Source organism: Argopecten irradians, chromosome 14 (assembly GCF_041381155.1).
Source record: "Argopecten irradians isolate NY chromosome 14, Ai_NY, whole genome shotgun sequence".
Taxonomy (NCBI): Eukaryota; Metazoa; Mollusca; class Bivalvia; order Pectinida; family Pectinidae; genus Argopecten; species Argopecten irradians.
In genome coordinates this window covers 14747161-14875199 of record NC_091147.1, presented here as the reverse complement: position 1 = coordinate 14875199, position 128039 = coordinate 14747161, and the positions used below count along the sequence as shown (strand labels likewise).

Sequence of the window (128039 nt, the reverse complement as noted above, 5' to 3'; positions counted from 1 at the left end):
GGAACTACACCTAGAGGACTTATATGCATATTAGGAAAGGGGGCTCTACAAAAGGCCCAGCAATTCTGCCTGCCTCTAATTCTTTCTTTAACTTCTTATCAACCACCTCAGGCATATCAATCGCAGATTTTAAATTATTGCAAGTGTGGCCCATGGGACTGCCTTCAAAGTGAATTTCAAAACCTTTTGAGAAACCATTGATTAAAAACATGGCTTTATCCTTGTCATACTCCTCAAGTACCAGTGCTAATGCTTTGACATTAATAGGGGTAGTAATGTCGAGGGCGTTGGGGTCCAAAACCACTACCGCGGGGGAAAAATCTTGGCTGGTTGGAGGTGTTTTGACGGGGACGAAAAGTTTGCCGAAAACGCGGGGGTGTCTGTATATGTGGACGGGAATGTGCCATAACTGGGCATTGCGTTACCGGATGTTTGGCATTACAAATGCCACATTTATGGGAGTAGCGACAACCACCACAATACTCGCCGCGAGCAAATTTGTGACAAATTCCCGGTTTATTTGTCGATGATCCCGAGGTCGGACGACGGGAGAGAGCTTCATTCCATAGCTCGAGATGAAGCATGTCCCAACGGAGGGAGTAATTAGCATTTGCGCGGAGACGCCGAAAATTGGTGTCATAAAATTGCCAATCAGCTGGTTTTGATGCTAAATTGCGTATCATGGACTGGTACTTGAGGAGCTGAGGATATGCTGCCTGATCATTTAAACAAAAAACGGCAATATAAATGGAGAATTTCGTCGTCCATCTTCTTCGATGGTTAGGGGTTTGTTGGTTGTGTCTTTGTGTACCCACTGAATGTTTGTATTTCCACTGTCATCTGTAGACAGTACCATTTGTAAAGAGTCAGTGTTCTTTTCTGTTATTGAACTCATGTCCACAAACTTGCCCATTAGTATGTTTTGTTTAATTTTAGGATCAACCAGATCCACTAGTGGGGTGGTTATCTGAGCCCCGGCTGAAAAACTAGTCAGTTCATCAGAAGTAGTTGTCATGCTGGCGAGTTGATTAGCAGGAAGGATTATCGAATCTAACCCACCTAGAGTCCTCCACGGTGACAGCACTCGCACTATGATTAGAGGTGGCTGGGGTATTTGAGGTCATGAGTGGAGGTACTACGTCTTGTGGCATGGCACTGCCGGACTGTGCATTAGCAGCAATACCGCCAGCTGATATTGTCCCGGTTTGGTTCCTTGCCTCCTGTAAGCCTGCTTTAAAGGCCTCCTTCATCAGGGCCTTTAACCGGTCTTCAGTTATAGAGGTTGTCCCCCTTTCAGGTTCCTGGGACACATCCCTTGAATCGGCGTCCGGCACAGAAGCTGTGTTAGCCTGTTGTTGTTGCGGCTCTGGCGCATGAACATTATTTGTAGCTGCCGTCCGGCGCTTCTTGGGAGGCATGGTCTAGGAAATAAAGAAAGGAAAGCCAGAACATTTTTTTTTTTTTTTTTTTTTTTTTTTAAACCTTCACCTTCCTATTTACAAGATACAGGAGCACTTAACAGATGTACACCCCAACATTTAATGCAATGGTAAATATCCATACATTGACAACAAATCTCTAAAATTTGAAAAGAAATGTTGCTATAATATGAGAAAAAGGCAGGGTAAAATGATATTGTAGGGTGCCTAAATGCTTATCATAAACTCGAGACTCACAAGTCATATTATTAAATAAGATATGATTTCAACCAATAATGTCGATTATGTAATGTAATATAGATATCAAGTAGCCGGCCAAAGGCAAGGCAAAATTCAAGAATTAATATAAGGCAAATTGAGTCAGATTCACAAGTAATCCATTCTGATGAAGCCGGCCAAAGGCAGGGCAAAATTCATTTAATAATGTAAACATTCAAAAATTCTGAGCCAGAGACTCACAAGTAATCTTATTCTGATGAAGCCGGCCAAAGGCAGGGCAAAATTCATTTAGTATTGTAAACGTTCAAAATTCTGAGCCATAGACTCACAAGATCTACTAACTTCATATATAGTACAAGCAGCTCTGGGTTTACACCTCTACCGAAGCAGAATATGGCGTATATGCCGAAGCAAGGCCCTGAGAAGCGGTACATTATTAAAGAAAGCAACTATTTTTTTTTTTTTTTTTTTACACAGTTTAAAAGTATTTTGTAATATAGTCAATAATAGATAAGCTTATATTGATTTACTAAATATTGCTATACAGTTGCTCCAAGAATACTATAACAGACTCCAAAAGAATCAAAACTAAATAATATATAATAACTGAAAAGCATAAACTTGCAAGAAATTCAATTTATGAAAGGCTATTTAAAAAATATTGTTGTCTGAATTGAAATGACAGTCTTCGCATAATAAAGCTATTGGGAAAGGGGGGACAACTCGTATCAACACGCATGAACAACGACAGCTGAAAGTCTAATCTGAGCCGAGGGCAAAAATCACACAACTTTTAATAGATCGAAAGTAGGGTTTCTGATCCCGAAGATGAACCCCGTCAGTATGTAAAAGAGGAAATACATTCCAGATTGACCGCCTATGGTCCCAAAGAATAGCCCGAGGCATACACAAACGTTCTGCTAGGAGAGAATTAACCTGAGAAACACGATCATTGTAAACTTCTACCGATACATCCCCTTTACGAGTGCGGGTCGAGGCTCGGAAAAATAACTTACAAACTGCAACCTTTCTAACACCACCTATATCTAAGAGCCAATCTACAAATGCACACAACTCCCGAACAACCGACTCTGGGTCTGCCGAAGGACTACTCAAATCATTGCCCCCGCACTGTAAACAAACCAAGTCAAAATGTGACTCGCGATAACTACGTGAAAATTCTCTTACGATTCGATTGATACTACCGCCAGGAAGCCCAGTAAATCTAACTGAATCATACTGAAGTCCTAGATTCGACCGAGATGGTAGCTCGTTTACATAACGTGAAAGCCGAGATATAAAGCTATGGCCCAACACTAAAACATTCCTACGAGACGCCATTACGCTGTCAGACATGGTTCATTGGAACACGTGTTTGACCCAATCATGTAAACAAACCGCATATATCTCAAGCGAATTCACTCACCAGGAATCCTATGTGTCCTGTACGTAGAAAAAGAAACAGATGTTTGAAAATGTTTTCTGTGATCTATGTGTAGAAGTTTTCTGGAACAGCTGGAGGAATTAAAGATGGCGGTCAGCTGAAAATTTGATCTGGCCCCTATGGGGTTTACACTCGGAAAAAGGGGTCATCGATCATGTGATGTCGATTAGCCAATGAAAACGCATTGTGATAAATAAAGCCGGGAAATTTAAATCCAGTATCTGCGCTTGTGAAAAAAGTTGTCTATTGCTAGACTTTTTATTTTGTGAACTTGCCGTATAAATTCGCTTCTGAAAGACCTTCATATGTATAATGTAAAAAAATGCCCCGATGAAAATTTGATATTTTATGTGGTTCGGTTTTATTGCCTAGTAGGTAAGCTATATCAAACAAGTACGATAAAATGTAAAACAAACGTTTTATAATGGTTTGCATAATCAGTTTTCAGTCTAAACGTCTCTTGAGCTACAATATTGCAGCTAGGGGTCGCCTATTGAAGGTTTTTATAGGACTAATGAAAGTGTATGTGAACCTTTTTTAACGATATAAGCTTTTACTTTTATACATTATCTGTCAGATTAGATCATTCATTTTCCCTAACTTACACAATCTTCATAATTCGTGTGTTGGACAATGAAAGAAAATAGGGCTAGTGGTCTTGTCTATGGCCATACGGTGCCAGGAATCATTGCTATCATCCTGTTTTCTAATAGGGGTTTAACATCGTTTATCCTATCTTATAACATTATCGTTAAGATATGTTTTTGTTGAAACAAAAAAGGAAGGCATCTGGCCATGGGGTGCACCCAGACCCTAGAAGCTCTCATTTTCTGTCGCATTTGGTTCTCCTTTTGGTTTAATTTTCCACTTTTTTCTTTACACACATTCTCTTAGGACAAATAAAAGGCTTCTAGAAGCATTCGACGTCAGTAGTAATCTTGTAACTGGCGTTTTGAAAGTACGCACACATTTGTGAATTGATAGTCGGATTCAATACAGGACTTTAATGCTGATTCAAAAATGTGTATTATATCATTTACAACATGGAAAACGAATGGCATGACATATAGTCAACCAGCGAAGACTCATGGCCAGGTACAATTCCTTCCACCCATCCCCTCCCCCTTTTCTTTTATTGCTAAGGATATCGAGATATAACCTGTCAATATTGAATATTAATGACAATGAATTATCTAATATATTGGGATTTTATCGGTTTTTTTTTTTTTTTGGAAAAAGTAAATACTTGAAGGGACATTGTACCTTTTAAGCGATGGAGATAAAACCTTAACTTACACGAAAAAAAAATATAATTATTCCATTGCGCCTGGAAAAAAGTATGTTCATGCATGTATGTACTACACAGTCGAATACATTTAGATTTTAAAATGATAACATCAAACGGTAAAGGTAGGAAATGGAGCTTTCTGTCTAATTCTCACTCTTTATCTAATTCCTTATTTTTTTCCCTTTTCCTTTCTCCCTTTTTTTTTCTTTCTTCCTTCTTTTCCTTCCTTCCCCTCTTTCTTTTTCCCTTCTTTTTCCTTTTTTCTTTTTTTTCTCTCTCCTATTTTAGGGGGGGCGTACGCCGGGTCCGCCCCCCCTTGGATCCGCGCCTGAAAAGGTCATCGCACTACAATCCTTAAAAAAATGTCTGCTTTGTTCTTCGCGTGTCATACAAAGGCTTTAACTAACACAATGGAAATATATCGAATATCTTCAGTATGTGCCGATAACCGCACGAAACATTATATATTGTTATGGTTTCGTAACTACCCGAGCCATTCCACCAGCTACGTTATCTAGGCCCACTTCTTATATTTCTTCTCGAGTTTTGTCCTACTAAAAGATTAGATGTAACTCTAGTACTACGCCTGCAGATATTATCGTCTACTTTGATAAAAGATTTCGGAAGAGAAATATTGAAAAAGCTAAAATGTGTTTAAAACTCTAGAGAAGATTTTTGTTTTGTTTTGATTAGTTTACTACTAGTTTAACATCTAATAGCTAGACCCAGGTTGTCGGTGGAGGAAAGCCTGAGTGACCGGAGAAAAACTACCGAACGACGGTTAGTTAACTGCTCCACATGCCTGGGACTCGTTACCCAGAGGTAGAGGGCTTGTGGTAATATTTCGGGACATATTAACCACCCGGCCATAGTGATCCGTACAAAAAAAAAGAGAAATATAAGAAAGAATACCCCCCCCAAATAAAAAAAACCCACATCCGCCTTCCTATTAGAATGTTTTATAAGCAACTAATTAACACCAATTTTATTTGAGATGTTGTCCTGGTAATCTTACGGGAGTTCGCGATCACTAGACCACGTAGCAAAACAGCGAAATAAAACTTACACACCACGCAATTTTGCATTTACTAGTGTTGTAACTCCATCTTTTGTCATCGACGTTCTGATGTTATAATTGTTTTAATAATATTTTTTTTTTCACTCTGAAAAGTAGTTGGCTTGATCCAACTATAACACAATAGGACTTGGATATGGACCAAAACGGAAGTAGTGTAAAGGGGGATCCCGAAGTATCAGGAAACACTGTAAACTTGGTACTGTTAAAGAGGTTAGAGAAGATATTCATGTCATCACGATCGAGGCTTTCAGAGAACACGTGTTTTGGCAATCAAATAGCTGTTTCCTTAATTTTTGTTTCGTGATATAATCATTATTTTTTCTTTGTTTTCAAGCACTTTCTTATTGTCCGATTATTTTCTTATTCATACCACTATCAAAAACCGTATACTGTACAAAATTTTCGCACTTTGATCTAAAAACGAGAAAATAATATATAAGCGATTTTCAATTTTCCCGATATGGATTTTAAAGGTAGATGCCAATCAACTATTTTGTTAATATATCGCGAATCAATTTTTCGTGATCATAGCAAAGACCCGCGAGATCGGGAAAATACCATCCCCGCGAAAAGAACCGGCTTTACTGGTATTTCATGAAAGCATTAATGTCAAGTGAGGGATGCCTTTTGGCATACTTCTTATGTTATTTACATAGGAATTTAAAATATTTAAAACAATATGTTAAAAATTCTTTATAGATATCAGGTTTTATTATCTACATTCATATGGGAATTCCACCCTTATTTCCCTTGACTGTCCATAAGGAAATTATTAAGCATATATAGAAAAGTACGCTAGTATGTGTGGAAATTTTCAGTTATTCGAGATACAGTGATTGTGTATGACCATTGTGTAATTCCCTACCTGTCTATAAAACAAAACAACAGGTATTTAAGTCTGTAATATGTCCGTGTTAATTTTAAATCTACCTCGGTCACAATTATTGTCAAAAATACTGGTTCATAAGTAGATACAGCTTAAAATATATATCAAAATGCAAATTCATTAAAATTAGATTTTTTTTCAGAACAAAAAATATAAAATAATCATTTTTGTGGGGTTGTCACAAGCTCAATTTTTTATAAATATTTGTTTTATTTAACTAAAGCTTTTGTGTATTTTAGTAGTAGTGTTACAGAATATGTCAATTGTAAGATAACTATTTATTAGACAATGCTCGAGCCGTTCGTTCCATTGTTATTGTGACTTGTACCCTACCATGCATGTCGAAATTAGCGTCGTGAAGCTCTGAACAGTCATAGGTGTACACGGTGGCCCGACCGATTAACAAGTTAAAAAAGGTAAGTCAAGTTTCTGTCAAAGTTTATACTTTCATAACAACACGAGAGAATTGAGGAAGTAAATTAGACAAGAGTTTAGGTGCACGTCAATGTCGTGGTAGTTTCTGAGCTTTTATTGTCATCCCGTGCTGACTTCATTATATGAAAATTATTTGCTTTACTGAACGGATTATTGTTTTGTCTAACAGTAGTAGTAATGCACATGTGGTACATGTATGTTAGATGTGATAAAACATATTCGTTTTCGAAACCGTTGTAAATTTTATCATAAATACTTGTAATTGTTCTTTCTACGGTATCATAGTCTGTCATAACTTAAGTTTTAACCCCTTTGTTTAAAAAGAATAATGGTTTAAAAAAAACTATAACGGGTACAAAATAGACAATAGATTTACAGAAATATGTTAGACCACTTCTTTTACTTTCTTTTCAACTGGCGCCAGTTGTTCAAAAGGTGATTAGGTTAATCACAGTTTAACGACAATTTTCAAATTATCTTATAAGAACCTTTAAAACGAATATAAGTCGGCGCGAATAAGTTGGTTTACAAAACTTATGTTATGAAATCGAAAATATTCTTTTTCTAAAACCTTTTTTTTTAAATCGTTCGGTCGATAAATCCTTTACCATATCAATATGATCAAAATTTAATTACAACCGAGAAAATGATAATCATAGTAAAAAAGAAGAAATTGAAAATAAAAAGAAAAACGAAGAAAATGATAATAATAGTAATAACGGAGAGTGTGATTATAATAGTAATAACGGAGAGTGTGATTATAATAGTAATAACGGAGAAAATGACAATTATAATAATAACGGAGAAAATGATAATAAAAGTAATAACGAAGTGTGTGATAGTAGTAATAGCAGAGAAAATGATAATAATAAAAATAACAGAGAAAATGATAACAATAGTATTAACGGAGAGTGTGATAACAATAGTAATAACGGAGAGTGTGATAACAATAGTAATAACGGAGAGTGTGATAACAATAGTAATAACGGAGAGTGTGATAACAATAGTAATAACGGAGAGTGTGATAACAATAGTAATAACGAAGAGTGTGATAACAATAGTAATAACGGAGAGTGTGATAACAATAGTAATAACGGAGAGTGTGATAACAATAGTAATAACGGAGAGTGTGATAACAATAGTAATAACGGAGAATGTGATAATAATAGTAATAACGGAGAGTGTGATAACAATAGTAATAACGGAGAGTGTGATAACAATAGTAATAACGGAGAGTGTGATAATAATAGTAATAACGGAGAGTGTGATAACAATAGTAATAACGGAGAGTGTGATAATAATAGTAATAACGGAGAGTGTGATAATAATAGTAATAACGGAAAGTGTGATAACAATAGTAATAACGGAGAGTGTGATAACAATAGTAATAACGGAAAGTGTGATAACAATAGTAATAACGGAGAGTGTGATAATAATAGTAATAACGGAGAGTGTGATAACAATAGTAATAACGGAGAGTGTGATAACAATAGTAATAACGAGAGTGTGATAACAATAGTAATAACGGAGAGTGTGATAACAATAGTAATAACGGAGAGTGTGATAACAATAGTAATAACGGAGAGTGTGATAACAATAGTAATAACGGAGAGTGTGATAACAATAGTAATAACGGAGAGTGTGATAACAATAGTAATAACGGAGAGTGTGATAACAATAGTAATAACGGAGAGTGTGATAATAATATAGTAATAACGGAGAGTGTGATAACAATAGTAATAACGGAGAGTGTGATAAAATAGTAATAACGGAGAGTGTGATAACAATAGTAATAACGGAAAGTGTGATAACAATAGTAATAACGGAGAGTGTGATAACAATAGTAATAACGGAGAGTGTGATAACAATAGTAATAACGGAGAGTGTGATAACAATAGTAATAACGGAGAGTGTGATAACAATAGTAATAACGGAGAGTGTGATAACAATAGTAATAACGGAGAGTGTGATAACAATAGTAATAACGGAGAGTGTGATAACAATAGTAATAACGGAGAGTGTGATAACAATAGTAATAACGGAGAGTGTGATAACAATAGTAATAACGGAGAGTGTGATAACAATAGTAATAACGGAGAGTGTGATAACAATAGTAATAACGGAGAGTGTGATAACAATAGTAATAACGGAGAGTGTGATAACAATAGTAATAACGGAGAGTGTGATAACAATAGTAATAACGGAGAGTGTGATAACAATAGTAATAACGGAGAGTGTGATAACAATAGTAATAACGGAGAGTGTGATAACAATAGTAATAATATAACGTAATAACGAGAGTGTGATAACAATAGTAATAACGGAGAGTGTGATAACAATAGTAATAACGGAGAGTGTGATAACAATAGTAATAACGGAGAGTGTGATAACAATAGTAATAACGGAGAGTGTGATAACAATAGTAATAACGGAGAGTGTGATAACAATAGTAATAACGGAGAGTGTGATAACAATAGTAATAACGGAGAGTGTGATAAAATAGTAATAACGGAGAGTGTGATAATAATAATATAATAACGTAATAACGAGAGTGTGATAACAATAGTAATAACGGAGAGTGTGATAACAATAGTAATAACGGAGAGTGTGATAACAATAGTAATAACGGAGAGTGTGATAATAATAGTAATAACGGAGAGTGTGATAACAATAGTAATAACGGAGAGTGTGATAATAATAGTAATAACGGAGAGTGTGATAACAATAGTAATAACGGAGAGTGTGATAACAATAGTAATAACGGAGAGTGTGATAACAATAGTAATAACGGAGAGTGTGATAACAATAGTAATAACGGAGAGTGTGATAACAATATAGTAATAACGGAGAGTGTGATAACAATAGTAATAACGGAGAGTGTGATAACAATAGTAATAACGGAGAGTGTGATAATAATAGTAATAACGGAGAGTGTGATAATTATAGTAATAACGGAGAGTGTGATAATAATAGTAATAACAGAGAGTGTGATAACAATAGTAATAACGGAGAGTGTGATAACAATAGTAATAACGGAGAGTGTGATAATAATAGTAATAACGGAGAGTGTGATAACAATAGTAATAACGGAGAGTGTGATAACAATAGTAATAACGGAGAGTGTGATAATAATAGTAATAACGGAGAGTGTGATAACAATAGTAATAACGGAGAGTGTGATAATAATATAGTAATAACGGAGAGTGTGATAAACAATAGTAATAACGGAGAGTGTGATAACAATAGTAATAACGGAGAGTGTGATAACAATAGTAATAACGGAGAGTGTGATAACAATAGTAATAACGGAGAGTGTGATAAAATAGTAATAACGGAGAGTGTGATAACAATAGTAATAACGGAGAGTGTGATAACAATAGTAATAACGGAGAGTGTGATAACAATAGTAATAACGGAGAGTGTGATAACAATAGTAATAACGGAGAGTGTGATAAACAATAGTAATAACGGAGAGTGTGATAACAATAGTAATAACGGAGAGTGTGATAACAATAGTAATAACGAGAGTGTGATAACAATAGTAATAACGGAGAGTGTGATAACAATAGTAATAACGGAGAGTGTGATAACAATAGTAATAACGGAGAGTGTGATAACAATAGTAATAACGGAGAGTGTGATAACAATAGTAATAACGGAGAGTGTGATAACAATAGTAATAACGGAGAGTGTGATAACAATAGTAATAACGGAGAGGTGTGATAACAATAGTAATAACGGAGAGTGTGATAACAATAGTAATAACGGAGAGTGTGATAACAATAGTAATAACGGAGAGTGTGATAACAATAGTAATAACGGAGAGTGTGATAACAATAGTAATAACGGAGAGTGTGATAACAATAGTAATAACGGAGAGTGTGATAACAATAGTAATAACGGAGAGTGTGATAACAATAGTAATAACGGAGAGTGTGATAACAATAGTAATAACGGAGAGTGTGATAACAATAGTAATAACGGAGAGTGTGATAATAATATAGTAATAACGGAGAGTGTGATAACAATAGTAATAACGGAGAGTGTGATAACAATAGTAATAACGGAGAGTGTGATAACAATAGTAATAACGGAGAGTGTGATAACAATAGTAATAACGGAGAGTGTGATAACAATAGTAATAACGGAGAGTGTGATAACAATAGTAATAACGGAGAGTGTGATAACAATAGTAATAACGGAGAGTGTGATAACAATAGTAATAACGGAGAGTGTGATAACAATAGTAATAACGGAGAGTGTGTGATAACAATAGTAATAACGGAGAGTGTGATAACAATAGTAATAACGGAGAGTGTGATAACAATAGTAATAACGGAGAGTGTGATAATAATATAGTAATAACGGAGAGTGTGATAATAATATAGTAATAACGGAGAGTGTGATAACAATAGTAATAACGGAGAGTGTGATAACAATAGTAATAACGGAGAGTGTGATAACAATAGTAATAACGGAGAGTGTGATAACAATAGTAATAACGGAGAGTGTGATAACAATAGTAATAACGGAGAGTGTGTGATAAATAATAGTAATAACGGAGAGTGTGATAACAATAGTAATAACGGAGAGTGTGATAACAATAGTAATAACGGAGAGTGTGATAACAATAGTAATAACGGAGAGTGTGATAACAATAGTAATAACGGAGAGTGTGATAACAATAGTAATAACGGAGAGTGTGATAATAATATAGTAATAACGGAGAGTGTGATAACAATAGTAATAACGGAGAGTGTGATAACAATAGTAATAACGGAGAGTGTGATAACAATAGTAATAACGGAGAGTGTGATAACAATAGTAATAACGGAGAGTGTGATAACAATAGTAATAACGGAGAGTGTGATAACAATAGTAATAACGGAGAGTGTGATAACAATAGTAATAACGGAGAGTGTGATAACAATAGTAATAACGGAGAGTGTGATAACAATAGTAATAACGGAGGTGTTAAAATAGTAATAACGGAGAGTGTGATAACAATAGTAATAACGGAGAGTGTGAAATAACAATAGTAATAACGGAGAGTGTGATAACAATAGTAATAACGGAGAGTGTGTGATAACAATAGTAATAACGGAGAGTGTGATAACAATAGTAATAACGGAGAGTGTGATAACAATAGTAATAACGGAGAGTGTGATAACAATAGTAATAACGGAGAGTGTGATAACAATAGTAATAACGGAGAGTGTGATAACAATAGTAATAACGGAGAGTGTGATAACAATAGTAATAACGGAGAGTGTGATAACAATAGTAATAACGGAGAGTGTGATAACAATATACGTATATAATAACGGAGAGTGTGATAAAATAGTAATAACGGAGAGTGTGATAACAATGTAATAACGGAGAGTATAACAATAGTAATAACGGAGAGTGTGATAACAATAGTATAACGGAGTGTGATAAAATAGTAATAACGGAGAGTGTGATAACAATAGTAATAACGGAGAGTGTGATAATAATAGTAATAACGGAGAGTGTGATAACAATAGTAATAACGGAGAGTGTGATAACAATAGTAATAACGGAGAGTGTGATAACAATAGTAATAACGGAGAGTGTGATAACAATAGTAATAACGGAGAGATAAAATAGTGGAGTGTGATAACAATAGTAATAACGGAGAGTGTGATAACAATAGTAATAACGGAGAGTGTGATAACATAGTAATAACGGAGAGTGTGATAACAATAGTAATAACGGAGAGTGTGATAACAATAGTAATAACGGAGAGTGTGATAACAATAGTAATAACGGAGAGTGTGATAACAATAATACGGGTAGTAATAACGGAGAGTGTGATAACAATAGTAATAACGGAGAGTGTGATAACAATAGTAATAACGGAGAGTGTGATAACAATAGTAATAACGGAGAGTGTGGTGATAACAATAGTAATAACGGAGAGTGTGATAACAATAGTAATAACGGAGAGTGTGATAACAATAGTAATAACGGAGAGTGTGTAATAATAATAGTAATAACGGAGAGTGTGATAACAATAGTAATAACGGAGAGTGTGATAACAATAGTAATAACGGAGAGTGTGATAACAATAGTAATAACGGAGAGTGTGATAATAATATAGTAATAACGGAGAGTGTGATAACAATAGTAATAACGGAGAGTGTGATAACAATAGTAATAACGGAGAGTGTGATAATAATAGTAATAACGGAGAGTGTGATAACAATAGTAATAACGGAGAGTGTGATAACAATAGTAATAACGGAGAGTGTGATAACAATAGTAATAACGGAGAGTGTGATATAATATAGTAATAACGGAGAGTGTGATAATAATAGTAATAACGGAGAGTGTGATAACAATAGTAATAACGGAGAGTGTGATAACAATAGTAATAACGGAGAGTGTGATAACAATAGTAATAACGGAGAGTGTGATAATAATATAGTAATAACGGAGAGTGTGATAACAATAGTAATAACGGAGAGTGTGATAACAATAGTAATAACGGAGAGTGTGATAACAATAGTAATAACGGAGAGTGTGATAACAATAGTAATAACGGAGAGTGTGATAACAATAGTAATAACGGAGAGTGTGATAACAATAGTAATAACGGAGAGTGTGATAACAATAGTAATAACGGAGAGTGTGATAACAATAGTAATAACGGAGAGTGTGATAACAATAGTAATAACGGAGAGTGTGATAATAATATAGTAATAACGGAGAGTGTGATAATAATAGTAATAACGGAGAGTGTGATAACAATAGTAATAACGGAGAGTGTGATAACAATAGTAATAACGGAGAGTGTGATAACAATAGTAATAACGGAGAGTGTGATAATAATATAATAACGGAGAGTGTGATAACAATAGTAATAACGGAGAGTGTGATAATAATAGTAATAACGGAGAGTGTGATAACAATAGTAATAACGGAGAGTGTGATAACAATAGTAATAACGGAGAGTGTGATAACAATAGTATAACGGAGAGTGTGATAACAATAGTAATAACGGAGAGTGTGATAACAATATAGTAATAACGGAGAGTGTGATAACAATAGTAATAACGGAGAGTGTGATAATAATAGTAATAACGGAGAGTGTGATAACAATAGTAATAACGGAGAGTGTGATAACAATAGTAATAACGGAGAGTGTGATAACAATAGTAATAACGGAGAGTGTGATAACAATATAGTAATAACGGGAGTGGATAAAATAGTAATAACGGAGAGTGGTGTATAACAATAGTAAATAACGGAGAGTGTGATAACAATAGTAATAACGGAGAGTGTGATAAAATAGTAATAACGGAGAGTGTGATAACAATAGTAATAACGGAGAGTGTGATAACAATAGTAATAACGGAGATGTGATAACAATAGTAATAACGGAGAGTGTGATAATAATATAGTAATAACGGAGAAAATGATAATAATAGTAATAACGGCAAGTTAAGTACAAATAATAAAAAAAAATACAGAGAAAATGATGATAGGAATGATAGCGGAGAAAATGATAATAATAGTAATAACGGAGAGTGTGGTAATGATAATAACAAGGAAAAAATAGTAATAATAATTCTAACAAAGAATATGATAATATGATAATAATGATAATAACGGAGAAAATGATAATAATAATGAAAACACAGATAATGGTAATTATAATTATAACGGAGAAAATGATAACAGTTATAACGGAGAGTGTGGTAATTATAGTAATAACAGAGAAAATGATAATAACAGTTATAACGGAGAGTGTGATAATTATAGTTATAACGGAGAGTGTGATAATTATAGTAATAACAGAGGAAATGATAATAACAGTTATAACGAAGAGTGTGATAATTATAGTAATAACAGAGAAAATGACAATAACAGTTATAACGGAGAGTGTGATAATTATAGTTATAACGGAGGAAATGATAATAACAGTTATAACGGAGAGTGTGATAATTATAGTAATAACAGAGAAAATGATAATAACAGTTATAACGGAGAGTGTGATAATTATAGTAATATCAGAGAAAATGATAATAACAGTTATAACGGAGAGTGTGATAATTATAGTTATAACGGAGAAAATGATAATAACAGTTATAACGGAGAGTGTGATAATTATAGTAATAACAGAGAAAATGATAATAACAGTTATAACGGAGAGTGTGATAATTATAGTAATAACAGAGAAAATGATAATAACAGTTATAACGGAGAGTGTGATAATTATAGTAAAAACAGAGAAAATGATAATAAAAGTTATAACGGAGAGTGTGATAATTATAGTTATAACGGAGAAAATGATAATAAGAATGATAACGTAATAAATGATGTACCTTAAAAGCCGAAAAAGAGTCGGCGTCAAGGAAGATTGTAGAATAACAGTGAAACAATATAGCTTACATTGCGAAGAAAAAATAATAGGGGAATGTAAATCATAAGTAAATTTAAGTTTGATTCATTTTGAAATTTTGTATAGCAAAATTATTTCCAAGTTTTCATTTGATTAAATAGGCGCTATCTCGGAGGAAGTTTTTCCTGGGATATATGAGCCAATATGGTATCACTACGCCGCTGGCCGCTTTACATCTTTATGTTCACATCTCAATTCCGACTTGGAAAATGTTCCTGCGACGATGATTTTCAACCAAAACTGGGTAAGTTTAAGTTTGAGATCCTATTCTGTGTAAGTTGTCAATATTATATTACATGTTTTATTTTTTATTCGCGAGTTTATCTTAAATATGTTTCCATGCTATTTCATGTATCAATGGGAAAATAAGCTCCTCACCTACATTAACTGTGATTGAGGGTGTCTCTATATACAATCATTATAAAATAATATTACTTCTGAACCATCTCTACATGAGTGTCATCAAAAAGTCTCAATGTAAAGGTGTTTATATTCTCAAGGAAATATTAAATCTCTATTTGTTTTCATACTTAATCCTACTTTCCGATTGGCAGATTCTTTTTTCTTCATACAACTATGAAGAAAAATCCAACTTTGAGGCGAAAACCCGACGTTATCATGACGTCATAATAGAGACATCGATGTTGCGTATCAATTTAGAAAATAATAATCCATTGGAACATCAATGGATTCGTACGTTTAAACGGATTTTATCAAGTAGTCTGAAAAATTAGTTATAAACATTGATATTACTATTTTTTAACTTCACCGGGTTATGAAATGAATTTTGTTTGCAAAATTTCGTTAGAATCCGTTAGGCGGATTCACACAGTTTGCAAAACAAAAGTTCTTTGATCACGATGAAGTTAAAAAATGGTGACATCATTGTTTTTTAATAAAGATTTTAATTTCATTTTCAGAAATATCACCTCGAAGTCCATTCAGGTATGCAGGTGAATCATTAAATATGACTTGTGATGTCCAAGCAAGCGCCAACCACACGCTGGATAATGGCACAGACGTTGATATGATGATGTATTATAAGGGTGAAAATAATATACCGATCAACACCACAATAGCTGTGCGGAACTCGACTACTATCATTCGGAAAACTACTTCTGACGTGGTGACTCTAGAGAATAGAAAATTAACATCGTTTCAATATATCTGTGCACTTAGGAGTTCATGTTATCGTCTTCAGGAAAAAATGACTCTTGTGGAAGTAGACAGTAAGTAATAAATATTTCCTGCTTGTAATTTAGTCGCCGATTACGATCATGTAATGGGGCAACATATACCATTCTCACATCATACATATAGTATAGGTATCGCTTGGTATTATCATATCAGAGGGCGTTAGAATTGTACCTGCTGCCCCTATTGCATGATCGTAAAAGGCGACTAAATTTAGGATCTTATCTTTTCTCTTCTTCCTAACTGACTTTATCTTTCCTAATGCCTACCTTGGCACCGCCTCACTTTTGGCCTTGAGTTGAGCGTTCGCCCCTGTGAGGAAGGCTCTGGGTTCTGTCCCCTGGCCGAGATACACCAAAGTCTATAAAAGTGGTAGTTTCTGCTCCTGCTTAGCGTTCAGCATACAGGGAGTGGGACGACTTGTTCGCCCGTTGTCGGTATAATGTGACCAGGTGGGGTGTGTTGCTTGGTGTCTTCGGCGGCATGCTTCAGTGATATAGCACTATAAAAAGGGCAACAGTTCCACTATACAAGAAGACACAACACGAACATACCGCAGTCTCCCAGTCCACTCACCTCGCACAACATACACGCAACACACCGCATACATGGGAGGCCGTCCTTACATGACCATAGCTGTTAATAGGACGTTAATAAATCAAACAAACAAACAAATATATCAGAAAACAAACTTAAGTAAATTAAAAGCATGCACTTTAAACATGCAAAACCAGAAGATGCTTGGCTATGGCCTAATTCATTGCTGTTACGCAACTCTCAAGATGGAATACTAGGATATCATGTCCTTAAAGTTTTATATTTGCCGGAATTTTCATACTCACGAATCAAGAATTACCCTCAATAATTACCAATATTTTGCAATACATAGGTTTCAAAGGAGAAGGTACGTTAAGACTCAAATATGGCCCCAAAATTAATTCTCCAGTCAAGAACAATATATTTTGCCATATAACAGTTGAATACATATGCTAACACATTACATCCCGAAAATATCCCGCATGTGCTAATTATGTTCACTATGACGTCATCAACATGCAGTTTCCCGCCATTTTTCACAAAAATCCTTGAAAAATCATTCTTTTTGAGCGGTTTTCTCTAAAAATGAGTGTGGCCGCCTTCGTGGAGCAGAAAGAGATTTTCACACGTTGTGTATCGTGTATTTACGCATATCCATGCAAAATATAAAGTTGCTCCAAGGTGGCGGCCAAATCCATTTCAAGCCTTTTCTAACCTTAAGATGATGAATTTCTAGCAAAATTTGGCGAGAAGAGGAAAATCATCAATTTGATGACATCATAGGTGGAGCACATCGTGTACATGGTTATAAAAAGTTATGTTTTGATAAATGGCAAGTATGAGAGTATTTATTGATGTGAAATTGATGTGGATCAGAGTTAATATTTTTCGGCCTGAAAAATTATGGCCAAATACTGGTTCTATCATATCTACTCCTTTGCATGTACAAATAAGAGCTTATAATGAAGCTTGAAGTACTGCCAAAAATTGTGATATTTACGTCTACAATGCAGTAAAATGTGTGCATATGGTCAAACCATAAAGCCAATGTGTGGATTACAATTCTTAGTTCACATTTTACTGTTTTATTAGTAACTGTAAAGTGATTTATACAGGTATGTTTCCATGTCAACATACACAAGTCATTGAAAACAAGATTCTTACAGTGTATTAAATCTGTGTTGTAGCTAATGTTCTTTAAAAGGCTTCATATGCTATAAAACAAATAAAATAAAAATTCTGAGACTCCCAAGGAGGTATTTCAATTCAAACACAATTTTCACTATTCTTCTTTCTAAAACAAACTATGTCATGTATTACTTTGTGCGTAAAAATGCATACATTTTTCATTAGTTTTAACTGAAAATATTTACCTGAATTTCACAGTCTTGATTTATTAAAAGGTTGGACGGTGTTCATTTAATTAAATTCTACTACATATAAGTAAATTATAACCGGTAAACAAATAGATCTGACTGAAGAAGGAGATGCATGACGATGAATATAGCTTTTGTAACCAAACACCTATCTGATCGTTCAAATTATCTGAACCATTCAGGTAAAACTAGCCGTACGCTGTCAGTTCGGTAATCAGTGCGTACATTGTCAATGCAAGCTACAGTGTTTTTCACAAATAAAATTCCCGTTAGTCAGCGGGAAATTGAATCACACGTGTGACCGGGTTTTTAAAAATAATCAAGGGTCAAGGTGAGTGTGTTCTTTAAGTGTCGGGAATTTCCGGAAAAACAGTTTTGTTTTAATGGACGAGTACTGAACTTAAAATTGTTTTATTTTCATTTTTTTTAATTACTCATTCAGAGAGCAAAACCATATTACTTATTAGATTTTAATGCATTAATATGATGAAATTATGATGAAATACAGGGATCCCTCAAATTATCGCCACACTCACATGTGTACCATCACGTGTTTATCGTCAATTGAACCATTAGAATGGATATCGGCCCTAACGGACTCCGTTTGAAGTATGCCACCATTACATACCACCATCCGCCATATGGTTTGTTCCAAATATCTTTCAATTTCCTCCCAATTCCAATTCCATGAAAATGCCAAAGGAAATATTTTATCATTCTATTTATTCTGTTATTAAGGCAGGGAATTCCTCTCCTTCTCCGTCAGTGTTAAGTGAAAACGTTGGCAGATTGAAGCAATATCTCTAACGTTTACTACCAAAGACACCACTAGGAACACACTAACCGGTCAAATTATGACAATATTGACAATCTGTCAAGTCAGCAGAAAATAATGCAAAATATGAAAGTAATAACCCCCAATAATCCTTCCGAAGTTATCATTGAAACGCCGCATAAATAATGGGCATTGATGCGTTTAACACAAAGAAATACGGCATGATCCTAAGATAATTTAAATCAACTTAAGATATTTAATTATTATCGCAAAACAAGTCAACTATTTTTATTAAAAGTATTTACGTCATCGGAAGCAGCTAGGTTCCTTAATTGCTCCTTGCATCTAAATACAGTAAAATATGGCGTATGTTTTTACCTATTCTATCACTTCGAGAAAAAAAATGTATTAAAAGATTTTAAATATTCTTAAATGATTAAAATGGTAATTGAATGATTTTGCAATTGGTCTTAAAAAGTAAATGAAATGAAAAATACAGAGATTGATTATTTCTATTCGAGGTATAAACAGTTCATGTTCAGTGTAATGATGAAAATGAAAAGGTTTAGTTTAGCTACTTAAAAGCAAACGACTAATATCACATTTTGAATCTCAGCATCATGTAACGTTATCTCATTTTATCGCCTTCGTCCATTTTCATTTTATCGTTGATTTTTTGCTTTACCTGACAAAATACCTGTTCACTTTTTGACAGATTAAAGTATGGTCCTTAAAGGCACTTGCTGTCTATGAGCTATATAACAAACAAACAAGATTGAATTAAATAAATAAACTAGATGATAAAGTGAATCAGAAAATTCTATAATGAAATCGATTAAAGAAAGTCTCAATTTCCTTTCAAATATTTGATGGTTCCTTTTCTTTACAGATTACCCCATACCGGCAGAAAATGTATCGTGTCTCATCTATAACTGCGAGAATATCACGTGTACCTTCGGCCTAAGGCAGTTTTATCGTCATCGACCTAATAGCTATAATCCAATTGATGGAATAAGCATAAACATAGATATGAAGAGACGTTCACCTGATAATCAAACGTAAGTTAAATTAAATGAAAGAATAAGCATAAATATAATCATGAAGACAAGGTCAGGTAATCATCACACGTAAGTAAAATTAAATGAAAGAATAAGTAAGATATAGCTATGAAGACACGGTCATATGATCATCACACGTAAGTAAAATTAAATGAAAGAATAAGCATAGATATAGTTATGAAGACATGGTCACATGATCATCACATGTAAGTAAAATTAAATGAAAGAATAAGTAAGATATAGCTATGAAGACACGGTCACATGATCATCACACGTAAGTAAAATTAAATGAAAGAATAAGCATAGATATAGTTATGAAGACGCGGTCACATGATCACCACTCGTAAGTAAAATTAAATGAAAAAATTTCAGTAAGATATAGTTATGAAGACACGGTCACATGATCATCACACGTAAGTAAAATTAAATGAAAGAATAAGTAAGATATAAGCTATGAAGACACGGTCACATAATCACACGTAAGTAAAATTAAATGAAAGAATAAGCATAGATATAGTTATGAAGACACGGTCACATGATCACCACTCGTAAGTAAAATTAAATGAAAGAATAAGTAAGATATAGCTATGAAGACACGGTCACATGATCATCACACGTAAGTAAAATTAAATGAAAGAATAAGCATAGATATAGTTATGAAGACGCGGTCACATTATCACCACTCGTAAGTAAAATTAAATGAAAGAATAAGTAAGATATAGCTATGAAGACACGGTCACATAATCATCACACGTAAGTAAAATTAAATGAAAGAATAAGTAAGATATAGCTATGAAGACACGGTCACATGATCATCACACGTAAGTAAAATTAAATGAAAGAATAAGCATAGATATAGTTATGAAGACGCGGTCACATGATCACCACTCGTAAGTAAAATTAAATGAAAGAATAAGTAAGATATAGCTATGAAGACACGGTCACATAATCATCACACGTAAGTAAAATTAAATGAAAGAATAAGTAAGATATAGCTATGAAGACACGGTCACATGATCATCACACGTAAGTAAAATTAAATGAAAGAATAAGCATAGATATAGTTATGAAGACGCGGTCACATGATCACCACTCGTAAGTAAAATTAAATGAAAGAATAAGTAAGATATAGTTATGAAGACACGGTCACATGATCATCACACGTAAGTAAAATTAAATGAAAGAATAAGTAAGATATAGCTATGAAGACATGGTCACATGATCATCACACGTAAGTAAAATTAAATGAAAGAATAAGCATAGATATAGTTATGAAGACGCGGTCACATGATCACCACTCGTAAGTAAAATTAAATGAAAGAATAAGTAAGATATAGCTATGAAGACACGGTCACATGATCATCACACGTAAGTAAAATTAAATGAAAGAATAAGCAAGATATAGTTATGAAGACATGGTCACATGATCATCACACGTAAGTAAAATTAAATGAAAGAATAAGTAAGATATAGCTATGAAGACATGGTCACATGATCATCACACGTAAGTAAAATTAAATGAAAGAATAAGCATAGATATAGTTATGAAGACGCGGTCACATAATCATCACACGTAAGTAAAATTAAATGAAAGAATTAGCATAGGTATAGTTATAAAGACACTGTCACATGATCATCAAACGTAAGTAAAATTAAATGAAAGAATAAGTAAGATATAGTTATGAAGACACGGTCACATGATCACCACTCTTAAGTAAAATTAAATGAAAGAATAAGCATAGATATAGTTATGAAGACACGGTCACATGATCATCACACGTTTGTAAAATTAAATGAAAGAATAAGTAAGATATAGTTATGAAGACACGGTCACGTGATCATCACACGAAAGTAAAATTAAATTAAAGAATAAGCATAGATATAGTTATGAAGACACGGTCATATGATCATCACACGTAAGTAAAATTAAATGAAAGAATAAGCATATATATATAGTTTATGAAGACACGGTTACATAATCATAACACGTAAGTAAAATTAAATGAAAGAATAAGCATAGATATAGTTATGAAGACACGGTCACATGATCATCACACGTTTGTAAAATTAAATGAAAGAATAAGTAAGATATAGTTATGAAGACACGGTCACGTGATCATCACACGAAAGTAAAATTAAATTAAAGAATAAGCATAGATATAGTTATGAAGACACGGTCATATGATCATCACACGTAAGTAAAATTAAATGAAAGAATAAGCATATATATATAGTTATGAAGACACGGTTACATAATCATAACACGTAAGTAAAATTAAATGAAAGAATAAGCATAGATATAGTTATGAAGACACGGTCACGTGATCATCACATGTAAGTAAAATTAAATGAAAGAATAAACATAGATATAGTTATGAAGACACGGTCACATGATCATCACATGTAAGTAAAATTAAATGAAAGAATAAGCATAGATATAGTTATGAAGACATGGTCACATAATCATCACATGTAAGTAAAATTAAATGAGAGAATAAGTAAGATATAGTTATGAAGACATGGTCACATGATCATCACATGTAAGTAAAATTAAATGAAAGATTAAGCATAGATGTAGTTATGAAGACGCGGTCACATGATCATTACATGTAAGTAAAATTAAATGAAAGAATAAGTAAGATATCGTTATGAAGACACGGTCACATGATCATCACATGTAAGTAAAATTAAATGAAAGAATAAGCATAGATATAGTTATGAAGACACGGTCACATGATCATCACACGTAAGTAAAATTAAATGAAAGAATAAGCATAGATATAGCTATGAAGACACGGTCACATGATCATCACACGTTTGTAAAATTAAATGAAAGAATAAATAAGATATCGTTATGAAGACACGGTCACATGATCATCACACGTTTGTAAAATTAAATGAAAGAATAAGTAAGATATAGCTATGAAGACATGGTCACATGATCATCACACGTTTATAAAATTAAATGAAAGAATAAGCATAGATATAGTTATGAAGACACGGTCACGTGATCATCACACGTAAGTAAAATTAAATGAAAGAATAAACATAGATATAGCTATGAAGACACGGTCACATGATCATCACACGTTTGTAAAATTAAATGAAAGAATAAATAAGATATCGTTATGAAGACACGGTCACATGATCATCATACATGAGTAAAATTAAATGAAAGAATAAGTAAGATATAGCTATGAAGACACGGTCACATGATCATCACACGTTTATAAAATTAAATGAAAGAATAAGCATAGATATAGTTATGAAGACACGGTCACGTGATCATCACACGTAAGTAAAATTAAATGAAAGAATAAGCATAGATATAGTTATGAAGACACGGTCACGTGATCATCACACGTTTGTAAAATTAAATGAAAGAATAAGCATAGATATAGTTATGAAGACACGGTCACATGATCATCACACGTAAGTAAAATTAAATGAAAGAATAAGCATAGATATAGTTATGAAGACACGGTCACGTGATCATCACACGTTTGTAAAATTAAATGAAAGAATAAGTAAGATATCGTTATGAAGACACGGTCACATGATCATCACATGTAAGTAAAATCAAATGAAAGAATAAGCATAGATCAAGAAATGTATAGGGTCCAAACGAAAATTTAGGTGAAGTAATACACATAAATATTGATATGAAGATACATAATCACTAAATGTGAGTTAATTTTTTAAACATTCAATTTCTTTTACTTACTTTCATATCATATAGAATACAATAACATTGGACAAAACTAAACCTTACACTACAATACAGACACTATACGTTACAATTAATGCATGTACATTACTCTTGAAAATGTGAGTAAAATGACATAGTATTATATGATATTGAAATCAAAAGTAGTACACTTTTTCAATCCATTATTAAAGAATTAATTTGGTGTGTTTGTTGGTGGAATGCATATTATATTTTTGAAAAATCTATTTTTTGATACGTTGATTCTAACGTTTAATTCACTACAGGCACTTAATTTATGTCTGACACATTATGTTTAATGTTTTAGTAGAATGTTGACCACTTTCAATCAAGTCACTTTGTTTATTTTGTCGGCGCAAAACACTTAAGTAAGTTCTAATCTGTTGTGTGACCGTGTATCATTTTATCATGAACTCAGAGAGAAATATTTAATTGATTTTGCACATTTTGATGAATGGGATTACCAAAGTTCTTTAAAAGATCTCAAAAACAAACGAGTAAATACATTTAGGTCTACATGACACACGTTGACTGCGTGTCAGTCTTTATGCGATCGAGATATTAATCACACATATCAGCGTTGCGTCGTTAGATTTTATCTCGGCCTTACTATTGTTTCCAAAGTTGGAATTCTCGGGATCATGAACTCATTAACTAACAGATAAAAAGAATACATTCATCCAAATGAACTAGTTTTTATATTCGTGTTATGACCAGTCCAACGTGGGATATAGAAGTCACGGCTGTAGAATTTAATGCCGCTACAACAAACAAACATCACGCTGAATTTTTAACACACGTTATTTTTATTCAAAGAGAGGTTTCAGAGATAACTTTGTTTTTCCTACTCTAATCTGCGATAATGTTAAGAAGAACAATGTTTCCTTCACAAAAGCCTATGTCGAGTATATCGATCACAATTATACATACCATTACATATGGGCATCGAACTACAGTATAGCCGAAATTTAACCGATTAATTTTAGAATGTCAGATATAAAAGAAAATCTTGTATCGTTAATAGAGATTAATTCTCAGACATTCATTTATATTTAAATGCTTGCATTTTGCCTTCTCTGAACTGTGGTCATTTTAGGAAGAACAATGTTTCCTTCACAAAAACCTATGTCGACTATATCGATCGCAATAATACCATTACATATTATTACATGTGGGCCTCGAACTATGGCCAAAAATTCACAGATTAGGGAAAGAATGTCAGAAAATCTTGTCCGATACGTAAATACGTAAATAGTATGAGTACACCTGCGGTATAAAGATCACATGCTGAGTAACACTACTTTCTTAGGGTCCGGAAGGACTAATTCCAACACAATTGCTCCTATGTATAAATAACTCGACTAGAAATGTTTTTTATTGTCATTTATATGATCTTTATAGTTACTATAGTTACCGTATAGCCAGAAATCTACGCGGGTCAAAATTTTGCGATTTTAAATAAAAAAAACCGTTAAATTTAAGCAGTTTTAATTTTTGTTATCTAGCTATACGGGTATATAATATTGAACCTTTTCTCCACAATTCGCGGATCAAATCATTTTTAATGTGCAACAAAATCGCGAAAACATCATCCCGAAGATATCGATGAGTATATATTAATTATTTCAGAAAGTTTACTAAAATCGTCAACACTAGCCCACTGCTACAAAACGTTATAGTTTTACAAAAATTAGATATTATCTAAATCCCGGTAAATAAAGTCCTTTTGATGATATGAATTAATCTTAAAAAGTTGTATATTCTGTTACTCACTTAAGGACAAATCTAGATTAACATCATAATTATTTCAACACAATAGAAAAAATGGTAATTTTGCAGTATGAATATGCAAATTATATTCCGTTACTCACTTAAGGACAAATCTAGATCTAGATTAACATCATAATTATTTCACCATAATAGAAAAAAAATGGTAATTTTGCAGTATGAGTATGCAAATTAAAAAAAATCTCTTAATAAAGCTTGCTAATGGTGGCAACAATCATGAAATGATCAGGGAATATTGAACGAGTTATGTAATGTTATCTAGCTATTAATATATGAGAGGTGGGTATAGTCTGGCACCGTGACAGATCTAAACTAATGGAACAAAACTGCCGATTCTGCATTTAATATTATACAACCTACGCAGAGGAATTTGAAATAACATCTAGATTACTTTAAAGGCCCACTACCTTCCCGAAACAAAACTGAAAAAAAATTATTATCAACTATAACATTACTTTAAAGGCCCGCTACCTTCCCGAAACAAAGCTGAAAAAAACCATTACTATCAACTATAACATTACTTTAAACATCCAAAACCTTCCCGAAATAAAACTGAATAAATATTATTATTAACTTTAATATTAGAACATTTATATCATGGTCTAAAATGACGTTACAAAACCAAACAAATGCAAAATTCGCTTTACATTTCGCTCTTTTACCGTGTGGCGGAGTCATGTTAAGCTACTGCACGGTAATTAGTTAGGAAGACGCCGGAAATTTTAAGATGATTCGGATTATGAAAATACTTCTTTAAAAATGTCCAGGAGTTGATAATAAGTGAAGAATTAACAGTGAGCGAATAACGTTTGAGATCCCACAAAAGTATTAAACCCGTTTGAAAATTACGTTTTATAAAATCAAAAGCCGTTTTTAATTTTCGCGTTTTTAAAAAATTGTATGCCAGATTTCTTTCGTGGTTATCAAATTTCGCGTTTTCCATATCGAAACAAGTTCGCGAAGATGATATTCACGGATTTAACAATTTAATAATAATCCCTGTCAATATAGCTGATTTTTATATTAATTCGCAGAGAAACTTTCGCAAATTTACTTGGATCACGAATTTCGCGAAAGTAAATTGCACGCTAATGAAACTTGGTTTACAGTTACTAATGACTTTATCATGGCGATTTGATTTCGCGATCGACACTGCAATGCCTCTACTTTACTTGCACTTGAAACATTTTAGCGGTGATTAATTTTCCCGATTTCTTTATAACTGCGAAATACGCGAAAATTAAGCGACAATTAATCCCACGTGAAAATTAATCTCACGCGACAATTGATATTTCGTGAAAATGAAACTCAAGCGAAAATCAGTTGGTTTACAGTATGCATCTTAAGTGACATGTAAATGTACTCAACTAAAGATGTGATAACAACCTCGGCTCCATAGAAACATACATTCCTGTTCCATTACGCAATGACCTACACGATAGCATTGATCACGGAAACAAAACATCCCGTACATGTATGGTTTACACAAGCGTTAAGTAAATCAAAAGATATATCTTTAAATCCATTAAAGCCAAACAGCTTTTTGTATTTTTACATTGTATTGTGATAAGTGCTGCTGAATGACCTTTCAGTCAATTGCCTAAAAGTTAAGCCAATATCGGATAATATTACACAGTGGGTTTTTGATACATCACATTAAGTTTTGAATTTAGACATAAAGAGGGTATTATTTGGTTTTGCAGATATAGAAATAATAGAAAACTTAATTCCAATCAACTTTATTATACTTTACTCAAAATAATTTTATGTAAAGAAAGAAGACAAATTTAAACATAACCGCATTGAAAACATACCTATTAAAAATGCATACAATACATAAAACAATTGCCCAAAAACAAAACAACATACAGGAATTTACTTTAACATGACATGACATCCAACAAATATTTCAATGTTTAAACAGAATTGATAAATCTTTCTGCTGCAAATACATACATACTTTTTATATGATGAGAAACATTAGATTATTTTTATATAGACCACATTTATATGCTTGTCTGTTATTCTAGTACAGTTGTTAATTTTAAATTGTTTATCTATCCGTTAATAATAAATAGACTATGCGATATTGAGTGAAACTTATGTTATTTTGCGATTAATGCATATGTTTATTGTATGAATGTGATGAGTCATTTATTAGATGTAAGTAAGTGGTGTCGATGGTGTGGTGAATGAGAGCTCTCCTGTGTGGGGACATTTGTTTATATTTTTGAAGGCTGACCCCAAGGCCCCAACCTTGGCAGCCTTCAGATGTTTAACATATCTGGGGTATTAAATGTTTTTGTATTTAAAAAAATTAATATAGATGACTGTAAACATACTTATTTTTATATATTAAAATTTATCAAAAATACTTCATCGTGTTAGCGGAAAGATGACTATGTAATCAAAATACATAACATGCAATCAGTGCGATCACATGTTAGCGTCCCAGTTCAAGTTCAAGCGCGAAAAGTGTTTGTATGAGATTAACACTAAAATATTGTAATTATATTTCTCAATGTTTTGAATAATTGTTGAATTACTTTTGAATTAATTTGTACATGTATTTCACTTTTAGTAAAGGGGATGGAAAATATATGCTATGTTTTTTCAGATAAGTTTTGAAAATTTCACTGGATGTTACATTTTAACCTCAATCCTCTCTGACATCTTATCAAATGCAAGCGTGCTTTATTTGGCATTTATCATGCCTTAAATGCCAACGTGAAACAATAAAATGCTAAAATAAACGTCATCCAAGTTTGCGAGGTATCATTAGATCATCAAAGTGATAATATTATTTTACGCTATTGATAAATCTTAAGAATTTTTAGCAAATAAAAACTGCGTAAATATATGGATTAAGACTTGTTAATCTTTTCTTCCAGATTTAACTGGTCAAGATGTTCTAGAGATAGCTTGTCCTACACAAATATAGAGATTAGGGATACCGTCACATGCACTTGGAATGAGCAAGGGTTGTTATTCTCAGAGATATATGATTTCAAGGTCAATGTTACCAATAACTTTAGGAGGGATAGCGCCATTGCTACTCTTTCTACAGCAGTATTTGGTAAGTATATTATACAAACAAAAGCATGTAATACTGGCACATGTATATCTAAAAGGAAATTACATTTATTTTTATCTGTGGTAGAAGAGCAATTTCAACCCCAAGTCATGTTTAATGTGAAAAACTCATATTGATTCAAAGTACACGAAGAACGTTTTCATGTTTACCCTTTAGTTGATGAGAAAGTGTGTAAAAAACCTTGGTATTTCAATTGTATTATTTTTCATTTATGTAAAAAAAATCATTTCTTTTATAGAAAGTCTTTGAAAAAAGTACTTGGTATTTCAATTGTATGATTTTACATTTCCTGAAAAAAATGCATTTCTTTTATAGAAAGTGTTTGAAAAAAACCTTGGTTTTTTCAAGGATTTATAAGTGAGAAGGATTCGTGTCTGTCTCTTTACACTACTAAACACCACGCGAGACGCTTATGAACCGGGAATAAAAACCGTTTTTCTCAACAAATACTTGTCTTATCGAGTCAAACGAAACGCCAATGTAAAGTGAATTAAATTTCAAGACGGTAACCCTCGCACCCCCATGCTACATCAAAGGCTGCGGCGGCGAATATCAAAGGAAATCAGTCGTCGCCCAACGTCACGGTCAGTGCACAAACACAAAAGCGCCTGCGCTGTCTTTGCCCAAAACTCAGTGTGACTTATCCTTCTCATATACGTCCTTGGTTTTTTATTGCATTTTTTTTTCTTTTTCATTTTCGGAAAAATTATATTTCATTTTTATTATTTTTCATTGATGAGAAAATAATTCATTTCTTTTATATAAAGTGTTTGAAAATAGTACTTGGTATTTCAATTGTATGAGTTTTCATGTACTGAAAAATAATGCATTTCTTATGTAGAAAGTGTTGGTAAAAAGTTTTTATGGACAAATAATGCATTTCTATTACAGAAAATGTAATAAAAACCCGTTTTTATTTCAATTGATTTATTTTTCTATAAATGAAAAATTATACATTTCTTTTACATAAAGTGTTTGTAAAATATCTTGGTATTTCAATTGTATGGTTTTTCATTCACGGAAAAATAACGCATTTCTTTTATAGAAAGAAAAACCTTGGTATATTATTATATGATTTTTCATTTACGGAAAAAATAATGCATTTCTTGTATGGAAAGTGTTTGAAAAAAACACTTCGGTATTTCAATTGTTTTATTTTTCATTTACGGAAAAATAAAGTTTTTCCTAAATAGAAAGTGTTTGAACAAAACAGTGTTTGAACTTTAGTATTTCAATTGTATTATTTTTCATCTTTAGAAACCACAATAATTTTTTATGAATTTTACCAGTAAAACCCGGGCCAATCACCGATTTATCAGGGAGAAAGATAACCGGTACAGAGGTGACACTACAATGGAATCACACGCTTTGTCATACTGTTGTCTATAAGGTCCATGTCGTACCATGGAGCACCTCATGTAACAACACAATGCATCAGGTATATAAACTAGCATGTCCATATCTATGATATCGGAAGATGTCATCCCAACTCTTTTCTATTTTTTTGCCCAAAAATTAATGGGAGATTTCGATTTTTTACACTCAATGTGTTTTGAAATCGATAAAAATCAAAGTACTCAAAGTACTGCAAATACAACGCAACAGAAACAGAAAAATAAAATGAAATCAAATGAATTTCCAAAATCAAAATATATAAACCATATTATAAAGACTTTGATATCAATTATTTCAAGAACATTCAACTGATCACAGAAAATACATGTTTTGTTTGACATTTTTCTTCATTAAAGTTCCTACATGAAAATTACAAAGAAAACAAAAGTCTTCATTAAAATGAGTTTTTATCCTTAATATACTCTTGTTTCTTATGTTGCACATACACCTATTTTGGTAAAACCATGCACATATGAGGGCAGCCTTATACATTATTCTGCCTTTACCTCAGATCTGTGTTTAACATTCATTTAAAAACATTATTTTAAAGTACACAAAAAGGGCATATGATTAGTTTACTTTAAAACTCTTATGTCTATAAGCCTTAGATAGTAAGTTATCATTAACAGAGATTATGTAAGTTGGACAGAGGAGTCACCAGCAAGCAACAGTTGACCTAGATGGGCTGTGTATTATATAACACTTTGTGTATTCTATACACACTCTATACACACTCTGTGTATTCTATACACACTCTGTTTATTCTACCAATCAGTAGGCAGTCTTCCCATGACTACTGATTGGTCCAAAGGAATATTATTCAATGAATAGGGAATTTATGAATGGAAGTTTATGAATGAAATGGTTCAAGAGGTCACCACTAGATGTCATTGTAGGGCAAGTCCTACTCAGTCTTACACATCAATAGTAAACCGGATAGCATTAATACAACCGCTAGTCGCGTTGTATTAATAAAAATTAAAGAAACTACGCAATTTATTATTTTGGGATTTGGTTTCTTTGGCGTGTTTGTATTCAATAACCAGAATAACATTAAGGCATTATAAAGCTTGGGGAAACCGAGAAAATAATTCATTATTTTCAATATTTTTCATAAAACGTCCATTTCATAAGAACGTTTACCAGCATTTCGCCAGCCAATATGGCTTTTCAAAGCGAATAAATGGTAGCAAATCAAACTGCATAAAAGATTAATTTCATAAATGACATAATCAACTCTTTATTTTAAGAACTTGTCGACCAACCGCACATCGATAACTATTACTGGTTTGAGACCATTCGCTAACTATACATTTGACGTCACCGCCCAGACAGTGGAGCATCAGAGTGATCCGGTCTCTATCATCCTTACCACAGCAGCGGATGGTAAGTATGTCTGTCGTCCGTGTATCCTCAATGTATGTCTTTATTGAGCTGATCTCTTATTTTGTTAGCCTGTCTGATTAATCTAAAACATTACAATGGATATGAAGACATTTTTTTAAGGAGTCCTCATTTCCCTTCCTCTAGACTTCGCGAGACAATTGATCCATTCGAACAAAGATATGATAATGTGATATTTAGATAAGAATAGTTAGAAATATCGTATAGATATTTCATTCACGGCTGTTCTGTTGATTTTCATTATGAACTTCTTTTTGAAAAAATTAAACGTCAGTAATAAGAGCTTAATTATTTATCACTGTTGGAGTTAAGAAAGATATTTCCATAGCTCCATAATGATTCCATATATATTTTCCCATAAAAGTAACATAAGACATATATTATTTGAACATTTTCAGTTCCACAAATCAACCCGTACATTCATCCCGGGTCGTTTTACCCGGAGGACAATAGTAACCGAACACAGGTTTCCTGGATTGTGAGTATGCATTTTATCCTGTTATACTGATTGAAACCGAAAGTGGGAACTCCCTTTTTGTCTGTTTGTTCGGATATTTGTTTTCAGATTATAAATTCAAAAACGATTGATTGAGTTATTTGAAACATTGTTTATTATTGTTTGTAACGTAAAAATAGGGGAAAAGATCGACATTGGGGTCTTCAGCTTATCTATAAATGTCGCTGTTGGTACAGATAGATATTTCTCCGTCAAATGCTGGTTTCTATACAATTTTGTGAATAAATCACTCCTATTTAAAGCATCAACAATCTTTCACAGGTGTTCAGGATTGTTAGAATTAGTCAAGGTAATATGGCCCATATATAAACTAAAAAGGATATGGTGCTAGTTGGAGATTCATCATTGTAAGATCAGGGTGAAGGTCCCAAACTGCAATACTCGCAATGTTTATCTGTCAGGAGAAAAAGATCTAGATAAATATCTAGAATGGGGCGGAGACGAAACAGACCACGTCCAAAGACGATTCCGCTCACCTTATCCCTAGACTAATTTATTTTGGGATCTTTCGTAGGGTATATTGGAAGATATTTGTTAGCTGGACTATGAAATGACGACAGAGACGTTGAGATACATTTAACATTTAATTAGACATAATAACAAAACAATAGGGGGTGTCGAGTTAACACAATAACACTATAATTATACCAACAGTCTATTGCCTCTTGCGCTGTGACCCAATTTCCACACGGTGCACACACAGCCGTCGCAAAAGTTCCACGCGTATTACACCGACATCACAGTTGATACACACGTTCACGACGTTAGGCAACCTCCTTCAGTTCATTTCGAAGACACATATACATACAGCTGTCCTCCTTCTGCATTCAGCGCGTTTTCTTTCATCTTCACATCCGGTGAAGGGCGATAACTCCCCTGCGGACACAATGTAGGGAGCACGACACCATCTTATATATGTCCATAGTAGTGTATAGAAAAATCACGAAAATTTATTCTGACAACCCCCTATTTCTGAAAATACTTAGCTTTATGTATTTTCACAACACTAAGAATAAATGCATACATATATACAAAAATCCTATCTTAAATTCTAACATATCTACAAGGACAACTTTTAGTAGGGAACAGAATGACAAAACTAATATTGCCTACTGAGATAATCTGTTGCTACATTTTCTGACCCCTTAATTGCCTTAATGCGAAACTTGTAGTTCTGTAAGAACAGAGCCCATCGCATGATTCTACTACGTTCTATCTTACTCTTTTGGATAAACACCAATGGCCTATGATCTGTACATGTATACAGTATAAACTCGCGACCGTACAAGTACATTTGGAACTTCTTAATAGCGAACACAATAGCAAGACACTCTCGCTCAATTACTGAATAGTTTCTTTTCCTATCAAGTAGTTTCTTACTTGCGTAGGCGACTGGAAATATACCATCAGCGTGTTCTAGTAGTAAAACACAACCTAAACCAGTATCTGAGGCATCTGATTGCACGATAAAAGTTTTGAAAAGACCTGGCAACCGTACAATCGGGGCCTGGGTAAGGAGGTCCTTGAGACACCTGAACGCGTCTTTCTCTTGTGGTCCCCAATCCACTTGATTCGGCCGGTCCTTTTTGGTGAGTTCTGATAGAGGTTTCGCGACATCGGCAAAATTTGGTACAAATTTCCGGTAATACCCGGCGAGTCCAAGGAAAGCTCTGACTTGCTTTTTCGTCTTTGGCTGTTGAGCGTCGCGGATCTTTTCCAACTTATCATCCTCCATGGCGATTGTGCCTGCGCCCACGGTGTGTCCTACAAATCCTTATGTCCTGTAGCCGATCATACACTTGGAAGGCCTAACTGTTAGATTCGCGTCTCGAATCCTTGCAAAGAGATCCCGTAGATCCTCAATGTGTTCCTTCCAGGTGTGGTTGTGACCAAGTATGTCATCTACGTAGTGGTCGGTGTTCTTGCTTCCATCAAACATCTTTCTCATCATACGGTTGAATGTGGCTCCTGAGTTAACAAGACCGAATGGTAATTTCCGAAATTGGTAACATCCTTCCGAGGTCGAGAAGGAAGTCATGTGCCTCGAATTCTCCTCCACTGGTATCTGCCAGTAACCCTTGCTCAAGTCGAATTTTGAGAAGAATTTATCCTTGTTGAGTCTCGTCATTATATCCTCAATGTCTCCCATTGGCTCAGGATCAAATCGCGTAATGGCATTCGACTTACGAAAGTCAATACAAACCCTGTTGGTTTGGTCCTTCTTCTTTACAATGACAATTGGTGCATTGTACGCTGATGTCGATGGTTCGACTATACCCATTTCCACCATTTTCCTTACTTCTTCTTGGACTTCTTTCCGCTTAGCATAAGGAATGGGATACGGTTTGACTCTTATCGGATCATCACAGGTTGTCTCGATCCGGTGTTCCTGTAAATGTTTCGTTCCAAGTATATCGGTGAACATATCCTGAAATTCCTCTAGAAGTGCAATCGCTTGTGATCGCTGCTCCTCCGTTAAGTCCTCGCTTATCTGGACATCTTTAAAATTCTCTTTCCCGGAGAAATTTCCAAGCTCTAACAGATTTTCGTCATCCACTGCTCCGCAATCAACTGCATCCTCCTCCTCGATAACAGCTATCCCTGCTGCTATATTCCTGCTGACCCTGCTTCACTATTTGCCTCATTCTGTTCTTTGCTGTCCTTTCTTTCAACATAATGCTTTAGCAAGTTCACATGGTATACTTTCACTTTACCACCAACCTCAACTTTATAGTTCATTTGGTTCACAACTTCTACTATGTTGAATGGCCCCTTCCACTGAAGCAAAAGTTTGTTGTTGTCAGTAGGTAATAACACCAGTACTTTCTGTCCGACTTCAAGTTGGCGATTCCTAGCTTTCTTGTCGTAGTGGTGTTTGTACGATCCTTGTGATTGGCGTAAACTCTCACGAGCTATCTTGCAGGTTTCTTCTAACCTGTCCCTAAGGTTGAGAACATACTGGTAAGTGTTCCTTGTTTCAGACTTCTCGTTAGCCTCATCTGTCCAGATTCCTTTTAACGCCTGCATGGGCCCGCGAACTGTTCTCCCATACAAAAGTTCAAACGGTGAGAATCCGGTAATCGCTTGTTGGACTTCCCGGTAAGCGAATAATACTGCAGGGATATATCGGTCCCAATCCTTTGGTCGTTCTTGACACATCTTCTTTAACATGCTCTTCAGAACTCCGTTCATCCTCTCACACCAGCCGTTAAATTTGGGATTGTAAGGCGTCGTGAATAATTGTTTGACTGGCACCAGTCTACACACCTCCTCCATTAGTCCTGAGGTGAACTGTGTCCCTCTGTCACTAAGTATCTCCTGCGGGAAACCAACTCTGCAAAATATTTCCAGGAGCGCTTCTGCTATCCTCTCTGTCTCAATCTTTGGTAATGCTATCGCCTCAGGGTATCTAGTGGCATAATTCACTACTGTCAGTATGTAACGGTTTTTAGTCTCCAATGCCGGATAAATCGGACCAATCAAATCCACCGCTACACGTTGGAATGGTTCCTCAATTAATGGCATTTCTCCTAACGGTACCTTGGTAACCCTGCCCTTCGGTGTTGTCTTTTGGCATATATCGCAAGATCGACAGTAGCGTGTTACATCGCTGACCATACCCGGCCAGTAGAAACTTGTTGAAACCCTGTCGATAGTCTTCTGTACACCTAAATGTCCTCCGACAATTGACTCATGTGCAAGTGACATGACTTACCCTCTATATGTCTGTGGAACAGCAATCTGTCGTATCTCCTCAATCAGTTCTCCTCTCTTCTGTTTGTAGAAACGATACAATATGTTGTCCTTCATCTCCATTCGGTACTTATTACCGGGGTTGTCTCCCTTGGTTTTCGCTATCTCGGCCACTTGGCCAGTGACTTGTCTGCCTTTTGGGCTTTCTCTAGTCCTTTAAGTCCGACAAGCTCAATCTCCTTCACTTGGACGTTCAACGGCCTTATAGCTTGTTTCTCCTTCTTTGCTTCAGTCCTGGTCATTACAGCAGCTGACTTGCATTCCTCTGAACGCGGCCTCCAATCAACATCCGCTGTTAACTTTGCCTCGTCCACGTTACCGATCACGAGATCGTAGATTAAATCCTTCATACACATTACTTCTAACTCTCCTACATAGAAAGGGGTATCAACATCAATCTTAGCCAGTCTGAACTTCCGCTCTGTTCCACCAATCAGTATACATGAGAGTTCGCGATCGGTCATCTGGTCAGGCTTTACGAGTGCTTCCCTAACAGCTGCGCTGCTACAACCTGTGTCCCTTAAAACCTGCACCGGGTGATCTCCCACGTATCCAAGCTGAACAGGCATTCCACTGTTTTCCAGTCGTATACGTCCCATTATCGCTGTGCTTGAATCTTTCTTACTGTGAATCTCACTCCTAATACAATCATCTGTTACAGCCCTCTCCTTCTGTGTAGATTTACAAAGTGCTGCCTTGTTGGTGTCCTTACTCTGACCACCTTTGTTAGGCCTTGATCCTATCTTGCCTCTATCTGCATGATCTCTCGCGATATGACCTTCACAAATGAAACAGAGTCGTGTCCTCTGACCTTTCACTTCTGTTGTCTTGTCATTCGCTTTCTGTTGCTGGGGGTTATTATTACGTACTTGTTGGTTCGGCTTACTCGAGTTGTATGTGGCCTTGCTAGACTTCCCAATATTTCCTCCATGGGCCTCCATATATTGTTCAGCGAGTCGTGTTAGCTCCCGAGCATCCTTAGGTGCTCTCTCCTTGAGGAAAAGTGCCATGTCTGACGAACACGCTTGGATAAACTGCTCTCTTATTAGCAGGTCTGTTAATCCCTCAAACGATTTCGCAATCTCTGACATTTGAGTCCATCTCGTCAGATATCGAGTTAATCTAGCCACAAACTGAAATGCAGTTTCACCTTTCTCAGGTTTTCCTTCTCTAAATTTCACACGAATCCTTCCTCTGTTAGCTCATACCTTCTGAGGAGTGCCTTCTTCAACTCGTCATAATCGTTGATCTGTGTCGATGACATGCTTGAATAGACTTGAAGTCCCTTTCCGGTAAGCAGAGGGCTAAAGCTCACAGCCCAGATTTCATTACTCCAATTCTGTGCTATAGCAAACTTCTCGAAACGTTCAAGAAAAGCATCCATGTCATCCTTTTGTTCGTCAAACTTTGGTAGCTTGGGTCGCAATGACATTGACCTTGACTCCTCTGTATGTGACCTTGACCTCTCGTTCCTTTCCTGTTCTGCCGTAAGTCTAGTCATCTCTACATCATTCTCCATTCTAAGCTTTTCGAGTTGAAACTGTCTATCTCTCTCCACTTCCTCAAGTTCACGCTTGCGTAACTCCTCCTCCTTTTGTTCCTTCTCATTTTCACGCCTCCTTGCTCTTTCCTCTCGTTCTAAGTACTCCCTTTCCTTGGCTGCCACAAACTGCTGTAATTCAGCTTCTTTATAACCAAGCCTCTCCCCAATACTTAACCACTTTTCGTAATCCATGGTATATTTCCAGTCGCTTACACCATATAAGTATGGAAAATAAACCACAAATAATCACGGTTATGAGGATTCTACTCAAAAATATCCAAATTTCACAAATTCTGGAACTTGAACTCTAAAAAAACACAAACACTTTTGTGCGCTAATCCTAGTATGTCTAAAATATCTGTGTATATTACCCGACCTATTCTACCCTGTCTAGAATAACAGTAAATCCACAGTATTTCTATAAATAGACATGTATACATGTACCCTGTCCAGTATGATAGATTACACATAGCAACCAACCTACACTCTAGTGCAAAATAACAATTGATAATAATATGCCCAACCTATCCTGACTCTCAGAATAATAGCATAATAAATATTATACACTCCGACCTATTTTGACACTCTGTAATGGTTCTCTAATGCTATCAGCTAGTCTACAGCTACTACTGAGGGTTCATGTCTAACTTTCGGTAGAGAGGTGACATGATACACCGACTATCTACACCTATACAAATATATAACACTATATATTCTAATGCATAGGTATATAAACGTACAACACCTGTAGTCACTTTCATAGTCCAACAATTTACCCATGAAAAATATCCCGGACGAGCCCCCAAGTTGTCAGGAGAAAAAGATCTAGATAAATATCTAGTGTGGGGCAGAGGCGAAACAGACCACGTCCAAAGACGATTCCGCTCACCTTATCCCTAGACTAATTTATTTTGGGATCTTTCGTTGGGTATATTGGAAGATATTTGTTAGCTGGACTATGAAATGACTACAGAGACGTTGAGATACATTTAACATTTAATTAGACATAATAACAAAACAATAGGGGGTGTCGAGTTAACACAATAACACTATAATCGCTGTGACCCAATTTCCACACGGTGCACACATGCACACAGCCGTCGCAACAGTTCCACGCGTATTACACCGACCATAGGTATTAAGCACTCTGATAAGTCAAAGATCCACTATAGACTAATATATAGAGAAAGGTAAGGAACTCCTCCGTGACGCAAAATTGGGTGATTTAGTTCAAATGTTGTAAAAAAATATCCAGACCAGATATTTCAACGGCTTTGGTCTTAATTGAAAGTTAAGATGTTACACTTCACGACGATAACAAGAAATCCTACTGAACTTGTCTACTTTTTTCACAAACAGCCTCGAAACTTGAAAAATTGACGAATTTCCGTTAGTCGGACACGATCGAGAACATTTTTTACAAACGAAAATGTCTATTCGCTACACTGAAAACACGGCAGCCTACAATTACCGGCTTTGACATAAACAAACAACAGGTGAAAGCAAATGTATTTACTTGTTTGACGGTTCGTTCAAATCCCCCTCTCGTGGTCCTTATCTCGTTTTTCATCGTTAAGGTAGCTAATCTCATTGGCTAAGCTAAAACCAACCGACCAATGAGATTAGGCTAAACATAACTTTCAAGATAGTGGCAAAATGGCAGTCAACCTGACCCGGATAACTATTAACGCTGAAAAACGAGATAAGGACCACGAGAGGGGGATTTGAACGAACCGTCAAACAAGTAAATACATTTGTTTTCACCTGTTGTTTGTTTATGTCAAAGCCGGTAATTGTAGGCTGCCGTGTTTTCAGTGTAGCGAATAGACATTTTCGTTTGTAAAAATGTTCTCGATCGTGTCCGACTAACGGAAATTCGTCAATTTTTCAAGTTTCGAGGCTGTTTGTGAAAAAAGTAGACAAGTTCAGTAGGATTTCTTGTTATCGTCGTGAAGTGTAACATCTTAACTTTCAATTAAGACCAAAGCCGTTGAAATATCTGGTCTGGATATTTATTACAACACTTTGAACTAAATTACCCAATTTTGCGTCACGGAGGAGTTCCTTACCTTTCGCTATATATTAGTCTATAGTGGGTCTTTGACTTATCAGCGTGCTAAATACCTATGCACCGACATCACAGTTGATACACACGTTCACGACGTTAGGCAACCTCCTTCAGTTCATTTCGAAGACACATATACATACAGTTCATGGATACACCGCTCCTTGAGCCGTTGTCCCCGTCACTCTCCAACTAACGCTGTCCTCCTGCATTCAGCGCGTTCTTTTTCATCTTCACATCCGGTGAAGGGCGATAACTCCCCAGCGGACACAATGTAGGGAGCACGACACCATCTAATATATGTCCATAGTAGTGTATAGAAAAATCACTAAAATTTATTCTGACATTATCTATAATTTGTTTGTTTATTATAGCCACTTAACTACTGCCAACGGAACGGGCCAGATTTTTTCTACAATATCACTCTCAGTGATGAAAATGGAACAAAGGAAGTAATTTCTTCAGAGGGTTTTTCAATCAGTTTGCCTACGATTCCAAACGCAACTTCATCAATCCTACTACAAGCCTGTAATAGTGTTGGATGTTCAAGAGACACGACCCGCCGTGTAATTGTCTCTAAAGAGCGTAAGTCGTAAATATTTACATATATTAACCCCTGCTTGTGCTTATGACGTAGTTCCCGTGATCCCGTGACTTTATTCATATAATGTCGTCTGCATCTGTCACTATTTTAATACCATGTATGGCATATTTTTTTGTATCAAATTATTGTGGCGTCATCACATGAAAGATGGCAGTGGCGAAACGGTTACCTTCGATTTTGAAAAATACTTCTTTGAATCATTCTTAAGCTTTCATTTCATTTTATGGCCGACTTGAATGTAATATTAAGCCTAATCTTTCTTATGTGAAGGTCCAGAAAAGGTGGCCTCATTGACTGTGGATGCCTTTAACGACACTTCGGTATCCCTCTCTTGGCAAGATGTCCATTCGAAAGCCTCGGCATATACCGTACATTATTGTATGGCGTCCGTTAACTACACATGTTTGGTGAGGTTTTTTGGTTTATATCAAAAGCAAATTATGTAATGCCTTTATGGGGAAAGCGTACATCTAGAAATCACATTTTGATATTGAACGCTACTTATAAGTGGGTTGATTGAAATAGATTCATCGTTTTACACCATCTAGAAGGAAACATCTTTACCTGTGTGTGTTACTATTGGAGTCCAGAAGAATAGTTATACAGTGAAACCTGCCTTAGCGACCACCATTGTATAAAGACCACCTGCTTAACAATACTTGTTGTCCCAAATGGTTATTTATAACCCAGATTGACATGTATAAAAACTGCTTGACTGTATAGGCCATTTTTCTCTGGTATCTTGCGTGGTCGTTTCAGGCAAGTTTGATTGTATATCAATGATAAGAAAATCTTTACACTATCAATATTCCAATTTCAGTCTTTAATTACGAACCGAACGATCTATCCCAACGAGAGCAGTGTGCTATTGACCCTACCAAGACCTTTTAAACTTTACCGATTCGGAATATCCGTAGAGGCGGAAACACACGAAGGACTTGTTAGCTCGGGCATCAAATGGAGCACGTGCACACGCTCGGAATATGGCGGTAAGTCTATTTTTAAATTTTCAGAAATATTGAAATGCTGGCTTGAAAACCACTGAAACATTGGGCATCATAACGAACATCGAACTAACCAAACAGCTGGTTCATGGAAAATGCTACAGTGTACAAGCATTGATTGTCAGAGAGAAAATCTATGATTTTGTAAAGTAGAATCCGGTCAAACAAACGCTCCTTGGATCTGCTACAGAAACTAGTAAATATAGTGGAATCGATATTTGGTGAGAGAAATGTATTCCGAACCCTATGGATTTATTTACTAAAATGTACATTTTCCGTATATTTTGCCACAATTTACAAGTTGCACAACAATATGTACGAGTTAACAGAAATACCTAATGTAAGCCCCGAAGCATATAAAGCCTAAAGGTGTGCAAAATATCATTAGAAGTGTAAACTGGAGCGAATTACCTTAAATGGAATAATTAGGATCACCACTGATTGTAATAGAACTATTACAAATCTAGTTTATCACTACATATGTTTAATATTTACGTTCACAGTTCCAACAACAAAAATGGACACTACGATGAGCTTCCCATCCGATGGTGTCCTGTTTTCCTGGGTCCCATACCCAGACTGTAACCCTAACTACGGATTGGCCAAGTATGCCATCATCACCATCATGGATGAGAATGGGGTCAACAGGACAGGTGCGTGTCAAGATTTTGTCAATTTACGTGCTCTTTGAGAAAAGATGATAATGCAGTTCATTGTTTTGATGAAGATTTTTTTCAATTTCGTATTACAAACTCGATGACGTCAACATATATAAAAACATCCATTTCAAAACATCTACAACAGTTCATGGTTAAAAGATAGTAGAATACATTGTAATAACAAATGAATTGACGTAAGATATTCTTTGGACAAACTGCAAAAAAGCATATCATCTATGCACCTAAACGACTTAGAAAATGTCTAATGTCAAAACTGTTTTAAGAGACCTTCCAAGGGAGATTATAAAGTAAATGAAAAACGCAAACTTTTATTTTGCGCAGTGTCAATTTTGGTGAAATATTTCATGATTTTTTTACCGTAATTTTCTGTTTACAGTGAACGTTTCTATGGAGAGTAAGTCGTACCTCGTGAAAGAGCTAACAGCTGGGCATTATCGTTGGTGGATCCAGGGGGATTTCAATGGAATTCTGAGTAGGCCTAGTGAAGGTCGTAACTTTGTTATTAGCGGTGAGTTCATGAAACCGGAAAACGTCGTAAAGACACCGAGGATAGTTTGATTTCATCGATTGCATTCTGCAACCGTTGAAAGATTATAAAAATGTTTTTAATTTCTGACATACAAAAAAGTATCGATACCATATCTACATTGTATTCACAAATCGATTACTCAGTCCTTTCAAACTCAATGAAATTGTACATGCACAGTTGATAGAAAACTGTTGCGTATAAGACCGTCGTTTGATATTGATCTGCATGTAATGATCATACATATTACAAGACACGTCTTATTTGTGGAGGTCCTTAAAATAGATTGTATCAACAGGCTAACGTCAAATCCTATTTCAATTTCACATTACAAATGCACATGTTTCGAGAAAGATACCAGCTTAAACAATGCCATAAAGTTGAATTACGATTTTTAAAACATGGTGGAGTAAGTTTAATGTCCTATTTCAAAACAACTAAGGTCATTTAAGCAGGGCTATTTCTTTGACTCCACCACACTAGTACTAAAATCAAACTGATACAAATCGATTATCAATTAACAACGCGCTTACAAATTATGAACATTATTCTATAATATCGCATTACTTAAACATCTATAAGAACAGTCGTCAATATTCCTGAATTACAACTGAAGTACCTAATAATTTAATAACGTGTTTAGTTCCAGGAACCTACTTGACCTTCCTGCTACTCGGTATTATAATTGGTGCTGTGACAGTGTGTATCGGTACAGTTATTGCCTGCAAGAAAATCCTGTAAGTAAAGAGGGTAACACATTTTACACTAGGTAAATCAGAGATTGCAATAATAAAGCAAAACGGAGATTCAAAAACAAAAAGCAGTGGAGCAAGTAAAATGTCAAGAGATTTACATGAGAATACAAAGTGGTATTAAAACAATGAGATATTGGTTTCTCGATATATCATACATTCCGGGAAAGTGATTTAAAACATGAAATGTATTACAACAGGACACATGGACTATGGATATATCCGTAAAATAAAATACATAATTTTATCAAAACATAATTCTAACTGTCAAAATATCAAATGGACTTTTAAGATCCTAGGCTTTTGTTATTGAAAATTTACTACAAAGATTTTACATTTCAGGGGCTACTATAAGAAGGTTCGTCAGGACACGCAGCAGATAGACGTCCCTCTTATTCCTAGTGATGTACAAAGTGTAAGTAATAAGGACCAAACCAATATAAGTATCAGAGTACACTATTATGTGAATTTTACAATCCAGGTACATGTACCATGTCAAGAATAGCTAAAGTTTCACGATCATTATTTGGAACAATACAACTTCAGGCCTAGTGCAAAATGTGGTTTTGAACGGATAAGCATATATTAATGATAAATCCGCATATTCATAAGAAATGCTTTATGAAAGACGTACAGGAAAACTAATGCAATGACACAAAAGTTTGCGGTAATAGCTTAATAAGATTTTATAATGAAAATGTTGACAGAAGAAATAGCTCTATTCAAGGCCAAATTTCTAGAGTTCATAAGAACAATGAACAACTTTTTCATCTTAACAAAACGAATAATGTTATGTCCGAAAATGAAACCATGAGAAATCTTGAGAGATAAAGTTTAGCATTCGAACGTAAAAAAAAAATACCTCTGAAATTAGTTTTCCAATAAGGTATATTTTTACTCCCTAGAACCACTGGGCTTTGCATGTCCTTAAAATCCGATTTGTGATGGCTTATCTGTTTCAGCACTATCTCTGTACCTTCATCCATCGGTCATCTAGTTATTTATGTGTCCGTTTTGTTTATTTAGGGTTCGGAATCTGTTTTTACCGATGCATCGGGAAATAGACGAAATGAATGCTTCCCCATTGGGAAAGCATGCAGCCCGTGTCAACCTACCCCTTCAAGCAGTCCCGATGAAAAGCACGATATCGACATTTCTGCCCGGGAATACGACAAGGTGGACATACCGAATTCGAACAGCAGAGTGCGAGTAACTTGGACTACAGATGACCTTTATCAGACATTTAATAATCAGCTATCGAACTCCAAGAAATCAGGGGAAGATCGCACATCCGAGGAAGGGTGTTGTTATGAAACAAATGCTGATATGATGCCCAAAAATGAAAACCGTGACACAGAGGGACAGTCTTTATTAAAACCAAAGAACCCCAACGACTTAAATTCCGAGATTGATGCAAGATTTATTACTGAAACTGTTGACAATAGAAATAGCTCTAGTGAAGACAAAATTTCTAGAATTGATAAGAACAATGAACAATGCGAAGAACCACTTTTATCATCTAACGAAGCAAATAATATTATGTCCGATAATGAAAACCAAACCAGAGAAGTACAGCCCTTACTTCCATCCGGGAACACCAACGACTACATTTCTGAGAATGATATAAGAGCTCTTACTGAAAATGAAAACCGCCACACACAGGGGCAGAACTTACCTAAAACAGCACAAACTGAGGACTACGTTATTACTGAAAATGAAAACCGCAACACAGCACAAACTGAGGACTACATTATTACTGAAAATGAAAACCGCCACACACAGGGGCAGAACTTACCTAAAACAGCACAAACTGAGGACTACGTTATTACTGAAAATGAAAACCGCAACACAGCACAAACTGAGGACTACATTATTACTGAAAATGAAAACCGCAACACAGCACAAACTGAGAACTACGTTATTACTGAAAATGAAAACCGCCACACACAGGGGCGGAACTTACCTAATACTGAAAATGAAAACCGTCACACACAGAGGCGGAACTTACCTAAAACAGCACAAACTGAGGACTACGTTATTACTGAAAATGAAAACCGCCACACACAGGGGCGGAACTTACCTAAAACAGCACAAACTGAGGACTACGTTATTACTGAAAATGAAAACCGCCACACACAGGGGCGGAACTTACCTAATACTGAAAATGAAAACCGCCACACACAGGGGCGGAACTTACCTAAAACAGCACAAACTGAGGACTACGTTATTACTGAAAATGAAAACCGCCACACACAGGGGCGGAACTTACCTAAAACAGCACAAACTGAGGACTACGTCACAGCTACGAAAATTGTATAACGTACACTTTTAACGAATTACTGTCAACCATGCTATTCAATTTCACGTTTCCATGGCTAACAGCTGATTCACGTCTATTCAATCTCGCGTTTCCATTGGGATTTTCGCGATTTCTGTCCGCCCTTGAATTTCCGCACGCGAAAATTGGTTGGTTCACAGTATTACATTCTACTTCATTTCTTTCGAACCACCAACCTTACTGTAATGGCGGTATGGAACTCGTGTATGACTTAACAATGGTGATATTATATAGTTGAATGGTCAGTTACTAACTCCCTTTAAAGCCAGGAGAAAGAAGTACAAGTCTCGGCTACGCCCTTGACCCCACTATAAATCATACGGATTTATTGATAAATGGACAGGATGTCAGTAACTGTCAGATTAACGATGACCATTGATTTTTTTTTTTTTTTTTTTTTAAATTACAATTTACTTTGCCAAAAATCAGAAATCAAAATTGGTCCGGTTGTTCAATGGGTTAAAGCTTAAAGTATGACAATTTTATGTGAAAGTCCTAAAAATGGCAAAGTTTTTCACACATGACTAGTGATTATTTTTTTTGTTACAAGTTTCATGATTTCGTCTTAATTACCAAGTAGGTAAATAATGCAGTTCTTCAAAACTTTTTTTTTCAAATTTAACAAATAATTTAATCTTGATTTGAAAATATTGTCGTTACACTGTGATTAGTCAAATCACCATTTGAACAACTGTACCTGGATTCCGTTTCATTATCATAATGACCTCTCACCAGTGAGAATAAGCATATATCTTCCAATCAGATTTCAAATGTCACTGACCAAATAGAACTGATTTTGTATGAGCACGTAATGGCAAATATTGATACACTGTGATGTGCGTTATCAACATGTAAGGTTGCTATGCGATATCATCGTTTTGAATCAATCTGATTAAAACACAGATCCTTATAACCACTCCGTTCAATAGAGGATCTGACAATATTCCATAAGGGTTCACGTCCAGATGACCTTTATACCACGTGTACTTCCGAGCAAATGCAGTTTGTACACCTTACAGCATTAATTGAAATCGTCTTTTCGCCCCAGTATACCTATGCAATTAGCTTTGTTGTGCACTTCGGGCGAGATGACTACATACACGAAAATAATTTGGACAGCTTTTTCAAACTCTTTCGTCCCCAGTCAAGATTCTGGCAGTGCTATTTCAAAAGGTCATCTTGACGTGACCCCTAATGGATGTTCTCAGATCCTCTTATCCAACGTAGTGATAATAAGGATCTGTATTTTAATCAGATTGCGTTATGAATAAGATGGGAAGAAAGGAGAATTAGTGATAGCATACATACATAAACTATATTTTGTTCGTGTCCTCCTAGATAATATGTTAGACTGTATGATGTGATTCATTATTTGTAGATGTATGTTTTCAATACCTCATTTGTGCATCATTCATTACATTTTGTTTCAATAGGATATCGTTGTATCGATTTTACACATCTTTAGTGTGTGCATAATTTACATGCATAGCTTTCATGCTACAGGAAACTGTGATTTGATAACATCTGTGCCTATATATTGTTATTTAAATTATTCATAATGTTAATATCTAAAACATCACTACATTAACCATGTTAAAGTTAATTATATTTATTAATAAAACGTACATATTAAAGATGTTCCACCGCTGGCAAATAGCATTTTTTCTCAATAAAAACGGGAGCAGACGAATTAGAATTTTAGTATTTTCCTCGGTTATACAAAATTTACGTAGTTCACAGCATTACCACCATTGAAACGTTTGAGCTTCTAATTTAACTTAATCAAATAAAAGATAAAAATATTAAAAAGTAATTAATTGCGTCCTGAATAAATCCCGTGGCACTATGTTCAATATGGAATGAAGTACTGATTGCGCATGCACCAAAATCAAAATAAATTATTTTGTGTTAATAAGACAGTCACACATACATATATACATGATTAAACACCAATTATTGTTCAAATGATGAGTACCATTTATACCCTGACGGCGATGGAGCATCTTTAGCTTATAATATTATGTAATTATCAAATTTGCACCAAGGGCATTACGTAACGAAAACTGTCAGGGACGGATAGGTTTAGATATATTAATTAGATTGGGCTTGTATTCGAATCTCATAAATCTGTAAACAATTCCCATGTTCTATGTTATGTATCTTGTAATAGGCATTTATATTCTCGGCTCATCTTTATATAGATCTGCTGTATTCGATAATGGCAGGGTATCGCAGGACTAGTCCTCTAAAACTTATAATTAGCAGCCTCAAAATTCTGACTGATCGCCTGTTCGGCGATTAGGAGCACAGTTGCAATTGTAGCACATGGACCTGGCACGAATTTCTAACCAACAGTATTTACATACATGTATTATAAATACTGTTGGTTTGAAATTCGTGCCAGGTCCACGTGAGTTTTGTAAGACGTGCTCCGATCCAAATGACAAAAGGATCGCTAAGCTGTATAATATAGGTAAATCATTATAATGTTAATCTGTATTGGCCAATTTGACAAAGCCTATGGAAAAGTCAATATTTAACAACCCGATTTTGGGGGGAAAATGCCAATTCCCCGATACCAAAATATCCAAATTTTGCGGTAAAGTTGTATTTCTATTTGCAACAGTGTTTCAAAGACGAACACATTAGTTTATTCTTGTTTTTTCTCTAATGAATGTTGGATTCACAATTCACATTAAACACTTTTAAATTAAATTATTAGCTGTAAGATTTGAAATATAAGTATAGTGTACTTTTTTTTAAAGGAACGGACTACGTGTTTTTACATTATTTACTATTATTAACTATATGTTATTATAGGCGTAATTGGGGAAATATGAATATTTTATTGTAGATAACATAAGACATTTAACTTATCGGAGTGTAAAGTATAGTTCAAATGGTTGTGTACCTACATTTTTTCATGCTTTCTTTTGTTGATGTGCTTTGTATCTTACATGTATATATGATAGGCCAGAATATAGCTATGACAATGCGTTCATATGAACACTTAAAAGTCTTGCCAATTTGTATATCATTCGAGGTAACTTCATTTGTATAGATTTGACAATGTGCTATTTCTGTTTCTTTAATCCATTGATCCATTCACTTGTATGAGGGCGTAACAGAGTTCTACAATCAAAAGTTTGATTTTCAACCATCATGGTTTAACCAAAACACATTCTTTAATCAAGATAAGACATTCAGTGTTGGTTACATCTCCATCAAAATTGGTAATATATTTTACTCTGTTTCACTCAAACAAGTGATATCATGTGAATGTTGTAATAAAAAGCCATAGACATTGTCGCATTATCAATAGAACGTATGCTGCTGTGATGTGTCTTTTAAGTCTATCATATTTCACTTGTTTTAAACAAAACCATAATATAGATAGACTTACCGTAACTGGATATGCCTTGAGAAGTATGGCATTATCAACAAATCAATATTCAACTTAAATCAATATGTGCACAGCGTTTTCCTGTTTTCTAAAAGATGTTCATGCAGAAACCTATGTATTACGAAAGTATCTTAAACATATTGAAATTTTGAATTCCATAAAAAAATTATCTGGATTATAGATTACTAGTTTGTAAATTGTTTAAAGACACAACTGCATCATTTTTATCAAATATGATTGTACTCTCTACATGATGAATAACCAAAAAATTTTTTTTTAGATGCTACAGCATTGACGTTGGATTTTTTCTGTATCAAAAACAGGAACAGACAAATTAGTAATTTTCTTCAATTCCCCGATATGTGTCTACTCAACAAATGTTTCTGGATTTGCCAAGAAAACTACCTGGTCTTTCGCGGAAAAAACTACTGAAAAATGCATATGGATAAGCTTAATGTTCTGTGGCGTACATGATTTTATAACATATTATCTATAATTAGGGAGAAATCCCAAAACATAACCGAACATGCCTAATATTGCCTAAAATAGCCATTCCCTCCATCCCCCTCGTACAAGCAATTTCCCTGTGGTACTGCCTACACCAAGTGATTACCACCATTGAAAAGTTTGAGCTTTTACTTCATGATAAAAGTATTGAAAATAAATAATTGCATCCAAAAAAATCCACAGCACTATTTCCTACATAGAATAAAGTACTGATTGTGCATGTACCATTAAATTTGCAAAATTCTATATGTATTTTTGTGTTAATTAGACACGTATGTATACATAATTAGATATCAATTATTGTTCAAATGATGGGTATCGTTTATGCTCTGTCAGCGGTGGAACATCTTTATTATATTTGTGTGCTATGAGATTAAGAAAAGGATTTAAAACATCCTTCTTTTGTGGCACTTATATCTCTAGGGTTGGATTAGTCTTGTTAATGTTAAATGTAATCATCCTTTTTTATGAAGTTTCACACTTAATTTGGTTTTAATCCATTCATGTGTTACAGAGCAGTTAAATAAATACATTGAGATATGACACTTTTATGTCATTTATTCACTATAAATTAACTGCAAAAGCAAAACAAATATTTACTTTTCTTCCAGCATTTTCAATTTATTGAACACAACATTTACCCATATCATCACAATTATTGCACACTAATAAAACTCTACAACAAAAGCAATAATGTTGTGATGCTTATAGCCTATATCTCAGCTTGCTAAACAACTAGATTTAAAACTTACTGACAACAGTTATTTACGCTCTGCAATAATTACACTGGCCACTTTACCTATTAAAACAGTTTCTCCGGTCCCTAATCAACTTTTTCTCTTTTCAGCGATCATCAGCTATTTTGATGTTCAGTTAATTACAGAGCTTTAAATCAATTATCTTATCATAACTGACATATTTATCTTCCTTTCATGACCACATTTATCTCACTTTAACAAACACAATTACCTCCCTTTTACAAGCACAGTTGTCTACCTTTTACCATTACTGTCAGATTTGATTGCTATCGTAAAGTTTTCAACCCTCATCACTTGTCAATGACTTGACAGAGTCTCTGGGACTGTTGTCCTCTGACTTTTTATCAGAGCCTTTCTCTGATTGGCTGCCTCCAGTGGCAGGTTTATTTCCCTGCTGTCGTTTCTCATAGGCTTTCCTTGGGTCATAGATGGCTCTCTCAGGACGTTCCTGTTAAAAAAGATTAAGTTAATCAGTTGATCATTTTCCATAATAAATACTGCCATGAACCTTTTGAAATAAGTAAAAACTCACTTTTTATAAGTAATATTAAAAGCTCTAAAATGCAAACAGAAAATAGAATACAACTGTACTCAGTAAACTTGTTTTATTTTATCATTACACCTATCTTTCGGCCAAAAATATTAAATCATATCAAGATTACAATAAGAGGCCCAAGAGGCCTTGACGGTCACCTGAGTGCTGCATTGCAAATTTGGTTCAAACCTATTAAAATTATTTACGAATTACAATAAACTTTAAAGTTAAACTTTTGTATTAAAATTTTTATTTTTTGTTTTTCATTTTGATAGTTAGTGTATTATGTTACCAAACCTTATGCTTAAAATTCCAATTTGCTTTGCTAACGTTAAACAACAAAACCGAACTAGAAGTCAATCAGTGTCAGTGATTTTATAAATTTCACTTTTTAATCTATGGAGATTATTTACTTCCATCAAACCTGTGAATTCAAAAGAAGATTTTTGAAATTTTAGCCAGTTTGGCCCTGCCTCTCTGGTCCCTGGGGGTCAGCCAGGACCAATATGGATATGGTGTTAAAATGCTATTTGAGGCTAATAATTCTAACCCAGTTTGACTCATTTCCTATTAAAACTAAGCAAATAATGTTCATAAATGTGTTCTTCCTATATAGACTATAGTAAATTTGACCCCTTCTCCAGGGAAAAATTCTGAGATCCCAGGGAGATGAAATTCACAATTTTTGTAATGGGCTTTAAGACCTTCCAATCTATGAAGAGTATTTGGTTCCATCAAATCTGTGAATTCAGAAGAAGATTTTTGAAGTTTTAGCCTATTTTACCCTTTTTGGCCCCACCTGGGGGTCAGCCAGGACCAATATGGATATGACGATAAAATGCTATCTCAGGCTAATAATTCTAACCCAGTTTGACTAATTTCCTATGAATAATAAGCAGATAACATTCATAAATGTGTTTTTCCTATATAAACTATAGTAAACTTGACCCACTCCCCAGGGGGAAACATGAGACCCCAGGGTCATATAATTCACAATTTTTGTAAAGGAACTTAAGACCTTTCCATCTATGAATAGTATTTGATTCTACCAGTTCCAGAATTTCAGAAGAAGATTTTTGAAGTTTTAGCTTATTTGACCCCTTTTGGCCCCACCCCTAAGGCCCCTGGAAGACAGTCATGGAAAATTTGTTAATAGGAAACCGGAGACCCCAGGGTCATATAATTCACAATTTTTGTAAAGACCTTTAGACCTTTCTATTTGTGAAGAGTATTTGATTCCACCACATCTGTGAGTGGAGAAGAAGATTTTTGAAATTATAGTCAATTTTACCCCTTTTGGCCCCTCCCACAGCCCCCAGGGGGGTGGGGACCAAATAATTCACAATTTTGATTTGCCTTATGCCTTAGAAGGTTTGTGCAAAATTTCATTGAATTTGCTTCAGAGGTTTTTGAGAAGAAGTCGAAAATGTAAATTGTTTACGGACATACTTAAATATTAAGTTACTATGCTAATATTAACACAATTTATTGCTAAACACTAGTAACATCAGAAGGCCTTTTGTATGGATATGAAATTGATAATTACATGTAGGTAATGAGATTTAACTTAATACTAACCCTTCTTTTCCTCCTTTTATCATCTTTGTCCCCATCTCCAGAGTCTGCTCTCTCTAACTTTTTCCCATCTTCTCGTCTTGAAGCACCAGACTTTTTGTCAACCTCCATCTCAGATTCTTCAGAATTTTTTTCACCATCCTTGTTCCCTGAAGTGTCTGATTTCCTGTCATTTTGACTGTCCTCCTTCCCTGAAGCCTCTGACTTCCTGTCACAATCCCCCTTCCCTGAACTCCTCAACTTCCCATCACCTTCCTCCTTCCCTGACCCATCTGATTGGCTAGCTGGTGTACTTGCTTTTGATTGGTCAGTTTTCTTCTTGTTGCCAGAGCTTTTGTCCTCAGGTTTTTTATCTGTCTGTGTGTCTCCTGATGATTTTTCATTTTTACTTTCGACTGTTCGGGATTGTGATTTACTTTCTCCTGTGGATTTGCTATCCCCATGATATTTTGGATCTTGGTTTCCTTTGGTATCACCCTGGTAAACAAAATGAAAATTCAAATATGCTGGTAATCACTTAAGACATTCAACAAACTTTTAAAGGCATTTCTTGACTTTATCAATAAATTTTCAAATAGCTTTTTTTAGAATAATTTACTCCACCGCAAACAGAGCATAAATGATACCCATCGTTTGAGCAATAATTGGCGTTTAATCGTGTATATATATGTCTAATTAACACAAAAAATAATTCAAAATGATTTATTTTGCTTTCGGTGTATTGGCAATCAGTACTGCATTCCATATAGGACATTGTGCCACAGAATTTTTTCGGGATGCAATTAATTATTTTTGATATTTTTATCTTGAAGTAAAATTTGAAGGTCAAACTTTTCAATTGGTGGTAATGGTGTAAAGTGAGTAACTTTTGTAACTGAAAAAAAATTACTAAATCATCTGCTACTGTTTTTGATTAAGAAAAATAACCATTTTTCAGCAATGAAGCATCTTAAACTGAATTCAGTTAATTTTTATCATTGTTAAATTATTATTAGATGTATATTGAATAATAAACCATTTCAAATAATTTGAGAGCTAAAAACCATTTTATTTTTGTGTATTCAAAATTTCAACATTTTTGCATAATCATATATACTGTATTTGACCCAATAAGTGGCCAGGACACTAAAATAAGAATTCCATGGAAGTGGATGTGTCGCCTGCACAGCATCACAAAAAATAGCTATTTACATTTGAAAACATTGTTACTGATGAGGTGAAGTTATGAAGTCCCGTAACTCTTGCAAATATTGATGGATTTTGACAAGTATAAAACCACTCCGAGATATCAATATATATGCTCGTGCCCCGAAACGTTATATATAGCGTCACGGCACATAAAACTCTTCACTTCATTAATATAAAGATATATACCAAATTTGGTTGAAATCATACAATAAATACAATAAGTAAACACACGGAAACCGTTTCCCAGATGCCGACGCCACCGACATAGTGATACCTAAATGTCGCCTTTGTGTTGCAGGCGACACAAAAATGTGAAAAAAAGGGGGACGGTTATTGGGGCATACTGATGTCAAATAGCCAGTAAACCAAAACGCCATAAACTCTCCAAATATACAGAATATATTCCTAATGTAAAATAGGTAATAAAGTAATATCTTGCAGTCTAGGAATATTATATAAACTGTTACTTCGCTTCTCTTATGAATATCTCCTTATTAAACAAAAATAAAAAATCTTGATCGCGTGTAAGGTAAGTAGATCTTGCATTGTTCTGTGCATTTTCATCTGAAAAAAGGGAGAGTGGCGCTTATAGAGACATGGGCAATTAATGGGTCGAATATGGTCAAATTTTTTTTTTAAATTATTTGCAAAACATTTGGATTTACCTTTCAAGGTCTCTCACAAAATTATGTGAAAATTTGTATAGCATGAAAACATAGTGGTTTATAGTCTCTATAAATGAAATTTAGAAAATAAGTGAAAATATTTGTGATGTACTGCAAACATATGACTTTATATTGGTGCAGCTGATTAAACTTTTTAGCTTTTTAGCATACCTTTCCTTTGGGTTTGTCATACTTATGGCTAGGCGGCTCTCTCCTTGTACGAGCAGATCCATCCCTTGAATAACAAAATTATTTAATAATATAATAACAGTATTAAATTAGGAAGGACCTTTCTGAAAATATGGCAGTGACTATGGTCTTTTCTTATAGCAAGTTCCATGTGATAAGCTTTGAAATATTAGTCTAAAATGTCATGAAATTTCGTCAAACAAAAGATAACAGTACAAGTACGTACCTTCAAAATAGAGAGAATTAAAGCATATTTTTAAGTGAACTGACTTGTACCACATAAGTATTGTCTGTCTGGAAGTTTTAATCAATGACTAGAAATACTTTCTTATTACAGTTCATCAGAAATACCATTCCAAGAAAGGCATTGTTATCAATCTTTGTTATCACTTGAATTACAACCATGCAGAACAATTTGATAGTGCCAGTATGATGCTAAAAATGCCAAACAGCTAAAGACATCAAAAGGCAGATGCCAATTAAGAAAGACAATGGGCCTTAACAGCTAAAGACATCAAAAAGTTGCAGATATATACAGTGAAAGAGTATTTTTTCATTGAATTATAACAATTTGACCCTGTAAGGGGTCAAGACGGATAAAAAATGCTATATCTACGGCTAAATAATCAAGTTTGACTAATTTCCTATGAAAATTGGGCAAATAATGTTCACAAATATGTTTTTCCTATACAAACTAAAGTAAACTTGACCCCTCCCCAGGGGTTAAATGAGACCCCAAGATCATATAATTCACAGTTTTTATAAAACACCTGAAGACCTTTCCATCTATAATTATTTGATTCTACTATATCCAGAATTTTAGAAGATTTTTGAAGTTTTAGCCTATTTGACCCGTTTTTAGCCCCCCCCCCCCCCCTGCCTCCAGGGGTCGGCCAGGACCAATGTGGATATGATATTAAAATGCTATCTCAGGCTAATAATTCTAACCAAGTTTGACTCATTTCCTATGAAAATTGAGCAAAAAATGCTCATTAATGTGTTTTTCCTATATAAACTATAGTAAACTTGACCCCCTCCCCAACGGGAAACAGGAGACTCCAGGGTCATATAATTTACAATTTTTATAAACAAACTTTAAGACCTTTTCATATCTATAAAGTGTATTTGATTATACCATTTCCAGAATTTTAAAAGAATATTTTTGAAGTTTTAGCCTATTTGACCTTTTTGGGCCCCGCCCCTCTGCCCCCCAGGGGGTCGGCCTGGACCAATATGGATATGATATTAAAATGCTATCTCAGGCTAATAATTCTAACCAAGTTTGACTCGTTTCCAATGAAAATTGAGCAAAAAATGCTCATAAATGTGTTTTCCCTATATAAAGTATAGTAAACTTGATCCCCTCCCCAAGGGGAAACAGGAGACCCCAGGGTCATATAATTCACAATTTTTGTAAAGGACCTTAAGACCTTTCTATTTGTGAAAAGTATTTGTTTCTACCATTTCCAGAATTTCAGAAGAAGATTTTTGAAGTTTTAGCCTATTTGACCCTTTTTTAGCCCCGCCCCTCTGCCCCCAGGGGGTCGGCCAGAACCAATGTGGATATGATATTAAAATGCTATCTCAGGCTAAGAAGTCTAACCAAGTTTGACTCGTTTCCAATGAAAATTGAGCAAAAAATGCTCATAAATGTGTTTTCCCTATATAAACTATAGTAAACTTGACCCCCTCCCCAGGGGGAACGTGAGACCCGAGGGTCATATAATTCACAATTTTTGTAAAGGACCTTAAGACCTTTCTATTTATGAATGGTATTTGATTTTACCATATCCAGAATTTCAGAAGAAGATTTTTGAAGTTTTAGCCTATTTGACCCCTTTTGACCCCGCCTCTAAGGCCCCTGGGGGTCAGTTACAAGCGTAATAAGAATTATGAGGTATATGATCAGTGATATGTTCATTGAATATAACAATTAAGACAATACAGATAAAATAAATATAAACCTTCTGTCGGAGTCCGTATCTTTCCTGCCGTACCCTCTATCCCGATTCCTGTCATAATCTCTGTCTTCTCTGTTTCGATCATAATCCCTGTTTCGATCGTAGTCCCAATCAGCATCATGGTCGTAGTCTCGATCCCGTCCTGACTTATATCTCTCCTGCTGTCGTGACTCATCCTTGCTTGATTTTGGTCGGTCCGAACCACCTCTAGAGTTACCTCCCTTACCTCTGTCCTCATCCTTTTTGTCAGATCTGTAGTCATCCTTTCCCGACTTTAATTTGTCTCCTGGACGAGAATCTCGCGATGATCGAGGGCGTTCAGCAGCAGCTTTCTCATTTTTCTGATCTCGTTGTCGTTCTCTGTTCTCTTTAGAGAATCTCAGTTTCTCTCTGTCCTTGGATTTAGAGTCTGATACTTTTTCCTCCCGTGCTCGGGCTGTGTCCTTAGGCTTCACATCCTGTGGTTTCTCCTTCTCAGTCTCCTTGTCTCTTTCAGGATTTTTCAGGAGCTGTAAAAAGATACACATTGTTAATCAAATTCAGATAATAATTAACACAGCAATATACTGGTACTCTACATCACAAGACAGTCACATCTTATTAACTAATTAAATCTTTCAAGTTATTAGAATACTCATTATATTTGCATCTTTTCAGAAAGGAGTTCTGTTGAAACCAATAATTTAACAATTTGAATTAAAAAGGGTCTTCAAATTATGACCATCAAGGTTCAAAATTACTATACAGATATTGATATCTTTAGTTGCTGTGAATAATTTCTAGCCACAATTGCTTTAATAATTTATTACAAATAAAACATCACTTATTAAAGGTATCATGCCACAAGCAAAGAGCACATAGTGAAAATGACTTTAATTAATAATCATTTCAGATTTTAAATAATTTAAAAGAAATAATGAAGATTATGTTAAAATACACTGATATCTAAATCATTGCTTGGCTTAACAGGACTGTACACTCATGCATTTTACTATGAAATTAATCTTAAAAATGCTATTTAAACATAACTTCCTCCAAACCCTATATCACCAGGCTCTGATAAGGGCACACAATACATGCACAGAAGTACTGTTAGTAAGACGCGGGAGACAAATAATTAGTGATTTCGTATAGCTTAGCCAGGTTACAGAAACACATGTTATTACCTTTCTGACAAGGTTTAATGTAAGATAGTCAAGCCACAATGTATCTGACAACCCTAAACAGAGGAATTGTCCTTTTTTTAATTGTAAGGACCTAAAAAGCTGTTAATAGAAAGAACACAGAAACTTGTGTAAGAAAGAAAGGAATCTAACACTAGAAGTGCAAAACAGTAATTATCACTTCTGTATCAATAAATGTTTTCTAACCAGTGCCACTTTTGGAATGAAATATAACGTTACAGGTAGCTAATATTCCTTTCAAGTACATGTATATTACAGTTATCTCCCTTGCCCGTAGGTATTTATTGTTACACCATTACTTTGTGAGTGGATCTCACGTTGAATTCTCTGATAAGTATGATGTTATGCCTGCAAACACACGACATCATAAACCTGCCAGCAAGGGCAGATAACTCTGTAATATTCCAATATAGAATAGGTTTCATGTAACCCTCAGGGACTAGAAACTTAATTTACCCGCAGTGTCACTGATTTCACTTCAATAAATTTTATTGATATTATGTTGTAGTCAAAAGGATTGAATAACAGGCAATGCCTATATAAATTCTTTCCTAAGGTGGATATTGGTTACAATATTTTGAAATGACTGGATAAGTGCAATCTAAGACATCATGCAAAAGACACACAATACTGATCAGTAAGGGAAATCCACTACAATGGCTGTACAATATCGATCCATCTCATGGGGCCAGAAAACTTACAACCTTGATCGGCTGATCTTTACTACAACTTTTATCTTTATCTGCTCTGTCTTTTTCCTTCACAGGGTCTTTATCCCTCTGTCTTTCTCGTTCTCGCTCTTTATCTTTCCTTCGTTTCTTATCTTCCTCCCTCACCTTTCTACGTTCTTGTTCCCGCTTCTTCCTCTCTTCTCTTATTTTCTAAATTAAGAATATTTGATATTACTTATATATATTGACATCATAATGTTACACAATCCATCTTTAAATTAACATGCATGGCTTTTTACCACTGACAAATGTTTCATTTCATCAAATTTATTTCAAAAGGGAAAAAAAAGGTAAAACTACAGACTGCTTATACTTCATATGTAGTTCTCTCCAAGAGAGCTTTATATTCAATAATAACACAAACATTAATGAAACATATTCAAACTGTAGATCAATTTAGAAAACAAAAATCAAAAAAATCTTGAATGGATTGCAAAATGATCCCAGAAAAAGGTGATTGGGAAGAATTTATTGCAAAAAGAACCTGTACACAAACAGATGCTGCATTTATTCATTCTTAAATTATGCAGTGAAAGAAGTACGAAGACTAAAAAGAGATAACTCACCAAGATGACTGCCTTCTTCTCCTCTCGGCGTTTCTTCAGGTACTCTATCAACGGTGTAGACAGATGGGGATTTCCATGGTTTGCTGCAATATTCAGATTGTTTTTGTTTGTAAGAATGTAATGTATACATTTGTATTACCGTAATATGTCTCCTTAAAGCTGCAATGGTTTTTTGCAAAAATGTTTCTTTCATCAAGATAACAAATCAATGGGAAATACTGAATATGAAGAGCAATTTCTATTATATATGCAAGCATTATACATGTATATCAAAATGGAGTTTAGAAAAAGAAACAAACATTTAGGTATCATATCATCATTGTCATGGTACAATAAAATCTGTCACATTTAAAAAAAATTCTTTATCAAGATTGTTCAGGTCATGAAAACCAACTACATATCATAATTCCAAAGTGAAATTTTACGAGTGATTAAATATTGCGACCATATCACAGAAATCAATTGCCGCCAAACTGTTCATATCACAGGTAAAGTGGAACCAAAAGACTATAATTTAAAAATTGACTCTCTCTGGAAAAGTCATTGGGAATGAAAATGAGAAATCTACTTGCCATGAAAATAAGTTGGTTAATCGACGGTACCTTTTATATCAGTGAAAAATCTGCTTCTGAGTAAAATTTATATAGTAATAAGACAGTGGCATAAAAACATATTCAATAGTCAGACATCTAAAATTCAACAAAACCAAATAAATTGATGTGATTTGTAGTGATAAGCAATAGTAATTCTGACTGCTCGTTTGACTACCTTTTAGTGTTTTCTCTTTGTTTTCTAGTGTTTCTAGATAACTTTCAATGGAGACTACTTCTTCTTCATCAGGATTCTCCAAACTCTCCACAAACTTGAGATAGTCAGAATCTGAATTCGAAACATGAATGAATTATAAATAAATTAGAATATATTTAAAAGGTCATAAATGCCAATGTCTACATATCATGGGGTGATATGGGACGCATCACCATCAGATAAGCCGACACAGCTGTTACAATGTAATGCAAATTTCAAAGAAAAACTTCCGACATCTGAGGTTTCCTACCACTTTGTTGCAGAACTTCTCTATAGAGAAGTAATTATAATTACTAAGCAACATTATCCGTACATACGAAAAGTTGTCAAGAATCAGACTGTCTTTGACCTAAATATATAATAAACCAAATTTTAGAGTAGGTCATATCATTGACCTTGACCTGACCTAATTATATCTGATCTTTACCTTGGTCTATAGTTCCTTTCTTTGTGTCTGTTTTCTTGGACTTCCTCTTTGGAACTTTCTGGAATGGTGAAAACTCCACCAAAGCTGGATATTCATTTCCTGAATCAGAAAGGAAAGGAATATAACTTTTAACATATCATGATGATTTATGACAAATTCTTATAAACGATAATACATGTAATACTAAAAGGTATCTATGTATTTCGCTAACCTATAGCATGCATATTTCATTTTACAAACATTTATTGACCAAGAACAAGCAGTTGTCACAGAGACTCTTACAGTAATGCTTTATCAAAGAAAATATAGAACTTTCTTAAATTTGTCCCTATTCATGAACTTCAGATAACCCTTAAAATACTCACCTTTATTGTCTAAGAAAATATAGTTGTCGAAGCGATCTCTGAAGTTGTAGACATCTTCATGGTTGTGGAAATTCAGGTATGCTCTGGAGAAAGCATTGACCCCTAGGCTGTTAAAGGTCACAAAAAAGGACAAACATATTTTTAGACTGATTGAATAATGTCATGATATTATTTATCTAAATCACATGATTAATTATTAATAGTATATTGCTGAAATTTTAGACATTTTTCATTTGAAAAATACAGATATTTCTTTTCAAAGATCAATTAAATATACAAGGTTTTAAATTCACAGGAGTCAAGACGATTGGTAAATATGCATATGGAATTAAAAACAAATTTTAAAAAATTCTGGTATAAAGATGAATACAAAATGTATTCCCAGACAGGTAAGAGTTCCTTTTGAACCCCCCTCTAGATGTTTATGACAAAGCAAATTTTTGGTGAGAAAACAAATGAATTATCCTCTTCATTCATTCTCAAATGTACTCAATAAACAAAAACACTCCATATTTATCATTGTATTAATTAAGCAGGATTAATTTTAAAGCCATAGTTTTGTACAGAATTTTTTGCCTTTGGTTCGCCAACTGACCAAGTGGTGTAGTGGTTAAGACGATAGACTTCAGAGCCGATGGTAAGTGTCCAGTAAATGTGGGTTCAAATCTCGCCGAGAGTAAGGTTACATAAATCAAAAAGATTATATCCGCTTGTTATAACTTTCATGTCACTTAACTAAGCAATATGTATGAGTGTTGTATGGATGCGACAAAGGAAAGTAGGTACATGTATACAAATAGGTTTTTTTCTGGATTTTTAAAATTTGTTTGTTCTCATTTTAACCCCAAAAAGACCATGCCTCAATTGTTATTGGTATCCCTTAAAAACAACCCTTTTCAGACACTTGACTAAAGCAAGAATAAATTATTTTTGGATGGGGGGTTCAAAAGGAACTCTTTCCCAAAGACATTCTCACTCATACATGTTTTTTTTTATTATTATCAAAATAGATTTTTCAAAACAACTTTAAATATATTGATCAGTTTATTCACTCCATCATACCTCATATCAGCCTTGACAAAGTAAAAGTCATGTTCTGTGAGAGGAGATATTTGTTCCAGGAGTGATTCTGGAGTAAGGCTTGGTGGCAAACGACGAATCACTACCTGTGGAAAGAATGAATAAACAAATGAATAAATAAACAGGGTGATATGAATACAAACATACAAAAACACAATCCTTAAGTTTCTATAAAAAGAATCGCACACTGTACCAATGTGCAGGGACTATAGCTAGGAAACATTATATTTATATATAATTAGCATGATAAAAGTGTGATAGTGATACAACAGTGTGATAATAACATGGTGCAAGAAGCTCCTGAAAACAGGATTAGCTGTAAGGCAGTATGGTGCATATTGTATATTTAAGCATTATTCTTAATTTCTTTTGGGTTTATTAACTCATAGGAAAAAAACCGGAAAGACAACGAATCTCCTTCCATTTTTGAAACTTCTAATGAAGAATGTCCTTCCGTTTTTTTGTCTATGGCACTCCATTGATTGTTTGTACATTGTCCCTTTAAAGAGACAATTCACTCAGGCTAATTCTTTTACATAACCAAGAAGCAAATATGGTATAAATGTATTGTTCTACATTTCTTATGAAACATATAACACAAATTATTGACAAATTGCATGTCATTGTTTAGTATTTTAGTTGATACCGTTGTAATGACAAATCGCTGATCAATACGATTAAGCAGGTACATTATGTACGCTGTACCCATACCCGAGCCAAAGTCACGCACGTTAAACAAACAAACTACATAACCACTGAGGAGGCGATAAAAAGATTTTTTAGGCAAGACAATTCACTTAATCACAGGTTTACGACGGGAAAAAAAAAAAATACGGTATATACTTAAAATACTGCATTTTTTTTCAGTATTTTTAGTTGTTTTTTTTTTGTGCGTCATAAACCTGTGACCTAATAAGGTAAACACACTACTGTCAGAGTGATTTGAGCAGGTCTAGACAAAAGTTGCATTACTCTACGGGCAAGGGACAGGGTTCGGCATACAAGATGTTCAACCACAATATGTAATGGCGGACAGCGAGCGAGTTTGAACATTTCACATGGATTTCACAACCATGGGCTTTTCTGGCATATCACAGAAAAAAGTCTGATCTAATTTCCATTAGAACTGGTTTGTTTCCGATATATGTACACATTTTAATGTTCTCTTAGACTGAATTGTCCCTTTAAAGCAAATAACGTTGTAAACTATGACGTCATAATATATGTAGTCTTCAAATAAACAGTCTGAAGAGCTCCCTTGGATGGAGCAAAAGTGCTCACATTAGTCAGTCGTTATTGTTTTTATTTCTTCATCTTGTATATATTTTTCGTCTGTAAGGATTTTTGTTCAAATTTATTAATATATATATAGGTCAATGAAGTAATATCAACAGTTATTTTCCATTTAACTATTGATCACTGCCCCACTTGGACGGAGGCAAAGCGTCGCTCTAGGGAAAGGTTCTGGATCACTAAACTGCAGACCCGATACCCCCGAGGTATGAATGAACGATAAAGGTTCTAACTCTATTGTGACCTCCTGTGTTGGGCTATCAATGTTTTTCTCAACACTTTTTGGCCACTGTTTTATTTTTGCTATCGTCTGTTTGACATTGGGATGCTGGTGCTCTGCTGCCCTTTGGGAGCAACATCACGGACAGGCCATCTGGTTGAGTTTGAGATTAAAGCACAGGGGTTTGTAATGATAAACGAATGAAAATGAAAGTGAAAATAATACATATTTTTATGATCTCGAGTTAACTTAATATTATTTTTTGCTATGCCGCTTGAGGTGTAGCAGTTAGTTTCATAAGCATTTCACGCAATCTTGCAGGATAGTCTTGTAGCAAGAAAGCTTCAATCAGACGCTTAAGCTTGATTCGTCTGTTACAAGCATTGCCTGTTGAAGTTATAATATTAATATTAAAATGAATTACAGAAACAGCCTTGAACCTGTTCTAATTTAGATGCCATCTTCCTGATAAATCAGCGCTTGCATCCGTTCAGATTTCAGTGTAGAACAAGAATTCGTGGTAAAAGTATTCTGAATAGGGATTTTCTAGAAATTAATCACGCATTTTTAATGAAATTTTGGTTCCATTAACAGACAGAACAAATAGATATGTAGTATATGTAGTATACCATGTTCGAGACATTACTTTTATATATTTCTTTTTTAGAACACCTATTGTGTAACAATAAATATCAGACAATGCGTAGATGCTAATTGACAGAACTGTAGCGAAAAACTGCGAGCCTTACATGTATACGTATTCCAAGCCCGCAACCCTCGTTAGATGCCTTCTAGGGTTGTGTCAGGCACCCGCCAAAATACCTGAGTTTTAAAAAAGTAGAGTGGGTCGTCGAGTAAAACACAATTCAACACCGTCATTAAGTTCCATTTGTATTCAGGGTATGATTATTCGTTCTACCGCATAGACCACTTAGCTTTTTGGGAAGCCAATGCTTGTATTGCCATTAGTTTATCATTACAAACCCCTGTTAACCTATTCATTTTAAAATGTTAGCCATATACATTCTTGCACTGTTATTTTGTAGAAATTGAGGTGGTTTTTTTTTGTGTTTTTTTTTTTTTTTTGCAAAACGATTGTAAAAGTCACACTCCTAGATGATCAGTCTTCGATTCCTGATACCAGCCTTCTGGACCATCGAGCTGATAAGGGGTGCAAGGAACGAGGCAATGTCAATGAATGTGGTTAAAATGACGATCGACGACATCGTTATCATGTAATTACCTTCGAAGGGGGTATTTCCTTGTCCCTTCGTTTAGATGCTGACTTTTGTCTGTCGCTTTTATCATGAGTCATTGTACGCAGGTGGAATTTCTACATTATCCCCACAGACCCGATGTATTTTGTTCCGTCCTTTCGGTTTGTTTTCATTTGAAATCTTATTCACTCAAACGCTTTACGGCAACGGATGTTAAATATTTCGTCCCAAAAATGTTTGGTTTTAGTTTTCTTTTTAAGATTTAATCGATGATTATGCTATATAATGTATATAATGAATTCGATATCATTCTTTTCATTATTTTTATAATTGTTTTGGTCATGCATCCTTGAAACACCATTTTTTTGTACGACCAATTGAGAAAAATACGAAACTGCAATACAATTTCTATCACTGGCTCTATCGAATACAGACAATTCGACCAAAATTTAAAACCATTTCGCTACAAATTTTCTCTTAATTAAAAAAAAACAGACATGTAATTAAATTAAACCACAAATTTCCAATCACATTTCTCCCACATTGTAATTGCATTGTATTTTATACGATTAATCTGAATATGTAAAAGCTGCAACGGATGAGTGAGATGAATAACAATCGGGCGAGATTGTTTTAGACGAATCAAGAATTGGGACGAAACGTACGGCACCTGGGTCGGCTCACTCATCAAGGTCGTTTTGGGAAGCCAGAATCACTAAAAGATGTGGTACGATATCATACCGAGTGGTGTGATTTTATACGGGTTAATGGCAGGAACGTTTGTTGTTCCTCCCATTGTCGCATGGGTCGTCCGAAGCGATAGAAAGGTAAAGGCTTTGACTTTTATATCAATGGATTTCATGGACATCCCTGTTCAAAATCACTCTCGTCTACAAACTGTACAAACACTAACCGAAGAGAACCGTTGTCTATACTCATGTAAACATTTTTATGATTCTGTACGTTAATTATACTAACGAAATGAAACCTTATTTTCAGAAATGTTAAATACAATCTGTATTTATGTTCAACTATGTCATCCTCGATACTCCAGGGGTTACTTTCACTACGGATTTATACATACATCATTACATGACACATGTATAAGTTAGAAGGACTCGTCACTGTCTCTTTACACTACTAAAAACCATGCGTGACGCCTATGAACCGTGAATAAAAAACATTTTTCTCCACAAATACTAGTCCGAATGATTCTGACTATCCGCTTTTAATATACTGATGTGGGCGGATGATCCGTCCACGTCAGTATATAAAAAGCGGATAGATAGTCAGAATCATTCGGACTACACAAATACTTGTCTTATCGAGTCAAATGAAACACCATTGTAAAGTTAATTAAATTTCACAACGTTTAGTACTTGCTACAATGACGGAAAATTTAGAATAAATGTCTAAAATTTTCGTTAGAAAAAAAGACAGCTCATGAAATTGCAGCATGCTTCAGAAAGTAAGATGGCAACGGTTGCACCCTCAAGCTACTGTAAGGCTGTGCCGGCGGATATCAAAGGAAAATAAGTTGTCGCCCAACATCAAAACCCAGTGTGACTTATCCTTCTCATATACGTCCTTGCTTTCACTGTCGTTAAGTTATATCCACCTCTAGCTCAAATTGATGTTGAAGGCAGTTCAGTTCAGGCCTGGATATCACGACAGTGATAGTAATCTCTTGAATATCAAGGATGATGTTATGTACACCTTGTTGGTTAATGTCTGTCGTGCAGTATTAAGCAGCTCCTAATTAACTGGGTAAGATACTTCAAATCCATCTTTGCATATTACAGAGTTTTTTCCTTTGCCGGTAGCTAGGTATCCATTATGACATCATTATTTTGTGAGCGAAATTTACAGTGTTTTCTCTGAAACATATGATGTTACACTCGCAAACATATGATGTTGATTTGTCCAAACATTGGCCAGTATATTATTTGTATACGTAGATATACTTTTATCATTATGTACTCTAGTTATTGTGAAAATACCCAAAAAGTATTTATTTTGAACATTAAAAAAAGTTCTCATTTAATACGACAAAAATATAATAACTCTTCCTTTGTTTTGCAGTATACACGGAGGTATTTCCATGCCTCTCCTGTGGATTATAAGTTGTATGTACGTGACATCTACAAATTCGGATCCTTATATAAACCACAGGTAATAACACTGTTTAATAGTTAGCACAGTTAAACACATTTAAACTGAACATAATTCATAGTTGTAACATAGTGATTTCCATTTCCTTTTGAGGTTCCCATGTATAAGATATCTGTGTAATATATGTGTATAAGGAACTATGCTAACATAACGAGGTGATTTTATTGGTCCCCAGAGGTTTGTTATAACCATGTTTTACTGTACACGTAAAGTGAGTGAAACGAAGTACAGTGTTTTTCCTGCCTATATATTTGGGTCCGAAATAAGGCCCCATTCCTAATTGTATTTCTTGTTATTTTTTCCCAAATCTATGTCTAAATTTCCCAAATCAGTGAGTCGACGTGTATTTTGTGCGACGAAACTTAAAAATTCAGGAAATCCCAAGTCTGAACGTCGTATTTTAGTAACCATTCTTACACTTGCTTCTTAGAAAAGTATAAATGTCTATTCTACCTTTTCAAAAATTTCAATAAACACCGTTCAAATTTTTCATTCTTATATCGCACAAAATTTCCCAATTTTCAGCAGGTGGCAATTTCCCAAAATACCCAGGAAAAACATTGAAGTAACTCAAATAGATCTGAATGAGGTACTGACTCTAGTGAAACAAAGGGAAGTAACTCTGATAGATCAGGGCCCAGTTTCATGGACATTCCTGAAGTTAATTAAGGATTCCTTAAATTAAAATTCTCCATAGAAAAGCATTACAGAAGTTAAAGAAAAAACTTAAGTTAAGCAAAGGGAAGTAACTCTGATAGATCAGGGCCCAGTTTCATAGACATTCCTGAAATTAATTAAGGATTCCTTAACTTAAAATTCTCCATAGAAAAGCAGTTAAGCAAAGGGAAGTAACTCTGTTAGATCAGAATGGTGTAATAGTCCAGCTCGATTGGCACTCTTCTAAAAAGTGAAGTTTTCTCAGAAGATCTTCACCTCATTGATGGAAGAGCTTCCAAAAGCAGAAGAGAGCTACAAATCAAGAGAACGGAAATTATATTTTAGAAGTAGATGAGGGCAAATCGAGTTAAACTACTGACAAAGAGAAAGGAAGTAGCCCTCAAGCTTATAAATGTATATGTAGATAAGAAGAATGTACCAAATTATGAAATGATTTTCCTATCTTCTGTATGTATTTGATCATGATGTTTATGTCACTTAATAGAATTCTATATGTTACAGGGACTTGAAGCATTGGACAAGGCAGAGGACTGAGATATTACCAAAAATTAATGGGACTGGAAATTTTAGTACGACTTTCTGTGTAAATGTTTTGTAAATGTGCTGTCGACTGGAGATTTCTAATAGTCCTTGTGATGTTTGTGATGGAGGAAGAACATCTTTGTGGTAATAAAGGAAACCATATATTGGATGAATTTATATTTGACAAAACTCCATGAATGTTGTGAAGGGATTCAGTCACACTACGCTGCCATTCTCTGTCATCACCAACAAAATTCAAGGTTTTCTTGTTACAGAGGAAAAACTGAGTATGATGATAAGGAGTGTGACGTATGATAAATAAAAAGGTTTATTATTTAAGGATTTTATATTTGTTTTTCTCCTTCTTTTATAAATACTTTTGAGTTTTCATTCGAATCTTATAATACTACATTACTGTAATGAAGTAGTATTCTGAGGATGTTTTCATTTTTGCTTAAATAATTGAAATCTTGAAAGTGATATATATACTGTATTCACTGTAATTTGTCGCCCTCGACACTGCTGGAGGAGTTGACATTGTAAATGCCCCCCCTATCCAATGGATTTAAAGATGCCTATAACCTTGACATTTATATTGTATCCTATATTACAAGAATTTGTGAGCTGTTAATGTTCACATGTGAATCACAATGTTATAAAGGATAGAAGGCAGATGCATGTTTACTGTGACAGATTAATGTATCATGAGTAGAGTTAAAGTATGGCTGACATTATGGATTGACCTACCATTGTATTTTAATGGATAAATCATTGTCAGAAACCCAAGAGTCGCTAACAATGGGTAAAATCGTACATTTTCTATCAAAAGTAATTTTTTTCTTGTGGAATTAAGATTAATCCATTAAGAAGACTGATAGGTATCAGATCTTATACTTACACACCAAACTTCTGCTGTCCATCCATAGTGGTTGAAACAATCATCGACTCCTCTTCAAAGTTCTCTAGCTTTCTAACCAGTCAAGTATCCGGAGTATCCCGGTTTGGGTAGGGACATGTTTGCTAGTAACACTTGGCTAGCGGAGATGGGGCAGGGAACGTGTGTATCTTCTATAGCAGATCATATTTCTCTTCAGGCTCCCATCTTTCAGTATATCCCCATTATCGGGCCAAGTTGTTAAAGATGTCTCGCCATATTATAATAACCACAAGCCCTCCATCTCTGGGTAGCAAGTCTGAATAGACCCATGTGATGGGGCAGTTGCCAGGTACTGACTGCTTGTCAGTGGTTTTTCTCTAGGTACTCTGGCATTCCTCTAACAACAAACCTGGCACATCCTAAAATGACCATGACTTTTAATTATATGTAATGGGACTAATACAGCCAAAACCAATCTTTCAGTATTACATAAATGCAAGTGTAAGACAATTAGTTGATGCTGGAGATGAACTGGTACTGTTATCATTGTCACAAATAGTACTCTGCCATGTTACTGCTCATACTTCCTTATGTTATTTAGTATTTTTTAACCATCACTTCATCTCTGTTTCTTGTGTATAATTTGTACGGAGACAGTCTGAACACATGGGCTCTATAGACATTTCTCTCTCTATATATACAATGCATGTAATACTGTGTAAAGGTCTATAACTCGCCTGGCCGTATAACGTACACCACCCAATTTCAGAAAAAGTATGATTATTACCAAACCGTACAAGATGTGACAATGGGAATACTCTCAATCGAGAGCCAGATAATTTATCTTTAATTTGGTATATGATTCAATTTATATCGTGCCGTATAAATGTCATTAGAGGTATCCAGAAACATTGGAAAACAGCCAGATTTCAACTGGTCGGACACTGTGGTGTCCTCCGATAATTGGGTAAATTGGGTAGTGTTATATGGGCAGACGAGTTATAGACCTTGACACAGTATTACTTATATAGTGACAAATCTATAGAGACATATGCATGTGGGTATACACATAAAAGAATCATTGGATGTCGTTTGAAGTAGGAAATTTAAATGCTACAAGTTTATCAATGCAACTTTACTGCACATGGTCAACACTTCAATTTCAGCGATACAAGCTTAAGGATTTATTCATTCTCGGAAACCAGTGTCTTAACTCCACTAAGCTTCAAATTGGTTTATTGGACCTTGTGTAGACTGATCATGATTACATGGATAATTATAACCAACGATGGGAAAATAACGACCACCCAAGGGACAAAGACAAAGAAAACAAGAGGTCCATGGGCCTTAACTGTCATCTGACTATTAGTACAATACAACATAGTCGTTTAAAGATTTTAGCCTATTTGACCCCCTGTGACCTTGATGGAAGGTCAAGGTCATTTATTTTGAACAAATTTGGTAGCCATTCATCCCAGCATCCTACGGGCCCAATATCAGTACCCTGGGCCGTCCTGGTCTGGTTCTTGAGAAGAAGTCGTTTAAAGATTTTAGCCTTTTTGACCCCTGTGACCTTGAATGAAGGTTAAGGTCATTCATTTGAACAAACTTGGTAGCCCTTCATCCCAGCATGTCACAGGCCCAATATCAATACCCTGGGCCTTCTGGTTCTTGAGAAGAAGTCATTTAAAGATTTCAGCCTATTTGACTCCCGTGACCTTGAATGAATATCAAGGTCATTCATTTGAACAAACTTGGTAGCCCTTCATCCCAGCATGCCACAGGCCTAATATCAGGTCTCTAGGCCTCTTAGTTATTCACAAGAAGATGTTTAAAGGATTTTAGCCTATTTGACCCCTGTGACCTTGAATAAAGATCAAGGTTATTTATTTGAACAAACTTGGTAGCCCTTCATCCCAGCATGTCACAGGCCCAATATCAATACCCTGGGCTTTCTGGTTCTTGAGAAGAAGTCGTTTAAAGATTTTAGCCTATTTGACCCCCGTGACCTTGAATGAATGTCAAGGTCATTTATTTGAACAAACTTGGTAGCCCTTCATCCCAGCAAGTCACAGGCCCAATATCAATACCCTGGGCCTTCTGGTTCTTGAGAAGAAGTCGTTTAAAAATTTTAGCCTATTTGACCCCCTTGACCTTGAAATAAGGTCAAGGTCATTTATTTGAACAAACTTGATAGCCCTTCATCCCAGTATGCTACAGGCCTAATATCAGGTCTCTAGGCCTCTTAGTTATTCACATGAAGTTGTTTAATGGATTTTAGCCTATTTGACCCCTGTGACCTTGAATGAAGGTCAAGGTCATTTATTTGTACAAACTTGGTAGCCCTTCATCCCAGCATCCTACAGGCCAAATATGAGTACCCTGGGCCTTCTGGTTCTTGAGAAGAAGTCATTTAAAGATTTTAGCCTTTTTGACCCCTTTGACCTTGAATGAAGGTCAAGGTCATTCATTTGAACAAACTTGGTAGCCCTCTATCCCAGCAACCTACAGGCCAAATATGAGTACCCTGGGCCTTCCGGTTATTGAGAAGAAGTCGTTTGAATAAAAAGTTTACGCACGGCGGACGGCGCACGACGACGGACGGTGCATGATGACGATAGGTCATCCTGAGCCTTTGGGTCAGATGACCTAAAAAGGTCATTATAGCCAATTGGTCTTGATATAAAGGTCAAAATGTGTTTAAATTGATCATCTGGGACTCTTAAAATTCTGTACATGTATAGAAATTGTCGTTAAAAGTATGAAAGTGTATCTATTGCGAAAATTACAACACCATGAAAGATTTATGAAGGAAAATCGTGATATTAAGTCACTTGCGAAAACATCCACGTTTACAGTACATGTATATGCTCCTGGCAAAGGGTCCAGAGGCTTTATGTTAAGTGTAATTCAAAGCACAATTCACATATATCAAGGTTCAGACATATTCCAGATTTTCCTCAATTGACATGCTCAAAATAACAAAAAATTACAAAAAAAACCCACCTTTCTTTAATTATACTTTCATTTATTTGTTTGAAAGCGTGAATTGCACACACATAACAAAATACCATAAATCTAATTGTCTTCTCGTCAACCTGAACCAATGTTGTTCTCTCATTATTTAAACTTGCAACAACTTAAAACAGACTACGACAAACACATTCTAACAGGAATTCTCTGTTTGAAGAATTAATGATGCACTAAATATTCCATATCCATGATGAAACACTTGTCAACAACAATCACTTGGTAGAATTACAATAACACATATTATAAATTGGATTGTAACCTATTATTTAGCAGCCTTCATGGATAACTTCTAGGAGCTGAATCTCGTTTTATAAAAATATGCAGATATGACCAAAAATTACTTCAGAAGAAAGACAAGCTGAACTACAATTATATTGAAGTAAAATATTTCAATCCACTCTTTGACTACTAAAGTTTATACACCACAGCTCCTATTTTCACATATACAACCATATTCGCGATTACAAGTACATAAAATTGCAATCAAGGCCTATTACTGACAACCCCTACATTTATACATTTTATAGAATAATTTGTGAAACATCTGGATTCTTGTTAGGAGCTTATGAGAAAACTGGTATCTCATAAAATAAAGTGGTTCAAAATCATCAAAGTGAGACTGGCCCTAGTAGTGGTAGATAATAACAAATTAAACTGCTCTAAACACATTTTCTAATTTCATCAGCAGATCTAGAAATATTTTAGGTTATTTCTTAAAAAGACTGACAAAACAACTGTTTAACGGGATAAATAAGAAGTCAGAAGAACAAGCACATATTCAGCAGTATTAACATATCAATCTGACCTTAATGTCCCCATGACAGAGATAATGTAGGTTAACTTTCCATCAAAAGGGATTTCATAAATGTTTGCTTCCAAATCTCACATTTCTCATTTTATTCCATCTTTGCATATTACAGAGTTATCTGCCCTTGTATGAAGGTATTGATTATGCTATCATGTGTTTGCAAGCACCATGTCATATTTTTCAGAGAAAAAAATGTGAATTTTGCTAACAAAATAATGATGTCACAATCGATTTATCTACCACATGGGAGATAACTCTGTAACATGGAAAAACGAAATATGGTCATCATAAAATCTGAGATGATTGCTGAACTTTTATTTCATTAGGCCAAAAAAATATGTTTAGGTTTACATTGGCAAAAAAAAATAGGGTCGGTTGGTCGGGAGTACTTTTTTGTGTGTGTGTGTCTTTCACTCTAAAATAATGGCGGGAACTGGAGTCTGTGATTGAAATCCCGACTTTTAATTTTTTTTCATAGAAAAATGGAAAACAAATTAGGGTCGTGGGTCAAAAATTAGGGTCGGTCAGGTAACCCTAAACAGACATATTATTTTTTTTTTGCATTAGTTCTATTAATCCAGTCAAATCTACATATACAGAGAACTTCCATTAGCAGGCACTTATATATAAAAAAATGTATATATATTGGACAACATTTAATTTAATAATCTATTCTGATTATCTCCCAAATGCAAGACCTTCTCATTTCTGAAGCCCGGGGGACTCAAACAAACTACAGTTTACAACCAACAAAGGTGACTGTCGATACCAGAATTGGAATGGCGATGGTGTGCAGATGTATGGCTGACTAATGTCTATTTTGAATCACATTGTGAAATAAGAATTAATCATACACACAGATTCTGCAGGTCTGACTCTTTCATGCATATATACACATTAAAAAAATATATAATTCACAATAAATTAAAAATACACAGAACACAAACCTTAATCTATTCAAAAATACATGTACATGTATATCATATAACACAAGTTCAGGACGGAGAGAAAACTGGGGATGGATTTCAGTTTCAATAAATAAATCAGATTAAAAATATAATATAGATGTATATAAATAAAGGAATGTTGATTCTATATGTAAATTTCATCAACTATCATATGGAATGTTAAATACAATCACACAGCATGTTTAAAAGTGGATGGGATTAACAATAAATATACTATATTGTGTACCTGGAAATTCATATATCATAACGTCCTTTTTTTTCTATTGGTCAATGTATGGTAAATATGAAAACAATTTTATCATGGTAACAGAAAACATTTTTGGATTGGTAATATTCCCAAATCTAATCAAATTAAACTGATCCTATTCCAGCTTTTTATTATGCAGATTTATTAATCTGTAATTATATTGTGATATAGGAGATTTTATGATGAGAGAATAACTAATACCAGGTAATAGATAAAATTATCTATCTTTTACTGTCACGACACTAGTACTCTATACGTATTGGATACATTAAAACATGTAAAAAATCTAGTACATGTACTGTTTCTTTTTTTAAAGAAAAATCACAAATTTTAACTGTCAAACTGAGAGTCTCTGATTTTGAAACTAAATTAAATGGTCACACTGTTGACTGGTTTATAATACCAATGTATAATAGATCTGTCTGATCAATATGAATTTCTATTCATCACACAGTTATACATTTATTAGAAAAACACAATCTTTAGCTAGGCCGTTAATAAATATATTCAATCGGACTTGAAAGGGTGTGAGGTGTATCTGTTTGAGTCACACTTGTGAAAAAACTTTTTATTTATTATACTCATTGGTGTAGTACTGTATCAAGAATTCATAGGCATCTAACTTATCAGTGGAATTTTACATAATATATAATGATTATAATTTGACAATTCCCTATCATGGTGAATGCTTCAAATATCAAAGTAAATTCATTAAACTTACAGAAGAATTATTTTTATATGTGAAGACAACAATAATAATTTCTTAAATTAAAACAAGCACTTGTACAGTATCAGTGACAAGAAAGACACTCAGACAAATTTTTAATTTGATTGAATGTCATTAAGAATCCATAAATTCTGGATTCTAATTACTGTAAATGACATTCAATCTAAAAAAAAAATTATTTGATGTTCATCACTTAGTATCAACTCAGATAATGAACTTGAATCTGCATTAGAAATATAGATTTATACAAATCTAGCTACAATGTCATAATTATTGAAATTTACATATTTCAGAATCCATAACATGATATATTAAAGACACAAGAAACGGCAATGTAATAACTTAATCCTTGTTAAATTCGAACGGACTTCATTATTCTGTATTTGCATATTACAGTTATTTGCTCTTACAGCTTTTGACGTAATGTATTTTGCAATAGCATAACATCAAACTTGCACAACATGAGTTTCGCTCATGAAATGAGGACTTCACGATTGAAAGCTATACCTGCAAGGGAGGTAACTCTGTAATATGCAAAGACAGAGACTATCTAGAGCTTCCCTTCAGTAACAAACACTTACATCACACATACAAACTTGTACATAATGCCACCAATTAAATTCAAAATTCATCCCACCTATAAGACATTCTTGATCACGGTGTATTCCTGGCTTTGTTCTATCATGATGCTAATACCTAACAACAGTAATGATTGAATATTGGTAACAAATGTCAGTGTAGAAAGTATTCTTCAAAGTGATGATACAATGCAGCAGAAGTTATTTCTTGACTGGTCAGATGTGAGATTACTGTATTTGATACAGTGTAAACAAAATATGCATTAAAATGAAAACGTTAACATAACCGATCACTCAATCAAAATATGATAAATACAATATATATATACATTATTTTTGTGACTTAATTCATTCAAATCAAGCATTCACTACTGGTTAATTCCATGCAAAACTATAACTTAATGTAACAGTTAATAAGCATCTCAGACCTATGGATAGATGACTGTGTAGTGTGAAAAATTCTCAAAGTCCCCTTCTCTTAAGTTTTTCTAATACTACATGACTATTGTATTTTAGACATTCATTTTTGAAATGAGCAATTGAATTATAACAATAACGTAAATGTGGATATTTTTCAGTTTTAAAATAAGTTTCATACAGTGCACCTATGATGGAATTATTCATATTTCAGAATTTGTGCTTTTTTATTTCTACACTTGTTTATATAAATATATTCACCACAATTTAATTAAATTGATATATTAAAAGCAAATTTCCATGCTGCGAACAATTCCAATTTTACAGCATAACTGTAGCTTGATTATCATCTGATAAATACTCCAAAATTGATGACCATATCTAGCAAATACACATCAACCATAAGGCAAGCTTAAGTGCATCACTGAGTTCCATATCCTGGAGCTGAATATGAGCTAGTTCTTGCAGTACATGACTGGAGTCTATTGATGAAGATGAAGAATTTGGTATGATTTATGGACCAGTCATCACACGTACTGGTAAAAATGTTGTAATACTGTCATTGACTTTTGTCTGCTAACATCACCTCCATATTCGACACGTGTTGTCTTTACTCCCTGCAAAAATAATGTAAAATCATTTTTATTGAAATTTTAGGTTTAATATCATATAATTTACCGATTCAGAAATAACTAGAACGTTTACCAGAGTGGACGACTTATAATCCCCACTGCACAAATTTAGTAATAACTCCATTAATAGGGGACATTGCAGAACCCTACATAGTTCACTCAACTCCCCTTTATGTCAGGGTTCTGTGTACCAAATTTTATCAAAATCTGTCAAGTAGTTTAGGAGGAGTTTGTCTGACAAAGTTGTGTCTACTGACAGACGGACCGACAGACAGACAACCTGATTCCAGTATACCCCAACTTAACTTTGTTGCGGGAAGCATAACTAAATTGTTGATTTTATTGTAAATTTAAATTCTATATTATCACACATAAAACCTTCAGAATTAATAGGAGAGCTGAGATAAGAATTTGTAAAGACAACGTCCAGGAACCTTGACAGGGAAAGGAAAATATTATGTAGTAACAATAAATTCATTGTTAGTGTTGTAGTTATGAACATGATTTACTGTATACAGTATCTTGTTTGTTCAATAGAACATAGTTTAATTAATAGGTGAGATAAAATGTGACTAGGTATAAATCCAGCATTACTAAAATACTTTAATAAATAAGAAGCACCCTACCTGTAATTACTGTATTTCCTTCATAATTAAAAGCACAGCTGAATATTTCATCCGAGTGTCCCTCCAGAATTTGTTTACAAGAACCGTTTTCTGGATCCCAGAGTCGCGCTGTTTTGTCAGAGCTTGCTGTTAATACTGAAGTTCCTTGTGGGTTAAAACAGATCTGTAAATAAATAAGACAGAAATGACACATTATTTGTCTTTCTATCCCGCTTTGCATACAATATCAATATTTCTACCTCATGCCCCCTTCCCCTGCATTTCAATATCAATATTGATATTTCGACCGACATCAAAACTTTCCTGATGATATTGATATTTTGACGAACATCAAACCTGGAATATCAATTTGTACTCATACAGTTCTCGTTATTTTCTAAAATTTATTTTACCTCATTTGCCATTTACCCTACCTATTATATTTTGTACTCATTAACATCTATTATCTTCTTATTTTTCACATTCATTGGCCATATTAACTTCAGATATTTTGCCCACACAGTTTATGAAACTTTTGTAACCTTGCCCTCATGGTCCTGAAGGTTAAGTTAACTTCAATTTTTCACCTCAATGCCCTCAAACTTACATTTTGATATTTCATGGTCATTGTTCTGATACTCATTTTTCATATTTTGCCATCATGTATATCTAGGTAACATTTCCTTTTTCATCTCGAATGCCTTTGAAATTTCACCCTCGATCATGGCCCTCAAGCTTACCTTTGATATTTCACAATCATAGCCTTCCAGCTTACCTTTGATATTTCGCCCTCATGGCCTTCCAGCTTACAGATGAGTTGGTGAGTTGTGGTATTGTAGACCCGAGCGGTTGCGTCAGCCGAAGCTGTCAGTAAGTGTTGCCCCGTGTAATCAAACCCAACATCCAGTACCTCATCATCATGGCCACGTAATGTAGCGTCACATTTACCTACAGTGGTGAAATACTTTGGTTAAATTTTAAAGCAGACAAAAAATTGAGTGTGAAACAGAATTTAAGCCACAGAATGTGAAGTTTTTATTGCAGTATAACATTAAATATTCATCATGTGTACTTTTTTTGGTGACTCAGAGTTTGATATTCATGGGTAGCCAATTTTGTATTTGCACATTACAGAGTTATCTGCCCTTGCGGGTAGGTATTGATGTGTTTGTGAGCGTAATGTCATACTTTTCAGAGATAACGACATGAATTGCGCTCACAAAATAATGACATAACAATTGATACCCATCTGCAAGGGAGCTTACTCTGTAATATGCAAAGACGGAATTGAGCATTAAAGACAATAATATTCAAAACAAAATTGTTGCTGTTTTTATATTCATGGTTTCACAGCTAACACAAAGTCAACAACAAATTCTGCACAATGAACAAAACATGCAGCAGTATTTTTGTTTGTTATTTGTTTTAATTGTTTGCATCACTTACCTGTTTTTGCATTCCAGATGCGACATGTTTTGTCCATGGAGCCAGTGGCAATGAGAGAACAATCGTAATTGAACTGGGCACTACTGATTTCTGCCCTGTGACCAATCAAAGTGTGGATTTTCCTGAAATCACAGAAAGATAGACATATTTAAAGCATTTCGTCTACCACTTCGAAATTAATAAATAGTATTCAAGTGTAATTTTGATTTCAGGATATGATACTGTCAGGTGCTAAATAAATACAATAACAATTGGCATAGTCTAAATTAGCCCTAGAGCGCCCTCTTCACATGCAACAAGAGTGCTGTGTCAGAATAAGAATGGAATGACATTGACCTATGTTGTACTGATTGAACTTTGACCTACTTTCCATTGGTGACATCCCAGACAGACACTGTGTGATCAAATGAACCTGTGATGAGCTGGCGGCCATTAGAACTGAACGATAAGGATATGATTTCAGCTGAATGACCCTGTAAACAGAAGTAAAACATATACACATATTACACATAATAAGAAAAAAAAAGATGTCAAAGAGATTGGTTGATAACATACAAGGATTATCTCACTATTCAATCTCTTCATATTTTGTAATCATAAATTGTAGTATGATAAGTCTTTAAATTGCGGCATGGATTTTAAAACCAGGATTGATGAATGAAATCAATTTATTTTTAACATCAAATGGAGACATAATGCGCTTTAAAAGCTTGCTCTTATAGAGCAACTGTGAAAACAGGCAATAGTTTAAATTCAACTGTTAATGTATACTGTATAAATATTTTCCCTATAATCAATGGATCAAATATATTAGGTAATTGTGAAACATCATCATTAAAACAATTATTCTACTGAATAAATGTTTTTATGGTTGAATGGATCTAATACAGCAAAGAGAGGCTTCTACAAAATAAAGGTTTAGTACAAAATTATATTCAAAGGAACAAATTTCTTTAAGTGTACTTTGAATTCAAAAATATGAATAAACTAGAATTAAGAAGTTTTTACCGATAGTTTGAATTCAAAAATATGAATAAACTCAAATTAAGAAGTTTTTACCGATAGTGTAGCCTTCTCCTGTCCTGTTTCAACATCCCAAAGTTTGGCGGTGGTGTCCATACTACCGGTGGCTATCACAGAACTTTGGGGGTTAAAACTGAGACACACCTATTAGTTACAAAATAAATCCAATTAGTACAGGTATAATTATCATTGTAGATGTTTTAAGTTAACACAAAAAATAACCTAACTGATGATTATGAAACTAAAGATTGAAACAATAACAAGTACAAGAGACAATGGTAACTCACTAGCTCTTTATAAGTGTGTTTTATTCATATGTCTATACCATGAATAAAATAAAATTGAAATGGCAAGATAAGGATTAAAACTACAACGAATGTAAATTTTGTTTGTTTTTGTTGTCCTATTTACACAAACAGATAACAAAAGTTTTGTTTTTATATTTGATTCATATATAAAGTGGTTCAAATAATTTTTCACAACATAATGGTAATAGAATAATTTCTAATGTCATGTGGTAGCATGCGACAGAGCCATTGATCAATATGTCAATTTCACGCTTACACCCGGTCCACCCCAACTGCGAATGATAGATATTATGAAGTTCCTTACCGTCAATCGATTGATTTGTAACACAGCGAGAAATTCTGTACCGTGTAGCGATAAACGCTAACACTCTACCGACACAACGTGGCTATTTTTAGACTCGAGTACTGTCGCCAAATCCACAGGTAAATCGCGGGGCGCTCTGGCTACATCAGCTATACCAAACACAATCGTAAATGTTACAAATACCGTAAAATCTTGTGTTACTTACACACCAGTGTACTTTGCACATGTAATTTTTCTTATGGCTTTAAATACTGAAAAAAATCTACTATCGGTATATTTTGCGCATTCAAATTTTGGGGAAAACGATGTCCGGGGAACCACAAATTCAGTGTTATAAAGGTGGTAATTTCATTGCAAAACATTCACAATAAATGCTTGACAACTTGCACAAAAAGTGTTGTATTTAGAAGAAATAACATAATATAATTGCACTGTGCTTGTTTTCTTTTATTGGCCACCGTAACTGAAACAGTGAAATATATCTTGCAGAACATGTCAAAAACATTGGCAGTCCGCCGTATTCGATCCGTACACATGTCAATGTCTGGAGATATTACACATGAATAGTTATCAGAACTATTTGAAAATATTATAATTTAGTTACTTTAATATTGCCACAATAAGTTTTAAGTGTGTTTGAGATCATTAACAAACTTTAAAGAGCATTCCGATAGCATTTACGTTGGCTTGCAATAATCACATCGTGAGTGAACTCACTATCTGTACGGCACCAGATCCAAGCTGATGGCTAATTATATATAACAGTACGGTTAAAATGCCACTAACCTTCTAGCTTGTCAGTTTTGCTGTAATAATATTACAAACCACTTATTGAAAATCCTAAATATAGGACAGTTTAGGACTCGTCTTATAAATCCCACGTGTGTTTTGACTTTTTGCACACGGCCTGCAGCCGGGACATGTTATGGCGGTTCCCTACGTAATGAGCATAGCTAGATCTATAAGGAGTTTCATATGCAGTTTTACTAGAAATATGAAGATTTGTTAAAACATCTAAAATTAAGAAATACTAGTCAAGTGAATTTTTATGCAATTTGAAGAATATTTGTTTTGTTTTTAAGTAGATACAGACGCATTGTTGATGATATATAGATCGGTTAAGCTAACTAGCCATTCAGTTTCGTTAAGCTGGATGAGAGGCCCGAGCGTAGCATCCAGTACCAGTTTACCTGTGGATTTGGCGACAGTACTGGAGTCTATAAATAACTACACTCATTCAATACATCGATACAAGTCAGCGGTAGAGCGGTAGGGGTTTATATACACGCATCGTTCGCAGTTGGGGTGGACCGGGGGTAAAAGAGATGGAGGTGTAATCATACGGTCTCAAAACATACAAAGACATGACACTTTTGGTAAACCACTTACAATTTCAGCAGTATGACCTCGGAATGTATGGAAGCACTTGCCCGTCTCTGAACTCCACAACTTGCATGTTTTATCAAAAGAACCAGTAGCTATCTTGTCACTGAAATAACAAAACCAAAGGGGCGAAATTAATGCTCCACTATATACATCCACACACTGTAAAATTTAATTAGTCTTGAGACTTAGTTATAATTAAGGTATCTTACTTTTCTAAGCATATTTGTACATGACCTTGATTTATTCTATTGTACCTTTAACTAACCATGACTAATTGGTTATGACCACTGACATCTATTCAGTAGACTAACCAAAATCTCAACAAACCTATGGAGTATCTTTATAGTTCAGCTTTATAATTTTGAGATAAACTAGCATTTTAATTCCTATGAGATTTAACAGGAGTAACTCTTGATTGTGAGACACTGAGGGTGAATAAGTAAATAAAATTTGGTTTGATTTTATATTTAATCAAAGTCCCATCAGCTACTAGGGTTATTTCAGGAAAGTAACCCCTTGTATATGATGCAGTATACTTACCCATATGGATTGTTGAAAGCAATAGCATAAACAACATTCCTGTGTCCTTCCAGGGTATGAAGTTCCTCTCCTGAGGCAGTATCCCAGACTTTACATGTTCTGTCATAACTACCTGTGATAAAACTGCAACAAAGCAATGTGAGTGGGCTAAATGCAGCATCATATATTTATTTCTCTAGCTGACTAAGAGCTTTTGATGGCTACTGTCCATATCTTGGTCACAGACACACACTGATCGTGACACTAGGTAGTGTTAAGTCACTCCATGGCTTATTTTTACTACCGATAATGTGCATATGGGAACATATGTGGCAAAACCAAAACTTGAGGAACAAAATAAAATTTGAAATAAATTAATCAATATAAGGAATAATTATTGGATTATTTATTTTGTGTACATGTAGTTCATGTACTTTTCTGAAGCAAATACACAGAGTTAAGCCTTAACTATCTAAGTTCATCCAAAAAATTTTGATAATTCTAAAGTACTGGTAATTTTCATTTCAGGGAATTCTAAGGCTTGAATAGGAGTAATGCAACTACACGTACAGTATTCATACATTTTAACCAAATCAATTTGTTTGTTTAAAAAAAAATGATTGCTGTTAAATACAAACTGATACACTTGTAATCCATTCAAAGGATTTAATAAGTGAAAATCGAAGTTTACCTTGATCCCGACTTGTTGAATGCAACATTTGTTAATGGCAGTATGTGAGCTCTTAGCACCTGTAGGATAAAGTAAACCAATCAGAATACATGTATACCCTGGTACATGTTCAATATAGCAACCAATCAAAATGTATGTTCAATAAAACAACCAATCAAAATACATTTCACAAGAAAAGTATGAAATAAACTCAAAGAAACAAATTCTTTATGAATTTAGAAAAAGTCACAATGTAAATGGTACACATTGCAAAGAAGTCACATTGTGTATTTGTTATGAATAAATATGTCAAGCAACCTGGGATCTGGATCTGGTTGTGCAATAGGTTTAGATGCATATGCTTTGACTCACTCTGAAAGACCCTAGACTTTAAATTATTCTTTACATAAATTTTACAAATTTCATATATAAATTTTATCTGAAATATCCTTGACATTCAAAGGGGTACTATAACAGTCGTAATATCCACTCTTGGACTATGACATAGCAAAACTAAAGGCTATGTCTTTGAAAAACGATGATAAGTTAATTTAGTTCCCAATACATTCTTATCAAAATTATGTACAAACCTTAAATAGGTAGAAATGATGATCGTCTCTTTGACTCAGTTTTTCCTGCAAACCTGCATAAGGTTAAGAAATAATCCAAACCGTTTCCACAATACTATTATTAACTCCATTTTAAAGACATGATTTGCCAAATGCATTCACCCTTAGAAAATAAAGCCTTTAAATTCTTTCTTTAGGCAGTACAAGCTTAGACTAAAGAAAATTATTAATTAAGATCAATGAGAGAGAATAACACCAATGAAATAACAGAATGAATCAATTCAAACCATATTGAGTCATCAAGGTCAATGATGGCTAGATATTGGGATAACCATATCATTGGCATCTGTAAATATTTTAACAACCAAACAACTTATGACTATATATTTGGACAACAGAATCATTCATTTTTTGAAAGTATGTATTTGGTCAAGTATATCAGTGATTGACTGTACACTGGACCAGCAAGATCAAGATCAGTAGTGACTGCCTGAGTATTGGATCAAGTACTGTAAATCAACATTTTTTCTCGCCACTAAATTTCACCATTTCAAATTAACTTCTCAAAGACTAACTTTCTCAAATTTAAAAAGTGATCTTTCAATATAATTGTACCAGATATGAATTCTCAGAGATAAACTTTTATGAATTTATCTTGATTGCAAATGTGAACTGCACATGGAAAAGCTTGGCTTTCAGTACACTATAATGGACCATGACGTTTATAGTGAAGGATACGAATAACCAACTTCTTGACTTGGTCCATTTTGGAGGCTGTGATGAGTGGTTCTTTCTCAGCAATTTCATTTACCACAGCATCTACATTTGTTCTGGAAATGAATAGACATACCTTGATAATCAAACATCAAACACTATCTATTTTTTTGCAAAGTAAGATTTGCTAAATTAATTAATTTAATTCTTTATTTATTTAACGAGGATTACACACAGCCCGAAGGCTACTAGATGCTCTCCTCCATCTCTAAATTAATTGTTGTTCAAAAGCTAATATAATGCATGTCTCTTAATATCAATCATGATTACATTTGAAATTTACTTTAAAAACCTGTTTGTATTACAATCCATTACTTGGTATCTGCATAGTAACTTTTTTTTTTTTTTTTTATGCATACCCATTTTTTCATACAACACAGTTATTGTGAAGACATGCATATATATAACTAACTTAAATATGACTTACTCTGGTTTCAAGTCCAGCAGGTCTATAGATTTTGTTTTAACATTTCCTCCTTGTTCGTACTCCAATATTATCCCTGAAAATATAAATAAAACAACATTAGTTTCTTAAAAGGCAGAGCTCTTTATGTTAAATATTACCTGTGTCAGATACATAAAAATTCCGTGAGGCAATCAACTGAGGAAATAAATGTGATGGGATATTTCTAGATTGTGGATTGTCTTTTTTTGCAAACTATTAAATATTAGTATTGTGTTTTGATTAATAAAGTTGGTGAGGATGTATATTTAATGTTTATGTAGAAATGTGCTGATGTCAGCTATTTTACAAGACTATAACCTTTGACTTGTGTTTTAATGTATTTATGTGTTGACTTGTGACTTGACTCTGGACACTGATTGGATGTACCTATTGCATGATTTTCTGTAACTCATTCTTATAACTAACCCTGACACATCTGCCTTTGCTGCCAAAGCTACCACATCATTCTCTATATATGTAGAAGTCAGTGAGATATTTAAGCTAGATATTTGGTAAGTCTAAATAATTCTTACAATTACACGATTGTATTGTAAGGTATTATTTCTAAGTAAGTGTCAAAATAAATTTAACTATGATATCAAGTTTAATTAATTATAAACTCATAAAGTATATTTAAAGTAACTTATAAAGAAAAGTCATTCCGTCAAAGTCATCTTGAAATATACAATGTCAATAGATTATTTTACTCAAGTCTATGGTCAAGTGTCCTAAATTCGCCAGGGACCTATTTTCGTCATGTTTTCAATTTTGCTTATATCTCATGAACTATCGCGTGATTTCATAAAGAGTGTCGTCTGCCAAGGCAGATGTGATTAAGGAAAATTTGTCTTGCATAAAAAAGGTTGTGTGCTATAACCAAGTGATTTTATAAAAAATAGAGTAGCAATATACCCCAAAATGAAGGTATTTTCTTAAGTCCATGTTAAATGAAACTTTAAAATCCTACCATCAGCGTTTGACTGTCCATGCGCACTGATCAGCAGAATGTCAACAATGTACCGGAAGTTACGTGTCTGATCATGTCATTCATAGCCCAGATTTTGAAAATTACAATTTGTTTTGGCAATTCAACGTACCCGAAATTTATGGTACGGTACTGTTGAAAACATAACGTTATTCTATGTAAACAGAGGTGGTCACCACTTTCCATGACCAAGAGGTTTAAATACTTAAAAGCGATGTAACAAAAATAAATTTTCAGCTTTAACACTGTCTCACAAGCGCCTGCTGCTCAACATTTATTTGGAATTATATTATTTTCATAATAAGCCAAACAGCCCCCCTGACGAAAATAGGTCCCTATTGTGTCCGCCATCACCGAACGACCGACAGGTAGAAATCTTTCGTATCACGATAGATAAACAGCGTGCCCCCTGACTTTCTCTCATCAGGGGTAAAGTGTACCCCTCCTCTGAAAATTTGAGGGGTACAAGCATAAATCTAGGGGTACAAGCAAAATTTAAACAATCATGAAGCATTTCATCAAGCTTTGATCATAAGACAATGACACAATCCAGTATATTCAATTATCGACTCCTTGGGTGACATAAGGGCAATTTTACTTTCATTTCTAATTCCAATTCATCGAATATCATGCTGCAAATGACACTGAAAGACTCAAAGCTGTAGATTTTAAAGAACTTTAATAGTGTTCCCAATCAAATCATCATAAACATTACATTTCAATAGAATCTATATTGAAATTTATTTAATTCTAATTAATATCAAAAATCCATGAGACAGATACTGTAGTATGTATCACTAGTGACTACAAAATACACACTCTGTAACACTACCAAATCCGATCTGTCGATAATCTTAAGTGGGGACCATGACTGTTCATAAAACAAAATTAACCAAAGTTAACTAAGCAAAACTAAATGCAGTGGCATTGCAGTAGACTACAACATAATCTAGTCAATTCAAATTTGGGTGAAATCTATTTAGTAGGTTTGAATTTGTTTTTTGCCAAGTGGAGAAACTCATTCTCATCATAATCAGGGGAACTGCTTGCCTGTGTCAGAAACATTTTATTTTCAAGGGTTTGGGGATTCATTCGGTTCCTTGCGTAGGTATGAATCCTGTTCTGGTTTGAAAACCCTCTTTCACAAGGTACAGATGTAAGTGGGACAGTCATGAAAAATTCTGCAAGAGTAGCATAAAAAGGAAAGAGAACATGCATGTCTTTGCTAAGAAGGGTGCAGAATTCAGAGACAGACTTGTTTCTATTTACATTAAGAAGATATTTGTATTGCAGGAAAGAGTCCCTAGCGTCATCTGAATGATCCAGTCTACCGTCGAAAAAGTCTAGGATGTTTTGCAGTTCATCTCTGCCATGGGTTTGAATACCTGCTGCTGACTGTGGTAGTTTACTTGGATCAAGAATGGTATTCATATGCGACAATACATGCATAGTTTTTTCTTCAAAACGGGTTTCTAATTCTTGGACAAGATTTCTCACAAATGTGTTTTTCAGATTTTTTGCATGAGTTTTCATATTTTCACTTACATTAAGTTCTATACCACAGTAAGCATTGCCTGCAGAGATTTGCTGTAAAACATCCTGAACAGTTGGAGAGTGCTCAGCCTGTAATAGATCTTGAAATAAAGTTTTAAGGGACAAAACCATCATTTCAACCTGGCCAACATCAAGGACATCCCGCTGAAAAAATTTACTTGCCCTTGTCAAATGTCCCAGGATGTCTTTGAGTGTTGACAGGGTTGAAATGAAGGAGAAGGATTTAAGTTTCTTCAGAAATCCTTTGGCTTTGGTAGAGGTTATCGGGTCTCTATCATTTGCATCATGTTCCATGGATAGCACCAGGGCTGACCATGACTCATGAGCAACAGACACAGCATCAAATAAGCTCAACCACCTGACACTACTTGGTTTTTTAAACCTTTTAACATAGCTATGCATAACATTTTGCATCTCTTTTATTCGGTTGTACCGCTGTGCAGAATAATGAAAGTAGTTGTAAATTTCTGTCAAAACTTGCTGAACATTTTGCAGAGCTGGTACATTTTTTGCAGCCCAAAAAGATACCAGTGCAAGTCTGTGTGCACTACACCAAATATGGACTATATTAGGATTAACATCCACAAACCTCTTTCCAACCCCACCCTTTTTACCCATCATGACAGCTGCACCATCAGTGCCTAGCCCAGAAACTTTACACATAGGAATGTTGTTATCATTTAAAAAATTTGATACTGTGTCAAATATTGTTTCAGCTTTTCCATCTTGCACTACCACATTTCCGCAGAAACTGATTTTGACTGTCCCGTGATGCAATACTTTACAGTACATGACAAGTTTTTTGTTGATAGCAACATCGAGGGATTCATCAAACATAAGTCCAATGAAGGGACTGGATTGGGCAGCAGCAATTACATTTTCTTTAGCAATGCTGGCTAATGCCTTCTGCATATCTGATACAGCATGATGCGATGTATATATGCCACATTTGGCACTGCCAGACTCGGAATGGAAAGCAGTGGCACCATTAGAAAGTTGAAGATCAACCAATGCACCAAATTTTCTATCTGGGATGTTTTCTTTTGCCATGAATAGGGCTGTTCTCAGCTGAGCAATGAGTGTATCATTATGTTTTTCTTTCACGATCTGCCAGGAATGAGAATAAAATAAGAAGTATGAGTTTAGAGGATACATTAGAAAGGACTAATTAGATTCATAGAAGTATAAAGAAAAAATAGAATTGGCTGAATCAAATAGACCACTGATAGAACAGGCTTACAGTAGTGTTAATTAACAGTTTATTACTTGTACATTGTTTGGGATTTTTAGTAATTTTTAAACACAACAACAGTATCACTTTATTTGGGCTTTTATTATTATAATGCAGGCAATGAAGTTACTGCATTCTCACCTTTTGTGCAGCCGCCATATATCGCCTTCCGGCGATAGTACCTAACGCTGCCTTGTGTGGGTTTGAATCTTGATGTCTAACAAGAGCACTCCTTTGAAAATTAGAGCAGCCTTCGGTAAACTGGCCTACAGATTTACCGTCAATACAAATATTACATTTCATGGTGTCTGCAGTCTCATCACGTTGTAGCCATGAGAATTCCTTCAACCACTGGGGTTGGAACTTTTTTACTCGTTTCTTACATTGATCTACGTTTTCAGACAATGTTTCATTCACGGATTTTCTTTTGGTGGTAGAAGGACTCGCAAAGAAATCGCTAATCGTACGCTTTTTAGACGGCTCCATGTTTACAAAATCGGACAAGTAAACACCACTGGTGTTACGCCTAACGATCCCTAGTGTGTGATAGCGCCCATAATCAAATAGCGAAACATTATTCAGGTTAGGAAATAACCTAGATCGATGGGTCGTCATGATCAGCCAATCAAAATGCAGGGAAATTGCCAGTAGCAACCAGCTTACAGAAAGATCAGGACGATGTTGTCATTTCTTCCGACAATTTTAATATATAAATTACAAATAACAACTGTTTTCAGTTTTTACACCCATTTTATTAGCTTTTACACCCATTTTATCGTACGTGCAGTGTACCCTCGGCTTCCAATTTGTGTACGTGCATATTACTTTTGATGCGTGAATCACGTACACCTGTACGTAATGGGGCACGCTGGATAAAAAACAAATTGATAGACAACTTTTTGTACAAGTAAGACAAAATATTATATATTTGTTTTGATAAAATAGGTTCATTTTATTTCTTGATGGTTTGTTGATATACGGAAGATTTGATTACCCTGACGAATATTGATCTTTCAAGGGTACTGTAGAGAATTGAATTTTTGAGACAAAAATATGAGGGGGGGGGGTCGCATTAGTGTGTGTAAGGGGTGGGGATAAATTAAGGCAACTCTCATTTCAAGAAGTAACGTTTATAGACATGGTCATTAGTTATTGGCTGATGGAGACAATTGATCATATTCATTATCGTTGAATGATATATTTTCGCACGAGAGTGACTGACATTTGTGATTTGACTCAGTGATATGCTTCGACTGCCTAAAACAGTATACCGCCTTCATCCAAAGGAAATTTCCTAATAAAAACCGACGTTTCAATGAAACCATCCTGCTGCATTGGTTCGGTCAAGCGTCATTCAACTTACCAGGTGGATAATAACGAAGTAAAAAGCGCTTCAGTTTCATTTTCGATGATCGGTGCGGTTTCTACCAAACATTCAACATGGAGGTATAATTTGATGCATTATGGGATACTACATCCCCTAGGGGACGTAACTCCAAAACAAAAACAGAGTTCCGGTAAAAATTAAGAAACCACCGAATATCATCGATGAACAACTACATGGGTCCAATGCAAAGCGCTTCAGGCTTTTGTAAGTTATCAACGGGATTAATACAAATTGATTTGTGTATTGTTAAGTTATTACAATAGTCATAATTGTATTGACGTCTAAATTTCGATGGGAGTCATCAACTGGCATCAGAATGATGACTCCACCATGCATCCTTGCTACTTTCTGTTTGATATTTATATATATATTTAATCCATTGCTTTTGCAGTAATTGCTTCAAATTTGTTTTGACATATTTTTTATCCAAAAGCCATTTACAGAAAACATCCGTTTCCACCTGAAATAAGAATCGCCTGCAATTTATTACAAAAAAAAAAAAAAACAAAAAAAAAACAAACAAAAAAACCTCAATCAATTTTCATCATTGCCATTGTATTGTTGTAATAATATGAATTTAAGGCAAAGCCTCAGAAGAGCGCAGCTACATGTAAAAGATTACAACATCATAACTTTATATTGTCTATATTTTTCTACAAGATCAACAATAAAATATTTCACTGAAATGCACATAACTATCGATAGTTAGAAAGAATTCAAAATAATCCAAATGGAATAGTTCAATATACTTCAATCTTGTTTTTATCAGATGCAGAGAAAACTTGGCAACATACCATGCTATCAAAAATACGCGCGAATCTTTGGCATCATCTTTGGCGTCAGGTTTTGTGACGTCACTGCTGATGGTGCCGTGCGCTTGAGAACATATGCAGTGTATATTGGACAAATACATTTATTGCGTTTTTCTTGTATATGTGTAAATTAAAACTTCTTACAGTAATTTTAAAGTGTATACTCATAACACATTTAGTCTAGTACAGAAATTTCAAATCTCGTCGTGCTGATAACGAGAATTAAAACATGGCTGCCTACATGGAGGCGCGAGACTTTTCCTGCGGGACACAATTTCAAAGTCCAAGGGGTACTGGAATGTATTGGAATCTATATGCTCACACACGTGTTATGGTTAGTAGAGCTTCGCTCTACGCGACCTTTGGCCGCGCAGAGAGCTGCGCTCTTATAAATCGATGAAAACATAAATAATTTTTAGTTAGACAGGTAACATGCCTCGATCTATTTTCATATCTCAAACAATATGATAATACATATATAATTAAAGAAAATAATTAAGACCAAAGGATTTGAAAATTAACATTATTTTATTAGTGTCTTTCAATGGTTCACCCTCGATACTCCAGGGGTAACTAGTATTACTGACATTATAACCACCCCTGAACTGTCTCGTAGTAAAACTGAGGTAAGCTCACAAAAAAATCTGAACCAATCACAGGCCTGCAAATTTTTCCTTTGAAGACTACAGAGACTTCAAAGCCACACATACAGTCAACCATAGAGTACCTTTATACGGCTCTTTTGATGTACTACATCAAGGGACTAAATTACCTGTTCTGTTCTCTTACCTCTAGTTTTATTATGACAGGGGTGGATATAACGTTTGTGATAATAACTCCTGGAGTATCAAGAATGTTTGTATATATGGACAATCAATGATAACTGTCAGTATATAATTTTTAGGTCATCTGACCCGAAGGGTCGGGATGACCTATTGTCATCATGCACCGTCCGTCGTCGTGCACTGTGCGCTGTGCGTAAACTTTTCATTCAAACGACCTCTTCTCAATAACCAAAAGGCCCAGGGTACTGATATTTGGCCTGTAGCATGCATATGCTGGGACAAGGGGCAACAAAATTTGTACAAATGAATGACTTTGACCTTCATTCAAGGTCACAGGGGTCAAAAAGGCTAAAATCTTTAAACGACCTGTTCTCAAGACCCAGAAGGCCCAGGGTACTCATATTGTGCCTGCAGCACACTGGGATGAAGGGCTACCAAGTTTATTCAAATAAATGACCTTGACCTTCATTCAAGGTCACAGGGGTCAAATAGGCTAAAAATCCTTTAAACAACTTCTTGTGAATAACTAAGAGGCCTAGAGACCTGATATTGGGCCCGTAACATGCTTGGATGAAGGGCTATCAAGTTTGTTCAAATGAATGACCTTGATCTTCATTGAAGGTCAAAGGGGTCAAATAGGCTTAAATCTTTAAACAACTTCTTCTCAAGAACCAAAAGTCCAAGGATACTCATATTGTGCCTGCAGCACGCTGGGATGAAGGGCTACCAAGTTTGTTAAAATAAATGACCTTGACCTTCATTTAAGGTCACAGGATCAAATAGGCTAAAAATTTAAACAACTTCTTGTGAATAACTAAGAGGCCTAGAGACCTGATATTGGGCATGTAGCATGCTGGGATGAAGGGCTACCAAGTTTGTTCAAATGAATGACCTTTACCTTCATTCGAGGTCACAGAGGTCATATATAGGCTTAAATCTTTAAACAACTTCTTCTCAAGAACCGAAAGGCCCAGGATACTGATATTGGGCTTGCAGCATGCTTGGATGAAGGGTTACCAAGTTTGATAAAATGAATGACCTTGACCTTCATTCAAGGTCACAGGGGTCAAATTGGCTAAAATATTTTAAACGACTTCTTTAGAATAAGTAGGAGGTCTAGAGACCTGATATTGGGCCTTTGACATGCTGGGATGAAGGGCTATCAAGTTTGTTTAAATGAATGACCTTGATCTTCATTCAAAGTCACAGAGGTCAAATATGCTAAAATCTTTAAACGACTACATTGTGTTGTGCTAATAGTCAGATGACCGTTAAGGCCCATGGGCCTCTTGTTCCTTGTTATTTTTGAAATGTTTCTTGTTATTATTTAAAAATACATCAGAACATAAATAATAATTATTATTTTATATTGAATAAATTGAACGTATTTCAGTTAGTATTTGTTGGTCTATTGCAGACAAGACACCTGTCAGTAAAGGTTTGTTAGGCGTATCCCTTCTCTCCTCCTTACTGTTGAACTTCCCTCTTCATCAGCACCGACATCTGTTCCTTTACAGCCAGGCAGCCATCGTAGAGAGACATCAGGTACAGTACAAAAAGTAATATGTGCATTCACATGTTAAAAATAAATCCCTGAGATGGTTCAGATTTTCATTCCCATTCCCCAAAGGCCTGTGTAACATCTGTCCCCTCCTGTTCCGATTCTTTGATGTAAGGAGAGAAAGCGGATGTTTTACTATTCTGATCTATAAGTTATAATTACTTCCCTTTGTTTCACTCCATCGGTACTGACATCTATTGAAGCAAAGAGAAATAACTTTGAAAAATCAGAAGTTTTACACACATTTCAAGTTTCTAGTGATGAAGTTAGAGAGATGGACTGCTGCATGCTTTAATGCAAGTATTTTACGGACTGAAATTTATGGACATTATACCATCTTTTATCAGATCATCTATTATATAGTCAAGATCTTTCGAGTTTTGCTATACTTAAAATCTCTTTAAAATGGAGTTCTCTTACTTTTGACATTAAGTAGCTTTGACTTTAGCATATGATTATATAATTATGTAGAACATTAGAGGAGACTATCAAAAGTTAATTGAAATGTTTTGACTTTTGTGTGTGATTAAGTTGAACAATAGACCACTTATAGATATGAGACTATCAAAATGTCAAGAATTTGGTTATGTAGATTACAGTGTACCGATATTACATGAAAAAAATATTAAGTTATCCTTTGATTGACGATGAAAAAACATGTACAGGATATAGGCATATACATACATAAGGTAACCTCCTTTACTCATACAAAACAGCGGTGATGCTATGATAATGTAATTATAACTGTCATGTTTTTTTTGTCTAATATTTCAGTTTTGGCGTGTGTTTACTTCCAAGCTTGCATTCCTGGATATAAAGGACTTGTTTGTGTGCTCAATTCTTATTTACTACTTCAGAGTCTTTGAGCGTCGCTATGGGTCTCGCAAATTTGCTGTAAGTTGAACTTGTCAACTGATAAAGAAACATACAACTATAGTTTTATTATCATTATTATGGTTTTCACAAGCATATCTAATTTACATGAAATTTATCTAATATCCAGCACATATGTTATGTAGCAATCTCAGAGCAATGCTAATGGGATATTTTCTCTGCTGATCATGACCTGAAACATCTTGTGATTTAATTAGCTGAAGGTCGTATATATAACATAAGATATTGCATTAGACCCATTGTATTAGCGTCCCTCCCCCTTTTCGAGGTCTTACTTTAACTTACATTGACTAAAGTACAGATTGAAACCATATATAAAAAAAATTGTAGGTTTCTTCACTAGCTTTCTTTTGTAAATTAATTAATAACTTACTCTGTGCAATAATGTTGTGAAGAGTAAGCACCCCTTTATTTATTTCTCTTTTTTATAATTTTATATAGTTACATTTGTAAACGGTATTTGTCATTATTTTTTTTTTGTAAGTGTCAAATATCATTATAAAATTATAAAAAAAATTATGAAAATAATATTCTTTTCAAACATAAAGTATGTCTAGCCAATGATGGCTTATAACTTAGACACTGTACATACCAGGTATGTACAAGGTACTTAATACATTAACCATTATTGTTGCAGTCCCACATGTTGGCAACATTTATAACAGGGACTGCCCTGGAGATGAGTGTTGCATTCTTCCTGAAATGGCTTGGGTTTAAGATAGAGCTATTGCCATCAGGGCCGTAAGTACTTTGTTGGTTTTGCTTCATTTATGTTGGAAATTGACTCGTAGTTGAAATGCTGGCAAAAAAATAATTAAATGTAAAATTGAAATCAGCAAATTCTTACCATGTCTAACACCACACATTTTTTTTGTTAGAATTGTAAATAAATAAATAAAAAATTATACAATTCTGTCAAATAATATGTAAAGAAGAATGCTATATTTAAAAAAAAAAAAATGGCTTAATATGGTGATCATATGTATTTTGTTTAAGATCACATTATTAGAAGTCCTTGCTTTATATACTTCCATATATATGTAAATATGGCACCTAGCTATTATCAGCTGATAGATATTATGTAGCATTTCTAGCAGGTGCTGAATATTCCATTCTGTCAAAAAATGATATGAATATATATAGCAGCCATTCTACAAGTTCATTTCCAACAGATCTGGTCAAAATTATTGATACTTTTAATATTGAAGGTCACAATATTATTTCGAGAAATACTATTACCGGTGTAGTATGGTATTTTGACCCCCATGGTAGAATGACCCCGGGGTCAAAATACCATTATGGTGAAATGACCCCCCCCCCCATGGTAAAATGACCCCCCTTCTAAAAGTTATTATAACACTTGTAAACATGATATTTTCTTCTCATTTATGATCAACTTCAAATTAGGATTAAGTTAGACCTATGGCTAGCATGTGGAAGGCATTTTTTAATTTTTTTTGGGGAAGGGGGGGGGTCAAAATACCATGGCCATGGTGAAATGACCCCCCATCTCCACGCCAATTATGTCTTTTAAATTCACATTAAACTGCCTTAAAATACAATAAAATCATATATATTATAATTTTAATGAATATTACATGTTATTTGCAAAAAACTATCACTATGAGAACTTCAACTTAGAAAAAGGTTGAGGAGGGGGGGGGGGTCAAAATACCATGGCCATGGTGAAATGAACCCCCAATCCCCACGTCAATTATATCTTTTTAATTTACATTTAATTGCCTTAAGATTCAATAAAATCATATATATCATGATTTAATGAATATTACATGTTATTTGCAAAAAACTATCACTATGAGAACTTCAACTTAGAAGGGGAAGGTGGGTGGGTTCAAAATATCATGGCCATGGTAAAATGAACCCCCCATCCCCACGTCAATTATATCTTTTTAATTTACATTTAATTGCCTTAAGATTCAATAAAACCATATATATCATGATTTTAATGAATATTACATGTTATTTGCAAAAACTATGACTATGAGAACTTCACATAAGAAGAGGAAGGAGGGGGGGGGTTCAAAATACCATGGCCATGGTGAAATGAACCCCCTTTCCCCACGTCAATTATATCTTTTAATTTACATTTAATTGCCTTAAGATTAAATAAAACCATATATATCATGATTTTAATGAATATTACATGTTATTTGCAAAAACTATGACTATGAGAACTTCACAAAAGAAGGGAAGGAGGGGGGGGGGGGGGTCAAAATACCATGGCCATGGTAAAATGAACCCTCCATCCCAACACCAATTATATCTTTTTAACAGTGTGACATTGACAATTATAAGTGGATTAAACTTGTAAGAAAGATGACAGTTGTTTAAATCTCATATGTTTAAATAAAGTAAATCAAATTCCCAGTCAACATAGAAACCCTGTATCCAAATATGACACATATACAATGCCCAGGTGTTCAATACAGTTCTGTCAGACAGAACGTCTGTCCGTGGATTAATTTCACCACACATACTGTAGCCACGCAGCTCAATAATCTCTATACTAATAATGCAGCAGAAAAAAAAAAAATCAAACTATCCATATCACATATTTATATACACATAACAAAATATGCTATACACAAATTGCATTATCATGATGAAAATAAAAATTTTAAAAGACTTAAAAATGAGAATAAAAGGTGCCTTTAAATAATTATCATAGTTTTTTAATTATATTAAGTCTATATTACTTATTAGGCAACATTATCTTTGAAAAAAATGATTTAACACTACCAATGTTTGCAGTTTTAGATCTATCATTGGTACAATTGGCGATAACTATATATGTATCCCTTTATTTGAGATTTAAATCAAACCCCCTCCGGGATCCCCACCCAAAAACAAAAAACAAAAAAAGAAAACACAATGTAGAAATTTACTGGACTATTGTGATTTTGATGAAATTTTGATAAATTGATATAATGATTTATTGACAAATAATGTAAAATTATTTTGATGTTACACTAATTATGACACGTACGTACTATATAACATTCGAATGTCTTTGTATACATATGTGTCCATATTTTGTTGATATCAATAATTCAAAGAATACAAGTGATCACAACATAATTATGTAATTTTGTTATATTTGGCACTCTTCTCTAATAACACCAAAATTCACCATAAAACAGATAATAAGGAATATCAAGAAATACATTATTTTATTAAGATCGACTTAAAGGGGTTTTTTCTGGAGGGGCTTTTATCCGGAGGTTTTTTTTCTTAGAGGCCTACATGTATGTCCCAAGGGGCTTTTGTCCGAATTGGCTTTTGTCCTACACTCATACACAGTCTCGCCACAGTTTCTTAGAAAAACTTATCTAAAATATGTCCCAAAATGTCCGTTAGGCAAAAACAAATCAATATAATTTGAAGTTTAAAAAATGATTGGAATAAAAGATACATTTATAATTTTATGTGTAGTTATTATTCAAACTTAAATGGAAAAAAAAAATTCCTTAAACATATGCTGTTAACTACAATTTGTTTGTTTATATATACAGGTATAATAATGGATACCTTAGAGATCATTAAAATTAGTAATATTGATTAAATATGCACTAATTCTGTATACTTCATTTCCAGGATAATTTTTTCTATGAGTTAACATCATTGGTACAATAACATACACCATTGACTATCATGTTGTAATGATATATCAATTAAATTTTATTGAAGGTACATATATTGACATTGATATTTAGTTGTGTATTGTGTTCAAAACACTGAATATTCAAACTGAAAATATCATCTTAATCTATATGGTTTATGCTTAAAATCTTCATCCAAATTACTTCAACAACAATATACATGTAGAGGGCAAATGACCATGCATCTATATTTGTCTGGAGGGGCTTTTGTCCATACCCCCTATGGCCTTAAATTTTTCAACTGAAAATATATATTATGATATCATGTTTTGAGTTAATCTGGTGTATGGTTGCATGCGGTCATAATTTTTATGTGACATTTAAATATCAACATTTACAGTAGCTTAAATAATAAGGTAGTATGAATGATGGTCATATTTCCTAAACAAAATGCAAATTTAATGCAAACATGTATTTCAATCTTTAAATATGAAAATCATGTGTAAATATTTTAGATTTGAAATGAGGTTTTTGTTTTAATTGGTTTCCAAACAAATTAACTTTTCTTATGGTTGAATAAAAATATGACATTGATCGCTAGTAATAATGAGGTGTCAAGTAATTAGTTATTGTTCCAGTGGCCGTCCAGCGAATTCCATTTCCCCACTGGCAATGAAACCATACAAATAACACTGACATTTGCAGTGAAAGGAGACTTTTAACCAATTACTTTAAGACACAAAATGATTGGTTGAAAGAGCCAAATGCTGACCAATAGATGAATAGCTTGTTTTTAAGACTGCATTAAAGAGAATGACCAATCAGAACAGTAGATGGAATTTCTTAAATCTCTTGACCAATAAGCAATGATTATCAGATGCAAGGGTACATGTACAAAAATGTATATATAACACTCTTTTATCCCATGCAATCCATAATGTGACACTAAACATTTCAAAGATGTTATTGGTACATGGATGTACTTATCTGTGACATATTTGGACATATGTTTTTCCTGTGACTATGGAGTCAGAAGAATATAACAGTTTGCTGATATTTCTTCAAAGCGATCCAAACAACAGAATCTGGCCAGCTTCTGTCGTGGTAAGATTTTTTTTTTTAAATACTTTTATAGCATCAATCACATGTATAAGGTACAAATTATACAAATCTCTGTATGGAAACTTAATATCTGCAATCTATACAAAATATACAATTTTTAAATTTCTTTTCAAGATGATTTTTTTACCCATTCTTTACAAGAGATTTGTAAGATTTATTGCCTGCTGCTGTACTGCATACATGCAGATATAAAATCAAAAATACGTCAATTTTGATAGATATTGTTTTGATAAAAGATGAAAATACATTAAAAATGCTCCACTGCAGACAAATGGTAATTTTCTCTATCAAAAACAGATGCAGACGATTTAGTATTTTTCTTCAGTTCCAAAAGTTACTTACTTTTCACCATTACTACAATTGAAAAGTTTGAGATTCTAGATCACCCTATTAATTCTACTTCAAGATTAAAATATTAAAAATAATTAATTGCATCCCGAAAAAATTCCCTGCACTATGTCCTATATGGAATGAAGTATTGATTGGGCATGCACCAAAAGCAAAATTAATGATTTTATATTATTGTTTGTGTAATTTTGACATATAGAGCTATATATACACATGATTAAATACCAATTATTGCTATAAGAATGATTAGTATCGTTTATGCTTTGTAGGCGGTGGAGCATCTTTAAATTAGGAAAAAGTGTAATACATAACCATATATAGTATTTAACTATCTGAAGGCGGTATATATAGGTAATTTCTAATCTCAAATCTATTTATTTATACTGTTATAATCATATGCAAACAGAAATATAAACATTATTTTTATAATAGGGAAATCTTTTTTTTTTTTGTAATTCTTATTTTCCTTCTTATTGTGATTTAAAATTTTATTAAATATGACATTGAAATAATAAGTACATGTAATAATATATTTTATAACATGACTATTATAAACATTTGTGTTGTGTACTTATGTATATGTAGTACTAATTATGTATTCTTTCAATGTGAATATTCTATTGTATATATTCATTTCATGTGTGCTTTAAATGTCCTTAAAATTTAAAGCAATTTATGAAAACATGTTGAACAAATATATGGGTTTCTACTGGCCTACCTTATTATTGTAACATAATTCATATAATGATAAGTTTTCTAGTGTAATAGACAACTGACATGTATAGTATAGGGAAGTGTTATAGTGTAATAGACAACTGACATGTATAGTATAGGGAAGTGTTATAGTGTAATAGACAACTGACATGTATAGTATAGGGAAGTGTTGTAGTGTAATAGAGGACTGACATGTATAGTATAGGGAAGTGTTATAGTGTAATAGACAACTGACATGTATAGTATAGGGAAGTGTTATAGTGTAATAGACAACTGACATGTATAGTATAGGGAAGTGTTATAGTGTAATAGACAACTGACATGTATAGTATAGGGAAATGTTATAGTGTAATAGAGGACTGACATGTATAGTATAGGGAAGTGTTATAGTGTAATAGACAACTGACATGTATAGTATAGGGAAGTGTTATAGTGTAATAGAGGACTGACATGTATAGTATAGGGAAGTGTTAGTAGTGTAATAGAGGACTGACATGTATAGTATAGGGAAGTGTTGTAGTGTAATAGACAACTGACATGTATAGTATAGGGAAGTGTTGTAGTGTAATAGACAACTGACATGTATAGTATAGGGAAGTGTCATAGTGTAATAGACAACTGACATGTATAGTATAGGGAAGTGTTATAGTGTAATAGACAACTGACATGTATAGTATAGGGAAGTGTTATAGTGTAATAGACAACTGACATGTATAGTATAGGGAAATGTTATAGTGTAATAGACAACTGACATGTATAGTATAGGGAAGTGTCATAGTGTAATAGACAACTGACATGTATAGTATAGGGAAGTGTCATAGTGTAATAGACAACTGACATGTATAGTATAGGGAAATGTTATAGTGTAATAGACAACTGACATGTATAGTATAGGGAAGTATAGTGTAATAGACAATGAGTATAGGATTATAGTGTAATAGACAACTGACATGTATAGTATAGGGAATGTTATAGTGTAATAGACAACTGACATGTATAGTATAGGGAAGTGTTATAGTGTAATAGACAACTGACATGATTATAGTAGGAATGTATAGTGTAATAGCACGACATGTAAGTATAGGGAAGTGTTATAGTGTAATAGACAATGACATGTAATTAGGGAAGTGTTATAGTGTAATAGACAACTGACATGTATAGTATAGGGAAGTGTCATAGTGTAATAGACAACTGACATGTATAGTATAGGGAAATGTTATAGTGTAATAGACAACTGACATGTATAGTATAGGGAAGTGGTGTAGTGTAATAGACAACTGACATGTATAGTATAGGGAAGTGTTATAGTGTAATAGACAACTGACATGTATAGTATAGGGAAGTGGTGTAGTGTAATAGACAACTGACATGTATAGTATAGGGAAATGTTATAGTGTAATAGACAACGGACATGTATAGTATAGGGAAGTGTTATAGTGTAATAGACAACTGACATGTATAGTATAGGGAAGTGTTATAGTGTAATAGACAACTGACATGTATAGTATAGGGAAGTGTTGTAGTGTAATAGAGGACTGACATGTATAGTATAGGGAAGTGTTATAGTGTAATAGAGGACTGACATGTATAGTATAGGGAAGTGTTATAGTGTAATAGACAACTGACATGTATAGTATAGGGAAGTGTTATAGTGTAATAGACAACTGACATGTATAGTATAGGGAAATGTTATAGTGTAATAGACAACTGACATGTATAGTATAGGGAAGTGTTATAGTGTAATAGACAACTGACATGTATAGTATAGGGAAGTATTATAGTGTAATAGACAACTGACATGTATAGTATAGGGAAGTGTTATAGTGTAATAGACAACTGACATGTATAGTATAGGGAAGTGTTATAGTGTAATAGACAACTGACATGTATAGTATAGGGAAGTGTTATAGTGTAATAGACAACTGACATGTACAGTATAGGGAAGTGTTATAGTGTAATAGACAACTGACATGTATAGTATAGGGAAGTGTTGTAGTGTAATAGACAACTGACATGTATAGTATAGGGAAATGTTATAGTGTAATAGACAACTGACATGTATAGTATAGGGAAGTGTTGTAGTGTAATAGACAACTGACATGTATAGTATAGGGAAGTGTCATAGTGTAATAGACAACGGACATGTATAGTATAGGGAAGTGTTGTAGTGTAATAGACAACTGACATGTATAGTATAGGGAAATGTTATAGTGTAATAGACAACGGACATGTACAGTATAGGGAAGTGGTGTAGTGTAATTGACAACTGACATGTATAGTATAGGGAAGTATTATAGTGTAATAGACAACTGACATGTATAGTATAGGGAAATGTCATAGTGTAATAGACAACGGACATGTATAGTATAGGGAATAGTTATATATATATAGTGTAATAGACAACTGACATGTATAGTATAGGGAAGTGTTGTAGTGTAATAGACAACTGACATGTATAGTATAGGGAAATGTTGTAGTGTAATAGACAACTGACATGTATAGTATAGGGAAGTGTTGTAGTGTAATAGACAACTGACATGTATAGTATAGGGAAGTGTTGTAGTGTAATAGACAACTGACATGTATAGTATAGGGAAAGTGTATAGTGTAATAGACAACTGACATGTATAGTATAGGGAAGTTATAGTGTAATAGACAACTGACATGTATAGTATAGGGAAATGTTATAGTGTAATAGACAACTGACATGTATAGTATAGGGAATGTTATAGTGTAATAGACAATGGTATGTATAGTATAGGAAGGAATGTTATAGTGTAATAGACAACTGACATGTATAGTATAGGGAAGTGTTGTAGTGTAATAGACAACTGACATGTATAGTATAGGGAAGTGTTATAGTGTAATAGACAACTGACATGTATAGTATAGGGAAGTGTTGTAGTGTAATAGACAACTGACATGTATAGTATAGGGAAGTGTTGTAGTGTAATAGACAACTGACATGTATAGTATAGGGAAATGTCATAGTGTAATAGACAACTGACATGTATAGTATAGGGAAATGTTATAGTGTAATAGACAACGGACATGTATAGTATAGGGAAGTATTATAGTGTAATAGACAACTGACATGTATAGTATAGGGAAATGTTATAGTGTAATAGACAACTGACATGTATAGTATAGGGAAGTGTTATAGTGTAATAGACAACTGACATGTATAGTATAGGGAAGTGTTGTAGTGTAATAGACAACTGACATGTACAGTATAGGGAAATGTTATAGTGTAATAGACAACGGACATGTATAGTATAGGGAAGTGTTATAGTGTAATAGACAACTGACATGTATAGTATAGGGAAATGTCATAGTGTAATAGACAACGGACATGTATAGTATAGGGAAGTGTTATAGTGTAATAGACAACTGACATGTATAGTATAGGGAAATGTTATAGTGTAATAGACAACTCACATGTATAGTATAGGGAAGTGTTGTAGTGTAATAGACAACGGACATGTATAGTATAGGGAAATGTTATAGTGTAATAGACAACTGACATGTATAGTATAGGGAAATGTTATAGTGTAATAGACAACTGACATGTATAGTATAGGGAAATGTCATAGTGTAATAGACAACTGACATGTATAGTATAGGGAAATGTTATAGTGTAATAGACAACTGACATGTATAGTATAGGGAAGTGTTATAGTGTAATAGACAACTGACATGTATAGTATAGGAAAGTGTTGTAGTGTAATAGACAACTGACATGTATAGTATAGGCACAGGAAGTGTTGTAGTGTAATAGAGTAAATTCAGATTTCAAGGATAATCTTTGCCTTACAGGGAAAAAATGGAAAGACCAACTACAGAAGGAAAGCAAGAGGTTACTGTCAAGATGGAGGTACCCTGTATTACAACCATTCAAAGTTTGGAATGCTTAGAGTTATAAAGGACATTGACAGGGATGCTGTACTAAAAGGATGCCATATATGCATTCTGATGCAACTGCAGGCCACCAAGGAGTTAATAGAACTGAAAAAAAAATTGCAGACAGGTATTATTGGCCTGGTATGTGCAACGACATTAGGGATTTCATTAGAGCTTGTGATGAGTGCCAGCGCCAAAACCATCTGAAGAAAATTTCTGCTCCACTTCAACCTATACAAGTAAAAGATGAGGCTTTTGCCATGGTTGGTATGGACTTAGTTGGTCCTTTGCATGAAACTGAGCATGGATACAAATATATAGCTGTAGTGACTGATTACTTTACAAAATGGCCAGAGGTAAAAGCTATCAGGAGTAAATCAGCCATTGAAATTAGCGAGTTCATTGTGGAAATCATATGCCGCCATGGAACACCCAAAGTTATTCTTACTGACCAAGGCAGGGAATTCTGCAATGAAATGAATGAAGAACTGTGTCAACGTCTAAACATCGAACATAAAGTGACATCTGCTTACCATCCACAAACAAATGGGCTAACAGAACGATTCAACAAAACTCTATGTGACAGTCTTGTAAAATACGCAAATGAAAGACAGAATAACTGGGACCAATACCTGCAAATGGTTGCCTTTGCCACAAGGACTTGTGTTCAGAAATCTACCAAAGAGACTCCATTTTATCTGGTTTATGGGAGGAAGGCCATTCTACCAATTCAGTTAGACTTGCCAGTATCGCCAGGCTCTGAATCAACTGAACCAGATGATGAAGAATACCTTGCTGAGATGACTTCATCCTTTGTGAAGTTGCTGGAAGTTCGAGAAAAAGCAAAGATGTCCATCTCACAAGCACAAAAGGAACAGAAAGAATACTATGATAAGAAACAACAACAGGTTATACTGGTGCCAGGGGACCAAGTACTGATTAAGAACCCAAGGAAGCACAATCGAAAGGGCGATAAAATGACGAGGAGATTTATTGGACCTTACACAATCACTGAACACATAGGAAAAGGAGTGTACAGACTTGATGGCAGGAAGGCCTTACAGAATATGAGAAACCTTCGAAAGTATGTCACTCCCAAAAAATCTTCAAATCATCTTGATAAATCAACGCGTGCAACAAAGGACACGACAGCACCGATATCTCCGTCAGTTGCTTGGCAGACAAAGACCAGCTCAGTTTCAAGATCTCCGTCAGCGGCCAGGAAGACAAAGACCACCTCAGTGCCAAGATCTCCGTCAGCGGCCAGGATGACAAAGACCACCTCAGTGTCAAGTTCTCCTTCAGCGGCCAGGAAGACAATGACCACCTCAGTGCCAAGATCTCCTTCAGCGGCCAGGAAGACAAAGACCACCTCAGTGCCAAGATCTCCTTCAGCAGCCAGGAAGACAATGACCACCTCAGTGCCAAGATCTCCTTCAGCGACCAGCCAGACAAAGACTACCTCAGTGTCAAGATCTCCTTCAGTGGCCAGGAAGACAAAGACCACCTCAGTGCCAAGATCTCCTTCAGCGGCCAGGAAGACAAATTTAATAAAGACCACCTCAGTGCCAAGATCTCCTTCAGCGACCAGCCAGTTAAAGACTACCTTAGTGCCAAGATCTCCTTCAGCGACCAGCCAGACAAAGACTACCTCAGTGCCAAGATCTCCTTCAGCGACCAGCCAGACAAAGACTACCTCAGTGTCAAGATCTCCTTCAGTGGCCAGGAAGACAAAGACTACCTCAGTGCCAAGATCTTCTTCAGCGGCCAGGAAGACAAAGACCACCTTAGTGCCAAGATCTCCTTCAGCGACCAGCCAGACAAAGACTACCTCAGTGTCAAGATCTCCTTCAGCAACCAGGAAGACAAAGACCACCTCAGTGCCAAGATCTCCTTTAGCGACCAGCCAGACAAAGACCACCTCAGTGCCAAGAGCTCCTTCAGCGGCCAGGAAGACAAAGACCACCTCAGTGTCAAGATCTCCTTCAGCAACCAGCCAGACAAAGACCACCTCAGTGCCAAGAGCTCCTTCAGCGGCCAGGAAGACAAAGACCACCTCAGTGTCAAAATCTCCTTCAGCGGCCAGGAAGACAAAGACCACCTCAGTGTCAAAATCTCCTTCAGCGGCCAGGAAAAGACCAACAAAGGAGTCACATGTACCATCAAACAACACTATTGACAATTTCTTGTTCAGTGGACCAATTCAAGAAATTTTGATATATTGTGACAATTTGAGGATGCCACTACCACCAAGTCCCCAAAAGATGATGTATGCAGCACAGGAATCAGCATCCTTATCTTTCTACTTCAAGTATCAACAAATGTTTCCCTCTGCACTTGAAGAATGTGGTGACAAGCTTTTGCAATGGTTTATTGACCATGGAAATTCCATACCACTTACTCATCCACCAACAACTGTGATGCTGGCATCTGCTGTGTTAATGGCCATTGTGAAGGATGGTATGGAACTTTCCACAGTGTTTGATACATTGAGTGACATTCCATTTCAAAAGGACACACTGAAGTCTGTTCATGGATTCCAGATACCCAAACAGAAGTTTTCAGTCGGGAGCGTCACTTTAGACCCCTCTGATATGCGGACACTACTGCCTGGGAAGTGGATAAACGACCAGGTGACTTCTTATTCACAATGTTAAAAATTCCTGAAAAAAGTTTCCATCAGTTTCAGTTTGAAAATAATAATTATGTCGAATGAGCAGTAGATTAAATAATTACCAAATCAGATAAATGTAGTCTGAAATGGACAACATTATTGCATCTTTATCGATCAAATATTAAAACTCCATGCAAGTAAAATGAAATGTTAACCACTTTATATTTGTAAGATATAAATTTCTGCATATTTTTTTTTAATGTTTTCAAACATAAATTTAATCGAATAATTGCAAAACATATCTATATGCATACAATCTAATTAAAATTAGACTTGTTATTCCACTCCTACGCTGCCCTACGATATGCTCTAATACTAAGTCTAAAGTATTGTATTTGTATTGGGAGTGTATCATGGAACATTGTAGAAGAATTGAATTACAAGTCAAATTTTAATTTAGGTTGGTATGCATTAAAATAAGACCACTAGATCGAAAAATTGATATATTCATTACTAGTACTGTAATTCAGGTTATTTTTCACATAGGATATCCAGTTATCAGACATATTGCATTTTATTCTACACATTACACTTTTTTACTTGATAATTTTGTGGATATATTGTTTGTAATTTTGTTTATCTTCTGCTTGATAGGTAATCCATGCCTACTTGGGTCTGTTAGATAGCAGTACAAACTATGTCCTCCCAAGTTTCATTGCGGTTCACTGGGAAGCTGGAAATTTCAAATGGATTTATCCAAAGGTAATTAATCATCCAATGTTGATTCTGAAAAAAGGTGTTTTTTATATATGAATTAAAGATGATATAATGTACTTGAAGCCTATCTGATCTGACGCCTGTCAAATCGGAACTACATATTTCCATGAAAGATAGTCAACAACAATATCATACCTGACTTTTAGGTCATTCTTTCCAATTAAACCAAGAGTTTTGGAACTTATTTTATGTACCGTAATGCTCAAAATTATTATATCACTTCATTAAAAAGAACGCCTCAGATGCACAGAACATCTTTTCAGCAAATAATTACTGGTTATATATAGCCTTTTCAACACCTATTTAGGCAAAAATTAAACAAAAGCATCCTTACTTACACTTAAAGTGAATTTTTAACTATTGCAGATCCCACTCCATCAATATGACCATGTGCTTGTGCCAATATGCCATCAGCACCACTGGCTTTTGCTTGTTGCTTACATGAAAACAGGAATTGTCAGTGTGTTCGACTCTCTTCCTAACAACTCAACAGCCAAAAGATATGTTGGTCATTGGAGGTAAGCTTTCAATTCATCAGAACAATGTTTTTACCTTCAATTACTTATTATTTAAAAACTTCAATGGATATGCAATTTAAGCAAAAAAATATATTTAGAGGATCAATTTACAGGCACAATGTTTTGTTATGTTTGCATCCATTTAACTTATTTCAATTTGAATCTCATATCCTGAAAAAGATAATGTCTCTCCTTCATCTGTGCCACTTTCTGATCAGAAATCGTATGTTATATGCATGGTATCTGATGTATTAAAAAAGGTACCACAACAGCTTTTGATCAATCGCCTAAACACATGTCTAAAAGCAACACACTAAAAGTATTACTTCAGAGTGGTCTCAATCCAAGGCATCTTAGCAAGTTTATGGTTCATGTGATTCTTTTTTATGAAAACAATACTGTGGAAGTGCATAAGATTAAACATTATGTATTATTTGCATAGAAAATTCATGGAGACCAGAGAAAGAATCCTCAATGAGCCTCCAACAACATGGAGGTTTGGAAGCAATGAGTCATCAAAGCAAGGCGACAGCAGCTCCTGTGGTGTATTCCTACTGATGGTAAGCTTTGAATCTAATGTGCAACATTTAAGTTCATGTGCCAAGTAAATACTTCATAAATGTATATAATTATAAATATTTATATCAATATAAATGCATATAGATAAATTCCACAAAAATGTTGAAATTTACAAGGCATCCCTGTTTTAAGTGAGACTAAACATTTATGCATGGGCAAATCCTGACTATTATATGTTTTTATTTTTTTTATTTTTTTTTTATTTATTTTTTTTTTTTCAAAATTTTTCTATAATTATTCTATACATTTAATTTCAAGACCATAGAAAAACGTAATTTGAAACTACATTTATTCAATCCTGTTTCAGAATGCTGAAGCAGTATCACTTGACAAACCAGCAAGCATCATGAGGCAATGCCATGTGGTATCGTACCGAAAACACATTATTAGACAACTTATCAAGTTCGCCAAACCAATTGAAAACAACTGTGACCTACTCTTTTGTCATACCCCAGGACATAGAGAAATGTTTCAATGTTTAAGGTGCAACAGAATGTGCCACAAGGCATGTCTTGGTGTTTGTGATGGGGCCAACATCCACACCTGTATCTTGTGTGTGTAGTATAATTATAACCTACCAATATGGATATTCACGCAGACAATGTTAATTCTATCAAGAACTATGCTATTATCTATACTAAAATGTAATTTGGCCAGTTTGTCAGTCTTGATAAGTGTGTTAAACTTAATTCACGAATTGGTAGATAAATAAAAGCGTTTGTTATTCTTGACACTTAATGTATTTATCAAATGGACATGATATTTGTTGTTGTTACATTCAGTCCTACCTTAATTGTTGCAGATATGAGACTTTCACTTTATAATAAATATTGCTGTTACAGTTTGTCTCATGTGTTTTTTTTTACATATGTCTATGGCAACTTTGATAAGGGTTTATTTTACCATGGATGTGGTATTTTAATACACATACACTCCTCCTTTACCTCCAACAAACTTCAAAACTATTGAAATCAAATAATCACAAAATTTCTATTGCACATTATTGTAATCAGTTGTATGAATAGGCCAAATCAATTTGAATATCATAGCCATGGTGATTTGAACACCCCTCCCCCCACTCAAACATTCTTAAAAACAAAATGGTTTTCAGTTCTGTTAAGTACATAATATAAAAAGCCAAACTATAATTACAAAATTTCAAATATACCTAAGAAAAGGAATTGCAAAGAGGTAGGGGGATCATTTCACCGTGGCAATGGTATTTTGACACCCCCCCCCCTCACCTCCAACATCTAAGCTGAAGTCCTCATAGTCATAGTTTCTGTTAATAATGTTCATAATGTAATTATTAATTTTTCTTTGTTTTCATACCAAATCTGGCTTTCTGATTGGCCAATATTTTTTTTGCATACCGCTATGAAAAAAATCTGAGAATGGCGCGAAACCGCGACGTTATCGCAACGTCACAATAGAGACATTGACGTTGCGTATTGATTCGTAAAAAAGAATCCCTTGAAAAACCACTATAATGTTACATTTAAACATACATCATTTTATCAAATAGAGTATAAAATTAATTATAAGTATTAATGTCACTATTTTTTAATTTCATTGGGTTCACACAGTTTGCAAACAAATTTTTTTTTCATACCCCGATAAAATTAAAAAATAGTGACATCAATGCTTAATATTATTGTAATGTAATTGAAGGCAGATTAATGTCATAGTATTTTGACCCCCCCCCCAACCAATATGATATTTGGTTATCATTTGTAATACCAAAATCATTTATTATTTTAAAGTATCCTTTGATAAAAAAAGAAACTATTAGGGGGAGGATTATTACCATGGTCATGACATACAGAATTTCTGTTTTAATACATATATACAATAGGGTATTCAGTTAAGTACATATGGAAAGCCAAAATCATTTTGAAATATCCTTAGTATTTGTTTGGGATGGGGTCTATTTCATCATAGCCATGGTATTTTGATTCGCCTCTCCACTTCTAAAGTAAATTCTCATATTCTCTACAAATGACACTTAAATAATTAAAAAAATCATCAGCTTTCACACCCTATTCTCCATAAATGACATGAAATGTTATCTAAAATCACAAAGGACATCATTTAAGTCTTACTTTAGCCAGTTAGAATTGTTGGTTTGAAAAATCAAGTGGGGACAATTGGAAAAGTGTTGGGATCATTTTACCATGGCCATGGTATTTTGACCCTCTCCTTCTAAGTTGAAGTTCTCATAGTCATAGTTTTTTGCAAATAACATTTAACATTCACTGAAATCATAATATATGGTTTTATTGTATCTTAAGGAAGCTATATGTCAGTTATAAAATGAAAACAATTAATTAATTGAAGTGGGGAGGGGGTCATTTCACCATGGCCATGGTATTTTGACCCCCCCTTCCTCTTCTTAGGTGAAGTTCTCAGTGAAGTTCTCATAGTAAAATCATGATATATATGGTTTTATTGAATCTTAAGGCAATTAAATGTAAATTAAAAAGATATAATTGACGTGGGGATGGGGGGTTCATTTTACCATGGCCATGATATTTTGAACCCACCCACCTTCCCCTTCAAAGTTGAAGTTCTCATAGTGATAGTTTTTTGCAAATAACATGTAATATTCATTAAAATCATGATATATATGATTTTATTGAATCTTAAGGCAATTAAATGTAAATTAAAAAGATATAATTGACGTGGGGATGGGGGGTTCATTTTACCATGGCCATGGTATTTTGAACCCACCCACCTTCCCCTTCAAAGTTGAAGTTCTCATAGTGATAGTTTTTTGCAAATAACATGTAATATTCATTAAAATCATGATATATGTTTTTATTGAATCTTAAGGCAATTAAATGTAAATTAAAAAGACATAAATGACGTGGGTATAGGGGGTTCATTTCACCATTCCCATCATATTTTGACCCCACCCACCATCCCCTTCTAAGTTGAAGTTCTCATAGTGACAGTTTTTTGCAAATAACATGTAATATTCATTGAATCTTAAGGCAATTAAATGTAAATTAAAAAGATATAATTGACGTGGGGATGGGGGGTTCATTTTACCATGGCCATGATATTTTGACCCCACCCACCATTCCCCTTCTAAGTTGAAGTTCTCATAGTGACAGTTTTTTGCAAATAACATGTAATATTCATTGAATCTTAAGGCAATTAAAGGTAAATTAAAAAGATATAATTGACGTGGGGATGGGGGGTTCATTTCACCATGGCCATGGTATTTTGACCCCCCCTCCTCCACCTTCCCCTTCTAAGTTGAAGTTCTCATAGTGATAGTTTTTTGCAAATAACATGTAATATTCATTGAAATCATGATATATATGATTTTATTGAATCTTAAGGCAATTAAATGTAAATTAAAAAGATATAATTGACGTGGGGATGGGGGGTTCATTTCACCATGGCCATGGTATTTTGACCCCCCCCCCCCCCTCCACCTTCCCCTTCTAAGTTGAAGTTCTCATAGTGATAGTTTTTTGCAAATAACATGTAATATTCATTAAAATCATGATATATATGATTTTATTGAATCTTAAGGCAATTAAATGTAAATTAAAAAGATATAATTGACGTGGGGATGGGGGGTTCATTTCACCATGGCCATGGTATTTTGACCCCCCCCCCTCCTCCACCTTCCCCTTCTAAGTTGAAGTTCTCATAGTGATAGTTTTTTGCAAATAACATGTAATATTCATTAAAATCATAATATATATGATTTTATTGTATTTTAAGGCAGTTAAATGTGAATTTAAAAGACATAATTGGCGTGGAGATGGGGGGGGGTCATTTCACCATGGCCATGGTATTTTGACCCCCCCCCCCCCCACCTTCCCCTTCTAAGTTGAAGTTCTCATAGTGATAGTTTTAAATAAATGCCTTCCACATGCTAGCCATAGGTCTAACTTAATCCCAATTTGAAGTTTATCATAAATGAGAAGAAAATATCAAGTTTACAAGTGTTATAGTAACTTGTAGAAGGGGGAGTCATTTTACCATGGGGGGGGGTCATTTCACCATAATGGTCACGTAATGAAATTTTAACTATTTCTAACGTTCGAATAAGTAATCAGGGAATCGAATAAGTAATCAGGGAATCGAATAAGTAAGCAGGGAATTGAATAAGTTTTGGGTCCTTTATGAGTAATTCAAAGGTCAGATAGATCATAGTGATGCATGATAATGCATTTTGAACCATTTCTGATGTTAATTAGTAGCTAGAATTCGAATAGGTTATCAGGGAATCGAATAAGTAATGGGCACTTAATGAGTAATTAAAAGGTCAAATAGATCATTTTGATAAATAATAATGCATTTTGAACCATTTCTTATGGGAAATTGAATAAGTCAGGGAATCTAATAAGAAATCAGGGAATCGAATGAGTAATGGGCCCTTAATGAGTAATTAAAATGTCAACTAGATCATTGTGATGCAATAATAATGCATTTTGAACCATTTCTTATGGTAATTAGTAGCTAGAAATTGAATAAATAATCAGGGAATCGAATAAGTAATGGGCCCTTAATGAGCAATTAAAAGATCAACTAGATCATTGTGATGCATAATAATGCATTTTGAACCATTTCTAGTGGTAATAAGTAGCTAGAAATTGAATAAGTAATCAGGGAATCGAATAAGTAATCAGGGAATCGAATAAGTAATCAGGGAATCGAATAAGTAATTGGCCCTTAATGAGTAATTAAAAGGTCAACTAGATCATTGTGATGCATAATAATGCATTTTGAACCATTTCTGATGGTAATTAATAGCTAGAAATTGCATAAGTAATCAGGGAATCGAATAAGTAATCAGGGAATCGAATGAGTAATGGGCCCGTAAGGAGTAATTAAAAGGTCAACGAGATCATTGTGATGCATAATAATGCATTTTGAACCATTTCTGATGGTAATTGTAGCCAGAAATCGAATAAGTAATCAGGGAATCGAATAAGTAATCAGGGAATCGAATAAGTAAGCAGGGAATTGAATAAGTTTTGGGTCCTTTATGAGTAATTCAAAGGTCAGATAGATCATAGTGATGCATGATAATGCATTTTGAACCATTTCTGATGTTAATTAGTAGCTAGAATTCGAATAGGTTATCAGAGAATCGAATATGTAATGGGCCCTTAATGAGTAATTAAAAGGTCAAATAGATCATTTTGATAAATAATAATGCATTTTGAACCATTTCTTATGGTAATTAGTAGCTAGAAATTGAATAAGTATTCAGGGAATCTAATAAGAAATCAGGGAATCGAATGAGTAATGGGCCCTTAATGAGTAATTAAAATGTCAACTAGATCATTGTGATGCATAATAATGCATTTTGAACCATTTCTTATGGTAATTAGTAGCTAGAAATTGAATAAATAATCAGGGAATCGAATAAGTAATGGGCCCTTAATGAGCAATTAAAAGATCAACTAGATCATTGTGATGCATAATAATGCATTTTGAACCAAATGTAGTGTAATACGGTAGCTATAAATTTGGAGGGCTGAAGTTGGTTGCGAGTTCCTAGTTCCTAGTTCCGTTTAATAAACGGAACTAGGAACCAGACCCGAGTTCCGTTTAACTTAAACGGAACTAGGAACCAGACCCGAGTTCCGTTTAACTTAAACGGAACTAGGAACCAGACCCGAGTTCCGTTTAAGCTTATACGGAACTAGGAACCAGACCCGAGTTCCGTTTAACAAACATACTGGCCAACGAGCGGAGTTCCGTTTATTAGGATTCCTATCTCTAACTGCATGTTCAATTACCTATTATATACGGGAATCGAACTTAGAGCTTCCATGAATAATATAGAACAGAATTAATATCTATAACACAGATTTCCTTAAACGGATCTGATACCTAGACCTCAGTTCCGTTTAACTTAAACGGAACTAGGAACCAGACCCGAGTTCCGTTTAAGCTTATACGGAACTAGGAACCAGACCCGAGTTCCGTTTAACAAACATACTGGCCAACGAGCGGAGTTCCGTTTATTAGGATTCCTATCTCTAACTGCATGTTCAATTACCTATTATATACAGGAATCGAACTTAGAGCTTCCATGAATAATATAGAACAGAATTAATATCTATAACACAGATTTCCTTAAACGGATCTGATACCTAGACCTCAGTTCCGTTTAACTTAAACGGAACTAGGAACCAGACCCGAGTTCCGTTTAAGCTTATACGGAACTAGGAACCAGACCCGAGTTCCGTTTAACAAACATACTGGTCAACGAGCGGAGTTCCGTTTATTAGGATTTCTACCTCTTATAAGATAATAAATTACATATGTTATAAAGGAATCTACCTCTGAGCTTCAGGAACGATACAACTTATATAATTTATCTCTATAACACAGATTTTCTTAAACGGATCTGATACCTAGACCTCAGTTCCGTTTAACTTAAACGGAACTAGGAACCAGACCCGAGTTCCGTTTAACAAACATACTGGCCAACGAGCGGAGTTCCGTTTATTAGGATTCCTATCTCTAACTGCATGTTCAATTACATATTATATACAGGAATCGAACTTAGAGCTTCCATGAATAATACAGCACAGAATTAATTTCATTAACACAAATTCCCTTAAACGGATCTGACACCTAGACTCCAGAACTAGGAACCAGACCCGAGTTCCGTTTAACAAACATACTGGCCAACGAGCCGAGTTCCGTTTATTAGGATTTCTACCTCTAATTGCATGTTCAATTACATATCATATACGGGAATCGCACTTAAAGCTTACATTCATAATACAGAACAGAATTAATATCTATAACACAGATTTCCTTAAACGGATCTGATACCTAGACCTCAGTTCCGTTTAACTTAAACGGAACTAGGAACCAGACCCGAGTTCCGTTTAAGCTTATACGGAACTAGGAACCAGACCCGAGTTCCGTTTAACAAACATACTGGTCAACGAGCGGAGTTCCGTTTATTAGGATTTCTACCTCTTATAAGATAATAAATTACATATGTTATAAAGGAATCTAGCTCTGAGCTTCAGGAACGATACAACTTATATAATTTATCTCTATAACACAGATTTTCTTAAACGGATCTGATACCTAGACCTCATTCCGTTTAACTTAAACGGAACTAGGAACCAGACGTTGGTTCTTTTTAAGCTCAAACAGAACTAGGAACCATATTCGACTTCCGTTTATTTGATCGAATCTAGGAACCAGACCCGAGGTCAGTTTAGAGCTGACGCTCGAAACCTGTTCTGTTCTGTTTAATAGTATACGGATCTAGGAACAAGATCCTAGTTCTGTTTAAGCCGATGTTGGCCTATACATTGCCTTTAAAGACTTTAATGAATATCTTGATGCTTAATAGGGCCCCGTATCGCAATACGGGTGCCTTATAGTAATCAGGTTGTCGATCTATCTGTCCGTCCGTCCGTCCGTCCGTCCGTCCGTCCGCCTGTCCTTTTTTAGTTTTTTTTTTTTTTTTTTTTGTTACCAGGAAGTCTTAAATTGCAGATGTAGGTTACCTTAGTGCCCCTGTTCTGCATATTACATTTTAGGGCCAATCGACATGATGGCTGATAGAGAAACAACTTTGATTTTGGAAGTTGAAGATGTTTATCTCTATTTCTCAGAAAGCACCAAAGGGATCTGTCTGAAATTTCAGAGGTTGGTTTCCCCTAGGTTCCTAGTTGCGTATAATGCATTTTTGAACCGATCTATCAACAAGATAGCCCCAAATGGGCCATACAACTCAATGAAACAAAATCAACAAGATGGCCAAGAGGCAGCCATCTTGGATTTTAATATTTATAGTTTAAAAAGCAGAGAAAATATTCCTCTTTCGTCAGACATACATCATTCTTTCGTAGGCGCCAAGGATCCTCTAAGATCTCTTGTACTATACTGTCATCAAACATTTCGAAATCAGAGCTTCAATTGTACATTTCATTGTCAAGATATTACTTTTCCTAATCGCAAAGCACCTTGAGCGGTTCCTTTTTTGACGTGTCAGTGTTCTAGCATTTTACAGTAATCGTCTTCGGAACCTTTAGGAACATATAATCACAGTAAAACTCAATATAGCGTAGAAACGGAGTCGACAAACCATGTCCGAGTTCCGTTTAAGATCATACGAATCTAGGGATTAGACCCGAGTTCCTTTTAGCCCAACGCATTCAAATTCCATATTCAGTTCACGTGCTTTTACTGACCAATGCGTTGAGTTTGTTTATTATGATTCCCACGTGTAATAAGATGTTTACTAGATATTTTCATTGGACAATTTGACGGGTGTTTATCTAACAAGGAAAAGTGGTCAATGACATTCATATCTTAACTTGAGTTATGAAGAAGAATTTTTCCTCATTTCGCACGCTTAGGTTAGCCCTGTTGCACCTCAGTTTTGGTCAAAGGTTCAAGCCCCTGGTTATGCAATACATGATAGACTGCCGTCCTCTTTGCCAGCTAAGCTTGAGTGTTGAACTCGAGAAACTTGGTCAGGGAACCAGGTAGTGTTCGGCTCCAAGGAGCACCACAAGATGGAGAGGCTGTTGCGTCTCTCCATCCAGAATGTCATATATAAACTTGAATACTTCTGCCCTGAACAGGACATTGAGATCATTGGCTTCTTTGAAGGTGCCATTGCTCGTCAATGTCTTGTTGGCTAGGAGTTTTTTTCTCTGTTTTGAAAACATAGAAAAAATTCAGAGATTGGAGGCCATTACCTCACAGAGGTCAGCACCACCAAAGAAGAAGGCTAGAAATTCTGCTCCCACTGTTATATGCGACCGAAGTCAAAGCCTTATTTCAAGAGTAACATTGGGAAGGGTAGGAAGAGTACAAACCCTCATTGGGACAAGACGAAAAGTTCCTGATATGTTTCTCCGTCCTTGATCGTTCCATACGAAAGGTCTGTTCTTGAGAATTCAGCCAGTCTGAGATTCAAGTCCTCCTCTCGTAAATTAGGGTTTGGGTTAAGCAACAATTCTCCATCTGTGGAGGTCTCGATATTCCTCGTTTTCATCTTCCTGTAGGAGATCGTCAGTCCACCTTCTTTCTAGAGTCAATGGAAGAATATCACACAGGACTCTTGAGCCTTTTCTGTAGTGAAGGAGCGGTTTGGCATTCCATACTTGCGGCATCCACACTTTGTGTAAAGGATGTATTTTTCCCACCTTCGGGGGATCCGGAGAAGGCAGTTTCCATCCGGGAGGAAGTAAGGACCATGCTTTTAAAGGGCGTGGTCGAGGGGTGCCTATTATGGACTACACACTCGGCTTCTATTCCAGAATATTTCTGATCCGCAAGAGGTTGGGAGCTTGGTGTCCCATCAACTGCTGTTGGTTGTAGTGTGATTTCTGCACTCTAGGGAAGATATGTTCACAACTATGTCGAAGAATTGCTAACGATACATCTAGTTCGGGAATCTGCGGATCGGAACACCCGATCCACAGGGTCTCTGCAGACTTTTTAGAGGATTCTGCATTCCAATGCGGTTTGAATGGCTACGGACAACTCTACAGTGGTCGCTTATCTGGAGAGACAGGGACATCAGCTTACGTCCTTTGTGCCCTCGCTATCCGTATTTCCGTATTATTCCTATCTATAAGGAAATGCAGTTAACAATTTTAGTCAAGCATTTTCCAGGAAGGGCGGATAATCTCCAGGCAGCGCCATCTGGTTATGACAGAATGGCATCTATATCCCTCGACCTTTTTGCCTCTTTTCTCAATAGTCAGTTGTCAACCTTTGTGTCTCCGTGCCAAACCAAATGGCTTGGGCCGTGGACGCAGGGTTCTACAGAAGTTTCCGGGGTATTTTTGCTCCCCTCTTTCCGATAGCGCCACTGTTGCCGCGACAACCCTGGTTTTCGGAGCTCTTGTCGTTTCTGGTGGCTCGTCCTCTGGTTCTCCCACCAAAAGCAAATGTCTTTCGTTAGAATCGGCCCCAGACGTTACCTTCACGCATGGACATGATTTCAGGAGTCCTAGCTCAGACAGGCTTTTCTTCGGATATGTCAGCTCTCATCGCCCGATCAATTAGGTCTTTCTCCTCTGCCGTCTACCAGTCACGCTGGAAGATCTTCTTTGATTGGTGTATCGTCAGGAGGATTGATCCGGTCATGGCCTCTGCCCAGCTGATTGCGAGTTTCATTCTCCTTGTTGTTTAGGGAGCGCAATAATGTACTATTGCAGGCTATCGCACAGCTATTGCCAGTGGGTATGATCTTCATTTCTTTGTCTGTCTTGATTCGGGGGTTCAATCTGGACAGGCCTAACGTCAGCTCCACAGTGGAACCTAGAACTCGTGTTAAAGTCACAAATGGGGGCTTCGGCTTCTAATGTGCCTTTAGGATCGGACTCCATAAAGTTTTTAACTTTAAAGACTGTCTTCCTGCTTGCTGTTGCCTCAGGCCACAGGAGAAGTGATATTCATGCATTGTCTTTTCGCTCTTCGCGTATTTCTAGCGACTTCTTTGGCTCTCCGCAATAGGTCCTTGTACCAGGACATGATGTCTTCTGCCGTTTGGCGTGGTCAGTCTACTTTCACCTCCGGTCTCTGTCCTTCCACTCTGATGGACTGTTTTCCTTGGGCCCAGTTGTGATGATTCAGTCTGTGACTGTTCTTCCTCAGTAGACATTATATACATATATGGTCTTTTAACATTATGCAAGCAGGTTTCACAATGGTGCACCTCTTTCCACGGGGAGGTATTTTCGTTTTTTCCTTTGTTCATTCAACCCTGTTTTATATTCTCTGCCTGGGGCCTGTCCCCTACATTTGCCATTTGACTGGGCTGCCTGGCTTCGGACTCTCCATTACGGTAAGACAAATTTGCGTACTAAAGTTATGGTAGCGTATTACTGAAAAGAAATTGAGGTTTTTCAATGTAAAACCAATTTACATGATGTAAAACTAACAATAACTTTATGGGTTTCCACCCTTCTGTCCTCCCTCCCTTTCCTCCTCAGTCATTTGTCCTCGTGGCTACATAGAGGTTTTTAGAAAGGGACACCATTCTATATACTCTCGTCGAGTACGAAATAAAGTACGGTAGGGAGACGGGATTCTCAAATATAATGTTTTCAGGGCTATAAAAATTGGTGTATGTAGTGTATTTGAATTCTAAAGTTATGGTAAGTATTATATCATGAAAAGTGGCTTAACATTGAAAAAACTCTAATTTCCGTATAAAAGACTTCTTCTCTAAAACTTAGCACGATATATAACAAAAAATATTGCAAAGGTAGTATCTGTATGGGGTGAGGATACAAAATTATACAAAGGGTGTGGCTTATCCCCTTTGGCCTGAGGGGCGGGGCCAAAAGGGGTCAACTTGTTTATTTCCATATAAACGACTTTTTCTCTGAAATTAAGTATGGGATAGTACTCATATTGCGATGGTAGCATCCTTAGTGGGAATTCAAAATTGTAAAAAATACTGGGACTGACTCTCTACCGTACGGCGGCGTATTAGGGCCACTGCAAAATTCGATTTATCTTGTACGTACAAGTTATAATCTTGTACGTACAAGTTAATATCTTGTACGTACAACTTAGTATCTTGTACGTACAAGTTACTATCTTGTACGTACAACTTAGTATCTTGTACGTACAAGTTACTATCTTGTACGTACAACCTAGTATCTTGAACGTACAACTTAGTATCTTGTACGTACAAGTTAGTATCTTGTACGTACAAGATACTGCAAGATAGTATCTTGTACGTACAACTTAGTATCTTGTACGTACAAGATACTGCAAGTTAGTATCTTGTACGTACAAGTTAATATCTTGTACGTTCACGTTAGTATCTTGTACGTACAACTTAGTATCTTGTACGTACAAGATAGTACAATGTTGAAACTCTCGGTATTAAAGAATGTGACTGGTTTACTGTCACAATCGAATCGCATGAAGCTATACGTATATTACGTACCCTTTGTTTAAGCCAAATGGGGAAAAAAAAGAATACCTTGCGACATTTTGTGGAGTTGTGATGCTTTGATAAGTTTCCGAACATATACAGGGTGTCCCAAAAAACATGTCCCGACTTTGACGGATAATAAATTTTGCAATACTAAACTTTTTTTGAAAATTCAAAATGATTTGGAAAGCAGGAGTATCCAAATTTAACTTAATTGGGTACAAATTTACAGATTACATCGCCATTATGTGTGATGACGTCATAATAGAAATGATGATATCATCGATTATGTCATATTTTGATGACTTTCTAGCACCATGAAGATTCATGCTGAAGTTATTAAAATCTACAATGCGATCGGAAAATCCCATACTTACATTAATGAAATTTTATGAAAATGTCACCCAGGTATGCTGTCCATCTGCAGGAAGCAGATTTACAGAATTGTGAGGTGGTGAGGAATTTCTGGGTCAGAATTCATCTTGTCATCGAAAAGAAGGGCGGACACCTCGTGCCCATTCTTTAACTGAAAGTTATTGATTTTCTGAACAAAACGCAAAATTAGCGAAATATGACTTTCTCTCGATTTTCAATATAAGTCTTCACAAAAAGATATTTGTCCGGATTGTTATATATCGTTGTACAGAGCAGATTACTACCTTTCTAATGGTAAATAGATCAAATTCCTCTGTCTACCAAAACCATTTTTATAAAGCGTCAAACTCGGGATATGTTTTTGGGACACCCTGTACATGTAAATGTTTATAACGGAGTAATAAATATGATCATCATTTGGACAATAATTGATGTGTGTATATATGTCTAATAAACACAAAAAAAAAACATATGAAATAATTTGTTTTGCCTTTGTTGTCTTTGCAATCAGTGCAATCAGTAACTCGTTCGAATTAGGGCATAATGCTTAGGATTTTTTTCGGAGGCAGTTAATTATTTTCAATACTAATATTCTGATGTAAAATAAATGCTCCAACATTTCCAATATTGGCACCAGTATGAAGTATTTAACTTTAATTACTGAAGAAAATTACGAATTTGTTTTCTCCTCTTTTTAATAGATAAAACTTATCATTTATCGGAGATGTATCATATACATTTTATCACTAAATATATCTTATCTATAAAACAAGCGACTATACAGTTTCCTCGAAAGGAACTATACAGTGTCAGTTTCAAAATAATGCAAGTGACTATACAGTTTCAACTCATAATCCGGCAATTTCAAATTATGATTGTGAAAAAGATATTGTCCTCATTAATATATATTTATATTTTGAATATTGTCAAATAAGTTAATAAACCTGTGATCGTGCTTGAAGCAATGAAAAGTAGACAGACTATCTTTAATTACGAAAAATATCAGGCAGAGGACTCAATTCTGCGGTGATGAACAGCAGTTCAACTCAACTTGTATGTACAAGTACTAAGTTATACGTACAAGATACTATCTTGTACGTACAAGATACTAACTTGTAAGTACAAGATACTAAGTTGTACGTACAAGATACTAAGTTGTACGTACAAGAAAATAACTTGTACGTACAAGATAAATTAAATTATATAGTGGCCCTAATACGCCGCCGTACTACCGCTATTGCAAATCGTGGAGCCTGTTTTACTATTTCCAATTGTTTTTGTGACAATTACTTCATAAAACAGGTGCTTCCTTGTGATCTATTTTGTTGACTCATGGAAGGATATTCTTAACCAAGATCAATAGGTACAATATACATGTATATTTCAAAGGCAGTTTTGGTTTATGCTTGAAGTTCGATAAAATGCACATCAATTTAACAGAATATTAAAATATCAGAAAAATATAAATTTGAAATACTCTTTCACATAAAAATAAAAATAAAAATAAATGAAGAAACATAATCTGGAAATCTGAATATTTCGAGAAAACATTGTTAGATTTAAATTTTAAAATAAAATCCTTTTACCATGGGGATTAGATAAAGATATCTGTAAAAATCGTATGTACTGGGCTTAAACGGTCTGTTGCCTAGAATTTCCATTTAATTTCAACGGAATTCCGGTCTCATTCATCAACGCCGCACGTCGCGCTATTGCATAACTTAACTCGGTCCTTTGGACCAGTTGAGCTAAAATGAGTAAATGCTATGGCAAGCCAATTTAAAATTTATTGAAGGAGCAAGGTCCATCCAGAATTTAATCGCATTATATAAGATATCTTATATTATTATATTCGATATCGGGCCCTTCGGGTCAGGTGAGCTTTACAAATGTCTATGCAAGCGATGGGTTATACGGAACTCGGGTCTGGTTCCTAGTTCCGTATAAGCTTAAACGGAACTCGGGTCTGGTTCCTATTCCGTTTAAGTTAAACGGAACTTCCTGAAGCTCAGAGCTAGATTCCTTTATAACATATGTAATTTATTATCTTATAAGAGGTAGAAATCCTAATAAACGGAACTCGGCTCGTTGACCAGTATTTTTGTTAAACGGAACTCGGGTCTGGTTCCTAGTTCCGTATAAGCTTAAACGGAACTCGGGTCTGGTTCCTAGTTCCGTTTAAGTTAAACGGAACTGGAGTCTAGGTGTCAGATCCGTTTAAGGAAATCTGTGTTATAGATATTAATTCTGTTCTGTATTATGAATGTAAGCTTTAAGTTCGATTCCCGTATATGATATGTAATTGAACATGCAATTAGAGGTAGAAATCCTAATAAACGGAACTCGGCTCGTTGGCCAGTATGTTTGTTAAACGGAACTCGGGTCTGGTTCCTAGTTCCGTATAAGCTTAAACGGAACTCGGGTCTGGTTCCTAGTTCCGTTTAAGGTATCAGATCCGTTTAAGGAAATCTGTGTTAATGAAATTAATTCTGTGCTGTATTATTCATGGAAGCTCTAAGTTCGATTCCTGTATATAATATGTAATTGAACATGCAGTTAGAGATAGGAATCCTAATAAACGGAACTCCGCTCGTTGGCCAGTATGTTTGTTAAACGGAACTCGGGTCTGGTTCCTAGTTCCGTTTAAGTTAAACGGAACTGAGGTCTAGGTATCAGATCCGTTTAAGAAAATCTGTGTTATAGAGATAAATTATATAAGTTGTATCGTTCCTGAAGCTCAGAGCTAGATTCCTTTATAACATATGTAATTTATTATCTTATAAGAGGTAGAAATCCTAATAAACGGAACTCCGCTCGTTGACCAGTATGTTTGTTAAACGGAACTCGGGTCTGGTTCCTAGTTCCGTATAAGCTTAAACGGAACTCGGGTCTGGTTCCTAGTTCCGTTTAAGTTAAACGGAACTGAGGTCTAGGTATCAGATCCGTTTAAGGAAATCTGTGTTATAGATATTAATTCTGTTCTATATTATTCATGGAAGCTCTAAGTTCGATTCCTGTATATAATAGGTAATTGAACATGCAGTTAGAGATAGGAATCCTAATAAACGGAACTCCGCTCGTTGGCCAGTATGTTTGTTAAACGGAACTCGGGTCTGGTTCCTAGTTCCGTATAAGCTTAAACGGAACTCGGGTCTGGTTCTTAGTTCCGTTTAAGTTAAACGGAACTGAGGTCTAGGTATCAGATCCGTTTAAGGAAATCTGTGTTATAGATATTAATTCTGTTCTATATTATTCATGGAAGCTCTAAGTTCGATTCCTGTATATAATAGGTAATTGAACATGCAGTTAGAGATAGGAATCCTAATAAACGGAACTCCGCTCGTTGGCCAGTATGTTTGTTAAACGGAACTCGGGTCTGGTTCCTAGTTCCGTATAAGCTTAAACGGAACTCGGGTCTGGTTCCTAGTTCCGTTTAAGTTAAACGGAACTCGGGTCTGGTTCCTAGTTCCGTTTATTAAACGGAACTAGGAACTAGGAACTCGCAACCAACTTCAGCCCTCCTCGTCATTTTATCTATCAAATATCGAGTTGTCGCAGTTTGTGATCACGTCAATACGAAAACATAACACGTGATGACCATAATCAGCCACCATAATCTAATAAAAAAAATATATTGACTATTGGATAAGACTTGTTTTCGGTAACAACCGTTACCGCTTTTTCCGATAACAACCATGAACATGTATACACAGGGTTCCGACATTTCTAGTACAGTATACATCACTGGCTTAGAAAGACTTCTTAGAAAAAATAGGAATGATATATAGACAACAGTAGTTATAAGACCCCATGTAAAGTGTATGTACATTTGGTAATACCGACGACTTCGAGCAGACATGGTTGCGTGTATTGACTTACATACTTACATCTTCTGCTTTCGTACGCCATAGAACATTTGGTTGCTCACTTCCCAGGTACATATATATATCCAGAGTTACATCCCAGAACATAAAGCTTATATGTATAGTGCGTATACAAGTGGCGTCCGGGAGCTGAACCTGCGAAAAATATGACAATGCAGTAAGGTTATTACGAAAGCGTTTTATTTTTCAAAGTAAAACTTATAGGCTTTTGTAGACAAATGATAATGATTTATATAGAGGGTACACAACGAGCAGCTATTGGATATTGAATTTATTTCACTCGAGTGAATTATTTTTTAAAAGTTAAAAAAGACACGAGCTTTAGCGAGTGTCTTTTGTAACTTTTGAAAAATAATTCACGAGACTTTGTTTCTGTTGGTAGGTTGTTCCAGGAGTTTGAAGTGTTTGGTATGAAGGATGATTTTGTGATTTGCAGTCTGTAGTGTGGGTTTTGGAAGTTATTATTGTTTCTAAGATTATAGTTGGAGAAGTTTGACATAAGTGGTGGGAGAAGAGAGTTAAGATATGAAGGAGCATTATTATGATAAATATTGTAAAACATTGATAATTTTCTGTCCTTACGCCTATCTGATAATATTTTCCATCCAAGCTCTCTAAATAAATTCTTTTTTCGAAAATATTGGTAAACCGGTTATGATTCGGCCTGCTTCGTACTGCATGTTTTCTAATTTATTCGAGAGTGTTATATTACAATTATCCCATACTTGGCAGGCATATTCAAAAAGTGGTCTTATAAAAACAAGGAATATTTTTTCTATGTTTTTTCTATTTAGGATGTATTTTAGTTTCCTTAGAGTTGCAATATACTTGGTAGAATTTGATAGTATGTGTTCAATATGGGTGTTCCATGTACCGTTGTCATTCATAATGACTCCTAGGTGTTTGTGATTTCTAACAATAGGTATAGATGTGTTATTGAAAATAAATTGGGGGTTTGCAGGAATATGCATGTTAGAGACTAGGAGTAATTCTGTTTTGTTAGGATTAAAGTTCATTAGCCATTTCTGTGACTAGAGGTGTAGTTTTTCCATGTCATAGTTTATTACTTGTGTTATGTCATGTACGTTTTTAGAGGAGTATGCTAATGTTGTGTCGTCTGCAAAAAGTGTAGTAATTGATAATAATGTATTTGAAATATCGTTAATGCAAGGATTTATAAGTCTCATATACGTCCTTGGTTAATGTAATCAAGAAAAAAAAGTGGTCCTAAAACTGAGCCCTGGGGGACTCCGGCTTTGATAGGTACTTCAGAGGATATAACATTTTTAGTACGACTATTTTGTTGACAGCAGCTGTTTATTATAATGGAAGTTTTGGATGAATTCATAAATAGTACCTGCATTTTCTGCCATTGTAGTCATGAATCTTCCCAGTTTATTTACGCCGACAGGCTGGCACTTAAACCACCTGCTAGATTTGCCATGTTTGTATTAGTGACGATATAATAGGGGGCATCATCATGGCAGTATGTTGGCGGACGGCGAGATTGGTAGACCTTTTAAGTGGCGACAGGGCAGCGTGATGGGGTTTTAGGGGTAGCCCAGGCGCGGGGGGGGGGGGGGGGGGGGGGGGGGGGGGGGGGACGGCCCTTACATTCTTAGGATTTGATCCAGGCCTTGTTTTAGTTTTGCCGTTCACGAAATTCAATGTACTCATTATTATCTGAATCTTTACATAGCTTAACATCCCCCCAACACATATCCGTGTGTTCAGTAACACCTCGCATGCCAAAATTCACAGTATTCAGAAACCTAACTGTTCTTAACAAACTGTCAGGGTTGTGTGAACCAAGTTGACCTACATCATACAATTTATCTATGTCTTTGTCTGAAACAGCATCAGCCCTCTTTTCTAAATTTCCCTTTCCCTCTCGTTTTATCTTTTTTTTTGCTTAGATTTGATAACCTCCATTACCTTAGAAAACTCTACACTTGTTGTTAGTTGTTTGCCGTAATCTTTCGATTTCAAAAACAGATAAACAAAATCCCAAAAGGGCACGACAAGGCTCTGAGAATGAAATATGTGGGCGCTGTGATTCAAGGCTTGATACCAACTCAAAAGCCCTTCGCTGTTATCTATGTGAACAGTATTTTTGTCAGCGTTGTTCAAGTATCTCGGATAATATGTACAGCTGTATAGTAAATGGTGAACTTGAAAATTTCCTTTGGACGTGCTCAACATGTGCCAGGTTACAACCAACATTGATAGGGATGGGTTCAGACCTAAGGAAACTCTGTGACAATACCAATCACCGTTTCAACAAAATTGAGTCTCGTTTGATAAACTTGAAATAGACCGCAAGGATCAATTTGAATCTGGAATGAATAGTATCAAAGAAACTGTGACATCGGACATTACAAGGGAATTCAAAACACAGATACAAGAGTTCGTTGATGAACGTCACAAAAAGTTAGAGGAGCGCAAGAACAAGAGGCTAAATATCATACTGTTCAATGTCCCGGAAAAGACTGACCAGAACAACATGGACAGGAAAACTAATGACCAGAAGGATATAGACGATCTGACACAAAGCCTAATCGGTAAAAACATCAGACTTACCACTCAATTCAGAATGGGAAAGTACAATTCTGCCAAGACTAGACCTCTTCTTATAGTAATGATAGAAAAGTCAGAGAAGAAGGCACTACTTGAAAATGCTCGACATATATCGGATAAGGCTCCGACTCGTTTGAAAAAGGTTATCCTGAAAAGTGACCAAACAAAAACACAGCGAGAAGAAAGAAAGAAAAAGAGAGAAGAAATAGGAGCACCTAAACACCCTCCCTCTAATAGTGCTGAAACAATACAAAAAGATACAGAACTGTTTACACCGAGACGTCAATCTAAAGGCACTCAAGGTAGAGAAAGACTAAACCTACAGTCAAGCAACACAACAAAGGGGCCCAGGACTACACTTCCAAATATTCCTCATCTCCCAAAAGGAGTTATTACCAAAGAATCCTTAGACACCTCAATCAGCCCTATAGATACAACTATGGCGACAAGTCTCTCTAACCATGATACCTCAATGTCAGATGATCTATACTCGCAAGAGACCCTACTAGATCATAGAGATGACGTAACCTTCCCATATGCGGAAACATCAACCTTCGGGGACACAACAGGAAACACTACAGTAACTGAGGTCACAGATGATGAACCAACATCACCAACAGTAGAGAGGGCATAGGATACAGATTTTACCAATTTTAACCGCTACCAAGGATTGGCAAACCTTAAAGTTTTATACAGTAATGTGGACACAATAACACTATCAAAGAAAACTGAACTGGAAGTAGAAATTAAAGAAAAAAAACCGGACATAATATGTGTAACGGAAATATATCCAAAATATTCCCTTGGTGTCATCAACAACCAGTCATATTCTATCGATAACTACAGTGTTCATTTTGGAAAATCTTCAAACAAGAGAGGAGTGGCCATTTATGTTAGATCATCTATTACCCATGACGCAGTAGACATTAATACCACCTTCGATGAATATGTTATTTGTAGAATAAACCTAAGAAGAGGAGATAATTTAGCCATATGCTATATTTATAGAAGCCCTAGCAGTAATGAAGATAACAACAATAAACTAGTAAATCTACTGGAAACCATCTCTAATGGTAACTTCTCTCACATATTACTGGTGGGTGATTTCAACTGTAAAGAAATCGACTGGAATACCAACACAACCTCTGTAGGTGATGTACATATCGCCACGAGGTTGTTGGAGGTAACAAGGGACTGCTTTTACACCCAACATGTCAAAAGACCGACAAGAATTAGGAAGAACCAGATTCCATCTTTACTCGACCTCATCCTAACAAATGAAGAAGGAATGATTACAAACATCAAGTTCAATCCAGGTCTAGGCAAAAGTGATCACCTAATGTTAGAATTTGACATTTTATTCTATGCTGAAATCCTGGAACAAAACATCGATAAACGCAACTTTCTTAAAGGTAATTACGTATCTATTAACAAAGACTTGGCTGAACATGCATCAGAAGTTACTACAAATATGGATGCGAATGAACATTGGATACACCTTATGAATATTTTATCTACCAGTATCGAAAAACATGTACCATTATACAAGAGGCGATCCAATGAAATCCGCAAACCATATATTAATAAAGATGCAATATCTGCTGTAAAGAAGAAACACCAAGAATGGACAAAGTATCTCCACTGCAAAACAGACAACAACTATCAATCATACAAAATTGCCAGGAACAAAGCCACAAGACTGTTGCGATTATCACAAAGATTTTACGAAAAATCCATAGCTGAAAACAGAAAGGATAGCCCAAAACTCTTCTGGAACTATGTCAGATCAAAAACAAAGACAAAATCTACCATCACCAGAGTCAATAATCCAAATGGAGACCTAACAGAAACAGATAAAGAAACAGCCGAAGTTATGAACGATTTTTTTGTCAGTGTATTTGTGGAAAACGGGAATACCAATTTACCCCCGTTACCCAGGAGGAATATAACGAGTCCACTGATAGATTTTGAAATCACAGAGGAAATAGTACTAAAGGCACTATCTAAGCAAAAACCAAATAAATCACCTGGTCCGGACGGAATTCATCCGAAACTTCTACTAGAAACAAAGGACACCATAGTAAAGCATTTAACCTCACTTTTCAAAAAATCAATTGAAGAAAGTGTAGTGCCAAAACAATGGACCACAGCAAATGTTTGCCCAATAC

The 128039-nt window shown here is 34.9% G+C and overlaps 6 protein-coding genes and 1 long non-coding RNA gene across 9 annotated transcripts; 4 read left to right on the top strand and 3 right to left on the bottom strand.

The window, feature by feature from the left end:
• Nucleotides 1-777: 777 nt before the first annotated feature.
• On the bottom strand, nt 778-3367 carry LOC138307449 (uncharacterized). The gene is made up of 2 exons (XM_069248207.1): nt 3085-3367; nt 778-1421 (listed from the first exon to the last, which is right to left on the bottom strand). The coding sequence occupies exon 2, from the start codon at nt 1416-1418 to the stop codon at nt 1029-1031; it is 390 nt and encodes a 129-aa protein (XP_069104308.1). The 5' UTR covers nt 1419-1421; nt 3085-3367; the 3' UTR covers nt 778-1028.
• Nucleotides 3368-6614: 3247 nt separating this feature from the next.
• LOC138307945 (uncharacterized) lies at nt 6615-49795 on the top strand. The gene is made up of 16 exons (XM_069248883.1): nt 6615-6770; nt 15316-15458; nt 16135-16443; nt 19986-20154; nt 28561-28745; nt 30053-30201; nt 31409-31544; nt 31961-32040; nt 39815-40025; nt 40315-40451; nt 40865-41033; nt 41552-41701; nt 42105-42236; nt 42898-42991; nt 43349-43421; nt 44033-49795. Exons 2-16 carry the CDS (start codon nt 15359-15361, stop codon nt 45323-45325), a joined length of 3387 nt encoding a protein of 1128 aa, XP_069104984.1. The 5' UTR covers nt 6615-6770; nt 15316-15358; the 3' UTR covers nt 45326-49795.
• A 489-nt stretch (nt 49796-50284) lies between these two features.
• Nucleotides 50285-64203, bottom strand: LOC138307946 (regulator of nonsense transcripts 3B-like). Of its 2 annotated transcripts, none has more exons than XM_069248884.1 (11): nt 64042-64203; nt 61268-61371; nt 60206-60312; nt 59841-59939; nt 59375-59485; nt 58607-58689; nt 58011-58190; nt 56129-56634; nt 54147-54210; nt 52126-52599; nt 50285-50460 (listed from the first exon to the last, which is right to left on the bottom strand). In XM_069248884.1, exons 1-11 carry the CDS (start codon nt 64111-64113, stop codon nt 50293-50295), a joined length of 1968 nt encoding a protein of 655 aa, XP_069104985.1. In that variant the 5' UTR covers nt 64114-64203; the 3' UTR covers nt 50285-50292. The 2 variants fall into 2 exon arrangements, with proteins under 2 accessions (XP_069104985.1, XP_069104986.1); XM_069248885.1 differs by having other exon boundaries at nt 58146-58190.
• Nucleotides 64204-64673: 470 nt separating this feature from the next.
• LOC138307565 (uncharacterized) lies at nt 64674-67734 on the top strand. The gene is made up of 3 exons (XR_011206005.1): nt 64674-64842; nt 66098-66187; nt 67367-67734. It is a non-coding gene; the product is annotated as an uncharacterized lncRNA (long non-coding RNA).
• Nucleotides 67735-71271: 3537 nt separating this feature from the next.
• Nucleotides 71272-88956, bottom strand: LOC138306820 (dynein assembly factor with WD repeat domains 1-like). The gene is made up of 13 exons (XM_069247297.1): nt 88857-88956; nt 83706-83778; nt 83243-83334; nt 82526-82578; nt 81957-82015; nt 81287-81409; nt 80750-80849; nt 78785-78892; nt 78092-78198; nt 77726-77847; nt 77055-77227; nt 76301-76463; nt 71272-75659 (listed from the first exon to the last, which is right to left on the bottom strand). The coding sequence occupies exons 1-13, from the start codon at nt 88894-88896 to the stop codon at nt 75625-75627; spliced, it is 1248 nt and encodes a 415-aa protein (XP_069103398.1). The 5' UTR covers nt 88897-88956; the 3' UTR covers nt 71272-75624.
• LOC138306821 (ubiquitin-associated domain-containing protein 2-like) lies at nt 88935-93735 on the top strand. Its single transcript, XM_069247298.1, has 4 exons — nt 88935-89084; nt 91895-92022; nt 92813-92932; nt 93570-93735. Exons 1-4 carry the CDS (start codon nt 89042-89044, stop codon nt 93675-93677), a joined length of 399 nt encoding a protein of 132 aa, XP_069103399.1. The 5' UTR covers nt 88935-89041; the 3' UTR covers nt 93678-93735.
• An 8972-nt stretch (nt 93736-102707) lies between these two features.
• LOC138307322 (uncharacterized) lies at nt 102708-108369 on the top strand. Of its 2 annotated transcripts, XM_069247999.1 has the most exons (5): nt 102708-105269; nt 105905-106012; nt 106394-106545; nt 106988-107105; nt 107432-108369. In XM_069247999.1, the coding sequence occupies exons 1-5, from the start codon at nt 102780-102782 to the stop codon at nt 107684-107686; spliced, it is 3123 nt and encodes a 1040-aa protein (XP_069104100.1). In that variant the 5' UTR covers nt 102708-102779; the 3' UTR covers nt 107687-108369. The 2 variants fall into 2 exon arrangements, with proteins under 2 accessions (XP_069104100.1, XP_069104102.1); XM_069248001.1 differs by lacking the exon at nt 105905-106012.
• Nucleotides 108370-128039: the final 19670 nt, after the last annotated feature.

What these genes read in the sequence shown, in the direction of transcription:
- LOC138307449 (XM_069248207.1), bottom strand. Translation starts at nt 1,418, where the DNA reads ATGCCTCCCAAGAAGCGCCGGACGGCAGCTACAAATAATGTTCATGCG.
- LOC138307945 (XM_069248883.1), top strand. Translation starts at nt 15,359, where the DNA reads ATGGTATCACTACGCCGCTGGCCGCTTTACATCTTTATGTTCACATCT. An exon ending in GAATGGGGTCAACAGGACAG is followed by an intron (nt 41,702 to 42,104) that starts GTGCGTGTCAAG and finishes TTCTGTTTACAG; the next exon opens with TGAACGTTTCTATGGAGAGT. An exon ending in ATTGCCTGCAAGAAAATCCT is followed by an intron (nt 42,992 to 43,348) that starts GTAAGTAAAGAG and finishes TTTACATTTCAG; the next exon opens with GGGCTACTATAAGAAGGTTC.
- LOC138307946 (XM_069248884.1), bottom strand. Translation starts at nt 64,113, where the DNA reads ATGACTCATGATAAAAGCGACAGACAAAAGTCAGCATCTAAACGAAGG. An exon ending in TTTGTCAAGGCTGATATGAG is followed by an intron (nt 60,313 to 61,267) that starts GTATGATGGAGT and finishes GACCTTTAACAG; the next exon opens with CCTAGGGGTCAATGCTTTCT. An exon ending in AAGATCAGCCGATCAAGGTT is followed by an intron (nt 56,635 to 58,010) that starts GTAAGTTTTCTG and finishes ATCTTTTTACAG; the next exon opens with CTCCTGAAAAATCCTGAAAG.
- LOC138306820 (XM_069247297.1), bottom strand. Translation starts at nt 88,896, where the DNA reads ATGAAACTGAAGCGCTTTTTACTTCGTTATTATCCACCTG. An exon ending in TTCAACAAGTCGGGATCAAG is followed by an intron (nt 81,410 to 81,956) that starts GTAAACTTCGAT and finishes GCTTTGTTGCAG; the next exon opens with TTTTATCACAGGTAGTTATG. An exon ending in AGGAAATACAGTAATTACAG is followed by an intron (nt 75,660 to 76,300) that starts GTAGGGTGCTTC and finishes TTATTTTTGCAG; the next exon opens with GGAGTAAAGACAACACGTGT.
- LOC138306821 (XM_069247298.1), top strand. Translation starts at nt 89,042, where the DNA reads ATGAACAACTACATGGGTCCAATGCAAAGCGCTTCAGGCTTTT. An exon ending in GCAAAGCGCTTCAGGCTTTT is followed by an intron (nt 89,085 to 91,894) that starts GTAAGTTATCAA and finishes GGTCTATTGCAG; the next exon opens with ACAAGACACCTGTCAGTAAA. An exon ending in ATGGGTCTCGCAAATTTGCT is followed by an intron (nt 92,933 to 93,569) that starts GTAAGTTGAACT and finishes TTATTGTTGCAG; the next exon opens with TCCCACATGTTGGCAACATT.
- LOC138307322 (XM_069247999.1), top strand. Translation starts at nt 102,780, where the DNA reads ATGTGCAACGACATTAGGGATTTCATTAGAGCTTGTGATGAGTGCCAG. An exon ending in AGATATGTTGGTCATTGGAG is followed by an intron (nt 106,546 to 106,987) that starts GTAAGCTTTCAA and finishes TTATTTGCATAG; the next exon opens with AAAATTCATGGAGACCAGAG. An exon ending in GTGGTGTATTCCTACTGATG is followed by an intron (nt 107,106 to 107,431) that starts GTAAGCTTTGAA and finishes ATCCTGTTTCAG; the next exon opens with AATGCTGAAGCAGTATCACT.